A 144179-nucleotide genomic window follows, 5' to 3' on the forward strand; every position below is an offset into this window, starting at 1 on the left:
AGCAGCAGTGCTAACCACTGTGCTACCGTGCCACCCTATAGGAATCAAATATAGGTCAGAAAGCGCCTGGAGGTATGGATGAATAGGACTTGGTGTGAGTTCAGACACAGGCAGCAAAGTTCTGGATGGTCTCAAGTTTACTGAATATAGAATGTGGAAGGTCATCCTGACATTACTTAACATCTAATTCTTCCTGTCCTAACGTCTCTCTTTCATCATCAAAGGAACACTGGCTTTGGTTGTCCTACCTTCCCCTCTTGTGGCAACAGGGACCTCAACTGTACCCAAACCATCGCCTTGATAAATGCAGTCCATTGTTCTGTTATAGTTTTGCCTACTAATTGTTCATCCAGTTTACCCAGGACAAGTCTGCTCTCAATCCACTAGAATGGCCGTCCTTCAACTAAATATTTCTACTCTCGATTCCTCCTTGTCTTTTTCCCATAGCTAACAGAATCCTCATGACACAATGGCCGGAACTTTACCACCTCGCCTGCCACGGAATCAGAGTGGCCGAGGGTCCGACAATGGAAATCTCCATTGACCTCAGGCGGGAATTTCCAGTCTCGCTCGGAAACCATAAAATCCCGCCCAATGATCACTGTTCCCTAAATGCTCCCCTACTGACACTTGATCCTCATTGCCCGCAACCAGACAGAACAACCTCTTTCCTCCTTGGGGCAAAAACAAGAACATTCTCCTGAACACACTTCAGAAACTCATCTCCCACTCCGCCCTTTGCACTGTTACTATCTCAGTTTATGTTAGGATTATTAAAGCCTTCCTTTATCACTAATCTATAATCTGTTACATCTCTGTCATTTTCCCGCAAGTTTGCTCTTCTACCTTTCCCATTAGTTGGTAGCCAATCGAATAAGCCAGTGGGACAACAGTACCACTACTGTTTCCTAACTCAAACCAAATAGATTCTGTCCTTGACCTCTCCAGGATATCCTCTCTCTCCAGTACATTGTAATATTTCACCATCCCTCCTCCTCTCTTTCATTCCCTATCCTTCCTGAACACCTCGTATCCAGGGATATTTAATATCTGGTCCTGACCATTTTTTTTGAGCCTAGTCTCTGCTATCGTCACAGCATCATATTGCCATGTGACTATTTACACCTGCAGCTCTCCCACACCCTGTGCATCTGCAGACATGCACTGTAACTCTGAATTAGATTTTTAAAATATATTCATTCATGGGACATGAGCATTGCTGGCAGGCCAGCATTTAGAAAAAAGAACAAGGAACAGGCCCTTCGGTCCTCCAAGCCTGCGCCGATCATGATACCTGCCTAAACTAAAACCATATGGTCTTATGGAGTCCATATCCTTCCATTCCCATCCTATTTATGTATTTGTCTAGCTGCCCCTTAAATGCCGCTATTGTACCTGCTCCAACACTTCCCCAGGCAGCGCATTCCAGACATTCACCACTCTCTGTGTAAAAAACGTGCCTCGCACATCTCCTGTAAATTTTTCCCCACACACCTTAAACCTATATCCCTTAGTACTTGACTTTTCAACCCTTGGAAAATGCATCTGACTATCCACTCTGTCCATGCCACTCATAATCTTGTAAACTTCTATCAGGTCACCCCTCAACCTCTGTCATTCCAGTGAGAACAAACCAAGTTTATCTAACCTCTCCTCATAGCTAATACTCTCCAGACCAGGCAACATCCTGGTAAACCTCTTCTGTACCCGCTCCAAAGCATCCACATCCTTCTGATAGTGTGATTCTGGCCGTCACACTATCAGTGTGCGGCGTGGTAGCACAGTGGTTAGCACTGCTGCTTCACAGCTCCAGGGATCTGCATTCGATTCCTGGCTCGGGTCACTGTCTGTGTGGAGTTTGCACATTCTCTTCGTGTCTGCGTGGGTTTCCTCCGGGTGCTCTGGTTTCCTCCCACAGTCCAAAGGTGTGCAGGTAAGGTTGATTGGCCATGCTAAAAAAATTGCCTCTTAGTGTCCTGAGATGCATAGGTTAGAGGGATTAGCGGGTAAAATATGTGGGGGTAGGTCCTGGGTGGGATTGTGGTTGGTGCAGACTCGATGGGCCGAATGGCCTCTTTCTGCACTGTAGAGTTCTATGATTCTAGGAATTGTACACAATATTCCAAATAAGGCCTAAGGTTTTGTACAGCTGCAGCATGACCTGCCAAATTTTTATGCTCAGTGCCCCAAATTATGAAGGCAAGCATGCCATTGGCCTTCTTGACTACCTTATCCACTGCCGCTGTCTGTGATCGATGGACATGTACGCCCAGATCTTTCTACATGTCAATACTCCTAAGGGTTCTATTGCCCATCCCTAATTGCCCTTGAACGGAGTGGCTTGCTAGTCAATTCAGGGGGCAGTTCAGAGTCAACCACATTGCTGTGGAGTAACATGTAGGCCAGACCAGATAAAGATGGCAGGTTTCCTTCCCTAAAGGTTATTAGTGAACCAGGTGGGTTTTTCCCCACAATCAACAATGGTCATCAGTAAATTCTTAATTCCAGATCATTTTTTAAATTGAATTCAAATTCCACCATCTGGCGTGGCAGGATTTGAACCCGGGTCCCCAGAACATTAGTTGAGTTTCTGGATTAATAGTCCAGCGATAATCTCACTGGGCCATCACTCAGTATTTCCTCTTAGTTCGACCTCGCCTAATATCCATTTCACCAATTGTTCAAGTTTAAGTTTATTGTCACAAGTAGGCTTACATTAACACTGCAATGAAGTTACTGTGAAAATCTCCTAGTCACTCCGGCACCTGTTTGGGTACACTGAGGTGACAAGATGTGATCAGGTGATGTATATGTAAATGCAAACCTGGCTGCATTTATTAAAATACTGCTGGAGCTGCGTTTTGCTTGTCATAAAAAATCTCTTTATTGCTAATTTCACATTTCAACAACAGGCAATAGATTCGTTGCAACTTGGGCCTGCCATGAAAACACCAGTTACGTACAGGAAACGGAGTGAATTCTGAAAAATTCAGTTTGTGCGATACAGTACTTTAAGTAGACAATTCTTTTTTAAAAAAAACCACCTTGAGTGTAATAACTAGCCTGTTTACCCTCACTATTTGAGGCTTTCTTCAACACCGCTTTTGAGTAACTAAAGGGCAGTATCTTCTGACTCAATGCTCGGACCAAGGATTTTGTCAGCAATCATTTTGCCGTCGTATTTGGGCAAAATACCTCCGAAATCTTCAGGGAGAATATCAGCATCAATCTCCTTGAAAAAGTCTTCCAGCTCCTCGCCATGGATATAAACCTGTGAAGAAACAGTTCGTGTTTATTCCACGTCCTGAGCAATCCAATTGGGCAAAAGATTGCAGCAAATAAAATCACCGCTAAAGGGCTAAATTATCATAGAATCCCTACAGTGCAGCAAGAGGCCATTCAGCCCAATCGACAATACATCTTACCCACGTTTACCTATCCCCATAATCTCATGTATTTACCCCGCTAATCCCCTTAACCTACACATCTAGGGACACTAAGAGGCAATTTAGTATGGTCATTGCACCCTAACCTGCACATCCGGGTGTTCCAGTTCCCTCCTACGGTCAATGTTGGAGGGAACTGGAGCACCCGGAAGAAACCCACGCAGACACAGGGAGAATGTGCAAACTCCACACAGACAGTCTCCCAAGGCTGGAATTGAACCCGGGTCCCTGGCGCTATGAGGCAGCAGTATTAGCCACTGTGCCACCGTGCCATCCCCAATCAAATGAATAATTTAATCGATAATTAAAAGGATAAGCAATTGTATATTAGGTATGTAGGGCACATGTTCAATTGATGACACAATCTGCAATACCTCTTAAGTGGCACAGTGAAAGTGGTAAATTTGCCGCAATCTCTGATGCACAATTGCTGTTATTTTACAGATTAGTTTACTCTGATTATAAAACCCATAAATCATTCAAATGCATTCTGAATAGTTTTTGCATCTGCCATTTTCCCACTCTGTAACTGAAATTGCTAATACCCACTGTGCATGCTTGAATAGAATTTAAAAAAACATTTCCAAATAGCATGATTAAATTTATCGATCTTATTTGTGTCTTTTAATGTTTATATGAAAGTTTTTATTTGAAAGTTATAGTTGCTTTCCGAAACATGGGCATGGATTTGATAAAAAAAGAAAATGTTAGATAAACTCAGCAGGTCTGGCAGCGTCTGTGGAGAGAGAAACAGAGTTAATGTTTCGAATCCAATATGACTCATATAGGTGTAGGAGGGTCATATGGACTCAATGTTAACCTGCTTTATCTCTGCACAGATGCTGCCAGACCTGCCGAATCTATCCAGCATTTTCTGTTTTTATTTCAGATTTCCAGCATCCACAGTTTTTTGTTTTTATTATGGATTTGATATATTTGCCAAGAGTTGTCCAGCTTGGTTCCCATCATCTCTATCAGTCCCTTTTTTCTCCCTGGAACTCTTGAGCCAATTTATATTGCCTACTTCAATAATATTCCTGAGTAATTTATTCTCAAAACCTAGCTTTGATCTCCTGAGACTGGAAAGAATTTCAGAACTTATTTGGAGTTTTTGAACAAAGCATTATGGAGCAATTCTTAATAGGACTTGAAGGCAACAGATTGGAAAGATGCTTAAAGGTACAGTCGATGTCCTTTGATTTCACTAACCCTCTCCAGCAGCTTGTTCTTTAAGAAAGGCTTGACAATGTTGTAGGTTGTGGTGAAATACCAAGGCTGATGAATGAAGTATACAGCTTTAAACCGAGCAGGGAAGGAATCCTGAACATTCAAAAAACAGAACAGACATAAGACAATTATACTTTCCTCACTATATTTGTGTTGATGTCTTCGGATATGGCTGGTAGATAAGTGCAGAACAACACCAAGACAATATCCCAATGCTTAGTGCCCAGTGTTTAGATCCTTTGAAATCATTTGACCCCTGCTGATTTGGATTCTTGAGTCCAGCCCAACTGAAGCCTGTTTGTCAAATGGGGTGTAATTATAGAATTCCTACAATGCAGAGGGAGGACATTCAGCCCATCGGGTTTGTACCGATTCTCCAACAGAGCATCATAACCAGGCCCACCCCCCTGCTCCATTACCTTAACCCCACGCATTTATCCCACTAACCTACACATTTTGGGACACTAAGGGGGCAATTTAGCATGGTCAATCCACCTAACCTGCACATCTTGGGACTGTGGGAGGAAACCGGAGCACCCAGACGAAACCCTCGCAGACACGGGGAAAATGTGCAAACTCCACACAGGCATCCCAAGGCCGGAATCGAAACTGGGTCCCTGGCACTGTGAGGTAGCAGTGCTAACCACTGTGCCACCATGCCACAAACATTTTGGTTGTCTCCCCACCGAGTCTGCAATTTCGGCTGAGCTGCTCTGGGGAGGTGGTGATTGGAAGTCTGGGACTCCCCGAGGAAGAGGAGGAGGGAAGGAGAATCATCGGCCTTGAGTGCAAGCTCCTCCTAGTGGCAAATTTGGAGCAGCACTGGTAGAAACCCCTCAGCTCGGGGGAAACAATGGAGAGCCAGTGAAATGGGGAGAAATTAAGTTGGCCCACAGAACAATGAGGATAGAGAGGGAGAATAACAGGAAACGTAGTTGCAAATTCTACCCAAATAGACTCAAATGACGCAGCGGACTCGATGGGTCAAATGGCCTAATTCTGCTCCAGTGTCTCATGGTCTAAGGAAGACAGAAACAGGTATAGGCCATTTAGCCCCTCGCATCTGTTCTGCTTTGACACACATGTCTCAAGATCATTCCCATTGGTTAATGGCAAGCTACACTCACCTGAAGCATGTCTACCATTTTCTTGAGCTCTGAGGGTTTGATGCCAGAAGCTTGATTCATTGTAAATCCCTTAAAGTTTTCAATGATGCAAAATCCATTAATCTGTGTCTCATCATTCTCTAGAAGTTTCTCCAGAATCACACAATAAGCACGAAGGATCTAATAATGAAGAGAGCTGTTACAATCATCATCTGAGTCATGTCTCCAAAAGAAACACTTTATCTAGTGGCCCTACCGCTACGGCCATAAGTGGGGAGGGGGCAAGCCCGTTTCCACAGGCAGTGGGACCCACAGCGGCATTTACTTGGGGGTAACCAATTAACTGGCTGCTACCAAGGCTGCCTTTTCTGTTAAAGAGGACCAGCAACTCAGCAGCACCACTGGTGGCCACTGTTAGGATTGCACCTAAAGAATGGCGGCCTCAAAGTCAGGAAAGTAGGGTCTGGTGGTGCCGGCTCAGTCAGGTGGGTTGCAGCTAGTATTGTGAAGGGAGGAGTGGGTTGCTAAGGGCAGCCACGCTGATGCTGAGAGTGGGGCAGATGGCAGCAGCTATTGCCAGCAGGGACCCCTCCGTGAGCCAGAGAGTGCCTGAAAAGGAGCCCACCTCCCCCCACTCTATAGTCAAGCTGTAGTAAAATACCAGCAGAGGTGGAAGGAAGCCCATTTGTTCTATTGGGCTCCTGGTGGGAAGGCTGTCTGCCATCTTTCCTGCTGCTGGCAAAATGACATGGCAATGAGGCACACACATTAATGAGGTCTTAGATACAATGGCAGTGACATTTTTGTTTTGTAGATCCCCTTCCACTGCAAACCAGCTTAGCTCCTAAGTTATAACATTGGGGAACAGGTCCACACCAAGCAATGGCTTAAAATATGGAGGCCATTTACTCCTAGCACCAAAAGAAAAAATGCTGGAAAATCTCAGCAGATCTGGAAACATCTGTAAGGAGAGAAAAAAGAGACTTCTAACATTTGGGTTCAAAGCTAGGAAGGTCCAAGGATCGATATCAAGTCTGTTAGTCGACTTCAGCCAGGTGGAAAAGAGGGGAGTCACATTTGGCCTCTCTGCCAGAGGAATTGGCCACGTTTTGGCGATTTGAATGTCCTAGGTGGATTAGGCTGAAGCTTGGGATGTGAGAATCCATCCACAGCATTCAGTCACTTTGGGATTAAGCCTGACAATCCCACTCAGAGATTCCAGAGTTTGGAATGGGGAAGGGTCCTACAACTGTCATATAAAAGCAACTTTCTGCAATTGGGGTTGAACAGAAGCGCATTGTTAAAGATGCTATGCCTATGGTGGAGTGGGTGCTTGATTCTGATATTGGCTCCCAAAATAGGCCTTTTGGCTAAGATCAAGTGTAATATGGATAGGATGCTGCGCTTGGTTGAAGTCATTAGGTTACATTTAAGCTTCATTTGAAGCGATTTTTAAAAGCGGCATCTCGGCCTTTTGGCTAAGATGCAAATGAGATCAAGCCTTGGAGGAGGAGGACCTGCACTTACTCCAATCAGCTTGGCTCATGTAGATCAGGCCGAAGACAGGAGTGGAGGCCCTGTCTTGTCAGCTTGGATCGGGAATGTCTCAACTTGTTGAGACTCTGAGTTGGACTTGATTTGATTGAATTGGAATTTTAAAAAATTGGCTCCCAAAATAGCTCTGCTCTCCCACATAGATTCAGCCCCAGCAAAATCCCACAAAAGCAAACATTATTTCGGAGATCCCCTCCCATTCTATAATCCAAAACCCACTCCAGAGAATTCCAGACTAGTGTCACGGGAAAATTATCATTTATTTCTGCAGAGTCTGACCTGCCTTGTCTCTGGGTATAACTCCTGATTGGGTATAACTCCTGACTGGCTGTAATCAAATGTATGGTGAGGAAAAATAGACAGAAAATTAGTTCACCATTCTAAAAACGTTCAGCATTAAAGAGAACAGTGATAGAACTTTGGTTTCATCGCAAAAGACAATGGTACCAACCTGCAAGACCTTTTCATAGAATTACTACAGTGCAGAAAGAGGCCATTTGGCCCATCGAGTCCGCACCGACCACAATCCCACCCAGGCCCTATCCTTGTAACCCCACATATTTATCCTAATAATCCCCTGACACTAGTGGCAATTTAGCATGGCCAATCAACCTAACCCGCACATCTTTGGGGTGTGGGAGGAAACCGGAGCACCCGGAGGAAACCCACGTAGACACGGGGAGAACGTGCAAACTCCACACAAACAGAGACCCGAGGCCGGAATTGAACCCGGGTTGCTGGCGCTGTGAGGTAGCAGTGCTAACCACCGTGCCGCCCCTACTGTTGAAAGAAAGAGGAACTTTGTTACTAACAGTAAGAACAGTAACTCGAAACCAGCAGAATTCATTTGAACACATATACAAAATGATTTACTGAATGTGTTAAAAGACCTCCCAAAAGCTTTTGTGTCGCCAGATCTCCCAAGCACGATGATTCCAGAGTTCCAACATCCAACCCTTCAAAATACCCATTCTATAAACCATTCATGTTTGACTGCAGACACACTAAGAGTTTTAACAACACCAGGTTAAAGTCCAACAGGTTTATTTGGTTGCAAATGCCATTAGCTTTCGGAGCTAATGGCAAATGCCAGATGACGAAGGAGCAGCGCTCCGAAAGCTAATGGCATTTGCTACCAAATAAACCTGTTGGACTTTAACCTGGTGTTGTTAAAACTCTTAGTGTTTTTACCCCAGTCCAACACCGGCATCTCCACATCATGACTGCAGACACTCAGTTGGTTGTTTGAGCAGAAGTTATTGGTGTCAGGCTCTCTTCCCAGCATGGAACAGATAAGAAGGAGTTATGTCGCGACATTTTACCCGTGTCTCTTTCAGTCACTATGGGAACTGTCCCAATTGATTGCACCTGCAAATCTTCTCCATGCAAATCGGGGAACTGAGATGATCAGTGCACAGAGGAAGGGCACAATGCTGCAGTCATGGTCACCGTCGAGATTACTGCAAGCTCTCATGAGAAGAATCACAGAGTGTGATATCCAAATCAATGGGAACATTCCCAGAATCCCATGTAATAGCAGCCACGTTTGTTGAAATCACTATAAACCCAGGGGATAGGGCACGGTGGCACAGTGGTTAGCACTGCTGCCTCACAGCTCCAGGGACCCAGGTTCAATTCTGGCCTGTCTGTGTGGAGTCTGCAGGTTCTTCCCATGTCTGTGTGGGTTTCCTCCAGGTGCTCCGGTTTCCTCCCACACTCCAAAGATGTGCGGGTTAGGTTGATTGGCCAAGATAAATTGCCCCTTAGTGTCATAGTTGATTAGCAGCATAAGTACATGGGGTTACGGGGATAGGGCCTTTATGGGATTGTGGTTAGTGCAGTCTTGATGGGCCAAATGGCCTCCTTCTGCACTGTAGTGATGCTATGATTCTATGATTGTCAGGGTTAAAGCGACTTCAATAGAAGATGCCGGGACGGCGCTCCAATGCTCTGGCAGCACTACAATCCTGGGGCTGACCCTGGAAGACTTTCAAGTGTCAGGTGTCAGTTCACTGATTTGCCAACATTCAGGGCACCCACTATCAGGCCATAAAGCAATGGGGACCAGTTCCACCTACATAAAACTGCTGAAGGTCAAGCTCCCACTTTTTAAAATTCATTCGTGGGACATGGGCACGCTGGCTGGTCCAGCATTTATTGCCCTTCCCTAGTTGCCCTTGGAGGACAGTTGAGAGTCAACCACATTGCTGTGGCGCTGGAGTCACATGTAGGCCAGACCAAGTAAGGACAGCAGATTCCGTTCCATAAAGGACATTAGTGAACCAGATGGGTTTTTCCAACAATGGTTTCATGGTCATCGGTAGATTCTTAGTTGCAGATATTTTTTATTGAATTCAAATTCCACCATCTGCTGTGGTGGGATTCAAACTCGGGTCCCCAGAACAGTAGCTGAGTTTCTGGATTAATAGTCTAGCAATAATACCACTGGGCCATCGCCTCCCATTGTAGACAATGTCTGATTTTCATCAGCCATTGATGTCAAAGAAAAGGGAAGTCAGGTGGTTTTGATAATGATCGTTGGATTTGCAAGTTGTAAATTCTCCCTCTGGGTGTCCATGGATTTTCCAAGCCAATTCAACTGAGGAGAAGAAATAATTAGAAGAACAAATACACAGTTTTGTTTTTTGGAAAATGCTGAACGTTATTGAAGACAGGCTCTGTTACCTCATCAAAAGTAATTTCTTCGTAATCCCAGTTCTCAATGTTAAAGAGCAATACAACACGACCATACTTGTCTCGGCTTTGGAGAATGCCTGGGTAGCCTGCCTCAATAGTGCTGCGTACGGCCTCAGGTGTCAGGTTTTCAAAGAGCTCAGGGTATTGCTCCCGAAAACGGACATAACCTAGAGGAGAGAACAAATTGGAATTAATCAACATCTTTGCCTGAGGTCAGGACTTCGACACAGCAATGTTCAGCATTTGGAAACAAAATTGCTGATAGTTCTCTCGATCCCAGTTAAGCTTTTGGGGCCGGACAGAGATGACATGTCCCCTTTTCTCCGTGCTCTGCCACTTTTCTTTCGGCTCACGTCCAACCCTTGTCCCAGTTAAGTTTTTGGGGTCGGACAGAGAGAGGACATGTCCCCTTTTCTTCCAGTTAGGGTTCGGGTTACTGTTAGGTGAGAAGGCTTTTATTGTGATGTCTGTACACTTCTCAGATTGGGATCATTGTTTTTTTTTGCATTTTCTCATAAGGCAGTCACTAATAAATCCAAGAAGGAACTCAGGAGGAACGTCTTTACTCAGAGAGTGGTGAGAATGTTAAAATGAGACAAATAGCAGGGACGCAGTTAAGGAAAAGCTACGTCACGGAAAAATGCAAGGTTAAAGGTGAGATGAAGTAGTGTGAGTGGAGGTTTCATGTGGGGCATGAATATGGCATAGAATCCCTGCAGTGCAGAAGGAGGCCTTTCGCCCCTTCAGGCCTGCACCAACAACAATCCCACCCAGGCCCTAATCCCACATATTTAGCCTACTATATCCTCCTGACACTAGGGGGCAATTTAGCATGGCCAATCAACCTAAACCACACAGCTTTGAAATGTGGGAGGAAACTGGAGCTTGTGGAGGAAACCCATGCAGACATGGGGACAATGTGCAGACTCCACACAGACAGTCACCCAAGGCTGGATTTGAACCTAGTTTCTTGGTGCTGTGAGGGAGCAATAGTAACCGTTGTGCCACCGTGCCGGTATAGACTAGTTGGGCAAAATGGTTCATTTCTAGGATGCACATTGTATGTAACTCTTTGACTGATCAAACAATAAGCTACTGGAAAGTGGTAGTGTGTATGGAAGTTCAGGCTCACTGTCAGAACCACTCTCCAGTGCACAGATTATTGGCTAGCAATGCCATGGGAGATCATCTGGTTTTAATTATTTGGTCTCCCACTTATTGAAAAGATGTGTTTGCGTGTTGTTTTTTTGTTTGTGTGTCTGCATTTTCCCCTCTTCCTAGTCTCGTATAGTTGTTTCTTGCTTTGTTTGATCATTGGACAATGTCTGCCTGTGTCTAATGAACAGTGAGATGAACCTTCAGATTGAGGGGCCACTAATTAATCCAGAAAAGCTCCACTCTCCCATGCCGAAACTCTGAGTCTCATCAGGAGTAATTACTCCACAGCAGACATAAGAGACCGGTCTGCTCTTTAATGAGCAACTTCTGAGCCACTAGTGGCTCATCTGCTGTTTAGGTTTCAATGAAGGGTCAAGACTTAAGCTCGGACCTTCCACAGAAAGCAAAGCTATTCCTGGCTGCAATCCAACCTACAGTGTGTCTGCTGAGCTAGCCAGGATGAGGAAGAGGGACGGACAATTGCTCTTGTGTCCTTGAACGAGAGAGATGCAAAAGCCAAGTTCCTCCTCCGGATTGGTGGCTCTCCTGGGTGGTCTTTATACGATGTAGAGTTCAGATTCTGCCATTCACGATCAAACAGCCTCACAATCAAAGTACCATTTCAGCAAACCATGCCGAGCGGAAAAAGCTGGAAGGAAATCTGAGGGAACAATTGGCACAGTGTCAAAAGTTTGCCATCTTGCCCTTGGATGCATTGCTCTCTTAGTGCCAGGGATATTCGGAGCTAACTGGGGGAAAATAGCTTGAGATGGTCAATCAGGGACATGTACACAATAAAGCTCGGCACAACATCGTGGGCCGAAGGGCCTGTTCTGTGCTGTACTGTTCTATGTTCTAATATCATCTCAGTGACTCATTTAATACTAAACCTGCGTTTCATTGGTTGTGCAGTTTAAATGATGGCTGAATTGGGGCTGGGCACTGCACCAATCAAGAATAGCTTGAATGATGTTCAACCACAACAGGAACAAGTTGACCATCCATTTATAGTGGAGTGGAAATGAAGCAGTGAAGATAGAGCAATTCACATCAGTGATAGCGTGGCCCCTTTGAAGGGCAATTGTTTGTGGGTCCGAGGGCCCATAGGAAAGAAGCGTGTGAATCTCAGCGTACTGGGTATCAGGGCACAGGTCATGGTAGGTAGAGCTTGCAATGAGAGCCTAGGAATCGCTGGGACTAGACCTGTATCTGTATTGAGTTTGTTTGTATATGGTTTTAACTATCGTTCAATAAATCACTGTTATGATTCAAGGCTTCCTTGTCGTGAAACCCCGCACTACAATAACATCAGATACCACTGGTCAGAGAATTGGTCAATGTAAATCAACTTTGGGAAGTATGTCTAAAATGTGTTAATGAGCCGGATCCCGACACCTCCAACTCCTCTTCATCAACCCAGTTTCATTCCTCACCTTTGAGAAGATCGTAAGCCCTTTTCACATCATACTTTCTTGCTCTAACAAATCGCAGGAAGAAGGAATCATCCTTGTCCTTTGTCTTTTCAAGCACAATCTTGCAGAACTCCTCTCCAGCGTCAGCCGATTCAAGAACAAGTTTTTGAAGCTCTTTTACACATATTACTCGTTTCTCCTCTGTCTCATTCAATTCATCCTTAGCCTTTGGAAAGAAAAGAAAATCGATAGTCATTATTCGGAAGTTGGCAGCATCTAAAGCCAGTACAGGACTGTATAGAAACAGAAAATAGAAGCAGGAATAGGCCATTCGGCCCTTCGAGCCTGCTCTGCCATTCATTTTGATCATGGCTGATTATTAAATTCAATATCCTGATCCGCCCTTCCCCCATATCCCTTGATCCCTTTAGCCCCAAGAGCTATATCCAATTTCTTCTTGAAATCACACATTTTGGCCTCAACTACTTTCTGTGGAAATGAATTCCACAGATTCACCACTCTCTGGGTGAAGAAATTTCTCCTCACCTCAATCCTAAAAGGTTTACCCCTTCACCTCAAACTATGACCGCTAGTTCAGGACTCCCCCACCATCAGGAACATTCTCTCTGAATCCACCCTGTTGGAATTTTATAAGTTTCGATGAGACCCCCTCTCACCCTTCTAAACTCCAATGGATACAATCCTATCTTTTAAACTCCAATGAATACAGTCCTTCCTTCTAAGCTCCAATGAATATAATTGCAGAGTGGAAACAAATGGGCTTTCTCGTGCCTACACCAAGCGGGAATTCCTGATCGCAAACGATCTAGAATGGAACTTAAAGAGGAAAAGGCTAAATGGGTGATGAGTCAGTCTGTGCCTCTCTTGTGCACTACCTAACGAACAATTTTGCCTCTTAACAGACCACTGACCTATTGTTCGGAACAGTTTAAGACTCTTAAAAGAGGGAGAATGTTATGACAAAATGGAAAAGGTAAACTGACATTTTAAAGTTCAGTTAAGCAGTTTAGCAATCTTAAAAAAATAATGGCCGGAATTCTCCCAGCATGCTGCATTGCTCGAGCAGCACAGCGGCTGGAAGACATAGACCTTTAGTGGGACTCGCAACCAGTTAAGTTTATTTATTAGTGTCACAAGTAGGCTTAAATTAACGCTGCAGTGAAGTTACTGTGAAAATGCCCTGGTCGCCACACTCTGGTGCCTATTCAGGTACACTGAGGGAGAATTTAGCACGGCCAATGCACCTAACGAGCATGTCTTTGGACTGTGGGAGGAAACCGGAGCACCCGGAGGAAACCCATACAGACACAGGGAGAATGTGCAAACTCCACACAGACAGTGACCCAAGCTGGGAATCGAACCCGGGTCCCTGGTGCTGTGAGGCAGCAGTGCTAACCACTGTGCTACCGTGCTGCCCCCAGCCGATCACGAGTCTCCCAGGCCCTTTTGTTTCATGTAATCAGCCCCATGCTGGAAATTGGTGTGGGACTGATTAGCCGGGAGAGGGTTCGCACTAATGGCATTTACAACTGCTCCCCACTAACGGGGAACAAGCAAGCTCACCCTGTTGGTGGGGACAGAAGGCACTGAGGCCTCCTGAAGGAGGTTGGGACAGTGGGAAGGGTGTCCCTTGGGCAATGCAAACCTGTGCCAATCTGGCACCCTAGCACTGTCCACCAGGCACTAGGGAGATTGGGGCTAGTCCGGTTGAGGGGGGCAGGGGTCCAGTGGGCCAGCGATCAGGAGGGGGAGGTCAGTGATTAAGAGGTTGGCGATGGAGGGGCTAGTGCACACACCCCCACACTTTCCGGCGTGAATCTCCCTGAGGCACTCTGTGAAGCACAGAATGTCGGAGATTTGTTCAGGTAAGAACGCCCCAAAAATCAGGTGTGAAAATTTTCCGTTTTCCAGCCCGTTGGGCACTTGGTTTTTTTTTGGGGAGAATCCCGGCCAATATCTTTCCACTTATTGACAAAGAACTAGCACAGAACAGGACCAGTCCCAGGAATCTGTATTCAAAGCAGTACTAAATGGATTCAAAGTGGTTGTTATGTCGGGTCAGTACTCAATCAGAACTGTGCTGATGGTGTGGGTGTGTGAGTGGAGGGGATGGTGGGGTTTGTGGGGGTGGGTGGGGGGAGGCAGTGTGGGTGTGTGGGGGAGGCAACAGTGGGCGGGTGGGGGAGAATGCCACAGTGCGTGTGTTTGGGATGTTGAATGTGAAATACTTGCCCTAAGACGGTCCTGCCTACACTATTTGTAGCTTATCCACCACCTTCAGAACAAAATGGATTCTATGGCTGCACGATCTGCTCTGGTGGCTTGAAACATCACTGAACGGGAGATCATTATTATACATGGTTCCGTCCATTAAAGTTACTTGGTTGACCTTTGAACCTTTCATCATGTCAAACAGCACTCAGATAGACTGCTCCATGACACTTAAACAAAGCAGATGGCAAATGAAGCTCTAATCCTAGCTATTCCTGTCCTGTCTCTCTCTTGTTCTGACATAATGTGTGACCCCATTTCAAAGGATAATAAAGATAGTCCTGTTAAAGGGCAATTATCTGTGTAGATTTGACAGCAAACTGCTTGCTCATTGTATTACTGCCTAGTAGGTGCGAGATAAATCTTTCAGATTTCTACTTTGAAGGTCTTGGTGTCTTTTGAACTAGAGTTCGGGACTATAGGGTAGCTCGCAATCGCAAGCAACTAGATAAATGGTTGCAGCACTCTTCCCAAGATTGCTAAAACAAATTAAATCCAAAGAACTCTGCAGCCAACCTGGGATCTGGCGAAAGCCTTGCTTAGAGCAACTGGAGATTACGGGTTGGATTCTCCAACCTCGCCCGCAGCTGGGATTCTCCAGTCCCGCTGCAGTGAACGGAGATTTGGCTGAACGCCAAATTTTCAACTTGTGCAGGCGGCGGCGGCGGGGGGGGGGGAATGAATGGCCGGAGAGTTCCGGCCTATATACTGGTGTGTTGAATGACAACAATTCCAAATGAGTCAAGCCTCGAGAGAATTACGTTGAAACCAAAAGAGAAAATGCTGGAAAATCTCAGTAGGTCTGGCAACAACTGTAAGGAGAGAAAAGAGCTGACGTTTCGAGTCCAGATGACCCTAAAAGGCATAGAAAGTGGGAGATATTTATACTGCAGGGTGAGGGAATGAAAGATGAGTCATAGCCACAGAAACCAGGGGAAGAAAGCTGCTAATGGCAGTCCATGGAGAGAATAAAGGGTGTGTATGGCCAAACAGCAAAGAAGCTGAAATCAATGGGTAAGCTGTGACAGGTGAAGATGTAGAGTGAGGGGGGAGGGGGGGGGAACGGGTGGGAGAGAGGTAAAATTTAGAAAAAGGGGTGAATTGGGAGAAAAGGTAAGGAAAGGGGGATAAAGGAGGGGGAAAGAGTGGGGAGGAAGAAAAATGACGAAAAACAATAAAGAAATAAAAGGTAGAGAACAGTAAAAAATTAAATAAAATGAAAACAAAGGGATCAAAGTGGGGTAGAGCTAATCATCTGAAACTGTTGAATTTGATGTTGAGACTGGAAGGCTGTAAAGTTCCCAGCCGGAAGATGAGATGCTGTTCTTCCAGTAGAATTATGTTGAACTGGGGCCGGAATTTTCCAGCCATTCATGCCGGCGGGATTTTCCCATCCCGCTGCAGTGAACGGAGATTTGGCTGGGCACAAATTCCCCGATTTCGCTGCAACGGGAGCGTGCCATGAATAGAACATAGAACATTACAGCGCAGTACAGGCCCTTCGGCCCTCGATGTTGCGCCGACCAGTGGAACCAATCTAAAGCCCCTCTAATCTACACTATTCCAATATCATCCATAATAGAATGGCCAGTAAGATCGCACCCTAAGAGTTAATTCCGTTGCAATGGAGCCACAATGTTAAATCTCCAAACCATCGGTCACTTCCAGGTGATGGACAGCAAAACCGAGCCTGCCCATCTAAAGGGATTATACAAAATCCATTCCACTCTCACACCGGAAGGAACTTGAACACATTTTAAAGATACTTTAGAAGAAGCAAAGAAAATCAGGAACGTCCAATAAGTGAAACAAGCTGGATAGTCAGAGGTCTGTCTATCCATGGGGATTCCTTTCCCACTGATAAAACAGAACAAACCAGCAACTTAAAGCTCAACTAAATTTCACCACGATATCACTTAGAAAATTAACAGTGCAGAAGGAGGTCATTCAGCCCATCGAATCTGCACCGACCACAATCCCACACAGGCCCTCTTCCCATAACCCACACACTTACCCTAGCTAGTCCCCCTGACACTAAGGGGCAATTTAGCATGGCCAATGCACCTAACCCGCACATCTTTGGACTATGGAAGGAAATCCACGCAGACACGGGGAGAATGTGCAAAGTCCACACAGACAGTGACCCAAGCCGGGAATCGAACCCAAGTCCCTGGCACTGTGAGACAGTAGTGCCGCCCCTAATATTATCTTGCAAATGTTTAAAAATGGATCCAGTGGAGGATTTGTTGGGCAAAGATGCCTGGAGGAATTCAACGCCTCTTTGTGTGCACACGTGAACCAATATTTCTACATCTGTGCAGTGCATATAATCATATCGGCTGTGTTTGTGTATATGTACATATTTATAGGTCTGGGTGTACATGCTGTGTCTGTGTGTAAGTTAATATAGAATAGGATCAGAGAATCCCTACAGTGCAGAAGGATGCCATTCGACCAGCACCGACAACAATCCCACCCAGGCCCTATCCCCGTAACCCCATGTATTTACCCAGTTAATTCCCCTGACACTAGGGGCAATTTGTAATGGCTAATCAACCTAACCCGCACATCTTTGGACTGTGGGATGAAACCGGAGCACCTGTAGGAAACCCACACAGACACGGGGAGAAAATGCAAACCCACGCAGAGGGTCACCAGAGGATAGAATTGAATCTGAGTCTCTGGTGCTGTGAGGTACTGTGCCACCATATTGCCCTTATCTATGTCTGTACTGTACCAAACAATAGCCTAGTACTAGTTGCCCATTTTGAAGTTCAGAACATGTTCATTTTCTGATCAAGCATTTGAAATTCAGTTGCTGTTTTTAAATACCTAAGTCTTTAAAACATCGGTATCCTTTTCAATAGAGTCCAACTTGGCTGAATACGGGCTGTACAAATTTTTTGTTTCATTCATTTTGGCTTCTTGGACTTTGTGATGAAATACTTTAACTTGGGAAACCTTGTCTTTTTTTTGTATAGTGAGTTTATTACTGCATGTTTCTAATTATTAAATCCAACAAAGGTGCCTCAGAAGACACAGCTTCATGCCAGAACAGAGGCACTTTATTTTGTTTTCAAAAGCAAGGTCTCAAGGTGGTGAAAATGGAGGAGCAGGTCAGACATGGGCTGTGAATTCTTCATAAAAGCTGCAAAACATCCCAAAATGCAGCATGATATCAGCTGATTTAGCCAAGATCTCTGACTGATGTAACAAACTACAGGAGTGCACCTGGGGCGTCGCTTAAATCCAATTCAGGGCCCCCTGATTCCGACTGACTCCAATTTCCCCAAGGCTTCTTAATGCCACAAAAACAGAAAATGCTGGAAAATCTCAGCAGGTCTGACAGCATCTGTGGAGAGAGAAGAGAACCAACGTTTCAAATCTGGATGACCCTTCGACAAAGGGTCTTTTCTCTCTCCACAGATGCTGCCAAAATTGCTGAGATTTTCCAGCATTTTCTCTTTTGACTCCTGCCATTGGAAATGAGATGCGTGGACTCCCTCCAGGATTATGCAGCTTACCAGCCACCTAGCCTCTCCTACTGGTTCCATTAAATGCCATACCACATCTCATTCCACTATCACCCCAATGCCTTACTTTTAAAATTCTAATCCCCGTGTTCAAATCCTTCCAGTGAGATATTTCCTTATCTCTGTAACCTCCTACAACACTAAAACCCTCTGAGACCTCTGCACCTTTCCAATTCTTATGTACATACCATTTGTGTGTGTGTAAAGAGTTGTCTTCACTGATGACCCAGAGAGCTTTGTGTACTGCCCTCGCCCACCCCCCACCCCTTCTTGGGGTGGTTGCTTGTTGTTGTGATCCGCTGCAAAGTTAACTCATTTTCAAGGAAGACATTGTCACTGACCTTCTGCTGTGTGTGGGGGGGCAGTGTCTCACATTTGCCAAACACCGGTCCATGATCCTTTGTGGTAAGATGCTCAAGTTTGTTGCGGAGAGCCTGCTCCTCCTCAGAAACCATCCGGAACGTTCCTGTCTGCTGAAGAACGAAAAGCGATGTTTACAACACCCTGCGCAGTTTAATAGTAAAATTATAAGCCACTAAATCAAAGTCACCAAACTCTGACGCATACGTTATCATTTTATGAAACATATTTTTCCTCAACAATTTCCTCTTCTTCTCTCTTTCCACCGCCCCACCTGGACATATGGGGCGGGATTTTACTGTCCCGCCTTCCATGGGAGTTGGAGCGGGAGGGACACGGACCATGCAAATGTCTGTTGACCTCGGGCGGGATTTTCCGGCGTTGGGGCCAGCGTAGCCGGAAAATCCCACCCATTGACTCTTTGCGGGATTATTACATATTACAGAGAATATATGGCACAGAAATTCATTCCATAATCCATGTATGTATTTATTCTCCACTCAAGCCTCCGCCAATCTTTTCCCATCAAAATCTATTATCGTAACCCTCTATTCTCTAGCTTCCTCATATGCCGGTCTTAACTCCCCCTTAAATGCACCTATACTATTCACTTCAACTGTTCCCTGTGGTAGCGAGTTCCACAAAGAACGTAAGAAGTAAGTGCAGGAGTAAGTTAGTAGATCCCTCAAGCCTGTGCCATCAGTCAATAGGATCATCAATAAATTAATCTGATGTCTCTTAACTCCACTTTCCTGCCTGTTCCCTTGACTCCCAATCAAAGATCTGTTCAACTCAGCTTTGAATATATTCAATGACCCAGCCTCTGAGAATTCCTCCTCATCTCTATCTTGAATGGGAGATGTTTCTTTGGGTAAAGAAGTTTGTTTCTGAATTTCTTGATGACTGTTTTATATTGATGACCTATATTAATGCTCTTCCTCACAAGGGAAGACATTTCCCCGGTGTCCACTCTGTCAAAACCTTTTCTAATTTCCAACCAACAGCCACTCCTCTGCACTGTCACTGTCAGTCCCACCTTGTAACCCAGAAGCACTGGCGCCTCTACTCCAAAGTGGCGATCAACATTTGGACCTTCTTAGTCTCTCTGATTCAGCCTCTCACTCACTTAACCAGCTGAGTCACTGAGAAAGCCAATCGTGGTACTTACATGAATTACAAATTTGGATCCTCATCTGACCTGATTCATGCTGTTAATAGATTTGTAACGGTGTGGAAATCTCTGATCGAGATCTGAGGGGGATAGCTAGGGAGTTGGATTAATTTGCTATAGACTGGTATGTCTACATCAGATTGCAACTCAACAAGCCTCCTTCAATTGCGTCTTCCAAACCCACGACCTCTACCTTAATGGAAGGACAAAGGCAGCAGATGCATGGAAGGAAATACCATCACCTGCATGTTCCCCTCAATGTCACTCATTATCCTGACCTGGAAATATCTCACCATCCTCTGTCACTGGGTCAAAATCCTGGAACTCTCTCGCTAGCGTTGTGGTGAGTGTACCTATACTACATGGAGTGGTTCATGAAAGCAGCTCACCACTAAGGGCAATTAAGAATAAGCAACAATGCCAGTAAAGCTCACATCCCATGCAAGAATTTTTTAAAGTCAGGATACATTCTCTATACCCTGGCTGTTACAGACATTTTGTAATTGAGGACTGCAGATAACTCTAGTTCGCTCCAGTACTGCCTTAAACATCCCCAGTGAGACCCAAATTGTTTGTACAGCTCATATCTGAGTCAATGATGTCTGGGAGTCATAGAATCCCTACAGTGCAGAAGGAGGCCATTCAGCCCATCGAGAATATGCCGACTCTCCAAAACAGCAACCCAATGTAGGCTCTTTCCCATAACTCCATGTCGTTATCCAGCTAATCCCCCTAACCTATCCTTTTTGGACGCTAAGGGGTAATTTACCATGGCCAATCCACTTAACCTACACATCTTTGGGCTGAGGGAGGAAACGGGAGCACCCGGAGGAAACCCACACAGACACGGGGAGAATATGCAAACTCCACACAGACAGTGATCCGAGGCCGGAATCGAACCCGGGTCCCTGGAGGTGTGAGACAGCAGCGCTAACCACTGTGCCACCGTGCCGTACCTGTCTTTTAGGTGGGTAGCATTCTCACTTTCACAGAGATTTCCAACGCCACTCACAATCCCTGCTGAGAGGTGTGTGGAAGCTCGGGAGGGTTTGAAATTGCTGCTTGACTCAGAAGCATACAGCACAAAACAAGAGCACTCAGCCCATTGTACCTGTGCTGTAGGCACTCTGAAAGTACAAACTAAAAGACACTCTTCCTTCGCTATTTTGCTGATTGACCACTGTGTTGACTGATGGGAGGTGCAGATGCAAATTCCCCACTGCACATGACAACAGGTTGTCTATTGATGTTATGAGATATGCAAAAAATAAATTTATGTACTTACAATCTCTGCCATTGTATCTCTACAGTTCCAGTCTTTGTTATAAACTCTGAAACAGAAAACAAGACAGGATCAGACAGTCATAGGAGCATATGGACATAAGTAGGCCATTCGGCCCTTCAATTGCTGACCCGTATCCTAACTCTATCTACCAGCCTTGGCTCCATAATTCCTACAATATCTAGCAACAATCATCAATTTCAATGGATATTGAAGAAAATGCAACACTGATTTGCATATATATGGCACAGTTAACATGGAAAAATGTATCATGGAGTGTGAGGAGGCAAGGAAGATGAGAATTAGCATGGTTTTATTTGCAGTGATGGGGCAAAAGGACTAGGTGACGTACAAGAGACCGGAATTGGCAGAATAATGGATTGTGGCAGTGAAGAAAGTTGCAAATTCAGGAAAGTGTGAGGCAATGAGAAATTTATTGGACTGGGAATTAACAGGGATTGGAGTGGTGGATGCATGCGACATTGTTCGGGATAGGAGAGTTGTTGAGGATGGAGGTTGGGAGCCAAAAGAGCATTGGAGCATTTGGATTGACAAAGGCTGACCCATTACTTCAACAACAAATGAACTGAGTGAGAGATAGAGACAGAAAAATCTGGAGGTGGAATGGTTGGTCTTTGCGAAGGAGAGGGTACGTGGCTCTAATTATGGGTGGGATCTTCCTGTTTGGCCCAAACTCTTTTGAGGACTGGACGTCATCTGCTCAGCTTAGTTATGAAGGTGGAACAAACAATCAGAGGAAATTTACAAGTGGGATTGAGGAGTGGGAATTTCGTTGGCTCTGATGCATTGCCGCACAAAGGTGTTACTTTTGGGGATGGGAAGCCATTATGGAGGAATTATGCAGGCTAACAGTAGGCGTATTAAGTTTAATTTTTAAGTTTATTTATTAGTGTCACAAGTAGGCTTACATTAACACTGCAATAAAGTTAATGTGAAAATCCCCTAGTCACCACACTCGGGTAGCTGTTCGGATACACTGAGGGAGAATTTAGCATGGCCAATACACCTAGCCAACACATCTTTCAGACTGTGGGAGGAAACCGGAGCACCCGGAAAAAACCCACGCAGGCATAGGGAGAACGTACAAACTTCACACAGACAATGACCCAATCCGGGAATTGAACCCGGGTCCCTGTGAGACAGCAGGGCTAACTAACCACTGTGCCACCGTGTCGGCCTATTCTTCAATAACTAAGTATTTAACATCAGGAGATGGAGAAGTCTTTTTTTTAAAAAACATAAGAAATAAGAGCAGACTGTTGTAGGAAATCAGAGCACCCGCAGAGAAGATGCAAACTCCAAACAGACAGTTGCCCAAGGGCAGAATCGAACCCAGAGCCCTGACCCTGTGAGGCAGCAGTGCTAACCACTGTGCCATCGTACTACCCATTCACATTCCCGCTGCCTCAAACAATTCATTAAAACCCCAGAAACATACCTGTTTTTGGAACGGTTCCTTTAGGGTTAACCAGCTTAGCTACTCAATGCCTGGTATCTGTACAATCCACCCATTGGCGCCTCACAGTTGTGTTCAGGTCCTATGAATATCCTAGGACCCCAATTAGCTTTTGTTTCGGGCAGAAGAGAGAGAATATGAATGGTTCCAAACTTTTCTAGCCCTCGACTAACCAAAGACAGTATTAAAAAGTGTTTTAACCCCTGAGTACTGTAACTGGCAGTAAATCTTTAAAGAAAGATCAATGTTTATGATTCAACACCTGAAGATATATATGTTTAACCACACCAACATGCAGTCTCACACACACACATACTTTAGAAGCGATTGTGATTACACAAGCATTCTTTGCCACACTTGGTTTTCCCTGTGATGTCTTGAAATGGCAGCATGTAATCCTTTCTTGTTCCACCGAAGAACAGTCTGGTGGTTTTAGGAAGGTGGATTAGCTGTTATTTATTATCCACAGTAGCAGATTTCTCTTGTTTCCTCCAATCCAGATGCAATATCAAAACCCTGGTCTGCTCCTTGAGGTGGAGAGGTCTCGGCCAAGCAGAATCTCTGCCGACTGATGCTTCTTAGATGGGATCTTGTTCCTTCCTGTTCTGGAAGTTTCTCCCTCCCTGCTCCAAATATAGGCCCTATTAAATTTCCTTATTGGAAATCCAGTTTCTGTCACGTCAGCTGAGCATCTTTGCCCATTGTCCTCACAAATGGTCTCTGATGGCTAGGCCATTGCCAAACAATGGGGTTCAGCAATTACCCATTCACATATCATTGTGATAAAATAGAGTTTCTTCACACCCATTCTCTTCATTCCTGCTCTGGAGTCAAAAGGTTGTAGGGTTGTGAGATCAGAACAAAGAACAAAGAACAATACAGCACAGGAACAGGCCCTTCGGCCCTCCAAGCCCGCGCCGCTCCCTAGTCCAAACTAGACCATTCTTTTGTATCCCTCCATTCCCACTCCATTCATGTGGCTATCTAGATAAGTCTTAAACGTTCCCAGTGTGTCCGCCTCCACCACCTTGCCCGGCAGCGCATTCCAGGCCCCCACCACCCTCTGCGTAAAATACGTCCTTCTGATATCCGTGTTAAACCTCCCCCCCCTCACCTTGAACCTATGACCCCTCGTGAACGTCACCACCGACCTGGGAAAAAGCTTCCCAGGGTTCACCCTATCTATGCCTTTCATAATTTTATACACCTCTATTAGGTCACCCCTCATCCTCTGTCTTTAATTATTTGGTTAAGAGCAACCATTAACTACAAGAAGACTCTTATGCGTTTTAATGACATCTCAATAATATGTCCAGAAAGATCGTTTCCATTTTAATCACTTTATTATTTAATTACTAGGGGGCACAGGTTTAAGGTGTGAGGGGCAAGGTTTAAAGGAGATGTACAAGGCAGGTTTTTTACACAGAGGGTGGTGGATGCCTGGAACCCGCTGCTGGGGGAGGTAATGGAAGCAGATACGATAGTGACTTTTAAGGGGCATCTTGACAAATACATGAGTAGGATAAGAATAAAGGGATACGGTCCTCGGAAGGGTAGGGGGTTTTAGTTAAGTCGAGTAGCATGGTCGGTGCAGGGTTGGAGGGCCGAAGGGCCTGTTCCTGTGCTGTAATTTTCTTTGTTCTTTGTTCTTTATCAAGAGTTGGGCGGCATGGTGGCACAGTGGTTAGCACTGCTGCCTCATAGCTCCAGGGACCCGGGTTCGATTCCGGCCTCGGATCACTGTCTGTGTGGATATTTGCACGTTCTCCCCGTGTCTGTGTGGGTTTCCTCCAGGTGCTCCGGTTTCCTCCCACAGTCCAAAGATATGCGGGTTAGATGGATTGGCCATGCTAAATTGCCCCTTAGTGTCAAGGGGACTAGCTAGGGTAAATGTATGGGGTTATGGGGAATAGGGCCTGGGTGGGATTGTGGTCGGTGCAGACTCGATGGGCTGAATGGCCTCCTTCTGCACTGTAGGATTCTATGATTCTTGTCCAGACATGATGATTAGCTCAGGGGGTCTTGTAGTTCCATGTTTATTGGCAGGAACTTCACTGCAGTGTTAATGTAAACCTACTTGTAACGTTAATAAATGAACTTTAAACTTTAAAAAAAGGAAAGAAAAGGTCACCTGACCTCTCAACTCCATTTTATTTTAAAGTAAAGTGTCCATTTCGAGTTTATACTTCATAAGTCCATACTGAGTGAGCATGACACATATTGGGCATCCACTCTGAACAGGTGGCTGTTCAAACTTGCCATGAGGAGGCCCCAACAAAAATGTCAGCAGGAGGAAGGGAGTGGGAATGGTAAATATTTCCTCACGATTTTCTTTAGCACTATTTCCCTTCCTGACAAATTAAGGCTTTCAAAACTGGGGCAATGGGGTCAGAAGCTCAGCTCAGATCAAACTGGACACCAAGATTGTGAACGATTTGGCTTAGGTAGGAAAGGTGACCAAGGAGGGGAAGGAAGCCAGTGGCAATGGTACAGATTTTGTGTGGTACGGGGCTAAAGGCTGACTTTGGTTTTCCAACTGGATGCCGCACAAGCAATCAGGCATCAGATGGCAATGTCAGGATTGAGGAAGGTAGGGCTGGATCATCAAAGTGCATGAGGAAATTCACCAGAGCTAAAGATGATGGGTGAGATTCGCCAGCCATTCATGGCAGCGGAATTCTCCTGTCCCACTGCAGTAAATGGAGATTTGACTCTCTGGCTCTCCCGTCCTCTCTGGCAGCGGCGGCGGGGCATGAACGGTTGGTGAAACCCACCCCATCCTTTTTTCGCTTTGGTGAAATACTTAACCTTACGAAGAGTAGCTCCCAAAAAGGCTTCCTTTCTTCAGCAACACACCTGTGAAGCAACTTAAGACCATAAGAAATAGGAAACAGGAGTAGGCCGTTCAACCCCTCGAGCCTGCTTCATTCAATAGGATAATGGTTGATCTCACATTCTTAATGTCCACTTTCCTGCCCTTTCCTCATAACCCTTGGCTCCTTGGGGTATTTTGCTGCAGTAAAGGCACTATATAAATGTGTTATTATTGTAAATACAGTGGCGATGCACAGTCGACAATGGCTATTATTGGAGGGTAGGGAATTAATATAATTAGAATAGTGTTCAATTGTAGGCTTGAGTGTCTGCTTCCACGTGTCTCTGGTCTCCATATTTGTGTAAATCAATAACATTTTGTTCTGTTATGGTTTATTTCTGTCATCAATGAGCCCTTCAACTTCAGAGCTGATTATACAACTCAGCTCAGAACATCCCATCTCTCAGTCCCTGTTTCCTTCAGGAAACCTGCACTCAGCTCCAGGAATAGACAAACAGGATAAGTGCAAATGCCGTGCTTCTTTGAGGTTTAATGACTTCTGTAAACGTTCTATCCTAAAAACAGCTCTTAAGAAATGACTACGACGAAACATCCCATTTGCACGGGAAGTACAATTTAGGGCGGCACGGTGGCACAGTGGTTAGCACTGCTGCCTCACAGCTCCAGGGACCCGGGTTCGATTCCGGCCTCGAGTCACTGTCTGTGTGGAGTTTGCACATTCTCCCCGTGTCTGCGTGGGTTTCCTCTGGGTGCTCCGGTTTCCTCCCACAGTCCAAAGATGTGTGGGTTAGGTTAATTGGCCGTGCTAAATTGCTCCGTAGTGTCAGGGGGGCTAGCAGGGTGGATACATGGGGTTACGGGGATAGGGCATGGGTGGGATTGTCGTGGATGCAGGCTCGATGGCCAGAATGGCCTCCTTCTGCACTGTAGGGATTCTTTGTAACCAACCAAAACAATGTGATCAGTATTGTTGGCCACTTATGAAGCAGAGTTACCAACAATAATTTGGCCCTAAAATTTAGCAAAGTACTAATCGTTCGCTGTTATCACTGAAATTAAATAACTGAATAGAGATAGTTTAGAAAATAAGCTGCTTTGGCAAAGGGTAGAGAACAGAGTTCCATGGAGTGTTGCAGCATTAATGCCCATTGCAGTGAGTGGGAACACATTCTTATTCTGTTCAAGTTACATTGCTGAGCTGAGATACCTTGGCCACAGTCTATACGACATCTCAGGGGAGGTGTTGGCAGAGTGGTATTGTCGCTTGACTAGTAATCCAGAGACCCACGGTAATACTCTGGGACTCCAGTTCAAATCCCACCTTGGCAAATGGTTCAATTTAAAAACTCAATAAATCATCTGGAATTACAAGTCTAACGATGAATCCATGGTCAATTGTTGTGAAAACCCAACTGGTTCACTAACTCTGGGACTAATGTCCCTTTAGGAAGGAAAACTGCCATCCTTACCTGGTCTAGGCCTACATGTGACTCCAGAACCACAGCAATGTGGTTGACTCTTAAATGGCCTAGCAAGCCACTATACAGTGCAGAATCTAATACGGTACAGAAGGAGGCCATTTGGCCCATCGAGCCTGCACCGACAACAATCCCACCCAGGCCTTATCTCTGTAACCCTACGTATTTACCCCCTAGTCCCCCTGAAACTAAGGGGCAATTTAGCACGGCCAATCAACCTAACCTACAATCTTTGGAGTGGGGGAGGAAACCGGAGCACCCGGAGGAAACCCACGGGAAGAATGTGCAAACTCCACACTCTGTTGTATTCAACCAGTACAAATGAAACAAAAAGGAATGAAAGCTGACGGACCACTCAGTATCTACCTAGGCACTGGAAATGACAATGGCAAACCCAGCCCTATCAACCCTGCAAAGTCCACCTTACTAACATCTGGGGATTGTGTGCCAAAGATAGCTGTCTCACAGACTAGTCAAGCAACAGCCTGATGTAGTCATACACATGGAATCATACCTTACAGATAATGTCCCAGACACCACCATCACCATCCCTGGGTGTGTCCTGTGTTACCGGCAGGATTGACCCAGCAAAGGTGGTATACAGTCGGGAGGGAGTTGCCCTGGGAATCCTGAACATTGACTTTGGACTTCATGAAGTCTCATGGTACCAGATCAAACATGGACAAGGAAACCTCCTGCTGATTGCCACATACTGTTCAACCTCAGCTGATGAATCAATACTATTCCATGTTGAACACCACTTGGAGGAAGTACTGAAGGTGGCAAAGCTATAGAAAATACTCTGGGTCGGGGACCTCAATGTCTATCACCAAGAGTGGCTCAGTAGTAGTGTCTCGGTTGTACCACCATAGACTGAGCTGGCCAGATGCTAAAGGACATCGCTTCTAGATTGGGACTGTGGCAGGTGGTGAGGGAATCGACAAGAGGGAAAAACATACTTGACCTCATCCTCACCAACCTGCTTGCTGCAGTTGCATCTGTCCATGGCGGTATTGGTAGCAGTGACCACCGTACAGTCCTTGTGGAGACAATGTCCCATCTTCACATTGAGGATATCCTCCATTGTGTTGTGTGACACTAACATTGTGCTAAATGGGATAGACTTTTAATTGATCTAGCAACTCAAAACTGGGCACTGTTGAGGTGCTATTGGCCATTAGAAGCAGCTCAATTGTCCTCAACCACAATCTGTAATCTCATGGCCAGGCATATCCCCCACTCTACCATTACCATTACCATCAACCCTAGTTTAATGGAGAGTGCAGGAGGGCATGCCAGGAGCAGCACCAGGCATACCTAAAAATGAAGTGTCAACTTGGTGAAGCTACCAAACAGGACTATTTGTGTGCCAAACAGCATAAGCAGCGAATGACAGACAGAGCTAAGTGATCCCACAACCATCAGATCAGATCTAAGCTCTGCAGTCTTGCCACATCCACCTGTGAATGTGGTGGACAACTAACAACTCACTGGAGGAGGAGGTTCCACAAGTATGCCCATCCTCAATGATGGGCAAAACCGGCACATCTGTACAGAAGTTAAGGCATTTGCAACAATCTTCGAAAAGAAATACCGAGTGGATTTTCCACCTTGGCCTCCTCTGGAGGAGGTCCCCAGCATCACAGACGTCAGTCTTCAGCCAATTCAATTCATCCCATATGATATCAAGAAATAGCTAAAGACACTGGATACTGCAAAGGCTATGGGCACTGACACTATTCCAGAAATAGTACTGAAGACTTGTGCTCCTGTACTTGCTGCACCCCTAGCCAAGCTCTTCCAGTACAGCTACAACTCTGACATTTACCCAGCAATATGGAAAATTGTCCAGGGATGTCCTGTGCACAAGAAACAGAACAAATCCAACCCGGCCAATTATCACCCCATCAGTCTACTCTCAATCATCAGTAAAGTGAAGTAAGGGGTCATCAACAGCGCTATCAAGCAGCACTTACACAGCAATAACCTGCTCACGGATGCTCAGTTTGGGTTCCGCCAATGTCACTCAGCTCCTGACGTCACTCCAGCCTTGGTTCAAACATGAATAAAAGAGCTGAATGCCACAGGTTCGGTGAGAGTGACTGTCCTTGACGTCAAGGCAGCATTTGGCCAAGTATGGCATCAAGGAGCCCTGGCAAAACTGGAATCAATGAGAATCAGGGGGAAAGCCTTCCGCTGCTTGGAGTCATACCTGATACAAAGCAAGATGGTTGTGGTGATTGGAGGTCAATCATCTCAGCTCCAGGACATCACTGCAGGAGTTCCTCAGGGTGTTGTCCTAGGTGCGACCATCTTCAGCTGCTTCATCAATGACTTTCCTTACATCATAAGGACAGAAGTGGGATTGTTTGCTGATGACTGCACAATGTTCAGTGTCATTTGGAACTCCACAGATACTGATGCAGGTCATGTCCAAATGCAGCAAGACCTGGACAATATCCAGGCTTGGGCTGATAAGTGGCAAGTAACATTCATGCCATACAAGTGCCAGGTAATGACCATCTCCCGCAACAAAGGATCTAACCATCGCCCCTTGACATTTGATGGCATTACCATTGCTGAATCTCCCATTATCAGCATCCTGGGGGTTACCATTGACCAGAAACTCAATTGGACTAGCCATATAAGTACTGTGGCTACCAGAACAGATCAAAGGCTAGGAACGCTGCAGCAAGTAACTCACCTCCTGACTCCCCGAAGCCTGTCTACCATCTAGGCACAAGTCAGACGTGTGATGGAATACTCTTCACTTGTCTGGATGAGTGCAGCTCTAACAATGCCGAAGAAGCTTGACACCATCCAGGACAAAGCAGTCTGATTGATTGCTACCCCCTTCCACATTCAATCCCTCCACCACTAACGAACAGTGGCAGCCGTATGTACCATCTACAAGATACACTGCAAGAACTCATCAAAGTTCCTTAGGCAGCACCTTCCAAACCCATGACTACCACCATGTAGAAGGGCAAGAGCAGCAGATACCTGCGAATACCACCACCTGGAGGATCCCCTCCAAGTCACTCACCATCCTGAATTGAAAATATATTGCCGTTCCTTCACTGCCGCTGGGTTAAAATCCTGGAACTCCCCCCCTAATGGCACAGTGAGTGGACCTACACCACAGGGACTACAGTGGTTCAAGAAGGCAGCTCACCGCCACCTTCTCGGGAGCAATTAGCGATAGGAAATAAATGCTGGTTTAGCCCCGAGGCCCACATCCCATAAAAATGAATTTTAAAAAGCTGATCTCCTGTCTTGGTATAGCTCAGATAGCTGGGAATTTGCAGAGTCCTGAAGTACAATGTCATCCCTCCTTGTCCACTGCTGAACACTCAAGTCTATAGAAACATAGAAAATAGGAGCAGGAGTACGTCAGCAGGTTCAGTCGATAGTTCAGTCAATTACAGAGAAGGCAGATTGAATATTGGCCTTTATTTCAAAGGGAATGGAATATAAAAATAGGGAAGTCTTGCTAAAACTATACAAGGCATTAGTTAGACTACACCTGCAATACTGTGAAGAGTTTTGGTCTCCTTATCTAAGGAAAGATATATTGACATTGGAGGCAGTCCAGAGAAGGTTCACTAGGTTGATCGCGGGTACAGAGGTATCTTCTTATGAGTAGGTCGGACCTGCACTCATTGGAGTTTAGAAGAATGAAAGGCAATCTTAGTGAGATATATACGCTGGAACTTTCCGGTCGCTCATGCCAGCAGGATCTTTCAGTCCTGCCAATGATGTACCCGTGCCATGGGTTTCACAGTGGTGTATTCAACGGGAAACCCCGTTGACCAGAAGATCCTGTCGCTGGCCCAGGGCAGGCTGCCTCCTATCACCGTGAAATACGCAGTGGGTTGCGTGGTAAATCGCACCCATAGGTTTCTCAGAGGGTTTGAGAGGGTAGATGCCAAGAGGTGAAAGAGCCTAGGACCAGAGGGCATAATCTCAGAGTAAGGGGTCAACCATTTTAGACGGAGATGAGAAGGACTTTCTTCTCTCAGAGGGTAGTGAATCTTTGGAATTTTTTTACCACAGAATGCTGTAAAGACTGGGTCATTAAATATGTTCAAGGCTGAGATAGATAAGATTTCAATCAGTAAGGAAGCATGGGTTATGGGGATAATGATGTGGAGATGCCGGCGTTGGACTGGGGTAAACACAGTAAGAAGTTTAACAACACCAGGTTAAAGTCCAATAGGTTTATTTGGTAGCAAAAGCCACACAAGCTTTCGGAGCCCCAAGCCCCTTCTTCAGGTGAGTGGGAATTATGTTCACCAACAGGGCATATAAAGACACAAACTCAATTTGCATGAATAATGGTTGGAATGCGAATACTTACAGCTAATCAAGTCTTTCAGATACAAACAATGTGAGTGGAGAGAGCATCAAGACAGGCTAAAGAGATGTGTATTGTCTCCAGACAGGACAGCCAGTGAGACTCTGCAGGTCCAGGCTTGTGTGGCTTGCCTGGACCTGCAGAGTCTCACTGGCTGTCCTGTCTGGAGACAATACACATCTCTTTAGCCTGTCTTGATGCTCTCTCCACTCACATTGTTTGTATCTTAAAGACTTGATTAACTGTAAGTATTCGCATTCCAACCATTATTCATGCAAATTGAGTTTGTGTCTTTATATGCCCTGTTTGTGAACAGAATTCCCACTCACCTGAAGAAGGGGCTTGGGACTCCGAAAGCTTGTGTGGCTTTTGCTACCAAATAAACCTGTTGGACTTTAACCTGGCGTTGTTAAACTTCTTATTATGGGGATAAGGCAGGAAAGTGGAGTTAAGGATTCTCATTTCAGATCAGTCATGATCTCATTGAATGGCGGAGGAAGCTCGATGGGCTGAATGGCCTACTTCTGTTCCTACATCTTATGGTCTTATTCAGCCCTTTGAGCCTGCTCTGCAGTTTAATATGATCACGGCTGATCCTTTATCTCAGCACCCATAATCCCGCATCCTCCCCATACCTCTTGACATTTTTACAGTCCAAAAATCTATCCATTTCTTTCTTAAAAATATTCACTGATTTGACCTCCATACCCTTCTGTGGTCGTGGATTCCACAGGTTCACCACCCTCTGAATGAATAATGTTCTCCTCATCTCAGTTCTAAATGGCCCATCCTGTACCCTGAGACTGTGACCCCTTGTTCCACACCCCTCCTGGTCAGAGGAAACATCATTCCTGCACCCAGCCTGTCCACCCCTAGCAGAATTTTATATATTTCATTGAGATCCCCTCTCATTCATTGGGATTAATGACCAAATTAATGATCAAAAATGATATTATGCTGAATTGAATACAGTATTGTTACGTATAATGGAGAACAAGGAATGAAATTAACACAATAGATCATCCGGTTCTCAATTATTATGAGTTGTGCTTCTAAACCTGACCCTCATTTTAAGGTTTTCAATTGTAACACTCTCTAACTTACCACACCGTTACGAGTTACTCAGTATAAGCCTTGCCTCTGTGTTTAGCTGGACTCTACTGTGCTATACAGTGTTTACTCACTACAAGTCTTGTGGGCTGGTTAGCCCAGTCGGCTGGATGACTGGTTCATAATGCAGAATGATGCCAACAGCATGGGTTCAATTCCTGTACAGGCTGAGGTTATTCATGAAGGCTTGCCTTTTCCATCTTCCTGAGGTGCGGTAATCCTCAGGTTAAATCATCACCAGAATCACAGAATACTACAGTGCAGAAGAGGCCCTTCGGCCCATCGAGTCTGCACCGACGCATGAAATGCTCTGACCTGCCCACCTAATCCCACTTGCCAGCACTTGGCCCATAGCCTTGAATGTTATGGTGTGCCAAGTACTCATCCAGGTATTTGTTAAAGGATGTGAGGCATCTCGCCTCTTCCACCTTCCCAGGTAGTGCATTCCAACCAGTCTCCCCCTTTGAGGGGGAGAGCAGCCTATGGTCATCTGGGACTGTGGCGACTGAACGTTTTTACTACAAGTATACTCTTGTTACACTCCGCTAACAGTATGACTTTGGGGAATTGTATAACAGTGATGGAACAGAATTGTCATTTAAAATATATCTTAGAATGACAATTCTATTATCTGCTACTCTGCACATTCCTGTCTCCTTCTGTCTCCAGATTATTCAAATTGAGGCAGGTGAGATTCATACTTAAACTGAAGCAATTTGGTAAATTACATGGATCACAGAAAATCAGGCATATTAACCTGCGATATACAAATTATGATTGAAAATAAAAAAATTCTGCAAAAACTAAATCTTCTCAGCAATGTTACTTCAGGACTGTAACTGATCCTTCTGTCGGGCTCTATACCCCTCACGAGGAAGAGGAAAGATGTCCAGGGTCCCAGTAATTAGCTGTCATCCCAGTGATTCCCAATGGAAAGTGAGCATCTTTGTGGATGAAAAGCAAGGACAGGGGATGGGGATGCCCTGCTGTGATGACCTTCACAGTTGAACAGAAAAGCACTTAGGGAGCAAGGATTCTACAGACATACAGAGCCAAATCTAATCATATATTGGTGCCATCACAGGCGGAATGGTGGCACACTAGTTAGCACTGCTGCCTCACAGCGCCAGGGACCTGGGTTCGATACCCGGCTTGGGGTGACTGTGTGGAGTTAGCACATTCTCCCCCATATCTGCGTAGGTTTCCTCCTGGTGCTCCGGTTTCCTCCCACAGTCCAAAGATGTGCGGGTTAGGTGGATTGACCATACTAAATTGACCCTAATGGCAGGGGGATTAGCAGGATAAATATGTGGGGTTATGGGAAGAGGGACTGGGTGGGATTGCGGTCGGTGCAGACTCGCTGGGCCGAATGGCCTCCTTTTACACTGTCGGGATTCTATGATTCATCAGGCGAGTAGAGACAGGTGGGAAACTGGTAGGGAGAAATAAAATGCAGGTCATAAACCAGCCATGTTGTTGCTGCATTCCCAGCAATAAAAAGTCATTAGTGTTGTAAAGGTTACGGAGTAATCTGGTAAAATGTGATTGGCCGGCACAAACACACTACACAGCTAACCGGAACAGCAAAACAGAGCTAATCAGTGCAGAGTGACACACTGATACCAGCAATTGAATGGAGCAGAGTGTCTGAGCTTTTTTTAAAGGAGGAATTCTTTCTGTTTGAGTGTCATAAACATTTGAAAAGGATTACAAGTGACTGGAATTTAATCCAATTCACAAGCTGGTGGAATTGTATTTTTATAAACATTTTTTTATTATTCATTTCTGGAATGTGGGTGTCACCGCCTTGGCCAGCATTTATTGCCCATTCCCAATTGCCCTTGCTGCCACCTTCTTGAACCGCTGCAGTCCATGTGCCCACAGATACACCCACAGTCTCTGCAGCAATTTAATACAACTGAGTGGCTTGCTAGACCATTTCAGAGGACAGTTAAGAGTCAATAACATTGCTGTGAGTCTGGAGTCACATGTAGACCAGACCAGGTAAGGATGGCAGGTTTCCTTCCCTAAAGTCAATGTGATGGGTTTTTATAACAATCCAGTAGTTTCATGATTGTTATTAATGAGACTTTTTAAAATTCCAGATTTATAGAATCATAGAATCCCTACAGTGCAGAAAGAGGCCATTCAGCTCATCGAGCCTGTACTGACAATAATCCCACCCAGGCCTCACAGCACCAGGGGACCCTGGTTCAATTCCAGTCTCAGGTTACTGTCCATGTGGAGTTTACACGTTTTCCCAATGTCTGCGTGGGTGCTCCGGTTTCCTCCCACACTCTAAAAATGTGTGGGTTAGGTTGATTGGCCGTGCTAAATTGTTCAATAGTGTCAGAGGGATTAGCAGGGTAAATATATGGGGTTACAGGGATAGGGCCTGGGTGGGATCATTGTCGGTGCAGACTCGATGGGCCGAATGGCCTCCTTCTGCACTGTAGAGATTCTGTGATGAGCCTTGGTCAATGCTGCCCAGCTAGGTAAATGCCCTGTCTGCCAGGTTGGGTTTTACTCATTAACTTCCTCCCAGAAGTGGTGGCCCACTGTGCAGCCATAGTTACACACAGTGAGATAAAAGATATAACCAGCCAACTATTGTAACTCAGTGATGAAAGGCATTGGTAAAGCAAACACATACATAGATTATTTCACTAGGAAGATCAAGCATAAGAGATTCTCATGTCAAGATAATCACTGGATACATAAAGGGGAGATAAGAAAAAACCTTTATCATGATAAGTGTTATCAGAATATGGAATGCTTACCACAAGAAAGGAACAATGTGGAATTCAATGCAGCATTGAAGAAGATACTGAATCATTATTTGTAAGGAGTAAAGGATATGGAGAGAAAGAAGCTAAATAAGCCCATAAAAAATCAGCCCCTGTAACATCGAAAATAGAAGCAGGGGTAGGCCATTCGAGCCTGCTCCGCCATTCGTGGCTGATCATCAGATTTAATATCCTGATCCCACCTTCACCCCATATCCCTTGATCCCTTTAGCCTCAAGAGCTATGTGCAATTTCTTCTTGAAAAGATTAGCACAGAAGAGGAACAGTTAAACTCACCCAGCCACTCAATCAATGGAGAGGCCAGGCCTAAGGAATTATAAGAGAGTAGCTTTTTCCCATAATTCCCCAGAAGGAAAAACAATACAAAGCCAAGATCGATTTTAAATTGAGGGGAAGTTCAGGGCAGTAGGGGCATGGGACAGGAGGGAACCTTTGTACGGTGTTCAGCATGAGGTCCTGGCCATTTTAGCACCAGGGCAAGACAATCTCTTACCCAAAACTGGTGGGAATCAGGGACTGCAGCAACAACTGGTTCGGACATCTGAGGACATTGGTCTCCAGCCGGCATAAAGCTGGCACTGGGGAGATGGTTTGCCAACTGATTCTGATGATGGGAGGGAGGGACAAGTCTGTCTGGAGCCTCAAGGTTCTTTGCAAGGTTCTTGGGCAGAACGCCTGCTTCTAGTTCACAAAGATTCCACAGAAAATAGAACTTGCTAAACTGACCTTGGCCTCTTCATGTCACTCCACAATCTCTGTCATAGAATCACAGAATCCCCACAGTGCAGAGGGAGGCCATTTGGTCCATCAGGTCTGCACCGACTCTCCAACACAGCATCCCAGCCAGGCCCTATCCCTATAACCCCACGTATTTACCCCGTTAATTCCCCTAACCTACACATTTTGGGACACTAAGGGGAAAATCAGCAAAGCCAATACAACTAACCCGCACATCTTTGGAGAATGGGAGGAAACCGGAGCACCCAGAGGAAATCCACACAGACACGGGGAGAACGTGCAAACTCCACACAGACAGTGATCTGAGGCCGGAATTGAATCTGGTTCCCTGGCGCTGTGAGGCAGCAGTGCTAACCACGGCGCCACCATGTCACCTCCAAGTGATTTGGTCTCATGTGGATCTCCCAAATAAAGATAGTAAAATGACATTGCAGCATAAATGACATTGTTGGTCTGCGGTATTCCATTGTTGTACAGTGCGAGCCCTAGCCTAAAAGTGACGGGTAACCCTCCTGTGCCTGTTCTTCATTAAAATGGTGGGAGATAAGAATGCTGTTTCTGCTTAATTCCCACTCTCCCAGCCCAGTGATCTTGGTGCAATTCCCTCCAGGAATGTGTGAGTTTAGAACCCAGCTCAAGATCTCATAAGGCAAGGTAATGATTTCATGGGTGAGGAAACACCAACCTCCACATCAAAAACAAGGTCCCTCTTTGAGAGGTAATGCTATTCAGTTCATGAATTCAAATGTTTGTAGAACTTGATTTAGGAATCATTTCAATGTTCTGAGTTTGGAAAGTCTTTCTTTGTTAAACACTTCTGTAAGATTGAGGTTGATGCTACATCACAGTGATGCGTAACTGGCCATATGGGAGACCAGGAGAATTCTCAAATACCTTGCTTTATGTGTCAGTGATTCTAGATTATCACTGCTCATCTTACTCCATGAAAATACCAAAGAATTTCTTACAGTGGATCCAATCCTCCCCGATTACTCTAGATCTGGTCCACCCTTGGTAACTGTGAACCTGTCCACCCCATTTGCTCTAGATCCCATTCACCCCTCTGGACGCAATCAACCTCTGATTGCTTTGGACCCAGTCCACCACTGATCCCTCTAGATCCAGTCCTCCCTGATTTCTCTAGATCCACTGATCACTGTGTTTTGTCCACTCCTGATTGTCTTGGATTCGACACGCTCCTGATTACTGTACATCACTTTCATTTTGGGACGGCACGGTGGCACAGTGGTTAGCACTGCCTCACAGCTCCAGGGACCTGGGTTCAATTCCTGGCTTGGGTCACTGTCTTTGTGGAGTTTGCACATTCTCGCCGTATCTGTGTGGGTTTCCTCCGGGTGCTCCAGTTTCCTCCCACAGTCCAAAGATGTGCAGGTTAGGTGCATTGGCCATGCTAAATTGTCCCTTAGTGTCAGAGGGACTAGCAGGGTAAATACGTGGGGTTACGGGGATAAGGCCTGAGTGGGATTGCAGCTGATGCAGACTCGATGGGCCGAATGGCCTCCTTCTGCACTGTAGGGTTTCTATGTCCACTGCTGCAGTCATGCTGCTTTGTGAAATATTCCAGATTTTCCTTTCAATTAAACTCATTTCATTCAAATATTATCTTCTAAAGTGGAAATTGCTGTCAACTGGAAATGCTCCGAGAATTGGCTTTAATCTCAGGAAGGGGTCAGAAAGAGTCAGGTCCATTTCCGAAATGTCATTTGATACTTCCCTAAACATGATGTGTCAGGAGAGAATCTGGGGAAAGGATATCAGAGACTGTAAACTGTTTCCTAGTCAATTATTTTAGAAATAAGTTTTGTTGTTCCGAAAATGCCACTTGAAACAATGCCAGAATTAACACAGGAGAGGGTGACCACACTCAGCTGCCTTTTTTAGCTTGTGATTCCGACTTTCTCTTATTGCCGATTGTCTTGCAATCTCTCTGAATACTTAGTTGTGTTTTACTGCCACTCACAGCTGAATGGCATTGTGGGAGCATCTTTACAACGCAGACTTGAACACTTCAAGGCGAAGGCCTCCACAATGATTGATGGGCAACAAATGCCAACCAACCTTGCCAACAACATCCATATCCCAAGACTGGTATTCTTTAAAAGGCCAATCTGCTAACTTGCTCTCACATAGCCTACAGTAATCCAATTAATATTTCTGTGTTATTTAATCCTCACGGTGTGTGCATATCTGTGTCAGTTGTCCCTCCATTCGAGAGCGACATCTATGGGTCACGGATTTCTGTAAGGAGTCTATCAACGCCAGGTTAAAGTCCAACAGGTTTATTTGGTAGCAAATGCCACTAGCTTTCAGAGCGCTGCTCCTTCGTCAGATGAAGTGGAAATCTGCTCTCAAAAAAACGACAATCTTGGTTTTATGAGAGCAGATTTCCACTCCATCTGACGAAGGAGCAGCGCTCCGAAAGCTAGTGGCGTTTGCTACCAAATAAACCTGTTGGACTTTAACCTGGTGTTGTTAGACTCCTTACTGTGTTTACCCCAGTCCAACGCCGGCATTTCCACATCATCACGGATTTCTGCCATGAGTCTTCATGACCCCCATCATTCTCGACTCGCAGACCTTTGGATACATATGGGGCAGAACATGCCACATGGTAGTGGGATCCTTGCTTCCTTTTCTTTCCTTCTCTGTCACCGCTCTGCCTCGTCATCAAGGCATTTGGACTTAAAAGCACAGTGCAGCTTGATGGACAAGTTGGCGCCATTTTGAACTGTTGGTAGCTCCTCCCAGTCATTCATGCCAACACTGCTGCACTTTGAGATCTTCCGACTGTGTTTGTGGCAAGCTGGTTGGCATTTGTGGGACTGTGGGTGCTGACAAGGCGCTGACCATTTGACAGTTGAAAAAAACAGGACTTGGTCGGGGAGACACTTCCCAGCCATCTGAACACAGTGTCCAGTCCAGCGTGGTTGATTTTGCAGGAGTTTTACCTGAGTGTTGTAGAGCTGGCTTCAAGAAGGACACTAATGTTTGTTCAACTGTCCTCCCTTTGAATCTGGGGCATGCAGCGGAGAGTTTGATGGTGGAGTTTCTCCAGCACTCTTACATGTTGCTGTAACACAGTATATACCGGAGAGTGGTGATGACAATTGCTCTGTACAATAGGACTTCTGTTGACTTGCAGAGGTCTTTACTGTCAATCACCCACAGTTGATTCCGTGTTGGATCTCCTCATCAATGGTGGCCTTTCGAGAGAAGTGGCTGCCAAGGTATGGGAATATACTCAAGGAATAAGAATTATAAAATAATCTCATTAAGACTGAAAGTGGAAATTAGAGAAAGTTGTTTATATAGAGGGTGGCTGGAATTGTGGAGTTGACTGCCACAAACTGTTTTAGAAGTTACAAGCAGGGAGTCTATAAAATTGTTGTTATGTCGTATTGTTATTCCAAAATGATTTGTTATCACGTGTAGGTATACATGTATAGTCAGCGTGCCAAGCTAATAATATCATTCCACAGCACATGATGAGAATTGCGAAATATAGTCGCTATCAGCTCCATTATTTCAGTATTGGCGGCATGGTGGCACAGTGGTTAGCACAGCTGCCTCACACCGCCAGGGACCCGGGTTCATTTCCGGCCTTGGGTGACTGTCTGTATGGGGTTTGCACATTCTCTTCGTGTCTGCATGGCATTCCTCCTACTCTGGTTTCCTCTCACAGTCCAAAGATGTGCAGGTTAAGGTGGATTAGCCATGCTAAATTGTTCCTTACTGCCCAAAGATGTGTAGGTTCGGGGGATTAGAGGGGTGAATGAACGGGGTTACAGGGATAGCGGGGGATGGCGGGCCTGAGAAAGATGCTCTGTCCGAGAGTCAGTGTGACTTGATGGGCCTCTGCACAGGCTACTCCTACATTCTCATGACAATAGATTCAGATCAAACCAGGAGAGAGTACCCAGTATGGTAGCAACACCTATCAGTCTCCATATAGAGAATTATATTCCACCAGAGTCCTGTTACCTTGAGAGTACGGGAAAAGAGGATACATTTCTGCTCATCCAGTGATCCAGATGTTGTTTCAGAGTCAATCACCAATGGACCATCCTCATCCTGACCCAAGTCCCCCCACCAAATCCCTCCCCCTCCATTCATTGCTGAAGTTGCAAAACTTTGGTTCCATTTTCACTGATATTGGATCTTTTATCCTGTCTCTGTCTCTTTACTGTATTCTCAGATTTTCAGCTGTTAATTCTTCTTTCACTTTTAGAAGCCCTTATCACACTGTCTTCAACCTGGCTATAGGTCACAACAATTAGAAAAAAAAACATTTTAACCTGTCTGCCTTGAGGGAAAACCAAAACCTGCAAATTAATCTTGTTTCTTCACATTTACATGTTGAAATTTGACAATTTTCTGCCAACATTAGAGATAAAAGAAATAATTTGGATTTATAAGTTTAAGTTTAAAGTTTATTTATTAGTGTCGCAAGTAGGCTTACGTTCACACTGCAGTGACGTTACTGTGAAAATTCCCTAGTCGTCACACTCTGGCACCTGTTCGGGTACACTGATGGAAAATTTAGCATGGCCAATGCACCTAACCAGCATGTCATTTGGACTGTGGGACGAAACTGGAGCACTCAGAAGAAACCCACGCAGACATGGGGAGAACATGCTGACTCCGCACAGACAGTTACCCGAGGTAGGAATCGAACCCAGGCCCCTGGCGCTGTGAGGCAGCGGTGCTAACCACTGTGCCACCATGCCAAAATCACCTCACATGACATTTGGGGCATCAAAACCTACTGGGTGTGAAAAGGAGCTAAAATACTCGTTTCTTTTGTCTAACTTTACAACCTGTGAGTTATGTTTTAAGTATGCTATCAATGTTATCGAGGCAAATGCTCAGATAAATCATTCCAACAGCAAATACACTGAATGATCAGCTAATCTGTTTTGGAGGAGAGAGGGGTTGTCACCTAAAACACTGGGTGAACTTCCTGCTGCTTTGTGAACCCACGGAATCTTTAACATCCACCGAAAAACACAGATGAGACTGGTTTTTTTTAGCTCACCGAAGATCACAATTTATTTAATCCAACACTCCCTCAGTGCTGCACTGAAGTCTCGGCCTAGACTATTTGTTCAAATCCAAGAATGCCTCTTGGAGATTTAGTTTAGTTTAGTTTATTTATTAGTGTCACAAGTAGGCTTCCATTAACACTGCAATGAAGTTACTGTGAAAATCCCCTAGTCGCCACACTCCAGGTAAGTAACATCATTAAACCCTGCTCTTTATTAATGCATTTTTTTAAAAAAAGTATCAGTTTCCCAAGCATGCCTCAAAGGGTGTTGACACTCTGGTGATGTAACCATTAATAGTTCTACAATGTATATACAAGATGAACAGTATGCTGTCATTATATCACCTGTGACTATATTAGCGTTTTGTGATTATATATACACAGATACTTTATTAGAATACATTTTAAAATAAATTTAAAAACTTAAATGAAAATCCATGCTAAAATAATCCAGTTCTCCGGCAATTCTGGTTAAACTTACAGGACAAATCCATGCAGTGGAAAAGTAGAGTGACGTCCTTAGCATCAGGATCTGTTAACTCTCCACTAGCCAACCTTCTAAAGCAGCAATGCTGAGAATACCAACTTAACAGAATAGGCGAATCGTACCCGCACCTCGGCACTTGTATCCTAGAACTGCAATGTATTCTCGTGCATGTTACATCCTTCTGTCCCCCTGATCTGTCACAGATCATCGAATCCCTTCAATGTAGAAGGAGGGCATTCGGCCCATCGAGCCTGCACCGACAATAATTCCATCCAGGCCCCATCCCCGTAACCCCACGTATTTACCCTGCTAATCCCCCTGACACTAAGGGGCAATTTAGCATGGCCAATCCACCTAAGCCGCACATCTTTGGCGTGTGGGAGGAAACCGGAGCACCCAGAGGAAACCACGCAGACTACAGGGCGAATGTGCAAACTCCACACAGGCTGTCACCCGAGACTGGAATTGAACCCGGGTCCCTGGTGCTGTGAGGCAGCAGTGCCACCATGCCTCCCTCTTTAGGTTAAATCCCCAAAGGTATCAACAATAATATTCTAATTTTCTACTAACATGGATCTACAGAAGTCACTCATCCAAACATCCAACCAATAGTAAACACTTCTGTAAAATTATACAATTATAGTGATTTTGCAGCAAATAGACAAATGTATTACAGTTTAATATTTTCCTGTTAACTAAGTATATTAGATTGTAATTTCCTATTTGATGAATTCGCATACTTTCTTTTCAAGGGACTGACTGACTCTTTCAGGTAAGATGTCTGACAAGTGCCAGCTGTCAGTACCTGTGCCAAAAGGTCAAGTTAGTGCCTGCGAATTACTAAATCACAGAAAATGTCACCGAGAAGCAAAGGGCAGCATGGTGGCACCGTGTTTAACACTGTTACCTCACAGCTCAAGTGATCTAGGTTCAATTCTGACCTTAGGTTACTGTCTGTGTGGAGTTTGCACATTCTCCCCGTGCCTGTGTGGTTTTCCTCCTGGTGCTCCGGTCTCCTCCCACACTCCAAAGATGTGTGGCTTAGGCTGATTGGCCATGGTAAATTGCCCCTTAGTGTCAGGGCAATGAGTAGGATAAGTACATGGACTTACGTGGATAGGGCCTGGGTGGGATTGTTGGTGCAGGTTCGATGGGTCGAATGGCCGCCTTCTGCATTGTAGGGATTCTATGATTGGCTAATATTCACAATTTGTACGTTCCAGCAGGGCTCACAGACAACGAGCTGGACTCTTGACTTTTTTCCCCCACTCCCTAGCCCACAGGTTTTGAGACCAATTGTAGCGACCATTCTACCACACGAGGCTGGCCACAGTTAACTCAGTACTGGGGAATGATGCTGGAAACCTGCTGGTCCATCATAGCATTGTGCCACAGCCATCCTTCCTGTCATACTATGTACTCAACCTGAGTTTTAGAATGGCTTTTAACATCTCTATTGTATCTAATCACTTCAGCCACTGAGACAAGATTTGAGGAACTTTAATCAGACACAAAACATTACAATCACCATTTACTAATCACATTGAATGCTTCGCCTGACGGTTTTAGTAATATATTTAGCAATATTTTATCTTACATCACATGAATGATATATAGCAGATTTATAATTATAATATTAATTCCCACATTACTAAACATTACCACGTTGCAGATAAATGAGCAACAATCCAATCAAACATTGAATCAAAGGCCCCAGATGAAAGTGATTTTCCTAGAAGTGGAGATGCCGGGGTTGGACTGGGGTAAGCATGGTAAGAAGTCTCACTACACCAGGTTAAAGTCCAACAGGCTTATTTGGTAGCACGAGCTTTCGGAGCACTGCTCCTTCATCAGGTGATGACTCACCTGATAAACCTGATCACTCACCTGATGAAGGAGCAGCGCTCCGAAAGCTCGTGATTCCAAATAAACCTGTTGGACTTTAACCTGGTATTGTGAGGCTTCTTACTTTGCTAGAAAGTAAGTAAACTGCGATTCCTACAAGACTTTTTCTGTTACTCGGTAGTTCAAAGCACTTTTTTTGTAGGTCACAGGATTCAGCCACGCACAGGCGAAGCAGATTCACAAGTAAGGTATTGTTGGAGTCTTAAAAAATGCAGAATAGCACCAGTACATTCCGAGAGCATCTGTTTGAACTGATAGATGGCCCAGAATACGCTTTAGTGAAAAGAGGAAAGATGGAGGGATAAAGTAAACCTATGAATGCTGGAAATCTGAGATGTACAATGCTGAAAATACATGAGCAAATCACTCTGTACCTGAAAGAGAAAGGTTTCAGGTGGGACTCCATCTGTTCCATGAAGAGCTTGAACTTTAACATTGAAAATATTTGTTCCCTAAGAGATCTGCTGTCTATTTCTAACATTTTCTGGCACTATACCAGACTTGCAGTATCCACCGGTTTCCAATGATTTTAAGCATTTTGATTAAGCACTGTATTTATTACACAATTAATGCAAAGCTTATCCATTCACTCCCGACGTGCTTACAACATAATGTATCTATTTTACCTGGAATCATCAACAGGTTCCTTTGCCAAACTGATAAAAGTGCCCCCAAGTTCGATTTGATAAGGTTGAGTAAACCCATTGGATATTTAGAAATCCTTGTCACTCACCGGGTACAGAAGAGAGTGGTTAGCTCACAGTACTCAGGCAAAGGAAGGCACCAGGTTCCGCTAGGAGTTCGACACAACTGGGAAGCAGAGATCTTCAGGAGAAAGCTTTGTAGAGTCAGTTGATGTGGATTAGATTGTCACAAGGCATTACTCACAACAACTTTTAATTAAGTCAGCCTAAGACAGCAAGCCTTCCATTCATGTACTGCAGGTGGAAAGGGTGAGGGGGTGGGGGGTGCTGTGGGGTGGGAAGGGATAGGGGCTGGGCGTTAATTGTGTAAGGAAAATAACTTGTACGGATTCCAAGTCTTATTAGCAAGCAGAAGTGCCAGCTATAGGACATTTTTCTGGTCAATGGTAGCTGATAACTTTAATGAAAAACAGAAAGGCTGGTGGATGCCTACTCGAACTTCAATACTAGTGTCATAAGAATTGCCTTCCCACTGAAATTCAGTCAGAAAGAAATATCAAACTTTTTTGTCACCAGGTTACCAAGGAGATCATTTTATTTAGGCATGTAAACCTTAGGGTTGAGAACAAATCTAAATATTGTTTAATAGACATCCTCATTAAGTTCATTTTTGTATATGAAATTTCTTCCTTTGAGGGTGATTGTTAGTTAAGGAAATGTATCTTCAGGGACCAAAGCAAACTTTACTAACATGGCACCAGGGAAAAGCTTTTCTGTACAATTAAGAACATAAGAACATAAGAAATAGGAGCAGGAGTAGGCCATCTAGCCCCTCGAGCCTGCCCCGCCATTCAATAAGATCATGGCTGATCTGACGTGGATCAGTACCACTTACCCGCCTGATCCCCATAACCCTTAATTTCCTTACCGATCAGGAATCCATCCATCCGCGCTTTAAACATATTCAGCGAGGTAGCCTCCACCACCTCAGTGGGCAGAGAATTCCAGAGATTCACCACCCTCTGGGAGAAGAAGTTCCTCCTCAACTCTGTCTTAAACCGACCCCCCTTTATTTTGAGGCTGTGTCCTCTAGTTTTAACTTCCTTACTAAGTGGAAAGAATCTCTCCGCCTCCACCCTATCCATTGTGGATAGTTCTTTTTTATTCATTCACAGGATGTGCTGGGCAAGCATTTAGTGCCCATCCCTAATTGCCCTTGAGCTGAGTGGCTTCTCTGAGTGACATTGATGAGTCAACCACAGTGCTGCAGTTCTGGAGTCACATGTAGGCCAGACCAGGTAAGGGTGGCAGATTTCCTTCCCTAGAGGATATTAGTGAACCAGATGGGTTTTTACGACAATTGACTATGGTTTCATGGTCATCATTAGACTTTCCAGATTTCATAGATTCATAGATTCATAGAATCCCTACAGTGCAGAAGGAGGCCATTTGACCCATCGAATCTGCACCGACCATAATCCCATCAGGGCCTATCCCCATAACTTCACATATTTACCCTGCTAATTCCCTGACACTAAGGGGCAATTTTGCATGGCCAATCAACCTAACCTGCACATTTTTGGAGTGTGGGAGGAAACCGGAGCACCCAGAGGAAACCCACGCAGATAGGTGGGGAATGTGCAAACTCCACTCAAACAGTGACCCAAGCCAGAATTGAACCCAGGTCCCCGGCGCTGTGAGGCACCAGTGTGAACCACTGTGCCATTGTGCCACCCCAAAGTATGTACAAATGCTTCTGCCTGGTTTCGAACCGGGGACCTTCTGCGTATCAGGCAAATGTGATAACCACAACACTGCTTTCTTAAAAATTGAATTTAAGTTTCACCATCTGCCATGGTGGGATTCAAACCCAGGTCCTCAGAGCATTGCATTGGGTCTCTGGATTACTAGTCCAGTGATAATACCACTACACCACCACATCCCCACTATCTTGGGATAACTCCTTGCTGAAGATGAGCTAATCTGGTGATTTACAGATTGGTTTTAAGATACCTCTGAAACGTTCATCTAGACACAAGATGTTGGCTCTGTTCTCTCTCCACGGAAGCTTCAGATGTGCTGAAATTTTCCAGCAATTTCTGTTTTGCTTTCCATCTGTCTGAACATTTCAATTTAATGTGTAAACACAACTGCTTTTAAAACTGACAAGTTCAGTCACCGCTTTGTTTGAAAGGCTTCAGATTTAGGAGTGTTCTTATACGGTCACAGTGAATAAACCTTTTCACTCCAAGGGCATATAATATTGACCTGTCATGGCTCAGTGTCCTCCTCAAACTGAGTGTCAAACTCATCATCGGTTAAAAATTCAGTCACTGCATTGTTAAGTGTTCTTTGCCTTTCCTGTGAGCCAGACCTTACTTAGTTTTAACATCTCAGTTCTCGGTTTATCAAATCTGGTAGGAAGAAAATATGAGACAATATAGATGGGAATTTACAGCCTCGTTCGTCCCAAAACTGGAAAATCCCAACCCGAGGTCAACAGACCTTTCAACGATTTCCGTGGCAGGCAGGACGGCAAAATTCCAGCCATAGAATCTCTCCAGTGCAGTAGAGGCTATTGGGCCCATTGAGTCTGCACTGACTCTCTGACAAAGTATCTTGCCCAGGCCCTCTCCCCTGCCCTATGCTCATAAGCCCATGCATTTACCATGGCTAATCCACCTAACCTACACATCTTTGGACTGTGGGAGGAAACCCGGAGCACCCGGAGGAAACCCACGCAGACACAGGGAGAATGTACAAACTCCACACAGACAGTGACCCAAGCCAGGAATTGAACCTGGGTCCCTGGAACTGTGAGGCAGCAATGCTAACCACTGTGCCAAACGTGCTGCTGAACTTCCCGCTCCAGAACTCCTCCCGCCAGTCTGAAAATTGAAGCTGGGTGGGAAATAGCCTTTAAGTGGTCAATACCTAAGGACCTCAATTGGGGCAGGATGTGAGGGGGGGAGGGGGATGGTGGGTGAACCAGTCTATAAGCCTCATCCATCTCTCAGTAAAATTGCAGAGAGATCGGGGCAGAAGGGAGCCTGGTGTGACCTGACCCCTACATTCCCCCACCCCCACATTCCTCGTTCACACACCCCCATCACCCCAACATTCCCCCACCCCTCCACACCCAACCCCCGCACCAGATCCCCACGCTACCTCACTCTTCCCCCAACCCCAACACCCGATCCTCACACTACCCCCCACATTACCCCCACACTCACCCCACATTCACCCCACCCCTGCCTGCCCACCCACCAGCGGGGGATGTAAGATTCCGCCCATGATTAAAATTGCCACAATGCATGTTTTTTACATGGTTTAGCCACCCACTTTGCCTGTGAAGGTTGTCCCTCCTTATATTGTCAGAACACTCAGGGAAATCTTCACCCACTCTGAAATCAGACTGACCTGAAGTTCTAAAGATGAAAAGAACAGTGTGATTGCAAATTCAGTCCAAAGATGTGCAGGTTAGGTAGATTGACCATGCGAAATTGCCTCTTAGTATTCAAAGATGTATAGGTTAGGTGAATTGGCCATGCTAAACTGCTTTTTAGTGTCCAAAGATGTGTAGGTTAGAGGGATTAGCTAGGCAAATATGTGGGGCTGTGGGGATAGGGCTTGGGTGGGATGCTCTGTTGGAAAGTTGGTGCAGACCCGATGGGCCAAATGGTCTACTTCTGCACAGTAGGGATTCTATCATCATTCCATTTCACACTCAAACCACCCTAACTTGGTTCCTCCGTGCATTGATGCCACTTTTGTGTTGAATGGGGTAAACACAAAAGCCCAGACAGTGAATGACACAGTTCAAGACCCTTACATTGATCCAACTGCCAGTGTGACTCCTCTCTGATCACATCTTCAACAAGCTGCTTCTTTGGTGTGTGGTGGCATTGTATGTGTCACAGTATTTCATGTTGAGCATCTGCCAATCCTCACCCTGTCTCACACTGTACAATATCATTCCCGCCTTCATTTTCTTTCTTAACTATTCTGTCCTTTGTGCTCGTAGACTCTTTATTTTCTTGTAGGGACACTTTTCTGCTCTGCTTTCACAAACACGATGCGGAAAACGTTTCAAGTTATTAACAATGGTTAGCACTGTTGCCTCACAGCGCCAGGGACCCAGGTTCAATTCCAGCCTCGGGTGACTGTGTGGAGTTTGCACATTCTTCCCGTGTCTGCGTGTGTTTTCTGTGGGTGCTCCGGTTTCGTCCCATACTCCAAAGATGCGCAGGTTAGGTTGATTGCCCATGCTAAATTAATGTCAGAGGGATTAGCAGGGTAAATGCATGGGGTTGTGGGGATAGGGCCTGGGTGGGATTGTTGTCAGTGCTGGCTCGATGGGCCAAATGGCCTGTTTCTGTACTGTAGGGATTCTATAGGCGGGATTTTAAGGTCTGGCTCGAGCAAGACCGGAAATTCCTGCCCGAGGTCAACGGACATTTCCGTTGTCCGCCCCTCGCCTGCTCCGATTCCGTGGAAGGCGAGGTGGTAGAATTTCAGTGTATAATTCCATGAAAGCCTAGTTTTAGTTGGAATTATCTATCTATGGTTTGGGATAGCGACTGAGTCTTTAAATGAAAAAACATTTCAGCTCTTCGTTTTTGACTAACGGAGCATGTTTTAAAATAAACCTGTTTCAAAGTTTAGAAGCCATTTGATGTTTCTTGTGATATTTTCCCTTCCTCTTCCCAATTAAGTGTCAGCAAACTTGCTGCGTACTTTGGGTGTCTTTTCATTTACTCTGTAAACTAAGGATTGCAAATAAACACATTGTCTGGAGCTGAATGGCCCTTTGTTTGTTTTTCCCAAAGAATTCATTGGTCTAATTTCAACTCGCAGCTCTTTCCATAAGCTCCTGAGATAGGGCACAATTCCCATGGCCTTAATTAGGATGTTACAACTGAGGGAAGATGCAAGGATTGCACTGCTCAGCAGTAAATACTTGGCAATACCAGGGCTTCAGAAAGAGGCAGCAACACACCCGACACTTTCATCCACTACAACTGGGCTCACTCGACCGAGAGTTGCAGACTGACACAGTCCAAGGTCCAGGACTACGTGCTGAGAGATGCACTCAAGCTTGGGGCAGCCGCCGCCAAGGTTCAATGGGGAAAGGCCGTTGTGTAAAGGCCTTTCAGTCAATGTTCACCCAGGGGCTGCTAACCGTGTAGAACCCCCGAGGACTGTGTGCTTAATCCTAACTCTATGCAAATGTATTGAAGCACCTCAGAGTGCAATGTGGCCGATGTATATAGTTTGTAAAGAATTGTACTCTCTGTAATAAAAATATTGAAATGGTTGTAATGTTCTCATTACTGAACTGAAGCACCTCAGAGCACATCTAGAGGGGCAGAACAGTGGCACAGTGGTTAGCACAGCTGCCTCACAGTGCTAGGGTCCCAGGTTCAATTCCCGGCTTGGGTCACTGTCTGTGTGGAGTTTGCACATTCTCCCCATGCCTGCGTGGATTTCCTCCGGATGCTCCAGTTTAAAAGAACAAAGAAAATTACAGCACAGGAACAGGCCCTTTGGCCCTCCAAGCCTGCACCGACCATGCTGCCCAACTTAACTACAACCCTCTATCCTCCTATCCCCATCCTATTCATGTATTTGTCAAGACACCCCTTAAAAGTCACTATTATATCCGCTTCCACTACCTCCCCTGGCAACAAGTTCCAGGCACCCACCATCCTCTGTGTAAAAAACTTGCCTCGTATATCTCCTTTAAATCTTGTCCCTCGCACCTTAAACCTATGCCCCCTTGTAATTGACTCTTCCACCCTGGGAAAAAGCTTCTGACTATCCATTCTGTCCATGCCTCTCATAATCCTCCCACAGTCCGAAAGACGTGCTGGTTAGGCACATTGGCCATGCTAAATTCTCCCTCAGTGTACCCGAACAGGCGCTGGAGTGTGGCAACTAGGGGATTTTCACAGTAACTTCATCACACTTTAAAAAATGTGAATATCATTGCACTGTTATAACAATTTGAAATCTTTTGTAATGTTTCTTTCAGATTTTATATAAATAAAGTATGCTTTTGCAAAAAAGAAATTGGGCTCATAAAATTGGAATCTAGTAAGAGATAACGGGCGGATTTATGGCCTTGCTCATTCCGAAACCGTAAAACCACACCCGAGGGCATCGGACCTTTCCATTGTCTGCCCCTCGCCCACTACGATTCCTGCGGCAGGCAGGATGGTAAAATTCTGGCCAGCGTCGATCGAGGTTCAGCACACTGTGCCATCTAGATCAGGCATCAGAGCTCAAGGTCTCTTCCCATTAGTGGTTTATAGGGTAAATTGACGTATTTTGCAATAAAATCTGGAGGGGTTTGGGGGGGCGGGGGGTGGTGTCACCAACACCAAGGAAAGGTCAAGAACAATTCTGGTAATTAATGTGAGATCTGAACCAATCTTGAATTGGGAGAGCTGTTCTATTAGAATGTCCCCCTTTTGGTAGCTAGGCAGAATTCTTTATCCTGAAAATTGTCTGTGTAGATTCGAGTTATACTGATACCTCCACTGTCAAAAAACTTGCCTACGTTGTCAAATTTCACATTCAAAGGCTGAAATGTGTCTGATCTAGAGCAAGACTGGAGTGGAGAAACTGTTTCCACTGGAGACTGGGTCCAATTGTGCACAGATAATGATAATTGGCAAAAGATTATGATGAATTATTTTATGCAGCAAATCATTAGAATCTGGAGCGCACTGAAAGAGCAGATTCACTCATACCTTTCTAAAGGTAATCTGTTTTTGTAATTCTTCCATGGGATGTGGGCATTGCTGGCAAGGTCAGCATTTGATGCCCATCCTATTTGCCCTGAAACTGAGGTATTTGCAAGGCCACAGAGTGCAGTTCAACTGCATTGCTGTGGGTCTGGAGTGACAAGTAGGCCAGACCAGGTAAGGATGGCAGATTTCCTTTCCTGAAGGACATTAAAGAACCAGATGGGTTTTCAATGACAATTAATGATAGTTTCATGGTCACCATTACTGAGATTAGCTTTATAATTCCCGACTTATTATAGAATCAATACAGAAGGAGGCCATTTGGCCCATCAAGCCTGCACCGACAACAATCACACTGAGGCCCTATCCCTTGTATTTATCCCTTGTATTTACCCTGCTAATCCCCCCGATACTAAGGTCAGTTTAGCATGGCCAGTCAACCTAACCAGCACATCTGTGGAGTGTGGAAGGAAACCGGAGCACCGGGAGGAAAGAAACGCAGACATAGGGAGAACGTGCAAACTCCACACAGTCACCTGAGCTGGAATTGAACCCGGGTCCCTGGCGCTGTGAGACAGCAGTGCTATGCATTGTGCCACCGTGCTGCCCAATTAATTGAATTTAAATTCCACCAGCTGCCTTGGTGGGATTTGAACCCAGGCCCCCAGATCATTGCCTGAGCTTCTAGATTACTAGTCAAGTGACATGATCACAACACCACCATCTAATCCAATAGTTAGTACTGCTGCCTCACAGCTCCAGGGACCTGGGTTCGATTCCCAGCTTGGGACACTGTCTGTGTGGAGTTTGCACATTCTCCTCGTGTCTGCGTGAGTTTCCTCCGGGTGCTCCGGTTTCCTCCCACAGTCCAAAGATGTGCGGGTTAGGTTGATTGGGTATGCTAAAAATTGCCCTTAATGTCCTAAGATGCGTAGGTTAGAGGGATTAGTGGGTAGATGTGGGGGTGGGGCCTGGGTGGGATTGTGGTCGGTGCAGACTCGATGGGCCGAATGGCCTCTTTCTGGACTGTGGGGTTTCTGTGATTTCTGTGATTCTGTGATAAACCTACTAATAAATAAACTTAAACTTAAAATTAATCTCTAGCTGAACATGCATATATTAAAAAGCAAAACTGACAGAAGTTTTAGAGAAAAAGAGAGGAGTGGGACGAATGAAATAACTCTTACAAAAAGCTGACACAGCCCAAATAATCTCCTTCTGTACCCTAGGATTCTACGATTCTATGAAGATTGACATTCTACCCTGAGTTGAACCTGAACTGCTCCTGACCAGAAGAGTCCTGTGTTGCCACTGTGAATTAAATCATCGACACTCTCATATACAAGCTGACTTTTACGACCCTTTTGTGTTGTTTTACATCAAGCAAGACAGAGTTTCAGAAATCGATCAAGGAGTGAGGTGTCAAGAAATATTGTTGGTGGAGACAAAGTGTGATGTTACATAAAGCAGAGTTACATAAAGCAGAGAAAGGATTAAAAGATTAACTCTCAGTAATTCCCGACCAAAGCCCTCTTCAAGCTGGCCAACTCTCTTGACACAGCTGTAGTTTAAGAAGCAGAAACTGTGGAATTGTTTCTATAAAGTGTTCTCAAAAGCCCTAATTTTTAAAAAAATTATTTGCAAGAAATTTCTTCAAATGCTGATACCGAACACATCTTGCCAATGTGTAAAGAGCAAATGAATTCAGTGTAATAAAGTATTTTTGACTTCATTAATTGGCAGGACTGATGTATGAGGAGAGATTGGCTAGGTTAGGATTGTTTTCATTGGAGTTTAGACGAATGAGGGGGAATCTCACAGAGACTTATAAAATTGTAACAGGGCGGCACGGTAGCACAGTGGTTAGCACTGCTGCTTCACAGCTCCAGGGACCTGGGTTCGATTCCCGGCTTGGGTCACTGTCTGTGTGGAGTTTGCACATTCACCTCGTGTCTGCGTGGGTTTCCTCTGGGTGCTCTGATTTCCTCCCATAGTCCAAAGATGTGCGGGTTAGGTTGATTGGCCATACTGAAATTGCCCTTAGTGTCCTGAGATGCGTAGGTTAGAGGGATTAGTGGGTAAATATGTAGGGATATGGGGGTAGGGCCTGGGTGGGATTGTGGTCGGTGCAGACCCGATGAGCCGAATGGCCTCTTTCTGTACTGTAGGGTTTCTATGATTTCTATGACTAGACAGGGTAGATGCAGAGAGGATGTTCCCGATGGTGGGTGTGTCCAGAACCAGCGGTCTTCACCCAGAGAATGGTGAGTCTGTGGAATTCATTACCACAGGAAGTAGCTGATGCCAAAACATTGAATGTATTCAAGAGGCAGCTAGATATAGCATTTGGGGCGAATGGGATCAAAGGTTATGGGGAAAAAGCAGGATTAGGCTATTGAGTTGGACGATCAGCCATGATCATAATGAATGGCGGAGCAGGCTCGAAGGGCCAAATGGCCTCCTCCTGCTCCTGTCTTCTACGTTTCTATTATGTTCTGTAGTTGCTTCCTCATGCCTTTTTACTGCATTTATAGAACCATAGAATCCCGACAGTGCAGAAGGAGGCCATTCAGCCCAACGAGTCTGCGCCGACAACAATCACACCCAACCCCTATCCCCGTGAGCCCACATATTTATCCTGCTAGTCCCCCCTGACACTAAGTGGCAATTTAGCACAGCCAATCAACCTAACCTGCACATCTTTGGACTGTGGGAGGAAACCGGAGCATCCAGAGGAAACCCACGCAGACACAAGGAGATTGTGCAAACTCCACACAGACAGTGACCCAAGCCAGGAATCGAACCCAGGTCTCTGGGACTGTGAGGCAGCAGTGCTAACCAGTCTGCCACCGTGCCGCCCCACTTTGCTGTTGTCCCATTTTAGGCAATGGCCTCGTGGTATTATCGCTGGACTATTAATCCAGAAACTCAGCTAATGCTCTGACCACAGCAGATGATGGAATTTGAATTCAATTTTTAAAAATCTGGAATTAAGAATCTACTGATGACCGTGAAACCATTGTTGATTGTCAGAAAAACTCATTGGTTCACTAATGTTCTTTCAGGAAGGAAATCTGCTGTCCTTACCCTGGCCTGACCTACATGTGACTCCAGAGCAACAGCAATGTGATTGACTCTTAACTGCCTTCCAAGGACAACTAGGGATGGGCAATAAATGCTGACCAGCCAGCGACGCCCATGTCCCATGAATAAAAAAAAGCAGACTCTGCTTGGATTCCTGGTCTTGACCATCATATTTGAGTCATGATGAAAAATGCAAGTGCATGGATGTGGTGCACTTACATTTCTTACACAGCAACAATGTTTGCATTTATACAGGGCCTGTATAACATTCCCTGGATGGAAGAGAGGTGGAAAGACATAAGAACATAAGAAATAGGAGCAGGAGTAGGCCAACTAGCCCCTCGAGCCTGCCCCGCCATTCAATAAGATCATGGCTGATCTGAAGTGGATCAGTTCCACTTACCCACCTGATCTCTATAACCCCTAATTCCCTTACCGATCAGGAATCCATCTATCTGTGATTTAAACATATTCAACGAGGTAGCCTCCACCGCTTCAGTGGGCAGAGAATTCCAGAGATTCACCACCCTCTGAGAGAAGAAGTTCCTCCTCAACTCTGTCCTAAACTGACCCCCCTTTATTTTGAGGCTGTGCCCTCTAGTTCTAGTTTCCTTTCTAAGTGGAAAGAATCTCTCCACCTCTACCCTATCCAGCCCCTTCATTATCTTATAGGACTCTATAAGAAGCCGGAAGCATTTAGAGTGGAAATTCTCGAACTCGGAGGTTGGTCAGCTGAAGGCACAGTCAGAAATGGACTTTCCTGTTTGTCTTTTGTGCTTTTGGAAAGGAAGGGCTGTCAGTGCTATTGCCTGTACCAATCCTAAATTCTAGCAATCCAGGAGAGATTTGTTAGTATTCATAGCTTGGGATATATATGAATTCACAGGAGCACAAGATTGTTTTCTCTATATGTGCCACAAGACGCCATGGTATGCTTCCATAGAATTGCAAATAAGATGGAAAGTCTGGACACCTAGGCCCCAGGCTCACACATGTATCAAAGGAGAGTTGAAGTAAGTCGCACATCGTAGCAGCTGATGATTGACTGGAGGTGCACAGTTAAGGATGGGCATACAAAGTACACAAGCGTAAGAACACATAAGGCCCTTCCAGGCCTCCAATATACTTTCAAATGCCTCCTATTTTTGTTATGTTATTATTGCTCACACCTCCCTGCTGTACGGTTGCTCAGACTGCTTAATGGCATACCTCAGTGTGACCGACGACTGAGGGAAAACCAGCTGATCGCTGCTAATGAAAAGCAGCTGGCGAGAAAGAACAGCAGCTCAGAGAAAGGCTTGTTCCTCACACTGCATTCATTGAAAGGCAGCAAACTCTTCCTGTGCTCCAGAAAGGTATCGGATGCCTATATGGAAACAGGAGCCAGCTCAGATCAAGCTGACTGGAGCCTGTGTTGTAAAATCCTCCCTAAAACAGGCACCAGTGGGAGGCTACTCTGGGGAAGAATGGTGGCATTGTGTGAGCTTCCTAGTCCAGTAAAACTGGACGCAAGCCAAAACTTTGCGAGTGAGTGGAAGGCAACTGGCTCAATGTAACTAAACTAGCAATCAGCCACTTTCCGAACCCCAAATATGGCTTTTGGAGCGGCATGGTGACACAGACACTGCTGCCTCACAGGGCCAGGGACCCAGGTTCAATTCCTGGCTTGGGTCACTGTCTGTGCGGAGTCTGCACGTTCTCCCCATGTCTGTGTAGGTTTCCTCCGCGTGCTCCGCTTTCCTCCCACACTCCAAAGATGTGCGGGTTAGGTGGATTGGCCATGCAAAATTGCCCCTTAGTGTCAGGGAGATTAGCTAGGGTAAATGCATGGGGTTATGGTGATAGGGCCTGGGTAGGATTGTGGTCAGTGCAGACTCGATGGGCCGAATGGCCTCCTTCTGCACTGTAGGATTCTATACTATGGTGACACATGTGACTGCAGAGCCGCAGTAATGTGGTTGACTCTCAACTGCCCTCTGAAGTGGCCTAACAAGCCACTCAGTTCAAGGGCAAATAGCGATGGGCAATAAATGTTGTAAGAGTTTTAACAACACCAGGTTAAAGTCCAACAGGTTTATTTGGTAGCAAATGCCATTAGCTTTCGGAGCGCTGCTCCTTCGTCAGATGGAATGGAAATCCATTCAAAAGATTCAGGCAGATTTCCACTCCATCTGACGAAGGAGTAGCACTCCGAAAGCTAATGGTATTTGCTACCAAATAAACCTGTTGGACTTTAACCTGGTGTTGTTAAAACTCTTACTGTGTTTACCCCAGTCCAACGCCAACATCTCCACGCAATAAATGTTGGCCAGGCAATGACGCCCATGTCCCACGAATGAATAAAATAAGTCTCTGTTTTCGGCAATATTGAAATTCTGTCCTACCAAGCAAATATTTATTATTATTGGTAGATTTACTTAACGTGAAACCTGTTGTTGAGCTGAACAACAATGTAGTCAGGACACGAAGGTATCTTCAGCAAATGGATGCGTACATTATGCTCATTGTTCATCTTGGCTCGCAGTTTAATTGATTTTATTACTGAAAATCTAGCCTTGCGCCAATGTGATTCCCCAAATGTGACCAAGACTTTCAGCATTGCAGAGGTGCTGAATTCAGTGGAGTTTTCACATCAGGAGCTCTCTCTCCAATATTTGACTTGATTTGATTTATTATTGTCGCATGTATTAGTATACAGTGAAAAGTATTGTTTCTTGTGCGCTATACGGAAAAAGCATACCGTTCATAGAGAAGGAAATGAGAGAGTGCAGAATGTAGAGTTACAGTCATAGCTAGGGTATAGAGAAAGATCAACTTAATGCAAGGTAAGTCCATTCAAAAGTCTGACAGCAGCAGGGAAAAAGCTGTTCTTGAGTCGGGTTGGTACATGACCTCAAACTTTTGTACCTTTCTCCCGACGGATGAAGGTGGAAGAGAGAACAGCCGGGGTGTGTGGGGTCCTTAATTATGCTGGCTGCTTTGCCAAGGCAGCGGGAAGTGTAGACAGTGTCAATGAATGGGAGGCTGGTTTGCGTGATGGATTGGGCTACGTTCACGACCTTTTGTAGTTTCTTGCAATCTTGGGCAGAGCAGGAGCCATACCAAGCAGTTTCAATGGATGGAAGGCTGGTTTATGTGGAGATCTCCCTCAATCGAACTTCTATCTCTGCGTGTGCCAGTATTTTTTTTAAAAACAGCCAAGTTAATAAATAAATAAAACTTGGAGCAGGAATAGGCCATCTGGCCCCTCGAGCCTGCTCCGCCATTCAATAAGATCATGGCTGATCTTTTTGTGGACTCAGCTCCACTTACCTGCCCGCTCACCATAACCCTTAATTCCTTTACTGTTCAAAAATGTATCTATCCTTGCCTTAAAAACATTTAATGAGGTAGCCTCAACTGCTTCACTGGGTAGGGAATTCCACAGATTCACAACCCTTTGTGTGAAGAAGTTCCTCCTCAACTCAGTCCTAAATCTGTTTCCCCTTATTTTGAGGCTATGCACCCCAGTTCTAAGTTCACCCACCAGTGGAAACAACGTCCCTGCTTCTATCTTATCTATTCCCTTCATAATCTTATATGTTTCTATAAGATCTCCCCTCATTCTTCTGAATTCCAATGAGTATAGCCCCAGTCTACTCAGTCTCTCCTCATAAGCCAACCCTCTCAACTCCGGAATCAACCTAGTGAATCTCCTCTGCACCCCCTCCAGTGCCAGTATATCCTTTCTCAAGTAAGGAGACCAAAACTGTACACAGTACTCCAGGTGTGGCCTCAGCAGCACCTTATACAGCTGCAACATAGTCTCGCTGTTTTTAAATTCCATCCCTCTAGCAATGAAGAACAAAATTCCATTTGCCTTCTTAATTACCTGCTGCACCTGCAAACCAACTCCTTGTGATTCCTGCACAAGGACACCCAGGTCCCTCTGCACAGCAGCATGTTGCAATTTTTTACCATTTAAATAATAGTCCATTTTGCTGTTATTCCTACCAAAATGGATGACCTCACATTGACCAACACTGTACTCCATCTGCCAGACCCTCGCCCACTCGCTTAGATTATCTATATCCCTTTGCAGACTTTCAGTGTCCTCTGCACACTTTGCTCTTCCACCCAACTTAGTGTCATCTGCGAATTTTGACACACTACACTTGGTCCCCAACTCCAAATCATCTATGTAAATCGTAAACAATTGCAGTCCCAACACTGATCCCTGAGGCACACCACTAGCCACAGATCGCCAACCAGAAAAACACCCATTTACCCCCACTCTTTGCTTTCTGTTAGTTAATCAATCCTCTATCCATGCTGATATATTACCCGTAACACTGTGCACCTTTATCTTATGTAGCAGTCTTTGGTGCGGCACCTTGTCAAATGCCTTCTGGGAATCCAGATGCACCACATCCACAGGTTCCCCATTGTCCACTGCACATGTAATGTTCTCAAAGAATTCCACCAAATTAGTCAAACATGCCCTTTATGAACCCATGCTGCGTCTTACCAATGGGACAATTTATATCCAAATATCTTGCTATTTCTTCCTTGATGATAGATTCAAGCATTTTCCCTACTACAGAAGTTAAGCTAACCGACCTATAGTTACCCGCCTTTTGTCTACCTCCTTTTTTAAACAGTGGCATCACATTTGCTGTTTTCCAAGTTGCATCTTTGAGAGCTCAAGGGGGAGAGGAAAACTACAACACTGGGAGAGAATTATTGTGAATTAAACATTATGCAGTCTTATAATAATATTTCATTTTTGGATCTGAACCATGAAAAAGGCTTCAAAAATATTGCCAGCAGTTTAGTTTTAACGTTGCAGTTAGTAAATGAATTGTCTGCTCATGACAGAAAGGTGAGAGGTCAGGCAGGTCACATGACTGATGGCCCTAACTGTAATTGGCAGCCAATCAGGTAAGAGCTGAGCTGGTCCAAGGGTGGGGCTGATGTCGTTGGGTGAAGCTGTGAAGTGACGTCAGTGGACTGTTTGAGGCCTACTTGCTGACCCAGAAGGTGGCCACAGAACCTCATTTTAGAATGCCCATTCTGGGCCGTCAGTACATGGTGTTGGCATCAAGTGGTGGTAAAGTGAGGGAGAAAGGTGGGGGGGGGGGGGGGGGGGGAACATCACACTAAACAGACAATTTGACAACACAAGGGTTAACAAATAAAGACTTTTCCTGTGAAGGTTTTTGGGTCAAGTGCTCACCAAGAGTAATCCTAATATAGATTATCCCTTTCTACATAAAGAGTACATTCTGCGATGCCTGCTTCAGTGGTACTTAGGAAATTTACTTTTCTCTAAATTACATTCTGCCTCCCAGCTTAACTCACAAACAATGGCTTCTCATTCATGGGTTGGATTTGTTTGGACTCAAACAACTTTTACTGCACAGGGCTCCCTATTCTCTGTTTGAGAGCCACATTAGCACTGGCTCAAATGCAGAATCACAGTTTGCAAATGTGTTATCTAAGTGAAATGAACATTAACCTCATTTTCTTAACTAGGCTACCGCTCTTACATTGAACAGATTCTCAGCCTGCAGAGGGGGGGTCAAAGAACCGAATGCATAACTAGCTGACCGATTATTTTTTGGCTCCAGCGGATATAGTTTGTCAGGTTTTAATCCTTCCCCTCTTGGCCTTGCTGCCTTTTTGCTGGGCCACAGTTCTACAGGGTGTACAGGACTATAAGGGGCGTGGACTAGGAGCAGCCATTCCCCTTATTTGAAAGGTCAGTCACGAGGAGACACAAACTCAAGGTGAAGGGCAGGAGGCTCAGCGGGGGATGTGAGGAAAAACCTTTATACCCAGAGGGTGGTGATGGTCTGGAATGCGCTGCCTGGGAGGGTGGTAGAGGCGCGATGCCTCACATCCTTTAAAAAGTATCTGGATGAACACTTGGCACGTCATAACATTCAAGTGGTATTGTCATTGTACTAATAATCCAGAGATCCAGGGCAATGCTCTTGGGACCCGGGTTCGAATCCCACCATGGCAGATGGTGAACTTTGAATTCAACAAAATCAGGAATTAAAAGTCGAATGATGACCATGAAACTTGTTGATTGTTATAAAAACCCATCTGGTTCACTAATGTCTTTTCGGGATGGAAATCTGCCATCTTTACCTGGTCTGGCCTACAATGTGACTCCAGACCCACAGCAGTGTGGTTGACTCTTAAATGCTCTCAGGGATGGGAAATAAAGCTGGCCCAGCCAGCGATGCTGACTTCCCATGAATGAAAAAAACAGTCTATGGGCCAAGTGCTGGTAAATGGAATTAGGTGGGAGATCAGGTGTTTCTTGCATGTCGGTGCAGACTCGATGGGCCGAAGGGCCTCTCCTGCACTGTATGATTCTATGGTTCCATTGCTGGCCTCAGCTAGAGTTGCAAATCTAGTTGCAAGTATTCCTGGAGACTTCATTGCATGACCTCCAACCACACTCCCCCAGCCACCCTCCACCATGACACATCCATCCTTGCACCATCCTGCCTCCCCTCACCAATCAAAAAGCAGAAAGACTCTTCGTTGCCTGGCTGGATGATTCTTGGCTATCACTAATAAAAAGTAGTGTTCAAAGAAAATGGGGAGCCTCCCAACTCCCCCCCCCCCCCCCCCCCATCCCCCACACCCCCCACACACACACGCACACAATTATTTCTCCAGGGTTGCTCATGGCAGTGTCCTGCGGATTAATCTTCAACCCCTGGAGTCTCCAGGCCAATCCTGGAGGGTTGACGACCATACCTCAGCCATACACTACCTTGTCCAATGGACTATTCTTAATATGGCATCCTAGACTGTGAATGTTGGCAGAGGCGGCTCAGTGGTTAGCGCTGCTGCCTCACAGCCTCGGGTAACAGTCTGTGTGGAGTTTGCACATTCTCCTCGTGTCTGCGTGGGTTTCCTCCGGGTGCTCCAATTTCTTTCAAAGATATGCAGGTTAGGTGGATTGGCCATGGTAAATTGCCCCTTAGTGTCCCAAGATGTGTAGGGTGGGTTGATTGGCCATGCTAAATTGCCCCAAGATATATAGGTTAACGGAGTAAATACGTGGAGTTACGGGGTAAGTCTGGTAAGGGTCAGTGCAGACTCAATGGACCGAATGGCCTCCTGCTGCACTGTAGGGATTCTATGATCCTATGAGGTTTGGCCGATCCTCATCCCAGCAGGAATCCACATACTTGTTTCCCGGCTGTAGTCATAAGTCAGACAGGGAAACCTGACTGAGAATAATCCAGTAAGAAGTTTAACAACACCAGGTTAAAGTCCAACAGGTTTATTTGGTAGCAAAAGCCACACAAGCTTTTGGAGCTCCAAGCCCCTTCTTCAGGTGAGTGGGAATTCTGTTCACAAACAGGGCAGATAAAGACACAGACTCAATCATCGACACAGATGCAATCATCTCAGGTGAGAACACCATCCACCAGGTACACGGTACATACTCTTGCAACTCGGCCAACGTTGTCTACCTGATACGCTGCAGGAAAGGATGTCCCAAGGCATGGTACATTGGGGAAACTATGCAGACGCTGCGACAACGGATGAATGAACACCGCTCGACAATCACCAGGCAAGACTGTTCTCTTCCTGTTGGGGAGCACTTCAGCGGTCACGGGCATTCGGTCTCTGATATTCGGGTAAGCGTTCTCCAAGGCGGCCTTCACAACACACGATGGCGCAGAGTCGCTGAGCAGAAACTGATAGCCAAGTTCCGCACACACAAGGACGGCCTCAACCAGGATATTGGGTTCATGTCACACTATTTGTAACCCCCACAGCCTGCCTGGACCTGCAGAGTTTCACTGGCTGTCTTGTCTGGAGACAATACACATCTTTTTAGCCTGTCTTGATGCTCTCTCCACTCACGTTGTTTGTATCTTAAAGACTTGATTAGCTGTAAGTATTCGCATTCCAACCATTATTCATGTAAATTGAGTCTGTGTCTTTATATGCCCTGTTTGTGAACAGAATTCCCACTCACCTGAAGAAGGAGCTTGGAGCTCCGAAAGCTTGTGTGGCTTTTGCTACCAAATAAACCTGTTGGACTTTAACCTGGTGTTGTTAAACTTCTTACTGTATTTACCCTAGTCCAACGCCGGCATCTCCACATCATGAGAATAATCCACACAGGCCAAATCCTCTCTCTCCCTGATCTTGCTACCTGACTGAGGCTGATCCACTGGAGATCATCTCCCTTCAGCGCTGCTCACAATTTGATTGATCAGGAGTGTGGCCTCTGTGTGCTCACAGCCAGAAACTCTGATAAGAAACAAACAGAGAATGCTGGAAAAACTCAGCAGGTTCTGACAAAGAGCCAAACAGACTGGAAATGTGAACTTCCTGCAGATGCTGCCAGAGTTTTTCCAGCATTCTCTGTTTGTTTCAGATTCCAGTATCCACAGTCTTTCACTTAACTCTTGTAAGAACATGGGTTCCCAAAATTCAGCACACCAGAGCTAAAGCTTGCCATTAGCACAGCGACTGAAGCCAGAGAGAGAGGATGGACCCAGCACACTGACTATGTCTCATTTATGAAATCAGGTATGGACAGGAGACAGGAAAACCCTTGAGAAAATGCTGGAGAACAGGTTGGAACAAATCTTTTCCCATTCTAGGAATTTCCGATTTGGTCTTGTGCTAACTGGCCTCTCTAACAAGCGTGGAGTTAGGTGGCGATTGTTCCTTTGAGGGCAACACAGCAGAAGAGGATCATCGAGCTTGAGAGACTGAGAGTCCCTCATTGGGATTGAGAATGGGTGACCACCCCAGGGGGTTGAGTCCTATCTTGGACAAAAGACAGTCTGAAAACATGTAGGGTGGAATCTTCCCATCCCGCCTGCCATGGGAATCATAACGGGTGGGACACGGAGCATGCAACGGTCTGTTGACCTGGGGCGGGATTTCCCGGCCTTGGGGCGAGCGCGGGTGCAGAATCTCACCCGTATGGACTGGGGTAGCTGGTGTCGGCAGTGGGGGCGGGTGGGGGGAGGGCGGGTGCGGTTACGGCCTTTGTACAGTCTTTCCTTATTAACAAATACCCCTTGTGTTCCTGACCGAGTGTGCATCATTACAGATTATTTCCCTGTATCAGGAATGCCTCCAGCTATTTGATCCCCATTGACCTCAATTTTACTGGAGCTCCTTCTTCTCCATATCCCTGTCGATGCTGCCTTATATGTTGCAGGCAGTTCACTCCTCCTCCAACGTTCAGTTCTGATATGCTGGTCTTGATCAAGGATATGATGAAGCCTGCAGTTAAGTGCTCCCTTGTGGAATGCAATCTGAGCTCTGGAGAGCTGGCTAGTGAATATGGCAGAGCTGGAATGCACTTCTTGAGGTTCTGGAGTGGGTCTTGGACCAACCTCTGACTTTGAAACAAGTCTACTACTGGTCGAGTTGTCAGCATCTTAAGGACAGCCATCGATTCAGCTACAGGTATCAAACTAGGCAAGTAAAGGAAAAATAAGACAAAACAAAGCACAACTTGGAGCAAATGCACATGAAACACTGTTCAAAGGAGAAACAGACTGGTATGCTAAGAAAAAAAAATCTGCCCTATCACTCTTAAAGAGATATCATCACACCATTAAAAGCTGTTTAACAAAACTCTTCTCACTCTTATTAACAACTGCCTTTATTAACAGGTGCCCTGTAATTTATTTATATCACATTGTAGAAAATGACTGTAGTTCCTCTGGCTTCTGTCCTTTTCTGAAATAGTGAGGATTCCTCTTTAAACACCAAACCCATGAAAGGTTCAATACGCCAAGCATAAATGTTACACAACTGTGAAAATGCACACGGAACGGTTGTTGGGCCGGGCAGGATTTCACCCGGCATGATTAATAGACTCCTTGATCAAGAAAGATTGGGTGAACTGTGTTTACTTTGGATGAGGGTAATTACGTGAGGCCCAAGCGATGTTTGTGAAAGGCCCAGTGATTATTTGCAAGCTCAGTGACACAAGATGTTAATGACCTGTAACCTACAGAGGTCAGAGTGCAGGTTGTAACCAGTGAGGCGGATGATCTGATCTTAATTGGAGGGCAAAGGTTACAACTAGGTAGATCTGTTCACATGATGAGGAGATGCCACTGATTCCCACAGTTAAGGGGGTGTCATTTTTGCTAGGGCAGAATTATAGTCATTGCCTAGAGATCAGAATGGCCCAAATTATTATTTTTAATAGCTATAACCTACGTGGTTGGGTAAGGCGATGATTCCACGGCAGTTGGTAACCTTCCTATACTTGGTCCAAACGTGCATCTGATTCTCGAGGCCAAGAGCACAGAATATGGATGGTTAACCTCCCAGAATTGTCCTGGAATTAAAGATTAGATAACTCCTCTGGTCACTGCTACTAGCAACCCTGCTGAAAAATCATACGGGCCTTCAAAAAAATGGTGGTACCTTTTTTTTCATTTTCTTTGGGCACTTTTGGCTATTGATCTCAAAAATATTGGTGTTGTGAAGAAAGATTGTTTGATGGAACAGGGCAGTTGGAGGTGGGGAGTTATGTCCCAGACCAGAGCAGAATTGACAACCCGAACAATGAGGCTAAGTCCAGTCTGTCCGGTTGTGACCCTGGCTGAGGTTTTCTGACTCATCACAGGTCAGGGTTCAAACGTAGGAGCCCTCTGTTCTGTTAATCTCCAGCTCACTGAGGATCACAGTTAATGGCACGTTTGGCTCAGGACTTTATCTATTTTCCCTTGGATCGAGGGTGTTGTCTGTCAGGCTTTGTGATTTGTGTGTCACCAAGTGGTTCAGCAGCTCAATCCCCAAGCCAGAGCTCTTTGGGCAGAGGGGACAAGAGTTGCGCCCGAAGAAAGGGAACTCTGAGCTAGGATTCTGCTCTCTCTCCTTCTGCTTTCCTTGCTTCTCCATGGCAGAGTTTACGTAGTCAGTTTCTGACTATGTTGTGAGGCATCGCCACATGGTACAGTTTGTGGTAAGTCTCTCCTACACACCGATATTGAAGGGCTGAATGGCCTACTCCTACTTCTATATCAATTTATCTCCTTTTCAGTAAGGCCTTCCACGTACCAACCAACTCAAGAACAGTGTCTTCCCTGCTGCCATCAGACTTTTGAATGGACTTACCTTATGTTAAATAAAAGCAAATTACTGCGGAAGCTGGAATCTGAAACCAAAAAAGAAAATGCTGGAAAATCTCAGCAGGTCTGGCAGCATCTGTAAGGAGAGAAAAGAGCTGACGTGTCGAGCCCAGATGACTCTTTGTCAAAGCCCAAGACAAAGCTTTGACAAAGGATCGTCTGGACTTGAAACGCCAGCTCTTTTCTCTCCTTACAGATGTTGCCAGACCTGCTGAGATTTTCCAGCATTTTCTTTTTGGTTTACCTTATAGTAAACTGATCTTTCTCTACACTCTAGCTATGACTATAACATTACATTCAGCACCCTCCCCTTTCCTTCTCTATGAACAGTATGTTTTGCCTGTGTAGCGTGCAAGAAACAATATATACTGTATACTAATCCATGTGACAATAATAAATCAAATCAAATCAAAATCAAATCAGTGTCCTTCAAACATTTTCTCTGTCCTCCTTGCGACTGGGTGCCAGCCTTAAGTTGTAAAAAGAGGATCTGCTTTGGATGTCAATAATTTGACACGTGGATAGTGTGTCTAGCTCACGGGAGCTGATTTCACATGGTTGCAGTTATGATGCTGGAGGAGCTAACTTCAGTGAGGATGCTGAAGTTTGTTCAGCTGCCTTCCCACTTGACTTTGAGTGTTCTGCAGAGACTTCGCTGGGTGAAATTCCTCAAGCCTCATTGCCATGTAGAAGGATGGTGACAATAACAGTGTTGTAGACTATCCAGCAGTGTGTTTAACAACTAATCCTCCAACGCAGTATCGGCATCACGTGGGCTCTCTTGAAAGATTTCAGAATGTTAAAGCTGCAGTATGAGGGAAGTTGCTTAAATTCCACGGTGAGGTCCTTAAAACCTTATTCGTGCGTCAGTGTATAAGAATGCCTTTTACATTTGTGTGTTAATCCGTGCTGCGTAAATCTTACCGAAACAAGGTTGCCAGGAACATCCTCATGATCTATCTGCATTCCCTCATCCCCAAAACCATTTTTCAAGCACTTTGTGGCAAAGATCAGATGCCCTTTTAAATGAAGTTCCCTCCGTTACTGTTAGACTTCAAGGGCAACGGGTACCGACAGTATTACAGAGGTCACGGCTCATACCACAGTGCCCCTGGGCAATTATCAATCAGTCTGAGACATAGGCAGCTATTGAAGCAAATAGGGAACATTCCTACAGGCTGCCCTTTGAGTTTTCAGATCACATCTCTCAAGCGGTCTATGAAAATATTTGGACGTTTCACCTCTGCTTACCAGTAGAAGCAAAAATAACAGATTTTAGATTAAAGCACTGTTCCTCCCTCCTCTCTTGAAGCTGTAGCTCTTGATGAGGATCAATGACATAGACAGAAAGTCACCCCTTCCATATTTTGCTACCAAATAGCCTTTCTCAATGTTTCGGGTAAGTGAGGCTAAGCTATTTTTCCATGAGGATTTTCCCCTATCATTTCTTCGTGTCCACTCTGCAAGCTTCCCAATGAAGCCATTGATTGATAACTAGCATTAGGGGGCCATGTGTAGTCCCTTCACAAGCCCACGGTTGCATAAGCCTATTATAGCACCTCTACAATGAATCTAATGTGTGGTATGGTACCACATCAGAGAGGGAGACATTAGGAAAGCTGCCATTCTGCAGCATTGACAGCAGAAATGATACCTTCACATTCCTGTCACCGTGAGTATGCTGGTGCAGAGGTAAAGGCTGATCACTGAGTGAAATGAAGACCATCGAGTCCTTCTCCTCCAACGCCTATTACACGCACTTATGAAGCTTTACACAAATTTTCTTATGCTTAGAAAATATATTTTAAAAAATACGTTCTCTAAAAATTGCATAGTTACAATGGAATCTCCGCAGTGCAGAAGGAGGCCCTTCAGCCCCTCATGTCTGCACCAGCTCTTCAACAGAGCATCTTACCCAGGCCCTATCCCCATAACCCTACATATTTATCCCGCTAATCCCCCCAACCTACACACCTTGGGACACTAAGAGGCAATTTAGCATGGCCGATGCACCTAACCTGCACATCTTTGGAGTGTGGGAGGAAACCAGAGAACCCAGAGGCAGACATGGGGAGAACGTGCAAACTTCACACAGTCATCCGAGGCCGGATTTGAATCTGGGTCTCTGGCACTGTGAGGCAGTAGTGCTAACCACTGTGCCACCTGTACAGTTTGCAATCCAATCAGAAGGAATCGAGATCTGATTTATGCTCAATTAGTGGATGTAGCTTAAATAATTTCAAGGTGCTCTAATCTGTTTGAACTTCAGAGACTAAGGGGTTAAGAAGTGGAGGGGATGAAAAAGAAGTTGCTCTTTCAACTCTTACATTTTATGGTTGAATATCACACATGAAGAGTTTGTAGAGTTACCAGGATGTCCCCAGTGCCTGTCCAGCCTCTACCTCAGTCAGAGTTGGGGCAGAATCTTCTGTTCTTGCTTGGAGATGGGAAGGATATTTACTTCAGTGGGATGAAGTAAATACCTGAACCCTGAACGCACTGCCTCCATCACAATTCAATTCTGGGCAGGAATCTCCATGACTGACCTCCCCACCCAGCCCCAACTAAAATCCTTAAATGGTCAATTAATGACAAATTAAGGGCCTCAATCTGCGGCAACTGGGATTAACTCAGCTGATAATGGCCTTGCACTTAGTGTCTGATGGAGGGACTGGATATCAGCAAGAGGGCAGAGGTACTGAGAGCAGCACCCTTGCCCTTGCTTCCAACTCCACATCACCCCCCACCCCACACACCCCCCCCCCACCACACACACACACACACACACACACCATCCCCTTCTTCCCACAGCACACACCATAGAGTTATAGAGGTTTACAGCATGGAAACAGGCCCTTCGGCCCAACTTACCCATGCCGCCCTTTTATTTTTAAATCACTAAGCTAGTCTCAATTGCCCGCATTTGGCCCATATCCCTCTATACCCGTCTATACCATGTGAAACCCTGCTCCCTGTCCCTAGGTCCTCCGCGATCCTGGGACTCTGGCAGCCACAGCCTCCTCAGTGGTGCTGCAGAAGCGGCCTGCCTCTGAATGGTTGGCAGCTCTCGCTAGGCGGGACTTCCGCCCCTGGGTTCTTGATTCCAAGGGAAGGCCCATTGGGATGGCTTTGTCACTGCCTGATAGGTGTGTGGTTTGATGGGTCTTCCCGAAAAGAGGCACCAGGGGTCTCCGGCCAGCTCTCCAGCCAATGGGTGGGACCTCCTGATGACCGAACAAGATTCAGCCCCAGAGAATGGAGTTGGGAAGCAGATTGTTGGGAAGTAAAACAGCAATTTGCTCATTTTATAGAATTCATTGCGACAGCCATCGGGCCAGAATGATACAGAAGGAGGCCATTCAGCCCATTGAGTCCATATAGTGGCTCCCTGTTGAACAATTTAGTCAGTCCCCTCCCCCTGCTTCATGCCTTGGAGCCCAGTTTATTTCCATTAATTATGCATCCAATTTTCTATTGAAATCATTGAGTGTCTCCGCTTCCTTCACCTTTCTGGCCAGTGAGTTCCAGGTCATTACAACTTGCTGCGTATCTGTGTCCCATAGTCCTTGCATGATGAGCTAATGGGAACAGCTTTTCTTTGTCTATCTTGATATTGTGATATATATGTATATTTATAGTATGTTGGGGTTTGGGGTGCACCCTTTAAGAGTGCAGGTCAGGTGACCTCTGGGCAATTAGCTCCTCCCAGTGTGGGACCCACTTGGATAGTCTTAGATCTGACTGTGGAATAGTGCATATCCCCAATAAAGAGTTCCCAGTGTTCAAGATACCAAGCCTACCTCCTGATTCTTTCTGCACCCTTAGTCCATAGGGGCATACATAACACTTACCTGAGCCTGTCATACTCTTTCACACCTCTATCAAATCTGCCCTCAATGCTCGAAGGAGAACAAACCCGACTTCTCCAATTTAAACGTCTAGCCCAAATCTGGAATTTTCTGGCTCTCTACCCTCTCTCAAAGACTCTCACATTCTTCTGGTGAGCAGAACTGGATGCAATACTCCAGAGATTTACAAAGGTTCAGCGTAACTTTGCTGTTCTTGCTGAACGTTTTTAAAGCTCCGATTTGGCCACAACATCCCACATCTCTATCATGCAGACCTTCACCATAGCTGGGGCATCCAACCCGGGAAGCTATTTCTCCTCAAGAATGGATGAGATCGATCAGGGAACAACCAGTGGCCTCCAAACCCAGGAGAAGACACGGTGGGGTGGCATGGTAGCACAGTGGTTAGCACTGCTGCCTCACAGCGCCAGGGACCCAGGTTCAATTCCTGGCTTGGGTCACTGTCTGTGTGGAGTCTGCACGTTCCCCCTGTGTCTGCGTGAGTTTCCTCCAGGTGCTCTGATTTCCTCCCACAGTCCAAAGACGTGCTGGTTAGGTGCATTGGCCATGCTAAATTCTCCCTCAGTGTACCCAAACAGGTGCCGGAGTGTGGCGACTGGGGGATTTTCACAGTAACTTCATTGCAGTGTTAATGTAAGCCCACTTGTGACTAATAAATAAACTAATAAGGCAACGAAATGGGAATCACTTTCCCCTCCATCACCCCATGTCCATAACACTGAAAGAAGATGTTTGTTACCTGATTGTCAATCACCTAAAGTTTATTTATTTGTCACAAGTAAGGCTTACGTTAACGCTGCAATGAAGTTACTGTGAAATTCCCCTGGTCGCCACAGTCCGGCGCCCGTTCGGGTCAATGCACCTAACCAGCACATCTTTCAGAATGTGGGAGGAAACCGGAGCACCCAGAGGAAACTCACGCAGACACAGGGGGAACATGCAAACTCCACACAGACAGTGACCCAAGCCAGGAATTGAATCCGGGTCCCTGGAGCTGTGAGGCAGCAGAGCTAACACTGTGCCACCATGCCACCCTATTCTCTTACTCTGATTCTATGGGGACGATTTTGAGCCCGCATTCGCCGACAGCGTAAATGGTGACATGGCCCAAAAATCCCACAAGAGTCAGGAAACAAGATTCTCGCCGGTGTGGTCTCATTCCCTGATTTTCTCTGCCCCTTGTCTGTGACATAACGAGTTTCCCAGAAAAGGCAGGAACCTCATTTCAATACATCTTAATATTATTAAAGGGCTTCCCAGCTACATGACTCCCCTTCACTGAATATTCATACAACACCTATGTGGGTGGCACGGTGGCACAGTGGTTAGCACTGCTGCCTCCCAGTGCCAGGGACCCAGGTTCGATTTCCGCTTTGGGTCACTGCTTGGGTGGAGTCTGCCCGTTCTCCCCGTGTCTGTGTGGGTTTCCTCCAGGTGCTCCGGTTTCCTCCCACAGTCTGAAAGATGTGCTGGTTAGGGTGCATTGATCATGCTAAATTCTCCCTCAGTGTACCCGAGCAGGTGCCGGAGTGTGGCAACTATGCAATTTTCACAGTAACTTCATCGCAGTGTTAATGTAAGCTTACTTGTGGCACTAATAAATAAATACAAAAACATGAATCGGTTGAGGGGAACTCGCTGGGTGTGCCAAGATAAGTATAGCCCTGGGGGGGAGAGAGAGAGACATGCCCAGGCATTGCCTCCTGGCACAGGATGCCACTGCCCCCTGCCTCCCCCTCCTCCTACAAGTGATAGCTTCGAAAACCTGAGCAGGCCGTCACCTCCTGCTCTTATTCTCTTCCCTCCGCGTTGTTGAGTCTTAGCCCTTCTCATTAGCAATAAAAATGAATACAGACCATCTAGAGGCGATGAACATTCCACAGCAAAGAGTTTAGATTTAGATTGTAAATCTCCCTGAAGGAATGATTCAGCACTCTCAGGAACAGTGGGGAGGGAAGAGAATCTTTTGAATAAATAAAGTGACTAAAGAATGCCTGCAGTAGAAAGATAACTGACTGTTCCACAAGCCTTCAGCACTCAGCATCCCCTCACAGGAAAAGACTGGGACTTATTTGTGAAGCTTCAATGTCATCCAGGAAATGGACTGGCACACACCTTTATCGACCCTCCGTTCTCAGACCGCTGCGTGCTTCTTTCCTCTGGCTTGGTGTGCTTTGCTGACGCTCTGGTTTCTTCCCCCCCTCCCCCCACTGGACCCTGCCCCCCAGGTCTAACGGCAGCTGTTTCCAGCCATTCTTTACAAGCAGAGTGCAGATACGGGGAAAGGAAGAGCCTCAGCTCCCAGCGATGCTCTGAGGAAACGAAGGCTTGATTGGGGTCAGTACAATTGGTAGCCGCTGTGTAAATGTGTAGACCTCCCACCTCCACCCCCCCCCCCCCTTTCGTTCTTCCCTTGTGTCATCCTGTCTCTCGGCCTCTTGCATTGCCTAATGGAAACACACTCAAGAGTTTTTGATATTCCACATCTAAAGGCCCAAGCATAAACTAACACAATGACCTCCATTTTCAATTTGTTATTGTTTTTCCCTCTCTTCCCGAATATGTCCAATTCACACGGCTCAGGAAGAATCTTTTGGCCTTGGAGGGGCAGATTCAGCAGAACGCTTAGAAGGTAAAATTTTGAAGGACAGGTTGTATAAATTTGATTTGTTCTCCCTTTAAGCAGAGAAGATTATGGGGTGATCTGGTCAAAGAATCTACAATCTTAAATCATTGCAATCGGCTGTAAACAGAGAAATTGTTTCCACTGATGTTGGAATCTTATTTAACCTGGATGAATGCAGCTCCAACAACACTCAAGAAGCTCGATGCCATCCAGGACAAATCAGCCCACTTGATCGACATCCCATCCACTCACTCCCTCCACCATTGACACACTGATGCGCATTATCACACACGAGGCTTGAGATGCTCAAGGAAATAAAGGCTTTTATTTACTATTACAACAAAGCTACCATGTATAGTACACGATCCCAGACTGAGGGGTCCCAGACAGAGCAGTGACCTTTATACCTCTCCCAGGAGGCGGAGCCCGACTGGGATGTACCATAATAACTATAATACAGGTGTAACAGCCCAACCCTAACCCCAACAGCAACAAGTAGAACAACCCATCCCTAACCCCAACAGCAACATATATACATACTCGTAGTACTGGCCAGACCCTGGCTCAGTACTACCTAGTGGGAACCAACGATGGTTCACCACACACACAGTGGCAGCAGTTTGTATCATCCACAAGTTCCTGTCCTTCAGTAACTTGCCAAGTCTACTTTGACAGCACCTTCCAAACCCATGTCCTCTGCTACCTAGAAGGACAAGGGCAGCTGGGAGCATGAACACGTGCAAGTTTCCCTCCAAGTCACACACACTTCAGATTTGGAATTACGTTGTTGTTCCTTCACTGTCGCTGACTGAAAATCCTGGGACTCACTTCCTAACAGCATTGCGGGTGTACCTACACCATGTAGCAGTTAAAAAAGGGAGCTTCTCAAAAGAAATTGGGGATGGGCTACAATTGCTCGCCAGTGATGCCCACATTGCAGGAAAGAATTTATAAAAATTAGAATTCGAGCTGTGTGGTAAGATTCTAGAATGATCTAACCCAATTGGCAGGGAGCGGGTCAACTGGACGTTTCAAGTCTGAGATTAGTAGATTTTTCTGATATGAGCTTATCAATGAACATTGATTTGGTTTGATTTATTATTGTCACGTGTATTAGCATACAGTGAGAAGTATTGTTTCTTGCATGCTACACAGACAAAGCATACCGTTCATAGGGGAGGAAAGGACAGAATGCAGAATGCAGTGTTACAATCATGGCTAGGGTAAAGAGAAAGATCAACTGAATGCGAGGTAGGTCCATTCAAAAGTCTGATGGCAGCAGAGGAGAAGCTGTTTATGAGTCGGTTGACAGAAGAAGATGGAAGACAGAATGTCCGGGGTGTGTGGGGTCCTTGATTATGCTGGCCGCTGTTCCGAGGCAGAGGGAAGTGTAGACAGCATCAATGGATGGGAGGCTAGTTTGAGTAATGGGCTTAGCGGTCTTGGGCAGAGCAGGAGCCATACCAAGCTGTGATATAACCAGAAGGAATGCTTGCTATGGTGCATCTGGAGAAGTTGGTGAGAGTTGTAGCAGACATGCCAAATTTCCTCAGTCTCCTGTCAAAGTAGAGGCATTGGCGGGCTTTCTTAACTATAGTGTCCGCATGGAGGGACCAGAACAGGTTGTTGGTGATCTGGACACCTAAAAACCTGAAGCTCTCAATCATTTCTACTTCATCCCCATTGATGTAGATAGGGGCATGCCCTCCACTATGCTTCCCGAAGTAATGATTATCTACTTCGTTTTGTTGACATTGAGGGAGAGATTATTGTCGTTGCGCCAGTTCACCAGATTCTCTTTCCTGTGCTGTGTCTCGCCATTGTTTGAGACCCGACCCACAATGGTGATGTCATCCACAAACTTGAAAATCGAGTTGGAGGGGAATTTGGCCACACAGTCAAAGGTGTATAAGGAGTATAGCAAGGGGTTCAGTTGGGGATCTGTTTTGAGGTAAGGAGCAGTGCTGGGCTCATTGGGCTGAATGATTAACTCCTATTACGAGTGTTCATGATTTTTAACTGATTCACTGTCCCAAAGGGTGAATCTTTGCTGGGTCATCCTTTCACAGGTAACCAATCAGCTTTTGTTCCCTTTGCTAATAAGCGGCCATTCTTTGCGTGTGAATTTGCAGCAAGCGACAGCATATCCAACCATAGGGTCATTTGTTTTATTCCTTCATTGGATGTGGACATAATTGGCTGGGCCAGCATTTATTGCCCACCCTAATTGCCCTTGGACTGAATGGTTTTCTCGGCCACTTAAGAGTCAACCACTTTGGAGTCATATGTAGGCCAGACCCGGTAAAGGTGGCAGATCTCTTTCCCTAAAGGACATTAAGTTAAGTTTAAGTTTATTTATTAAGTTTATTTATTAGTGTCACAAGTAGGCTTAGATTAACACTGCAATGAAGTTACTGAGAAAATCCCCTAGTCGCCACACTCCGGTGCCTGTTCGGGTACACTGAGGGAGAATTTAGCATTCCCAATGCACCTCACCAGCACATCTTTGGACTGTGGGAGGAAACCAGAGCACCCGGAGGAAACCCACACAGACACGGGGAGAAAGTGCAAACTCCGCACAGACAGTGACCCGAGCCAGGAATTGAACCCGGGTCCCTGGCGCAGGCAGCAGTACTAACCATTCTACCATCATGCCAGTGATTAGTGAACCAGATGGGTTGTTATGACAATCGAAAACAGTTTGACGTGCCGGAACTTTACCACCACGGTAATTTTACTGCGGCTCGCAGAATGGAATTCTCCATTGGCCTTGGGTGGGATTTTACGAGCCTCGCCCAAGCGAGGTTGTACAATACTGGCCACCATCTTCGTTCCAGATTTTTACTGAATTCAAATTTCACCATCTGCCTTGGTGGGATTTGAACCTGGGTCCCCAATGCATCACCCTGTGTCTTTACATTACTAATCCAGTGACAATACTACTACGCCATTGCCATGAAGTGTCCATGTGAAAAGCTTTAAAGGTACTTCTGAGAAACATAAAATGCTGTAAAATATATTTTCCTCAGCTCAGACGCTCCTCGTTCCTGACCTGACACCAAATCTCCGATTCTCATTTGCTTCTCTAATCATTGATCATTGCAGTAGAGAGATTCCATCAAACATTACCAAAGAAATGGCCAAAATGTTCATCTAACCAGCCTTTGTGTGATCCCACTTTCTTAATTCTCTTGGCAGCACAGAGGTATAGAGCCTTCATTACTGCCTGTTTGTGTTACTCACTACCTGAGTGTTACAGACGTCTGAGACAATGAATGCTTTGACTACAGCAGGAGGAAATGACTGGTGTCGGAAATTCAAACTGAACCTGACCATTCTTGGAAGTTTCTCATAGCAGGCAGTCACTGGAGCACAAGAGGCAAGTTATTCTGAGCAGGAAACTTGGGTAGAAACTGAAAGAAAACACAGAGGAATTCAATATAGCTCCCACCCAATACTTGTGATTTATAATATTTCTAAAGGCAAAATAATGAAACAGTTTTAAGGTGTGGAACAGAGTTCCAGAATCCAGGCATTCTGGTGGAATTTTATGCAAAGCCCACTGACTACCAGATAACCCTGTCTTTATTTAACATATCTTGCTGTACAAACAGGTTATTATACAAGGTTAAAGTTGAAGGTGTTAGCAGGAGTGACTGTGTTACACGTTGAATAGCAGTGTGTGTAACCCCCTCCCTCTTCCCCTCCATCTTTTCCCGACAGCTCGCTTTCTGAAGATGTCGACGCAGTTTCATCTATCCCACTTCATTTGTTTTTGTATAAATCAGAACATTAGTAGCATTGGGCCTAGAGTTAAACTTATGGACGTTTCTGAATCCAGGAACTTAAGCTCTCTCAAAATAACATTGCCCTTGGGAATTAACAGTGCCCCAATCGGAGTGGATACTGGCAAATGGGCACTTGGCAGAAGTCAGGTATTTCTCTCCTCTCAGCCAAGTTTCTGATGTTTGTACCTCTTTAACTGAATGGAGACACAGTGTTCCAATGTTTCAAGTTGTTGACATAAATATTAGGTCATTGTTCAAAGGTCATCTACAGTTGCAAAGACTTGAGACAAGTTTTAACTTGTGTCCGACACCAGGCTCAGGATGGTCTTGGCTCTGTATCTAATACATGATGTGGAGTTGCTGGCTGGGTGGGCACAGTAAGTAGTCTCACAACACCAGGTTAAAGTCCAACAAGTTTATTTGGTAGCACGAGCTTTCGGAGTGTTGCCCCTTCATCATCAGCGCTCTGAAAGCTCGTGCTACCAAATAAACCTGTTGGATTTTAACATGGTGTTGTGAGACTACTTACTGTATCTCATACATGGCAGGGTAGTGTTATGAGAAAGGGTAGTACCTTTACTCTGCATTTAAGATCATACTGTATTTGACTTGGGAATATCTAAAGCAATATAAGGGGTGACTTTCTACTTTTAACTCCTGGTGGAAAATGGGCATTATAACATTGATTGTTTTACAGCAATGACTATATGTCTCTTAGTCAATGAAAATTGTGAGGGTTGTAAAACAACAGGCTGATCCACCACTGGGTTTCAGCTTGGTGGCAAAGTGATGATTCAGTCCTTGCAGGTCTTAAAATGAACAGTATTCCATTTCTAGAATCCTCTATATAGATGAACAAATCGATATTAAAACCCCTCAAAAAATACACAAATGCTAAAAGATCCCTCAAAGCTTTCGTAAAAACAAATCCATGCGATACATCAAAATCCTAAATTTCTTCAGTATTAAAGTTTTTGGTTTAAAGTTTATTTATTAGTGTCACAAGTAGGCTTACATTAACACTGCAATGAAGTTACTGTGAAAATCCCCTAGCTGCCACACTCTGGCACCTATTTGGGTACACTGATGGGAGAATTTAGCAAGGCCAATGCCTTAACCAGCACATCTTTCAGACTGTGGGGGGAAACCAGAGCACCCGGAGGAAACCCATGCAGACACGGGGGAAAATGTGCAAGCTCCACACAGTGACCCAAACCAGGAATTGAACCCAGGTCCCAGGCGCTGTGAGGTAGCAGTGCTGACCACTGTGCCGCCCTTCTGGTATTTTTATATTTGGTTTCCAAGTTTTATATATTAAACCACAAGCCTAGAATTGTAGAAAGTAGGAGCAGAAGTAGGCCATTCAGCCCTTTGAACCATGCATTATGATCATGGCTGATCATCCAACTCAGTAACAACCCCTTTGAACTGAAGGAGAAAGCAAGGTGTCACAAGCAGCCTCGGACTGGCAATACATTTTGTACTAGGCCCCCAAAACCCGGAACAAAATGCTGCAGATGCTGGAAATCAGAAATAAAAACAGAAAATACCAATGAACAGTTTTGATGGAGGGTCATCGACCTGAAATGTTCACTCTATGGATGCTGCTTTGCCTTCTCAGTGCTTCCAGCATTTACTGTTTTTACTGACCTCATAAACTGGCTATCACAACAGGCTATCATACAGGAAGGTCACCAGGGTTATTTGGATGAAGATAAGAGTTGGGGCAATGAAGCATAGATACATTACTGACCTGGTGCTAGAAACAAACAGTGACCCACTTGTCCCACAGGGTTCCTTCGTGCTAATCCATCAGACGGAACAGGTAGGCACAAGGCTCAATTCCCAGTCAGTTAGTCAGGCTGGCCAATCTCAACCTGAGTGACAGAAGGTAAATAAAACAATTATAAGGTACAGGAGCAGAATTAGGCCATTTGGCCCATTGTGTTTGCTCCGCCATTCGATCACAGGTGATATGCTCCTCATCCCCATTTTCCTATAAGTTCATAAGATGTAGGAGCAGAATTGATCTCAGTGCCCCTAGACTGGTGGGAATCATCAAATATTATTTTTGTTCCCGATTACAATCTAGTGAATCATGTTGGTTTGAAAGAGAAGGAATGGCGGCACAGTGGTTAGCACTGCTGCCTTATAGCGCCAGGGACCCGAGTTCGATTCCGGCCTCAGGTCTCTGTCTGTGTGGAGTTTGCACGTTCGCCCGTGTCTGCTTGGGTTTCCTCCGGGTGCTCCAGTTTCATCCCATGATCCAAAGATGTGCGAGTTAGGTTGATTGGCCATACTAAATTGCCCCTTAGTGTCAGGGGAGGATTAGCAGGGCAAATATGTGGATTTACCGGAGTAGGGCCTGAGTGGGATTGTTGTCGGTGCAGGCTTGATGGGCCAAATGGCCTTCTTCTGCACTGTGGGGATTCTGTGAAGTGGAGGATTAGACTCTTCATTAATTTCTGTGGGTCACAAAAGAATGATCATTTTGAACAAATTTAATCCAGCTTCATCGATGACTGTTTCTGTCAGGAAATATTTTTATTCCCCATTTACTTTCCCCTCTTTGTTCCTGAAATCATTACCATCGATTTATTCAGGCACCAGTTGGCCTCCAATACTTCATCCTTTGCCTGAGGCCAGACAGAATATTGATTGGATAATCAATCTGGGGGAGAGGGCAGTGAGATTACATGTAACTCCAACCTTGACCTCACCTGAGGGGTTATTAGATATTGATCAGATCTAAATCTTTTACCCGCTGTCCTGGAATAGAATTCCAATTACTGTTCCGAGAGCAGCAGTCAAGGTTTGGGGCCTTGTTGTGTAACTTACACACGAGAGGTTGTCAATACAAGGTCATCAAGAAATTCAATAGGCAATTTGGAGGCAACTTTTTTGCCCTTCAAAGAGACTTTGTACTGAGGTGTGGGGAGGCGATGGAGACATACTGGTAATTACACTGGATTAGTAATGATCTGGGGACATGGGTTCAAATCCTACCATTAAAAATCATAGACTACAGAATCCTAACAGCGCAGAAGGAGGCCATTTGGCCCATCGAGTCTGTACCGATCACAAATCCACCCAGGCCCTATCCCTTAACCCCAAGTATTTTACTCTTTTTGTCCCCCTGATACTAAGGGGCAATTTACTATGGCCAATCCACCTAACCTGCACATTGTTGGATTATGGGAGGAAACCGGAGCACCTGGAAGAAAACCATGCAGACACAGGGAGAATGTGCAAACTCCTCACAGACAGTCACCCAAAGTCGGAATTGAACCCAGATCTCTGGCGCTGTGAGGCACAGTGCTTGCCCCTGGAATGTAAAGCTTGTCGCAATAATGGTGACCATGACATTATCACCGATTGTCAGAAAAACCTTTAACTCTGCAATGAAGTTACTGTGAAAATCCCCTAGTTGCCACATTCCGGCACCTGTTCGGGTACACTTAGGGAGAATTTAGCATGGCCAATGCACCTAACCAGCACATCTTTTGGACTGTAGGAGGAAACCGGAGCACCCAGAGGCAACCCACGCAGACACAGGGAGAACGTGCAGACTCTGCACAGTGACCCAAGCCGGGCTGGACTTACGTGTAGCTTTGTCAATTCTATTTGGACGTATTCTGGAAGGTTCCATCACAGCCCTCCATCTACCAAAAACCCCTAGCCCAGGCACCCATCACTGATCAGCTGACGTACCCACTCTAAGAAGCAAACAGATGTCGGTACTTGACTGGATGATTCTAGAATGAAGTTCTTTTTTCCCATGTGAATTTATTTATCTTGGATTGCACAAGGCAATGTTCAGGAAACTCATCTTTAATTCCTAGTGACTCTAGTCCAATCAGCTTTGGGTTACCCTAACTGGATAAGGTTTACCAGTGACAAACCTTTCCCCTCTCGCATCCATCCTCATTCTGAGGCTTGGCCACACCATGAACAATATTTTTCCATTGATTTCTATTGTTCACTACCCTCAATACCTGTCCCACAGACAGACCAGTCCATGTTCTACTCTTATTCCTCCAATGCCATCTTGGGTCTTCCTTGTCCATGTTTTCCAGGTGTTTAGCCTTGTATTACCTCTTTTTCCAAACATTCCCCCTCCTGTTCACATCACATGTCCAGATAGGAGATCTTCCTTATACCCTTTTACATTTTTCTTTTCATTTTTTTTCAGGGAATGTGGGTGGCACTAGCAAGGCCAGAGTTTGTTGCCCATCCACCATTGCTCTCAGAATGGGTATAGGTTTAAGGTGAGAGGGGAGAGATACAAAAGGGTCCAGAAGGGCAATTTTTTCACACAGAGGGTGGTGTTTGGAACGAACTGCCAGAGATAGAGCAGAAGCGGGTACAATTCTTTTGTCATTTAAAAAGCATTTAGACAGTTACATGGTATAGATGGGTATAGAGGGATATGGGCCAAACACGGGCAATTGGGACTAGCTTAGTGGTTAAAAAAAGGGGCGGCATTAACAAGTTGGGCCAAAGGGCCTGATTCCATGCTGTAAACCTCGATGACTGACCAGCTTGCAAGACCATTTCAGAGGGCAGTTAAGAGTCTACCAAATACTGTGGGTCTGGAGTCACATACAGGTCTGATCAGGTAAGGATGCAGATTTCCTTCCATGAATGGCACTTGTGAACCAGATGGGTTTTTACATTTCCGATGGCTACATGGTCACCTTTATGGAGACTAACTTAGCTTTATGTTCTAGATTTATAAATTGAATTCAAATTCCGCCAACCGCCACATTAGCTCGGTCTCTGGATTACTGTCCTGGCAACATTATCGCTATCTCTCCCCTCTAACCCATTGAAAAAGAAGCTCTGCTGTAAAGAACACCTATGTTGTAATGGGATGTATGGTTAGGTTTTTGGAGTCGGACAGAGAGATGACATGTTCTTTTCCTGCTCTTTTCATTTGGCTCACGTCCAACCACAAGTGGATGAAACATTCCCTTTGTAAATTCCACTATGGGTTTCAGGAACACATATTGCGCACTACCCCGGTGAGGGAGAACAGCTGGAACACCAGCACCATCTTCAAAGATTTAAAGTTTATTTATTAGTCACAAGTAGGCTTACATTAACACTGCAATGAAGTTGTTGTGAAAATCCCCTAGTCATTACACTCCGGCGCCTGTTCGGGTACACTGAAGGAGAATTTAGCATGGCTAATCCATCTAACCAGCACATCTTTAGACTGAGGGAGGAAACCGGAGCACCCAGCGGAAACCCATGCAGACACGGAGAGAACATGCAGACTCCGCACAGACAGTGACCCAAGCCGGGAATCGAACCCGGGTTCCTGGCGCTGTGAGGCAGCAATGCTAACCACTTTGCCACTGTGCCACCCCATTCTAATATCTCAGAATAACACTGCATTTTATGCCTGGTATTTTGTACACAGAAAGGTTTCCAGTACCCCTTCAAACTAACTGCTGCTGTGCAGGTATGACCCCACAGCTCAGAGGTACTCACATTTATTTCCATGGAGTTAGCCAAGTGTTTTTTTGCAATGAATATTCAGCACTTTCTCCAAGAAATAAATCAGCACGATTATGAATTCAAACTTGAGTGAGCTGCACCCAGGTGTAACTAGTTCTGGTGATAGAGTAGAGAGAGGATTTGTTTATATAGATTTCCCCACTGATTTGAGTTAATTTTTTTTTGCCCGTCCTGAAGGGATGTTTTCATGAGCACTGGCTCCTGGCCTCTTTTATCTCAACTCAGCTGCCAACCAATGTACATGAACCCAGTCAATGATCCTTTGTGACCTGGCCAATCATAGGAACGTCATAGTCAAACATGATCCTGTTCTCACCCAGCAGAGACACCTGCGCAGGGCAGTAGCAGCAACTTAGGGGTAGGATTCAAAGCTGACTTGCACCTTGGACCAATGTTTTGCAGCCTCACTCTGTTGGCAAGATGGGCCGTCATTTCGAACAAGGATGATTTTGATTTGATATTGTCACACGTATTAACATAGTGAAAAGTATTGTTTCATGTATGCTATACAAAAACATACCATTCATAGAGAAGAAAATGAGAGTGTGCAAAATGTAGCGTTACAGTCATCGCTAGGGTGTTGAGAAAGATCAACTTAATGCAAGGTTTAAGTCCATTCAAAAGTCTGATGGCAGCAGGGAAGAAGCTGTTCTTGAATCGGTTTGTAGCCTCAGACTTTTGTATCGTTTTCCCAAAGGAAGAAGGTGGAAGAGAGAATGTCCGAGGCATGTGGGGTCCTTAATTATGCTGGCTGCTTTGCCAAGGCAGCAGGAAGTGTAAGTATCAGTGAATGGGAGGCTGGTTTGCATGATGGATTCGGCTACATTCACGACCTCTTGTAGTTCCTTGCGGTTTAGGGCAGTGCAGGAGCCATACCAAGCTGTGACACAACCAGAAAGAATGCTTTCTGTGGTGCATCTGAGAGTCGTAGCTGACATGCCAAATTTCCAGCCTGCTCTGCCGTGGCTACTGTCACATGGAGGCTCCTGTACCCCATATCCCTCTCCAGCAGAAACTAAACAAGACAGGGGTATTTAGAACTATTTGGCTAGAAATAAATTTCTGATGAAAGACACATCTCTGGCACCGTGGCTGTGACGACAAGATGCTGACAAAATTAAACTCTTATCTTATTCCTGAATGCTGGCATTACAGCAACTGTCTATTAAAACAGCACGAGGAAACTGCTGAATGACAAGGTGTTTGATGATACCAAACCATTGCTTCCCCTCCCTCCTCCACCCCTTATGAATGCTCAGCCAATAAACTACTTAATCCCTTCCAGAAAAGAAACATTTTAAAAGGCGGACTTCCTTACCACTTCTCTTTACCCAAAATCTGTTACCTATTTTTTTTCTCCCTCCTCTCCAGTATCTACAGCAGAGACACAGGTCACTTGACCTCTATTTATTAGTCCCCATCTTATGTTTGTGATCCACAATGCTGGTGAAAATATCTACTCTCGGGGCACGGTAGCACAGTGGTTAGCACTGCTGCTTCACAGCTCCAGGGACCTGGGTTCGATTCCCGGCTTGGGTCACTGTCTGTGTGGAGTTTGCACATTCTCCTCGTGTCTGCGTGGGTTTCCTCCAGGTGCTCCGGTTTCCTCCCACGGTCCAAAGATGTGCGTGTTAGGTTGATTGGCTATGCTAAAATTGCCCTTAGTGTCCTGGGATGTGTAGATTAGAGGGATTAGTGGGTAAAATGTGTAGGGATATGGGGGTAGGGTCTGGGTGGGATTGTGGTCGGTGTAGACTCGATGGGCCGAATGGCCTCTTTCTGTACTGTAGGGTTTCTATGATTCTATAAAATTCTTTCACAATCTCAAAAGCTTACAACTTCACTCTGGTAACAATCACCCGAGTATTCTTCACACATGTCTCTACAGTGATTGCTCTTGTGTAACAGAGGTTATTGGATAGTCATCAGGACCTGGCACCCCTGCTCAATATTTTCTCTCTGGAATGCTGGGAGCAATTGAGGGTAGCAAGGGTTCAGCTAACACAAGGCAAAAATCAGGAAGTGACTTTTTTTTTTAAGATTTAGAGATTGAAAATTCTATTTCTTTTAAAGAACATTCCAGCTGGAGCCATAACTCAACCATTGTGTGTGAAATGTGAAATCCAGAGTCTAATTGCCATTAAAACTGAACAAAGTGTGCCCCCTAGAGGACATTCAGAAGATCAACCCAATTAAGTTTAAAAGTTTATTTACTGTCACAAGTAGGCTTACATTAACACCGCAATGAAGTTACTGTGCACGGTGGCACAGTGGTTAGCACTGCTGCCTCAAAGCGCCAAGGACCCAGGTTCAATTCCTCAGGTCACTGTCTGTGTGGAGTTTGCACTTCCCTTCCCCCCCCCCCCCCCCCCCCCGTGTCTACAAGGGTTTCCTCCGGGTGCTCCGGTTTTGTGCCACAGTGCGGACTAGGTTGATTGGCCATGCTAAATTGACCCTAGTGTCAGAGGGATTAGCAGGTTAAAAATGTGGGGATATAGCCTGGGTGGGATTGTGGTTGGTACAGACTCGATGGGCTGAATGGCCTCCTGTACTGTAGGGATTTTATGAAAATCCCCTGGTGGCCACACTCCGGCACCTGTTCGGGTACACTAAGGGAGAATTTAGCATTGCCGATGCACCTAACCAGCACATCTTTTGGACTGTGGGAGGAAACCGGAGCATCCGGAGGAAACCCAAGCAGACACAGGAGAACGTGCAGACTCTGCACAGACAGCAACCCAAGACGGGAATCAAACGCAGTGAGGCAGCACTGTTAACTACTGTACCACCAAATTAAAGCAAAGTGCTGTCTTCCCACATATCTTCTCAATCAGATTGACAATTTATTTTCTTTCAAGCTCAGGCTCCTCATTGCTGCCTGATGTTGCTGGCATCACAAAATGGTGCTATTGTAATAAACTAACAGGACTCGTGACAAAAGCCACCAATGCATCCTTCTCACACCTCTCCACAACAATCAGCAACCTACCAACACTATATGTAGGGTGACATGAAAAATAGCTTCCTGCATGAAATTTTGGCAAGCTACCAACAATTATGGAATCGGATGAATCAGACCCTATCCAAAGGAGGCATGAAGAAAATAAAACAAAACACTGACTGAATTAACTATTGCAATCCGATCGCAGCTATTTGAGTATACATGACAATGAGACGAACCTTCTGATTGTCAGAATAATAAACCCAATAAGTGTTATATACAGAACTTTTAAAGTCACTACTGAAACATGTTGAAGTTTAAACAATTTAAATTAGGTATGAGGGACATCTGCTGGCATAATCAAGCACTACAAGCAGTTGCCCCACACTGCCATACTCATGGTTAAAGCAATTTTTGAACTACTCAGAAAATATATAGTTGTTTACTAAGGCCTAGCTAACCAGTAATGAACTATAGAAACAGAAAAAAGGGCAAATGAACTAAAAGTGCAGGGGGAGAATATGATTAGAATAAAGATACCTCAGGCAGAGACACTTCAGCTGATGAGAAGTCTCAACTGAATAGTTTGTATTTTCTTCCCATCCCATCTATTGTAGATCAGTATTTAATTTTTTTCATGGGTGTCACAGGCTGGCCAGCATTTATTGTTCATCCCTAGTTGCTTTGCTTTATTTTGAACTTACTGTGAAAATCCCCTAGTCGCCACACTCCGGTGCCAGTTCAGGTACACCGAGGGAGAATTTAGCATGGCCAATGCACCTAACCAGCACATCTTTCAGACTATGGGAGGAAACTGGAGCACCGGAGGAAACCCACGCAGACACGGGGAGAACGTGCAGACTCCATACAGATAGTGACCCAAGCTGGGAATTGAACCCGGTCCCTGGCGCTGTGAGACAGCAGTGCTAACAACTGTGCCGCCCTCAACTGACCTTGGAGGGCAGTTGAGTCAACCATATCGCTGTGGCTCTGGAGTTATATGTAGGCCAGACCAGGTAAGGACAGCAGATTTCCTTCCCTAAAGGACATTAGTGAAGCAGATGGATTTTTCCGGCAATCGACAATGGTTTCATGGTCATCAGCAGTTTCTTAATTCCAGATATTTGAATGTACATGTTAAAAAGTCTGACATTTCACTTAAGTTGTGTACCAGTGGCAGTGTTTTCTATAACTGAGTTCACTGCTGTTGCAACTAATTTATTTAGAATGTTCTCCCTTTTTGTGATCTTACCTTATATTGTCAAATAATGAGTACATCAAAGTTAAGTAACATTAGTGCACCATCTTGTGGAGTATCTTCAAAGGGATATTTGCACACCAGGATTCAGTAAAGCAACAATAGGTTCAGTAATTTGCATGAATCCAGGGAAGCTAGAGAACCATAGAATCCCTGCAGTGCAGGAGGCCATTCAGCCCACTGAGTCTGCATCAACTCTCCAACAGAGCATCCCACCCAGGCACCATACCCACAAATCACATGTATTTACCCTATTAATCCCCTCCTAACCTACACATCTTTGGACACCAAGAGACAACTTGGCATGGCCAATCCACCTAACCTGCACATCTTTGGACTGTGGATGGAAACTGGAGCACCCGGAGGAAACCCGCGCTGACATGGGGAGAATGTACAAACTCCACACAGAAGACTGGAATTGAACACGGGTCCCTAGCACTGTGATGCAGCAGTACTAACCACTGTGCCACCTCAGAGGGCAGGGAAGTGCAGCCTGTAAATAAATGTCCTCACGGCAAGCAGTGGGACCCTCAGAAAATTAACTTTTTAATCCTTTGAAGGAGTTATGCTCAGATCTACCTTTGAGTACTCTGAAGACCCAAGAACACGTTACCTAATATTAGGAAAACAAGGTTCAGCAGGTTGTTAACGAAATGTTCTTTTGCTGCATTTAAATCCTTGACCTCAAGCTTGAGCAAGTTTCACGTAAGATGGGTTTGCTTTAACGCTGGGTGGCTAAGATGGCACAATTGTCATGGAAACTACTATTTTGACCTATTGATCCAATGACTATTCAACTTGAGCCAAATGCTCTCATTTATCCTTTCCACATAGTATTGGAAACATGCTTCGTACACCGAGGGTGCAGAATCCTTTCCTTCTAAACGTCCTCTGAGGAGAATGCATCATTAGCTGTCAGCATGACTGCATTCTTGCCTTCAAATCGTGCTTCCTCAATTGACACCATAAATAAAACAAATTAATTGGTAATTTATCTAGTCTTATTTTTGCAGGATTACATTGCATGTAGAACAGCTGAAATATTACCGTCACGTGTCACTGCACTTCAGTCATTCACTTTATGACCTTTTTGGAGACAGAGACAATTCACTGAATAGAATGGCTAACGGATCCGTCAAGTGTTATGAATTGATGAGGGGTTTTGATAAGGTAAATCAGGGTAAACTCTGCAAATGGGACAGATTAGAATCATAGAAACCCTATGGTGCAGAAGGAGGCCATTCGGCCCATCAAGTCTGCATCAACCACAATCCCACCCAGCCCCTATTCCCGTAACCCCACGTATTTACCTTGCTAATCCCCCTGATATTAAGGGGCAATTTAGCATGGCCAATCAAACTAACCTGCACATCTTTGGACTGTGGGAGGAAACCCACACAGACACGGGGAGAATGTGCAAACTCCACACAGACAGTGACCCAAGCCGGGAATCGAACTCGGGTCCCTGGCGCTGAGAGGCAGCAGTGCTAACCACTGTGCCACCGTGCTGCCCTATGATTATTTCCAGTCATCAGCGAGTTGGTAACCAGAGGGCATTGATCGAAGAAAACCACCAAAAGAACAAAGAGAGATGGTGGGAGTTTACTTTTATTAGACAAGAGGGTTGGAAGAACATTGAATGCTCTATATCAATACCTGTGGAGATAGAGAATCCATAACAACTTCTAAAAAGAGAAGCCTAGAAAAATAAACAGCAAGCAAATGGAACTATGTGGATCGATTTTTCAGACAATGGCTGCTCTCTGCTTTAGTTTGGAGATTCTAATATGGAACTATACCAATGGAAAACTTTTTCTAATCCTTGATGTGGGAAAATAAAAATCTCCAAATGCTGCAAATCAGCCAATAAAACACAAGGTCAGCACCTGAAAGTTGGGTTCGTGCGCCTTCAGCAAATCAGCATCTAAAAACAGTTTAATATATGGAACAACATTCACACACTGCATCCTTTTGTAAAATACTTTCTGTACACGGCGATAAACTCAATTTATTTTACCAAATAACTGTACAAAATGTTTATAATAGCTTTAATTAAAACTTTACACAATTTTACACCCAACCCCTAAATTTGTAACACTTTATACATAACTTGCTATTTAATAGAAATCTGAAACATCACCCAGTGATCTATCTGCATTCAACATGTGTCTCGGCCACATTCCCTTCCCAAATGGATCCAAAAGTTATCTTTTCAGGTAAATCTAAAATCCGATAAAAGATGAGCGCCCACTGTAAAATTTATTTAAAATTAAAAATGGCAGTTGTCAAGAGCAGCAATTCTTGAAAAGATCAAATCGTATCTGAGCGAAACAGCACAAAATACAACACAAGGTTTCTTGAGCAAAATTAGCTTCAGAAGCAGATTAGGAATTTCAGTTTTAAAAGTTAAGCAATTGAACTTTCCAGACAGATTATCTGTCCCCTGAGAAACAGAAACAAGTAGATTAAGAGATAGAACACCCACGATAACTCAATAATTTTGATCACAGGTTGGGACTTCAATCCATTTGATCTTATCTTTTCAGAATACCGACTCTCTTGTCAGCAACTGTACTAGCTCCTTCTACCCAAAGGACTGAGTTGAACTGCCCATTTCCAATGCACAATATCAACTCCACAGCATAAATTAATCCCTCTGTTCATGTACTCTGCACTCTTGTGGAAGAGGTCAGTAATTAGCCTGTGGCATTTAGGCATAAACGTTCAAACTCATCGTCCACTAATCCAGGTGGTCTCAGCCAAAGTTTGCACTAATACTTTGGGGAAGGGAGAAAAGTTTCGGCCATAAAGTATATATATTTTTTTAAAAGTCAAGAAAACTTGACCGTGTAAAAGCAACATGAAATTTGAAAATTCAATCAACCTGAACATGTGAACACAGGATTACAACTTGGAATGTAGTGTAGCACCCTCGCGCAGCCATTGCAGTCCACTTTGCATCCGGGGTGAACACCATAAAGTGGTTCCACTATGCAAAACATTTGCCGCATTTCATACTCTACATCCCAAGAGAAAAGCGATGGAAGCAAAACCAGCAGAGGATGAAGCCAAGATGGTGTTCCAGTTAACTGACTAGTTTTTTTCTGGAGTAGGTTTTTGTGATGCAACGACGAACAGGCGCTTTGGTGAAAGGAGAGCAATCCTGGTCAGTGTCACCAACGATCGCCTTCCCCTTGCTGGCAAAGCTGTCTGTCTGCATATCCTCGTGCATAACATCTGTAAAAGATTCAACATCATTAAGAACTAAGTTCTTTGCTCACAAAATTCTTAAGCTTAGTGGCTAAATGCATTGTGTGATGTGGAACCCAAATCCCAGGTTCAATTGGGACTTGTACTGAGTTATACAAATTCAGGTAGGTCTCAATCCTGGGTTGACAGAATAGACAAGACAACCATGTAGACAGGTTCACTCCGAATCGCCACCAAAGCACTTGTGGTTGTCTAATGAGGGCAGGAATGGTCTGGACTGTGTTGCTTTTCAGGGCAGATAGCCTGGCAACATCAAAATTACCCGAGGTTTGCACCAAAAAAACACTTCAGCAAAGGAGCAAAAGACTGAAAGTGCTGTTGGATTTTTAAGAACACATGGTCCCCATTCCCCTGCCACTATTAACCAATTGTTGTCAAAAGCAATTAAACATCAAGCAAGTAGGACATTTAGGACTGGGATGGAAGAGAGCAGAAAAAGTGCCTGGTGAAGTGAAGGCAGCTTATATTGATTAGGAATGTAGTTTCTGCAGATTATTTATTTTCTATATTTATGCTAAGGGCGAGGAGACAGAGTGTGGGGACCTTACTCAACAGCAAACACCCAATTTATCTAAATATATATACCTTTTCGTTTATGAAACGTGGGTGTCATTAGCAAAGCCAGCATTTATTTCCCATTCCTAATTGCTATCGAGGAGGTGGTGGGGAACTGTGTTCTTGAACCACTGCAACCGTGAGGCAAGTGTGATCCTACAGTGCTGTTACGTAAGGAATTTCAGGATTTTCCACTCAATGATATGAGAACGAATGAATGATAATACGGTTCCAAGTCAGGATGGTATAAACCTCTTCGTACCTCATCTGATCCCAGAACCAACTTCATGCAGATGAACATAAAATTACATTACCGCAGTTCCCAATTCACAAAGTGTCAGATTTTTAAGAACACATGGTCCCCATTCCCCCGCCACTATTAACCAATTGTTGTCAATGCTAATCAAACATATATCATTAATCTTTAAAATGGGCCAAGACTAGAGACTACTAAACGCAGATGAGAATGATATTGCATCACCAACTATTATGCTATGGAGATTGTTCCACTGATAGCCAACTGCTTCATGCACTGTGCACCAGTGGATTGCCTGCTTATAGACTGTACAATTGGCAAAGGACATGTTCCATCTAGCTCTGGTGGGAAACGCTTTCTGCTGAAGAAGCAAATTCACATGTTTGCTCAACCCCTACAATTGGATAAAGGGGGAAGTATTGGTGGGGGATATGAGAGAACGATAAAACTCCATTCCAAAGATCAATCGCTTTTCAAACCAGTAAAATGAAAATTTAATTTAAGTATCAGGATAAGCTTTTCCATAGAATCCCTACAGTGCAGAAAGAAGCCATTCGGCCCATTGAGTTTGCACTGACTCTCAAACAGCATTCTACCCAAGGCCCACTCCCCTGCAAATTTACCATGGCTAATCCACCTAACCTGAACATCTTTGGACTGTGGGAGGAAACCAGAGCACCCACAGGAAACCCATGCAGACACAGGGAAAACGTGCAAACTACACATAGTCACCCAAAGTTGGAATCAAACTGGGATCTCTGGCACTGAAAGGCAGCAATGCTAATCATGCTTTCATTGAAAAACAATTAGCTGATACTTAATAACATTCAGTTGAGATAAACACAAGAACAGGGTGATCTGCCAGAACAAATTTAGCTGTTACCATTCAGCTTACATCAAGAGGAACCCAGGTCAAGAATAAAAGGTTTAAATTTATTCCAATAGTTATTCCAATTTATTCTAATTAAACCGAATCATCCAAATTTCCATATCCTGATTTGGTTAACATTTGTCCACACCCAGATCCAAAAAAACCTACCGACCAGACCCAACCAATGAAACGTTGTGACACAGATCTTAAATAAATGGCATAAAACTTTGACAACAGTGTAAGTGGGGAGGAAGAATTCAGGAAGACAAGCCTTTCCCCATCTTTTCATTAGCTTGGGGGTAACTTTTGACCCATAAAACTATTACAGAGGTAATAATCGGTCATAACACTTAGTTGGATACGATGGGAAGTTTGAACGTTACCTTTGGTACCAGGTCTTTTCTTAGCAGATGTTGTCCCAGCATATAACAACGGTGACTGAGTGAGTGCCAGTAGGCTACTTGCAGACAGGGTCGATTTAACTTTACAGCTTGGTGATGCTACTGCTACAGAACACAAATAAAAGCATTACAATCACAGGTAGAAAACAGCCGTTATACCCAGTCTGCCAAAAGTTTCTTTGGCTCGCCTCATGCAAACTGTTCTACCCCAACATCCAAACATCAAAAAGGATTGATGCAATAATGTGTCTTTCGGACTCATCACTGGACTACAGATACATGTTTCTGCCAGTTATTCACAGGACCCTCACTCCACCCACGTGCTTTGACATAGTAATGGGACCATCCATAAGATGCACTGTAGCCACTGGTCAAGGCTCCTTAAATAGCACTTTCCACATCAACGACCTCTACCACCTAGGAGGACAAAGGCAGCAGCTGCATGAAAACACTACCAAGCTGCAATTCCCCCTGTAAGTCATGCACCAGACTGACTCGGAGCTATATTGCCATTTTTTCACTGTTGCTGGGTCAAATTCCTGGAACTCCCTCCCTAACAGCACTGTGGGTTTACCTACACTACATGGACTGCAGCGGTTCAAGAGGCACATCGTCACACCTGCTCAAGGGCAATTAGGATGGCCAATAAATACTGACCTTTCCCTTCTAAATCTCCTACCCCTTACCTTAAATCTATGCCCCCAGGCCATTGACCCCTCTAAGCAGAAAAGTTTCTTCCTATCTACCCTATATATGTCCCTCATAATTTTGTATCCCTTAATCAGGTTCTCCCCACCTCCACTTCCCCTCAGCCTTCTCTGCTCTAAGGAAAACAACCCCAGCAATATCCTGGTGAATCTCCTCTGCATCCTCGCTAATGTCATCGCATCCTTCCTATAAATGTGGCAACAAGAACTGCAAACAGTATTCTAGCTGTGGCCGAATGAGTGTTTTATTCAGTCCCACCATAATCTCCCTGTTTGTTTCACAGTTGAGTATTTTGAGCCATATTTCCATATATCTCTCCTCCCAAAAGGAGCTCATACGCTAACAGCTAAATTAAACTACAACATTTACTGAATTATAGTTTTGGGAGAAGCAAGTGAAGTCAGATAATCACCTGGACTATCGAAAACCACCTCGTCTTCAAGTGAATGCTGCCAGGTAAAGATCTTACAAGGAGAGAAAGAACCGGGTGGAGACTGTTCCTTTTGCACCTCTTCCTCTGCAAACTCGGTTTCTGAAAAAGGAGCAATGAAATTCGATTTCCTGCGCTTTTGAGCTTCTTTTTCGTCTTCTGATGTGGGAGATATAAAACTACGCCCACGTTTCCTAGACCGAAGGCCAAATTTTTCCTCTGGACTAGCTGGAAATCTTCGATCCCATTCAATAGTAGGGGAATGATCTTGTAACCTGCTCACTCCTTCCATACCAATCTCCTCCAAAGACACAGCTTTGTTGCTGTAGTGCTCTGTATAAAAGTTATCCTCCTTTTGCATGGCTGCAGTGTAGCCCTTTTGCCACTTCCCACCAAGTGGAGTTGTGGCTGCTTTCTTCCTCCGTGGCCAGTTCTTGATGGCATCGGGTGTTTGGGAGGGTCTGATCTTGTGTGTGGGAGAAGGGGTCCAGGGGACCAATCCCAAATCTGCTTGCGACGGAGAGGAAGTGTTAGAGGAACACTGGGTTGGAGTGTATGATTGGCAGATGTAAGTCTGGACCCCACCTTTTCTGGGTGTAGCTTTTGCTGGAGTGTTATGGGAAGAATGGAAACAAAATGATGGAGATATATGCCCTCCTTCCGTTTTTCCCGAATGCTTAACACACCACTGTGCGTTTCTCTCACCCAATGGGCTTTCACATCCACTCTTCTTTACACACACTGAGGGACTATCGCTGATTTTGATGACAGAGTGCTCCAGCTGTGGACTAAACACCGAACCAGAATTAGTCCGTTTGAATCGGAGTTTGGGAAGCCCAGAGTCTTGCATTTCTAGCTCAACCTCATAGGTTGGCATCGGTGGCCAATTCCGACCCTTTGGAGTTGAGATTTTTCTGGGAAATTCAGGTATCTGTTGCTGTGCAGCTGCTAGCCTCTGCCTCCTGTCTGGAGTCCAGCGGAATTCATAAGTTGTGGATTTATCTGGAATCGAGGGGAATTTAGCAGCATCGACAGAGTTAGAAACACTGGAATCAGACTCTCTTCTCAGCACAGCAAATTTCATTTTCAAGCCAGAGCTTTCACTTTGTATGAGTCTGACCTGAGATATGTCACTACTCTCTTCTGCTTGAGAGTTAGCTGCACCAGAATCTGCTGCACTAGTCAAAGATGAATCCAGTCTCTCAGCTATCAAACCGACATTGGAAACTGTGCTCTGAGAAGAGTGAGAAAGAGAATCTGAAGCATTTAATCCGACAACTGCATTAAAACAGTCCTCTCCAAGATTCCCCAAGTTATCACAGGTCGCTGCTGACCAACTGAGAGATATATTTTGCTTGGTCACAAACCTTGCACGAGTGTCAGGGACCTCAATTTTTATTTGCGGTATACTCATCCGCAAATTGGGTTCTTGCAGGGCATGTTCTTCCTCAAGGTTGGATGTCCTGAATGCCCTGTGGCTCTTTGGAGACTTCCTTTGTAGATTACAAATTGTGCTTTTACTTTTCTCTGGTGTTTTTAACATTCGGTCTAATCGCATCTTTGAGGTGGCACAATTTCCTGGCATTTTCATCGACACTACATCTGCTTCACTTCTAGTCACAGACCTGAGTGCTGCCCTCAGCACTGGTCTAGATTTAGACACCGTACTCTCTTCATGTTTAGATGTTATGTTAAGCTCAGACATTGTTCTTGGAGGAGTTTTAAGATGCGGAGGTGCTGAACTTGATGTAGATTGTGACTGAGTCATTACTGGGCTTTTAAGTGGTGTTGAGTTATACTTAGACAGCAGCTTCTGATCAACTTTTGAGTGTGCAACATTAAGCCAACTCCCTGTTCTTGCTGATGTATCTGTCACCTCTACCTTTGATGGTGTTACAATAAACATTGATCGTGTCCTCACTGGGCTTTTGGGTGATGTTGCAGTAAACTTTGATGGTGTCTTCAATTCTGATTTTAAGGGCGTTGTACTAAGCACTGATCGTGTTCTTACTGGGCTTTCGGGTGGTGGAAACCTATATTTTGATGGAGTCTTCAACCCTGATTGCATGGATGTTACATTAAACATTGATTGTGTCCTTACGGGGTTTTTGGGTGGTGTTGCATTATGTTTTGATGGTGTCTGCACCTCAAATTTTGACAGTGTAACATGTAGCCCATCTCTTGTTCTTGCTGGGCTTTTATGTTGCATTGCACAAAGTCTATCTGGTGCAGAGACACTATACATAGATCTGGTCATCATTGAAGTTTGCAGGGGCGTTTGAAAACTGGCTTTCCAGATACTCGTTGATGTACAAGGAGTGCTTGCACTGGATTTCTGAGATTTGCTCTGATCCGATGAGCATGAAGTATCAGCAGTCCTCTTCAAAGATCTGAGTGTGCAAATTTTTGGAGTGAGAGAGATGAATGACTCATCAGATTTAGATCTCCTCAACTTTATGTTTCGTGGTGCACAAGGTGTTGATGATTTATCTTTTGACAAGTTATTGATTGAATAGGATGGCAATAGCTTTTTGGAAATTCTAACTGGACTGTTCAGTACTGATAAACTTTTCCTTGGTGATTTGACTTGGGAGGCAGATTCCACAGTGTTCGAAGACACAGCAGGAACATTTACTGTTGAGCTGTTTCTGCAAGGAGATGATAGGCGCTCACTCCGTCTGGGAGATGGTTTGACTGACAGATGGTCCCTGTAAGGCAATGGCAGCAACAGATGTCCACTTACCACGAGGGGGGAATTAAACGAGGATTGAACTTCCATTTTCGGAGCTAAAATACTTTTGCTAGCTGTTCCTTTGTTCAGACGTTCACTTCGTCTAGGTGACTGAAATTGTGAATTGGTTTCCATTTTCCATGGTGAAGACTCCTTACTTAAGTAATCATTGATGCTATTTTTTGTTGTTGGGCTCTTGGAGCTCCTGGCTTTCTTCCCTGGTGTCAAATAGCTGGGTGTTCGGGGAGATTTCTGGGTGGCTCTGTTCTTGTTCGGGGAGCTCAGGGGATTATCGGGAATAGGCTTTGGACTCTGATAGTATTAAAGAGACAACGTTATTAAACTTCATTTCTAAAACATAAACAGTTCATCATAAACTTTTACAAAATGTTGGCACGGCTAACAATGACATCTAACTAGCCGAAGGTTGATTAACTAAAAGCTTCTTGGTCAACATTATTCCCAATAATGTGCAAACTAAGCTGCAACCCAGAAGCTTATTCTCCAGTCAGTCTTTGTACTTGGGCATACTATTGGAATGAAACACTTACTACATTTTCAAAAGTTACTTTTAAATAACATCTTGTGCTCAGGTCAAAGGGTGTTGATATAGACGAATGAGACATCTCATATTCCAAGGAACCAGTTATAAGCATTTTTACATTACAGATATTAAGTTTCAAATTTTTCACAATTCACAGAAAGGGGATAATGACCCGAATCAAATATTTAGCATAACTTTAAAATTAAAAATTGATCCATACTGGAAGACAAAAGTACGCGAGGGGGGAGAGCAGGGGGTGGGAGGAGTAGTGCAGGGGCAGGGGGGAGAGGAAAGGAGAACAAAGGAAGAGGAGAACTCAATTTCATTTCTTTGCTTTTTTTCCCCCCTTCAATCATTCAAGTCATCGGATTTCATTTTCTCCATCTGAATTAAAATTGTGAAGTTCCATCATACCTGTACGACAGATAAGCTCTCAGAGTCCAAACAGTAAGCCTTTGATGACCGCTTCTCTTTAGGACTGACAAGTCCACGTACGGCACCAAAAAGAAGCTGATTTGGAGACCGGATGATTTGATTGTCTAAAGAGAAAGTGCAGTAAAAATAATCTCTTTTAGTACATACAAGGTTTGAACATCAATTTGACAATACTAAAGATTTATATTTATGCCTTGTCTCAATGCGTACATTGATCTACTTTGAAGCACATGCTTATTTTATAAGTAAAAGCTGTGCCAACTTCACAGTTATGTGACTATGTACCATCTTGTGATCTGGTAGTCCTGGCTCATAGGCTACTTCTGGTCACAACACTGGAAATTTGAGGCTTTTTGAATATTTACATGTTATTTTTGTCATCCACCTTAACGAGTGGATGGGGCTGTCACTGCGACAAATTGAAGGGTGACACTAATTATAATGCAAAACCTTTTTCAGAATTGCATTAGTCCGTCAGCCTATATTGTGCCTAGAAACACACAGCCCTCTGAGTCATTCTAAAACATTAATCAACTATACCTGTACACTGAGCTTCTTTTCCATGTTCCAGTGCATATTTTAAATAAAGCAGATGACTATATAGTCATAGAGTCAGAGGTTTACAGCATGGAAACAGGCCCTTCAGCCCAACTTGTCCATGCCACCCTTTTTTTCTAAAACCCCTAAGCTATTCCCAATTGCCCACATTTGGCCCATATCCCTCTATACCCATCGTACCCACGTAACTATCTAAATGCTTTTTAAAAGACAAAATTGTACCCGCCTCTACTACTTCCTCTGGCAGCTTGTTCCAGACACTCACCACCCTCTGAAAAAATTGCCCCTCTGGACACTTTTGTATCTCTCCCCTCTCACCTTAAACCTATGCCCTCTAGTTTTAGACTCCCCTACCTTTGAGAAAAGATATTGACTATCTACCTTGTCTATGCCCCTCAATATTTTATAGACCTCTATAAGGTCACCCCTCAGCCTCCTACGCTCCAGAGAAAAAAGTCCCAGTCTATTCAGCCTCTCCTTATAACTCAATCCATCAAGTCCCAGTAGCATCCTAGTAAATCTTTTCTGCACTCTTTCTAGTTTAATAATATCCTTTCTATAATAGGGTGACCAGAATTGCACACAATATTCCAAGTGTGGCCTTACCAACGTCCTGTACAACTTCAACAAGACATCCCAACTCCTGTATTCAATGTTCTGACCGATGAAACCAAGCATGCCGAATGCCTTCTTCACCACTCTGTCCACCTGTGACTCCACTTTCAAGGAGCTATGAGCATGTACCTCTAGATCTCTTTATTCTGTAACTCTCCCCAACGCCCGACCATTAACTGAGTAAGTCCTACCCTGGTTCAATCTACCAAAATGCATCACCTCGCATTTGTCTAAATTAAACTCCATCTGCCATTCGTCAGCCCACTGGCCCAATTGATCAAGATCCCGCTGCAATTGGAGATAACTTTCTTCACTGTCCACTATGCCACCAATCTTGGTGTCATCTGCAAACTTACTAACCATGCCCCCTATATTATCATCCAAATCATTAATATAAATGACAAATAACAGTGGGCCCAGCACTGATCCCTGAGGCACACTGCTGGTCACAGGCCTCCAGTTTGAAAAACAACTCTCTACAACCACCCTCTGGCTTCTGTCAAGGAGCCAATTTTGTATCCAATTAGATACCTCACCTGGATCCCGTGAGATTTAACTTTATGCAACAACCTACCATGCGGTACTTTGTCAAAGGCCTTGCTAAAGTCCATGTAGACAACATCAGCTGCACTGCCCTCATCTACCTTCTCGGTTACCCCTTCAAAAAACTCAATCAAATTTGTGAGACATGATTTTCCACTCACAAAATGTTGAATCATAATGATTTTTTATGTGCCACTAAAAAAGTATTCAAAAATTGTTCTTGAAAATTTGTTAAACATAACGAGTGATCTCTGGTGGCTTGGCAGGTAAAGGCCAAAGGTCAGAAAGTCTTGGGTTCAATGTCAGCACATCCAATCTAGGCACATCCTGAGTTAGCTGGACAGGCATTTTGATTAGTAGGATAAAGTTAGCCTTAGGACACCTGAACTATGCAGTGCAATGATCAACCTGGGTTCCCACTTAATACAATGACCCCTGCTTGTAATGTTCACATTGAGGTCAGGTCAGAAACGGGTTCAGATCCCAATTATTAAATAGCCACCAACATGAACAGTCAGGATGTCAGATGAAGAATGAAGCTGCCACCTATGTACAATTGTATCAAAGGAAGGTGGAGAAAATTGTAAAATGCACAAACAACTGTTGCTTTTTAAAAAAAGTTTTAAATTGAAGTTTGAGGGAGACATCATGTTATGGCCTCTTAAAAGAAATTCACCAAACCCAATGTTTTCTGACCCGGGGCAAACAAAAAATCACCTACTTTTCAAAAGCCACATGAATATACATAGAAGCAATTGCATCTTGGAAGTAATACGTTTACCTGCTCTTTTTGCTTTCCCTGCCTGTATATGTGACAATGACTGGACTCGCTCCAAACTCCGAGACATTGAGCATGAACCAGAGTAAAACGAACTAGAATTACTCCTGGCAAGAGAGACTTTCCTGATGCGTGGACTCCTCCTAAGATTAGAATCTGCACACAAGAAAAACTATATAAAGGAAGAGAACACATGCAAGGTTGAACCAAGTAATTTCATTTTTAACATTTTCGGAATAAGTTCACCAAAAAAATGGCTTTTAATTATGGTCACTCAAACATTCAAACTATATGGGCAGGCGCTTAAATCATGCAGGATTGTTGCTGCTAAACATAAATAAAGGCTGCATTGTGAAGTCCTATACTGCTAATTATGCCCTCTTGGTCAAAGAACAAAGAACAATACAGCACAGGAAACAGGCCCTTCGGCCCTCCAAGCCTGTGCCACTCCTTGGTCCAACGAGACCAATCGTTTGTATCCCTCCATTCCCAGGCTGCTCATGTCACTATCCAGCTAAGTCTTAAACGATGTCAGCGTGCCTGCCTCCACCACCCTACTTGGCAGCGCATTCCAGACCCCCACCACCCTCTGTGTAAAAAACATCCCTCTGATATTTGAGTTATACTTCGCCCCTCTCACCTTGAGCCCGTGACCCCTTGTGATCGTCACCTCCGACCTGGGAAAAAGCTTCCCACTGTTCACCCTATCTATACCCTTCACTTGGCTGATTGACCTTGAATTAATATGCTGGGTTCACATGACCAATAACATGGTTTATCTGAACTGGATTGCCCACTTGAGAACCCCTTTCAATCTAAATTCAGTTGATAGCTACAAGCCTTTTAATTCAGTAGCAAATCATTTGTCCTTAATTTATATTTCATAATATCATAGATACATCACAGGAAGCCATTTGGACCACCATGCAGCTGCTGAATTCTTTGAGAGAATTCAATTGACATCCCTGTTCTTTCCCCAGATCTGCAAAACCTTCCCCTTCAAATATTTATCAAACATCATTAATTAGTGAATCTGTTTCCACCACTCTTACTCTTGCACGCCAGATTATAGCTTTCTTTGTAAAAATACTTTACTTTGCCCCACCTCCAAACTCAGTGGCCTGGGCCTCAGCTCCTCCCTCTGCAACTGGATCCTGAACTTCCTAACCCACAGACCACAATCAGTACAGGCAACAGCACCTCCTCCACGATCATCCTCAGCACCGGTGCCCACAAGGCTGTGTTCTCAGCCCCCTAGTATACTCCTTATACACCTATGACTGTGTGACCAAATTCCCCTCCAACTCGATTTTCAAGTTTGCTGACGACACCACTGTAGTGAGTCAGACCTCAAACAATGACGAGACAGAGCACAGGAATGAGATAGAGAATCTGGTGAACTGCTGCGGCAACAATAATTTCTCCCTTAATGTCAACAAAATGAAGGAGATTGTCATCGACTTCAGGAAGCATAAAGGAGAACATGCCCCTGTCTACATCAACAGGGACGAAGTAGAAAGGGTCGAGAGCTTCAAATTGTTAGGTGTCTAGATTACCAACAACCTATCCTGGTCCTCCATGCCAACACTATAGTTAATAAATGTCTCTACTTTCTCCGAAGACTAAGGGAATTTGGCATGTCAGCTATGACTCTCACCAACTTTTACAGATGCACCACAGAAAGCATCCTTTCTGGTTGTATCACAGCTTGGTATGGCTCCTGCTCTGCCCAAGACCACAAGAAACTACCAAAGGTTGCGAATGTAGCCCAATCTATCACGCAAACCAGCCTCCCATCCATTGACTCTGTCTACACTTCCCGCTGCCTCTGCAAAGCAGCCAGTATAATTAAGAACCCCACCACCCCGGATATACTCTCTTCCATCTTCTTCTGTCGGGAAAAAGATACAAAAGTCTGAGGTCACGTACCAACCGACTCAAGAATAGCTTCTTCCCTGCTGCCGTCAGACTTTTGAATGGACCTACCTCGCATTAAGTTGACCTTTCTCTACACCCTAGCTATGACTGTAACACTACATTCTGCACTCGTTTCCTTCTCTATAAACGGTCAGCTTGTCTGTATAGCGCGCAAGAAACTATAATTTTCACTGTATACTAATACATGTGACAATAGTAAATCAAATCAAAACCTGTTCACTTTAATGAAATGATTTAACATTGGCAATTTGTGAAGTTTGCATTAATAGTGCATGAAATACTTAATCAATCACCCAACACCTTACCAGTAAATCGAGCTCTCTCTGGAGATTCTTTTACAATACTAACATCAGAATCAGTCACTGAGCACCTGCCGGAAAACAATCATGAAGTTTAATTCTCATACAAGGTTGTTGACATATCTAAAGTGATTCTATTTCTCATATTTTTTAAATTACTAAAGATTCCAGTGATGCATTCTGACAGGGAATAGAAAGAGAATTAAATGTCATTTTGTATATGGTCACATACCTCCCTCTAATCTGCTTGTCCAGGAGTCGGTGTGATACCTGTTTGTGAAGCGGTGTTTCAGTCACCTTCCTGGTCAGTAACCTTCGATGACCTAAAAAGGCAAATATATTCTACTTGTATTACTTTCCTAATTTAGATACGAGACCGTTTGTAAAACTAACCAAAACGAGGGGGGGCGATGGCCTAGTGGTATTATCATGAGACTATTAATCCAGAAACTCAGTTAATGTCCTGGGAACTTGGGTTCGAATCCCGCCACAGCAGCTGGTGGAATTTGAATTCAATAAAAAATATCTGAAATTAAGAATCTACTGATGACCATGAAACCATTGTTGATTGTTGGAAAAACCCATCTGGTTCACTAACGTCCTTTAAGGAAGGAAATCTGCTGTCCTTACCCGATCTGGCCTACATGTGACTCCAGAACCACAGCAATGTTGTTGACTCTCAACTGCTCTCAGTCAACTAAGGATGGGCAATAAATGCTGGCCAGCCAGCGATGCCCATGTCCCACGAATGAATTAATAATAAAAAAAACAAGCTTAAATAAGTTTCATCTAATGTCGATTATAGCAATCTATAAATAAATTTATGCAATTAACTTAATCTCATGCCCATGATAAGATTTATCATTCACCTAGGGCATTATCTAGGCTTTGAGGAGGTGGAGCTATGTAGTGACTTCTGCTGGAACACGTGTACACAGATATCAAACATAGAAGCACTAAGTGCATTGTCAAACAGCTTACTGTTCATTGCAACAGTTGTATGGCAGAAACCAGAAAGTTAAATGACCCTGCAATTGTATCCCCAAAAAAAAGCACCAAAAAAGGAGGGAAAAAACTGATCTAGCCTAAAATTTCTAGTTTAATACCAGTGGGTTAACATCTAGAGTGCTACATGGTCAAACAGTAGGCCACTACAATGCTGTTCTGCATAGGAGTGTCTTTTGAGAAGTGGGATGGAGCTTATAAAATAAACATCTCCAGCTGAAGGAGTGAGTATCAATCATAGCAACAGACGCTAAAATGAGGCAGTGGACCATGCCCCAAATCCTCCAGGTCACTGGAGAAAGGATGCACGATGTAAGATGCCCATCAGGACCCTGTGGAAGTCTGGATATGTGGATCTATGTAGGAATTGCCCAGGAAGTTTAAACTTCTGACGGGTAATTCCCTGTTCTTTGGGTGCCTCCGTGAAAGCCTCAGACTCTGAGCTAGAGACGGAGACTTGGGATAGTTACCCAGGCAATGTTAGATAGATTAAAACTTTGTCTAACACCTGATTAACTTCACAGTCAAACCACCTGAACTGCTGAGGGGTTGCAGCGCTTCAAGGCGGCTGCTCCCCACCACCTTCTGAATGGCAACTAGGGATGGGCAATAAATGCTGGCCTTGCCAGTGACACACACATCCCGTAATGAGTAAAAAAAAATACCCAAATCAACTCCCTGACCCAACCGACTGCCACTCTCAATCCGACCACTCAACTCATCCATTCACGAACCCACGTTCAAAGGCTGAGAGAATAAGGCAGCTGGTGTTATAAAAAAAGGCGGAGTCCTCTCTTTCCCCAACTCTAGTCCGCTCTAACAGAGTTCCCTGAGGGACACTGCACTGCGCATTTCTTTGATACCTGGAGTCGGAAGAAATGTGTAATAGTATCGGGTCAGGGGAATCTTCACATGCAACAGCAATGTGCTACTCGCAAGAATCAGGCCAGAATATTTATATGTGGTCACTTCAACACCATAACTGCATGAATTCACATATAAAAACGTAAAAACCTTTATTAGCTTTTTGTTCACCGTGCAGGTGTCTCACTCCTTCAACAACTGATTCAGAGTAGCTTTTTGGCATCTTCGACTTTTTCCTCGGAGACGGGTTTTCTCGATTAAACAGATTCCTTCTCACTTTAGTAACCTCTAAAAGGATGAAACACACAGGAACAAAGTCATTTGAGCGGTAACCAACCCAAGAGTTTTGACAGAATAACTTAAGCAATTTATTTTATCCACTGGGAACTGACACTAACAAGTATGCATTATTGGCAGTTTTATCTCTCCCATTACTCCTTTTGGGATATATTTCCATTGGCAGTTAGTCCTCAAAACCACCAGTCAAAAATACTCAACTCTAGAGGCCTGACACACCAGCTAGATTCTATACTTACTCAACAAGAACATGTAGGCATGTTGCAACAAGGGTTACTGGATAGTAATCAGAAGCATAAACTACAATTGTTATTTTTTTAAAACCGTCCTAGTCCCCTGATCAGTCAATTCAGCAGACCAGGAATTGAGCCCAGGAATCTCAGTGCTGGGTCAAACAAATTTCCATTTGGCACCCAGTTATCTTCCTCTATAAGAGGATGACAATATTATATCTTCCCCTCAACAACTTGCTTTTACATAGCATCTCTAAATGTAGAAAAATGTCTCAAAGTGCTCCATACGGGTGTAATTGCTTTTTTTTCCTATAAAAGTAAAGGTATTGAGCAAAAGATACAAAAGGAACTAACCAAAACCTTGTTTGAAGATTGGGTTTTAAGGAGGATTTTAAAGGTGGCAATGGAGGTACAAATGTTGATCAGGATACTGAGAGAGCTCCCCTTGACCTTCAACAATTGTTTATTCATGCCCACCTGAGCAGACAGATGACGCTTTAATTTAACATCCTAACTGAATAAGGCAACCTTGAATAGTGGTGTTACAGGCTAATAGGCTGGAGGAAATAGTTGTTCGGAGGGAGGATGTACTGGCAGTTTTGAATAAACTGAAGGTCGATAAGTCCCCTGGGCCTGATGAAATGTATCCTAGGATTCTTTGGGAGGCAAGGGATGAGATTGCAGAGCCTTTGGCTTTGATCTTTGGGTCCTCACTGTCCACGGGGATGGTGCCAGAGGACTGGAGAGTGGCGAATGTTGTTCCTCTGTTTAAGAAAGGGAATAGAAATGATCCTGGTAATTATAGACCGGTTAGTCTTACTTCGGTGGTTGGTAAATTGATGGAAAAGGTCCTTAGGGATGGGATTTACGACCATTTAGAAAGATGCAGATTAATCCGGGATAGTCAGCACAGATTCCTGAAGGGCAGGTCGTGCCTCACAAATTTGATTGAATTTTTTGAGGAGGTAACTAAGTGTGTTGATGAAGGTAGGGCAGTTGATGTCATATACATGGATTTTAGTAAGGCATTTGATAAGGTCCCCCATGGTCGGCTTATGATGAAAGTAAGGAGGTGTGGGATAGAGGGAAAGTTGGCCGATTGGATAGGTAACTGGCTATCTGATCGAAGAGAGGGTGGTGGTGGATGGAAAATTTTCGGACTGGAGGCAGGTTGCTAGCGGAGTGCCGCAGGGATCAGTGTTTGGTCCTCTGCTCTTTGTGATTTTTATTAATGACTTAGAGGAGGGGGCTGAAGGGTGGATCAGTAAATTTGCTGATGACACCAAGATTGGTGGAGTAGTGGATGAGGTGGAGGGCTGTTGTAGGCTGCAAAGAGACATAGATAGGATGCAAAGCTGGGCTGAAAAATGGCAAATGGAGTTTAACCCTGATAAATGTGAGGTGATTCATTTTGGTAGGACTAATTTAAATGTGGATTACAGGGTCAAAGGTAGGGTTCTGAAGACAGTGGAGGAACAGAGATCTTGGGGTCCATATCCACAGATCTTTAAAGGTTGCCACTCAAGTGGATAGAGCTGTGAAGAAGGCCTATAGTGTGTTAGCTTTTATTAACAGGGGGTTGGAGTTTAAGAGCCGTGGGGTTATGCTGCAACTGTACAGGACCTTGGTGAGACCACATTTGGAATATTGTGTGCAGTTCTGGTCACCTCACTATAAGAAGGATGTGGAAGCGCTGGAAAGAGTGGAGAGGAGATTTACCAGGGTGCTGCCTGGTTTGGAGGGTAGGTCTTATGAGGAAAGGTTGAGGGAGCTAGGGCTGTTCTCTCTGGAGCAGAGGAGGCTGAGGGGAGACTTAATAGAGGTTTATAAAATGATGAAGGGGATAGATAGAGTGAACGTTCAAAGACTATTTCCTCGGGTGGATGGAGCTATTACAAGGGGGCATAACTATAGGGTTCATGGTGGGAGATATAGGAAGGATATCAGAGGTAGGTTCTTTACGCAGAGAGTGGTTGGGGTGTGGAATGGACTGCCTGCAGTGATAGTGGAGTCAGACACTTTAGGAACATTTAAGCGGTTATTGGATAGGCACATGGAGCACACCAGGATGATAGGGAGTGGGATAGCTTGATCTTGGTTTCAGATAAAGCTCGGCACAACATCGTGGGCCGAAGGGCCTGTTCTGTGCTGTACTGTTCTATGTTGTATATGTTCTAATAGTGTAGTATGCCATTATCATTGTATCGAAGAGATTAATCAGTGACTTTGGGCTCAAAATCCACCCCTTCTATAATGTGGCGACCATACATTTGATCTGCAACAACTTACCAAGTTTACTTAAAACAGTTCCTTCTTCTCCTATGAGCTCTCCAAGGTACATGCCAGCCTGATTTGGATGTACATTGCTACTGTGTCAGAATCCTGAAATTCACATCTAATACTATTCCAGGAGCATAGAGTAAGGGGCAGATGCAAAAAAAACACCTGGTCAGACATACAGAGTGAAGTGAGGCTGTGATGGCTTTCATACAAGGATATTAAACAAAGGGATCAGCATGCTACAACTAGGTGGCAAAATTCCAATTTTGCAGCACTGGAATTGCATAACAGAAAAGGGGAAATAAACAGCAGGAATTTAACAACAACAATTTTTGAATTCACTTGCAATAAATGCCATTATATTTGCCCCACAGATATGAGAGTAGTGAGCCTTACAACAGCTCACAAGAGAGGGCATCGCCCAATGACCAGACTATGACCTAATCAAGACATGAGCTGTTCAATAATCAACCACATGGGTCCCAGCACTCAGCAACACAATATTAAATATATATTTATCATAAATGCTGCACAATATAAATATGATCAAATTGTACCTTGAGCTTCCTTTTGTGAAGGTGGTGGTGGCAGGACTGCCTGCTCAATAGCAATGGGAGGGTGAGACTGAATGTTTTCCCGCTGCAAGAAACAATTTTGATTAGCACAATTTCCAGCTATGCTCAGATTTTCATGTTGGAAATTTTCAAACTTCTACACAGGTTACAAGTGTTTGCAGATTTTGTGTGTGTAAAGTTATTTTAAGGGCGTTTCAATCATTGCTTTAAGTCAAAAACTTATCTGGACAGGTGCTGCAAATACAACTAGAAGTTTGACAATTGCATTAAACACAAGTGAAAAATGGACCATATGAAATACTTCTCCCAGACAAATGCAGCACATGGCAAGTGCAACATTTGGCCCTACAATATACCCTAGCACACCAATCACTGGAAGCAAGCATGAAGGTACAGCAAGCAGTTGGGAAGATGTGTTGGCCTTCATTGCAAGAGGGCTTGAGTACAGGAGCAAGGACGTCTTATTGCAGCAGTACAGGGCCTTGGTGAGACCACACCTGGAGTACCGTGTGCAGTTTTGGTCTCCTTACCCAAGAAAAGGATATATTTGCCAAAGAGGGGGTGCAGCAAAGGTTCACCAAACTTATTCTAGGATGACAGAACTGTTATACGAGAGGAGATTAGGTCGACTGGGCCTGTATTCACTGGAGTTTAGAAGAATGAAAAGGGATTTCATTAAAACGATTACATTTCTGACAGGGCTGGACAGACTAGATGCAGGGTTGTTGTTCCTCTTGTTCTGGGTTTTAGAACAAGGGGTCATAGTCTCAGGATGCGGGTAGGCCACTTAAGACTGAGATGAGGAGATGCCTCTTCACTCACTGGATGGTGAATCAAAATTATTTGCAAAGTAAATAGTCTCTTAAAACAATATTTATTGTAGTTATCATGCACCAAGTTCTACAATTTCAGCTTCACTATTCTTCGCTCTTCACTCACTGGATAGTGAATCTGTGGCATTCTCTACCACAGAAGGCTGTGGAGGCCAAGTCAAAGAATATACTTAAGGAAATAGATAGATTCCTAGACTCTAAAGGTCTTAAGATAGAGGATCAGCCATGATCATATTGAATGGCACAGCAGCTCCGAGGGCCAAATGACCTACTCCTGCTCCTATTTTCTATGTACATAAATAACAAGGATAATAAACTTCAGGAAAACAAGCAGACTAGTGAAATTGGTAAATGAAATTCAACAAGAACACGAGAGCTGATCTATTTAGTAGGAAAAATTAGAAGTGCCAACATAACCTAAAGCACAATTTTAAAGGGGTGGAGGAAGAGAGTAATCTCAGTGCGTACGTAAATATATCATTGGAATTGGCAGGACAAGTTTATAGAGCTGTTTAAAAATAGAGCACAAAAGGGAGGAAATTATGCTAAAATAAAATGTTGGAAAGGCATCTGTAGGAATAGTGCATTCAAAGCTGGGCACCCCAACAGGAAGAATGCCAAGTCCTTGGAGAGGGTACAGAAGAGTTGTACTAGAATGGTGCCAAGGACAAGAGCATTTGGTTTTCTGGATAATGAAGAAGAGCAGAGAAGGTCGAGCAGATTGAGTAGAAGTGCTCAAAATCAAAGCGTTTTGATGGTAAATAAGTACCAACTGCTCCTGGTGACTGTCAAGGTTACTTGAAAAGTAAATAGTCTCTTAAAACAATATTTATTATAGTTATCATGCACCAATTTCTACATTTCAGCTTCACTATTCTTGTACCCACCACCCTATCCTCAATTCGGATCAGAAATTCCAGTAGGCTTTAGCAATTACAGATTCACAAAGATGTTTCCTCCTAAGCAACTTACCAGTTTCATAGATTTCTTGGGGATTTGAATTTGTCGCAAATTATGGGACACCTCAGACATGCTCCGATGCCTCATCAGTGGAAGGCTCCTAAAAATAAAAGAAGTGTATTTGAATAGGGCTTTTTTTGAATTTACAATGGCTAGGTTTACTGGAAAGAGCACTAATTTTACACCATTAACCCACGTATTTCAGTCCTCAGAGGTACGTTGATGATCTAATTTGTAATAAGTAGCTCTGGTTTCCTCCAGAGAACTACATCGTTACCCTGCAAACTTTCATGTCTGCCCCAGGACATCCAAGCTGACAGCACCACTGTTCAGGAAAAGAAAATGTGCATACAGGCCTCGATTCTGGTTGAACCAGCTGATCTGTCAATTCTATAGAAAACAGAGCACCTGCCCTCGTAATCAATCAAAATGTCACCCTTTCAACATCATACAAAGTGTGACTGAGGGCAACAAGGGACTTAAATTCTAGGTGGAACAAAGTAGATGTGTATCCCTGTCAAATACTTTAAGTGCTTTTCTGATCTACAGATCACAATAAAAAATATGCATTTCTATAGACCACAATTCGGTTACGTTCACCTTAGTGATGGAAAGGGATAGGCATGAACCTCGGGCCAGTGGTTTTAGCTGGGGGAAGGGTAATTATGAGGCTATTAGGAGAGAATTAGGAAACATAGGTTGGACTAGGAGATTACAGGGACTGGGAACGTCCGACATGTGGAGTTTTTTCAAGGAGCAGCTACTGCGAGTCTGTGATAGGTATGTCCCTGTCAGGCAAGGAGGAATTGGTAGGGCTAGGGAACCGTGGTGCACCAAAAAAGTTTCTTTGTTGGTTAAAAAGAAAAAGGAGGCTTATGTTCGGATGAGACGTGAGCACTCGGGTAGTGCACTAGAAAGCTTTAGATTGGCTAAGAGGGAGTTGAAGAGCGAGCTTAGAAGGGCTAAAAGGGGACATGAGAAGACTTTGGCGGATAGGGTTAAAGAGAATCCTAAGGCGTTCTATAGGTATGTCAAGAACAGAAGGTTGGTTAGGGCAAGTTTAGGGCCAGTTATAGATGGCAGAGGGAAGTTATGTGTGGAACCGGAGGAGATTGGTGAAGCATTGAACCAATATTTCTCTTCGGTGTTCACGCAAGGGGACATGAATATAGCTGAGGAGGACACTGGGTTGCAAGGGAGTAGAATAGACAGTATTACAGTTGATAAGGAGGATGTGCAGGATATTCTGGAGGGTCTGAAAATAGATAAATCCCCTGGTCCGGATGGGATTTATCCAAGGATTCTCTGGGAGGCAAGAGAAGTGATTGCAGAGCCTCTGGCTCTGATCTTCAGGTCGTCGTTGGCCTCTGGTATAGTACCAGAAGATTGGAGGTTAGCGAATGTTGTCCCATTGTTTAAGAAGGGGAACAGAGACTTCCCCGGGAATTATAGACCGGTGAGTCTCACTTCTGTTGTCGGCAAGATGTTGGAAAAAATTATAAGGGATAGGATTTATAGTTATTTGGAGAGTAATGAATTGATAGGTGATAGTCAGCATGGTTTTGTGGCAGGTAGGTCGTGCCTTACTAACCTTATTGAGTTTTTTGAGAAAGTGACCAAGGAGGTGGATGGGGGCAAGGCAGTGGACGTGGTATATATGGATTTTAGTAAGGCGTTTGATAAGGTTCACCATGGTAGGCTTCTGCAGAAAATGCAGATGTATGGGATTGGGGGTGATCTAGGAAATTGGATCAGGAATTGGCTAGCGGATAGGAAACAGAGGGTGGTGGTTGATAGTAAATATTCATCATGGAGTGCGGTTACAAGTGGTGTACCTCAGGGATCTGTTTTGGGGCCACTGCTGTTTGTAATATTTATTAATGATCTGGATGAGGGTATAGTTGGGTGGATTAGCAAATTTGCTGATGACACCAAAGTCGGTGGTGTGGTAGACAGTGAGGAAGGGTGTCGTAGTTTGCAGGAAGACTTAGACAGGTTGCAAAGTTGGGCCGAGAGGTGGCGGATGGAGTTTAATGCGGAGAAGTGTGAGGTAATTCACTTTGGTAGGAATAACAGATGTGTTGAGTATAGGGCTAACGGGAGGACTTTGAATAGTGTGGAGGAGCAGAGGGATCTAGGTGTATGTGTGCATAGATCCCTGAAAGTTGGGAATCAAGTAGATAAGGTTGTTAAGAAGGCATATGGTGTCTTGGCGTTTATTGGTAGGGGGATTGAATTTAGGAGTCGTAGCGTTATGTTGCAACTGTACACAACTCTGGTGCGGCCGCACTTGGAGTACTGTGTGCAGTTCTGGTCCCCACATTACAGGAAGGATGTGGAGGCTTTGGAGAGGGTGCAGAGGAGGTTTACCAGGATGTTGCCTGGTATGGAGGGGAGATCCTATGAGGAGAGGCTGAGGGATTTGGGATTGTTTTCGCTGGAAAGGCGGCGGCTAAGAGGGGATCTTATTGAAACATATAAGATGATTAGAGGTTTAGATAGGGTGGATAGTGATAGCCTTTTTCCTCTGATGGAGAAATCCAGCACGAGGGGGCATGGCTTTAAATTGAGGGGGGGTAGTTATAGAACCGATGTCAGGGGTAGGTTCTTTACCCAGAGGGTGGTGAGGGATTGGAATGCCCTGCCAGCATCAGTAGTAAATGCGCCTAGTTTGGGGGCGTTTAAGAGATCCGTAGATAGGTTCATGGACGAAAAGAAATTGGTTTAGGTTGGAGGGTCACAGTTTTTTTTTTTAACTGGTCGGTGCAACATCGTGGGCCGAAGGGCCTGTTCTGCGCTGTAATGTTCTATGTTCTATGTTCATGTCCTCAAGGCATCACAGAAATGCTTCACCACCCATTATTTACTTGTGAAATTTGGTACCTACTAGTACTAAATTGAAATGTCAACCAATATTATCATCAAATCTATTGTGTTATGGCATTCATGTCTCATTCACACTATGTGTCTATTGTTTATTTATACTCATCCAATGCTATGCTGGAGAAAACACAGCTTTGGGCCTATACACATCTCACCTCAATTCTATCCACTAGGACTTTAGTAGTGTCCAATGGGTCTGAAAGGTTTTCATGATGTTTACTTACAACCATGGAGGTGGTTTTAAAAAAGGCACTCAAGTACTACAGCGATTAATTCTGTCTTTCTAAACCTGTATTCTATATGGCGTAGGCTATAGAATACTAGAGCAAAGCAGTTCTCACAAAAACAAAATACTGTGGCTGCTGGAAACTTGAAATTAAAATGGAAAATTTTGGAAACTCAGGCAAGAAGTCAGTGAACTGTGTTAGCTCTTCTCTCTCTACAGATGCTGCCTACCTGCTGAGCATTTCCAGCATGTCCAATTGCTGTTGTTACAGGCCTGTAACTGGTTGTAGTCATGGCTGAAGCAATTTGAGATCACAAATTAAGAGGATCACAAAGACAAAAGGTAGGCTCAAGTGTCCCTCTTTGGGGAACTAGAGTACAGAATTTAATGTGCTTGATAAGCCAAGTAACAGCAGTGCATCCCATTGTGCAGGAAACTAAAACCTTTACTGCAAAATAGGCAGGGCTCCAGTACCTTCTCTTTCGAGATGATCTGGTACGTAGTTCTTCCAGCTGTTCTCCTTCGCAGCCTGCAAAGCTTGTACTGGTGGCCAGCGAAGTCAGCTGTGAGGCATCGGGTGATTCAGTTTTCTGGCTCATGGATTCATCGCTTAAGAAGTCAGCGGGAAGCACAGAGGCCAGACGTGCTGGGACATTCTGACCTAATCCAAAGTATAGCTCACCCAATATCTTTGGTACGCTGAGCAAATACCTGAAAAAAGAAAATGGTTAAACACCATCTGAATCAATTTCATATAATACTTGGGAGTAACTGGAGCGAGAGAGAGGAAAACCTGATGTACCCACCACATTGAACAAAGAACAAAAAAGCAAAGAGAACAAAGAAAGGTACAGCACAGGAACAGGCCCTTCAGCCCTCCAAGCCCATGCCGATCATGGTGCTCTAACTAAACTTTTTTTTAAAAACCTTTTGCCTTTACTTGGTCTGTATCCCTCTATTCCACCCCCCCCATCCAGATGTCTCTTAACTGTTGCTAATGTTCCTGCTTCCACCACCTCCTCTGGCAGTACGTTCCAGGAACCCACCACTCGTGTGGAAAACTTCCCCCGCACATCTTCCTTAAACTTACCTTGAACCTGCGCCCCCTTGTAACTGATACTTCCACCCTTGTAATTTTGTAGACCTCTCTCAAGTCTCCCCTCAGCCTCCAGTGAAAACAATGCTCGAGACCAGGCAACATCCCGGTGAACCTTCTTTGCACCCTCTCCAATGCTTCCACAATTGCAATTGTATGCAATTGTCTACAAAGTTAAACCCTAGTACAGTTATGCCAGGCGAAAGCTAAATATTCAGCAATATATAGTTAAAATTACTCTATTAACTTGTCCACCAAATTGCAAATGCATACATATCTGCTCAGCATTATGTTGAGCATTCCTCAGAGAAGGCCTATGTTCTGACAATGAGCTGAAGTACTTTATGAAAGCATTGGCATTCAGAGTTTGAATCCCAGCAGTGCCTTTTCCACACCCACAAAGTTATATCCATTTACTGAATAGAAAAGTTACTGTTAAAGTGTCTAATAAAGTGCAGATAGTCTGCTCTTATACAATGCAATCTTATCCTATAACAGATCCACTAGTAACTCAGTGGAGGAGATGAATAACCAATAATCTTATACAAACTTAGCAAGTTTTAGAAATTATAGTACATAACACAGATTATTTACTGCAAGTTGCAATACTTGGTACAACACCAAGACCAGGTTATTCTAACACATTACTTCCAAACATAGGTAAAGAGAGATACATGAAATGAAGCAGCCACAGTTTATTATTTGTATCTCTCTCATTTCACAAACTGATTATACAATATATGGGGCAAGATTTTCTTTTTGATTTAACAATTCAAATTTGCCATTGGCCCAATAGGTACAGCATGACAGAAAAAATCAGAGATTTCAAATCTTCAGGTTAGTTTTTTTTTCAACCAGTGGTAGCTGGCTGACCTTAGCTGGAGGAAATGAGTGGGACACAGCATCTTATGGCTAAGGGTTAGAGGAGGTTGCCGGGGGGGGGGGGGGGGGGGGGGGGGGGCAGTTTGCCTAAATTCACTGAAGAATGGGGAAGATACCAGAGGAATGTCAATACCCTGGAAGTAAACTGCAGCAGAAATCTTTTCACCAGAGGAGAATATGAACACAAGGGTGGAATCCTATCAACTGCAGTATGCAGGACAGTTAAAGTATATGTGCACATTTGAACTAACGCTTTCAAGTTTAAAGAATGTTCTGAACTTACATGTTTAAGATCTCTTCTTCCAGAAACTTTGCAAGGAATGTAGTGTCCTTTGTTAGAGATATGATGCGCAATAAATTTGTCATCTGCAGTCAAACAATAAGTGATTAGTTTTGGAAAACATACTTGACTTTCTAACGTAGGTATCAATAGTACAATTAAAATCAGATTACAAACCAATCCTTAATGGCAGAACAGGCGAAGAAAGTCTGCGTTTCTCAGGCTGCGATGGCAGAAGGCAGCTGCAGCGACGAAGTGGACTCAGTCATCATGGCTCGACACATCAAAATCTGACCACTAACCCAGCAGGATTGTGTGGACAATTACAGTGCCCTATAGTCCCCAAGTTAAACAAAGTCACACTCTAGTTTCTACCAAGATTCATTTGACAAGTCCTGTGGCAATGAAGAACTGGTGACAAGGATAGGGCTGTAAACCTGGTAACCCATTGTCAAGAACCTGCACCCAAGTGGTAGATGCATGAAGGTTGGTGGTCACCTGTTTGGAACAGAGGTGTCTTTGGGCAGCAACATGTGTGACTGAGAAGTACTTTGCAGGATACATCTGCTCACTCCAAATCAGGAACGGGCTATAAAATAGGCTGTCCCACATTCTCCTCGATGGGGAACCATACCCTGTGAAGTCACCATTTTCATGGTCAAATCTCTAAATTTTGCAACTTGGAATGTTAGAACACTCAAGTGATAACCTCAAGAATGGCTGCCTGGAAAGAAAAATTGCAATTGTAACTCTCAAACTATCAAGACATCAAATTGACATTGTCTCCCTCAGCGAGCCCCCCCCCCACCTTTCTGGGGAGTGGCAGCTGAAGGAACAGACAGGGGAATACACCTTCTACTGGAAAGGAAAAGCTGCCATCAACCCTCATGTCCATGAAATTAATTTTGCCACCTAGAATAGGATCTTGGATGCACTGTCACAACTCCTTCATTGTATAAGTGACAGACTCATAACCATTTACCAACACCTCAGCCATAAGCAATATGCCATTGTCAGCAGCACTTATGCCCCAATCCTGGATTCTGATGATAATATCAAAATAAAATTCTACTTTGCCTCAAGTCTTAACTGCCATCCCAAAAAAAATAAGGATCATCCTCCTGGAGGACATTAATGTCAGGAATGGATGTCTGGAGAAGAAACATTAGGCACGGCAAAAGTCAAGTCCTCCTGCTGAAAACATGTGCCCCATTATAACAAACACCATCTTCCATCAGGATAAGTACAAAGTCTCATGGAGGCATCCTAGATCAAAGCATTGAAACCTCCTGCATTATGTAATTGTTGGGTCCATTGTTGTTTATGGTGTAAAATAATGATCTGAACATGAATGTTGGAGGCATAAGTAAGCTCACAGATGACACAAAAATTAGCAGTGCTGTAAAACTCAATGAGTCTAAAATTGAAAAATGTTCATATTCAAGGCAGATATTTGGGGCAATCCTGCAAAATGCATTCTCAGTATTTATAATAGTTTGGGGAAAGTTTCAAAAGTGCTCGGGATGTTTAATATATCCCAGACAGTTTTGCTTTCAAACTATTCGGAACTCTGCAGTGGAGTTACACCATACATGTCTGTCACTGTCTGTGTGGAGTTTGCACATACTCCTAGTGTCTGCGTGGGTTTCTCCGGGTGCTCCGGTTTCCTCCCACAGTCCAAAGATGTGGGGGTTAGGCTAATTGGTCATGCCAAAATTGCCCTTTAGTGTCCCGAAATGCGTAGGTTAAGAGGGATTAGCGGGTAAATGTGTAGGGATATGGCAGTAGGGCCTGGGTGGGATTGTGGTCAGTGCAGACTCGATGGGCCAGATGGCCTCTTTCTGCACTGTAGGGTTTCTATGATTCTATACATGGCATCAAACATAAGCAGTAGATGAAACCAAAAGAGGAAATGCTGTAAAATCTCAGCAGGTCTGGCAGCATCTGTATGGAGAGAAAAGAGCTGACATTTCGAGTCCAGAAGACCCTTTGTCAAAGCTGTCAAAAAAAAACTTTGACAAAGGGTCATCCGGACTCGAAATGTCATATCTTTTCTCTCCATACAGATGCTGCCAGATCTGCTGAGATTTTCCAGCATTCTCTCTTTTGGTTTCAGATTCCAGCATCTGTAGTAATTTGCTTTAATAAGCAGTAGATGACTGCCTCTTCCAAAAGCAATCATTGCTACTGTCTGGAATCAGGATGTGTGCCTCAAGTGTAGGTGTAACTTTACCATTGCTGCAAAGTGGCCCCTTTTGCTCCTTGTGTAAGTACATTCTATCTTGTTGCATTTCTTATAAAAGGTTGTAAAAAAAAACACATGCTGCTAGAATAAAAAGTTACTCTTGAAGGTCTTGTTTTGTTATTAAAAACAAATTTGCATGCACCGTGCCTTTAACAACTTTAGGACATCTCAAAGTGCTTCAAAGTCAATTAAATAATTTTGAAGAATAGTCTTTGTACTCGTTACAACCCAATTTCTTAACATGCTCCAATGAGATAACGTCACTAAGGTTATCTTGACATTTATCTGAGTGCTAAAGTTACGGAAATTCTACTTAAAAAAAGTACGTGAATTGCATTATTATTCAAATCAAAATTACATACAACACAAACTTTTTCCCTGCACTCAATGATAGGATAAAACTCATGCAGTAACTATAGCGAAGGAAGGGTTGACCATGCAACTTAACCTTGGCGCCAGAGGAGTAATTAATCTTACATAAAGGGTTTTATCCAACAAGTTTAAAAATGCAATTTTCTTTTAAATATCCTGAATATTACATTGGTAACAGAGGAATTATTTTACAATACTCGAACACTGCCATTCAATTCTGCATTGCATATTTTTCCATTAATTGAATATATGTATTTTTACTTAAAATGACACTTGTAAATTTTATGCTGAAGGTGAATAATGTTAGTACTAGATAATAGAACATGGTCTTGGGGAGGCACTAGAGTTATATGTAGATCGAAGTGCCTCATATTTTGTTCCTAATGCTTAAGATCACATCATATTGCAACAAAGAGGTACTTATCCATTACCCACTGTAGTCTTCAAGTAGGATTACCAATTCAGTTTTGGGAGCAGTGATACACTTTGATTCAAGCCAAGAAGTAATTGGATTAAATCTAAAACTCGTTTCCAGCCCACCATTCTTCTGCCAAATTTGAAGAGGTCCCAGACCAAGTACACAGCTTCATGTCTAACACTATACTCACTTCTTCCACAAGCTGTTCCAACTGTTCAGGGTCACTCTGCAATGTTGGAAACTGCTGGAACATCTCCAAACGTAACAAAACCTGGAGCTGGCAGCTGCAGCAAGACCAACCATAGAAATTAACATAAGAATGATCCTCCAACATAAAATAAAAGCATAAATTCAGATACAAATCTTTATTTTCATAATCCCTAACCTAATCTCTCAGAAATAATTTTGCTTAATGTTCAAAGAACAATTATTTGTACTTTGGCCATCTGGTGTTAGCATATAGTCAAATAAAGTAAGGCAAGTCAGAAGGTTAAAATTTGCTCGACTTTCTCTCTCTCTCTCTTTCCCCCCTCAAGTAATTTCTTAAATTAGCTCAATCAGCATACAGGTATCCTTCATTTAAAGCACATTCTAGTAGGTTTGTAAATCAGAGATGTTTTCAGCATAGTGGAGCCTCCACCTTTGTTTTAGCAATTACTGCAGATGCCCTAAGAGCCACGTTGTAGCTTCGCATGCTCAATCTATCTTAAACACAGTGGCGCCTCTCCTGACACCCTTTACTCCCTCCCATTTGTCACTTTCCTCTTCCGACATTCCCATTCTCCACCTCCCTCCCCCAAATGCCCTGTTTGCCACTTCCTTCTTAGTTTCATCCCAGTTACAGTGAGTAGCAGGGAGAAAGAGAGGCGGGTGGCACAAAGTAAAGAGAGGGAAGCGATGAGCAGGAGGGGCATTGAGCAACAGGTAAGTAGAAAGAGTCCGCAACTTTTTCAGAGTAAGTTAATGAAAGGATTTTTGGGGAAATGGTTATTATTAGAATGTAACCAATGATAACATTGGATCAGTTGTAGTGTGACCAATGGTAACAAGTTGTAAGAGTTAGCTGACCCAGTAAACTATGTAACCAATGACAAAATGATGTGATGATCAGTTGATTCAGTATAATTAAGAACCTGTTGGGAATTGTTGGAGCTTGGAATGGCCCAGTGTGTGAGGCCTCAAGTGTTGAAGTAATGAAGTTTCTTTATTAAACCTTTTTCTTTGACTCATCGGTTTGTTTCATTTTATTGCTTATAACTGAAGAGTACCTTCTGCTGGATGAACAGCTATGTCACTGAGTTAGTAATCCAGAGGCCCAGGCTTTTGACGTCATGGGTTCAAATCCCACCACTGCAGCTGGTGGAACTTGAACTCAATCAACACATTTGAAATTAAAAACTAGTCTCAGTAAAAATGACCATAAAACTATCGATTGTTTTAAAACCCATCCGGTTCATTGTCACTTAGGGAAGAAAATCTGCTGTCTTTATCTGGTCTGGCCTTCATATGACAGTAGACCCACAACAATGTGACTGAATCTTAAAAAGCTCTGAAATGGCCTAGCAAGCCACCTATTTCAAGGGTAATTAGAGATGTGCAAAAAATGCTGGCCTTGTTAGCAATGCTCACATCCCATGAAAAAATTAAGTTAAATTCAAGGCAGCCAAATAGATTTTTAATGTAAAAATATAGGTCAAGAGCCTCGCCTTAATACATGTTTTCTTATGGAAAGGTGGTTTTCATTTAGGACTTTTTTGTTTAACATGCCATTTTTTTAGCAACGTACTAGTAGAGCATAACAGGGGATAGCTATATTTTAATACAGCAGTGACATTTTCAATTCCCACATTACACACCATGGAGCAGCTTGAATTAAAAGACAATATATCAGTGCATGACATTTTTTTCATTATGAACAGTTCCGTACAATTTCATTAGTTTGCCAAATTTGAAGATTCTATGAAAATTTTCTTGCTTTAGAAATTACAGGCACAAAATCCGGAGTGTCAATAAGATGGTAGATACAGCCCGGAGTATCCAATTTAAATATCTTACTCACTCTCTGACTTTGAGTTCCTTATTCTCCTGGTTCCCGTACTGCTGCCGAATGGATTTACTGCTCTTCAGTAATTGCATTTGAATCAGATTTATACATGTGGCCTTTAAATAAAGGAGGTAAAATTGTTACATTCAAAGGGTTTACAGAATAATCAATGTTGAAAATGTACTGCACTCACAATTGTTAAAGACATCCAAAAATATGACGACAAATTTGTCCTTTCACATTTGAGATGCACCTCAAGGCAAGATTGCTAAGTGGTGGAAGGTGGCAGCGGGGGGTTGGGGGGTGAAATCTCTGATGGAGTTAGTTATGGAAACATTTCAAAGTGAAACTTATATCATTTTATATATAATAGTTTAATGATATTGCATTGAATCTACAGCAGAGGAACTGGTAATTTGGTCCAACAGGTAATGGTAATGTTTATGCTCTATATCTATCTGTTTCCATCCTTCTTCATCTCACCTCATCAAGATATCCCTCTATTTCCTTTTTTCTTTGCGTATTTATCTAGCTTCCCCAGAGATCTATGCTAATCACCCGAATTCCTTGTGGTAGTGTTGCACATTCCTACCATTCATTAGAGAAATTTCTCTGAAATCCCTATTGCATTATTAGTGACTATGTTTTATGCCCCTTAGTACTGGCCTCTCCTACTTTCTCAATGTCGATCGTATCAAATCTCTTCATAAGCTTAAAGGCCTTCATCTAATCACCTTTCAGTCTCATCTTCTGAAGGAAGAAAGAGTCCCAGCTTGTTCATTCTTCTCTGATAGGTATACCTCTCAATTCTGGTATAATTCCAATAATTACCCCCCAACCCCCAATCTTCTCTGGTCTGCCACAGTAGACCATTTTTACAATTTAGAAGCTAGAACTCCAGTGTAGTCTGACCAAGGTTCTATACAAGTTTAATACAACTTTTCCATTTTACAATTCTATTCAAAGCGTTTGATAAGGTTCCCCCTGGTAAGCTTTTGCAGAAAATACGGACACATGGGATGGAGGGTGATTTAGATCAGGAATTGGCTAGCTGTAAGAAAACAGAGGGTGGTGGTTGATGGGAAATATTCATCCTGGAGTTCAGTTACTAGTGGTGTACCGCAAGGATCTGTTTTGGGGCCACTGCTGTTTGTCATTTTTATTAATGACCGGGATGAGGGCGTGGAAGGATGGATTAGTAAATTTGCGGTTGACACTAAAGTCGGTGGAGTTGTAGACAGTGCGGAGGGAAGTGGCAGGTTACAGAGGGACATAGATAAGCTGCAGAGCTGGGCTGAGAGGTGGCAAATGGAGTTTAATGCGGAAAAGTGTGAGGTGATTCACTTTGGAAGGAGTAACAGGAATACAGAGTACTGGGCTAATGGTAAGATACTTGGTAGTGTGGATGAACAGAGGGATCTGGGTGTCCGTGTGCATAGATCCCTGAAAGTTGGCACCCAGGTTGATAGGGTTGTTAAGAAGGCGTACGGTGTGTTAGCTTTTATTGGTGGAGTTTCGGAGCCAGGAGGTCATGCTGCAACTGTACAAAACTCTGGTGCAGCCGCATTTGGAATATTGCGTACAGTTCTGGTCGCCGTATTATAGGAAAGATGTGGAAGTGTTGGAAAGGGTGCAGAGGAGATGTACCAGGCTGTTGCCTGGTATGGTGGGAAAATCGTATGAGGAAAGGCTGAGGGGCGTGAGGTTGTTTTTGTTAGAGAGAAGGTTAAGAGGTGACTTAATAGAGGCATACAAGATGATCAGAGGATTAGATAGGGTGGATAGTGAGAGCCTTTTTCCTCGGATGGTGATGGCTAGCACGAGGGGACATAGCTTTAAATTGAGGGGTGAGAGATATAGGACAGATGTTAGAGGTAGGTTCTTTACTCAGAGAGTAGTAAGGGCGTGGAATGCCCTGCCTGCAGCAGTAGTGGACTCGTCAACATTAAGAGCATTCAAATGGTTATTGGGTTAACATATGGATGATATTGGAATCGTGTAGATTTGAGGGGCTTTAGATTGGTTCCACTGGTCGGCGCAACATTGAGGGCCGAAGGGCCTGTACTGCGCTGTAATGTTCTATGTTCTATTCCTCTAGAAATTAACCCAGTGATTTGTGGCTTAACAACCTTATAAACCTGCAACACTACTACTCGTGATTTGTGTATCTGTACTCCCAAATCATTCTTGCCCTTCTCCATTTAGAACCCAAGAAGTATGTGGCTTCCTTGTTAGAATAAAAAATGTACTCTCTCACACTTATCTATATTGTAGCTCATTTGCGAATTATATGTATTGTACTTTGTTACAGCCCTTCTCAGTATGCACACACCAATGTTTGATGTTGCCCAATTTTGGTATTGTACTTGATGCCAGAGTACAATCTGGTTATGGTGATGGCAAACAATACTGGTCTCAATACTGATCCTGTGAACTCTACACCTCTTACCAGACTGATAAAATATTAAAACTTAAAAAATTTCACGGGGAATTTGCAGTGCATCCCTATTTGTCCTGGAGAAGATGGTGGTGAGCCATATTGAGCTGCTCATGGCCATCTGATGTTGGTACACTCACAGCGCAGTTATGGAGGAAGCTCAAAGTTTTTGATCCAGTGACACTGAAGGAATAGTAATATAGTTCAAAGCCAGGTTGGTGTACGACTTGGGGGAGAACTTGCATGTGGTGATATTTCCATAAGTCTGCTGCTCTTGTCCTTCCAGGTGGTAGAGATTGTGAGTTTGGATCATACTGTCAAAGGAAACTTAGTGAGTTGCTGCAGTGCATCTTGTCTGTGGTACACACTGCTGCCGCTATGCGCCAGTGGTGGAGGGAGTGAACATCCAAGGCGGTTGTTGGGATGTCAGTCAAGCAGGCTGCTTTGTCCTGGATGGTGTTGAGGTTAGTGCTGTTGGAGCTATATTTATCCAGACAAGTAGAGTCTTCCCATCACACTCCTGCCATGTGCCAGGGTTGGTGATTTACTCACCATAGAATTCCCAGCTTCTCACCTGCTCTTGCGGCAGAAAATCTATATATCCAGTTAAGTTTCTGCTCAATGGCAACTCCAGAATCTTAATAGTGGTGGAGTCAGCTATTGTAATGCCATTAAATGTAAAGTGGAGATAGTTAGATTCTCTTATTGGTAAAAAGCCTGATAATTCCTATAAACGCAATGTCAATATACTAAACAAGCGGAGGTGACAATATTGCACTGAGTACTAATAGCTATAGATTAAATCAATGCAGTTTGTTTTCTTCTTAATAACCCATGAAAGATCAAATAAAAGACAAAGTTCAATGAAATCATTAAATTACTTGATAATTATCAAATCAGATTAGAAACTGATAATACCTCAAAAGCTTCTGTGTTGCTAGATTTTAGGTGCATCTTAATGACTTCGACTGCATTCTGTATGAAACTGAATTGGGACAATTCATCATCTGCTACATGTTTCTGGTAATTCTCCTTCAAACTGGACACCATCTCCTCATCACTTTTAAAATCTATAATACAGAAACAGAATGAAATGTCAAATTTAAAAGCTGCCAATCGACAATGTGTGAATAATGGTGGAGTCATGGAAGATATCACACCCTAATTTAACTTTTTTCTATTCAGAATAAGATATCCATCACAGAAATGTGCATGAAATGTTGTGTAGCACCGAAGACAATTTTTTGAAGATATTATCTTGCATTATAAAACAATAAAACTAAGTAATCTGCCTGAGGTATCAGTACCTTGCCCGGATACAGTTCCGCAAGCACTGATAACTGAACTATCTAATACTGTAATCTTAACACAGTCCCTGGTGAACACCAGCCCACAGGACAGTCACTCCTCGTCCTTTAATATAGAACAACAAAACAACACACTGCTTTCAAACAGCAAACTCCTCTTTATTGTATTAAGTTTGCATGGTCATATGCTCAATAATAAATAGCAAGTGACTGACCAATCAGGGTTTTGGCACCCTCCAGCTGGTCCATTAAAACTTAAACCACAATGACCATCAGGTTTGTTAATCTCAAAGGGATCCAAAATCTGAAAGGAAGTTTCCCCTAAAATAATCAAAACAGAGTGACATAAATCTGATCCATCATTTCAGCAAAAGACATACCTACTGTACTCTTCCTCACTCTTCTAGTTTTCTGTTTGCCCCCCAAACGTTTCTTGGGCTGATGGGTGGACTCATCTCCGATGGGAAGCTGCACCCCATCTGGCTGACTTTTTTGTGCTTTCAGGTTTAGTCTGGCAACATTCAACATCTGAAGAGAGCGACTCATGGACCTCATCTTCTGCCGGATGGGGGTCCGAGGACCACCTGAAATTAATTGATAAAGCAACAAATGATCAGGACAGCGGGGAAAAAAGACAGAAGATGGTCAATCAAGCTGTCCGGAGTGGCTCAGTTGTTAAAAGTGGCACCAATCTGGGCCACAAGGGTTGAGCAAAATTAGCACTCGAGGGTGCTCCGACCTATCCTAGCCCAGAATCGCTCTTGTCCTGCAGAGTCCCAAGTTCACAAGACTGCTTAATTAAAAGCACCCATTGCTATGGAACCATAAGAGTTATCCCATTCAGAACAAGAACTATATGTGGGAAGAGAGAACCAAAATAAAAAAGGAAATTCCCTATGCTTTAAGTTCCAAGCAAGTTACAGGACACTTACATTGTCTCCTTTTTACCCCATGCTCTACAACTGCTCCAGCTTCGTCTGCAGATTTCCTCTGGTAGAACTCTGCTAAGTGACCACTTAGGACAAGTTCAGAATCCATGTTAACTTTCTCATCTTCTCCTGGCATTGACCTAATGCACAAACAGCAAATTTGAATTTCTTGGAATACAGATACTTGACCATTTCAGGGATTAGAAATATCTTTTAACAAACCACAATTTACCCAATTGATTCCATTAGAGTAGAGCTTGCTCCTGACAATTCAGACAACGGAAACCAGCCTTCACCAAAGGAAACTCTTTGTTGAGAGGTCTCAGCCAATTCTGCTTGTGCCCAATCTGGAACAGTCACCTCTTGAGGAAAAAAGACAAATTTAATTCTACATAATTGGACAGGTTTGAGCCCGAAACATCTTGGTGAAAGAGAAGGCTCATATTATTTAAGTCTTCATGATTAAGTAGACAACATTGACATGTTTGAAACATCTATAAATTCTAGAGGCAGAGGATATGGATTCGTGTGCACGCAGAAATCTGGGAACAGATTGGAAGATAAAAAGTTTATTTATTAGTCACAAGTAGGCTTACATTAACACTGCAATGAAGTTACTGTGAAAATCCCGCAGTCGACACATTCCAGCACCTGTTTGGGTACACTGAGGGAGAATTTAGCATGGCCAATGCACATCTTTGAACTGTGGGAGAAAACCAGAGCACCTGGCGAAAACCCACACATAGACACGGGGAGAACGTGCAGACGCCGCACAAATAATGACCCAAACTGGGAATTGAACCCAAGTCCATGGCGCTGTGAGACAGCAGTGCTAACCACTGTGCCACCGTGCACACTATAGGCAGATAACATGGAAAAATTCAAGACAGCGTTAAGTATATTTCAGGAACTGGGTAATTAAAAATTTTTGGACCAACCAAATGGACTGTAAGTTTATTCATTCCTAGATTCCAAGACTAGTTATTCAAAGATCATCACACATTCATGTTTTAGTACTTGTGCACATTACAATAGCATATCGGTATATGAGCAGATAGGACTAGATTTTCCATGTGTTAATAATTTATAAGCTGTGTTTTTTTAAATTCAACTTCATTTTTAAAAATCCTTCTTTGTTGGCATACTGTGCATTTTCCCCTTTCTCTACTGCAGTTTGATTCCACTATCAAATGGTACTGCTTTAAATAGTCACCATGGTCTCAGGCAAGACTGGCTGTATCCCACTGCTAGAGAAATCATAGTTGTTCGATATTAAAGTTTTTAGGTTGTTTAAATACCAATTAACATTCATACAGCAGCGTAAAACTCTTACTGTGCTTAAAACTTCTATGCAATTGGAAATACACTCGGACGTTGCTAATCTATTGGTCATTACTACCAACCTCTTCCCGTCAACTCTGCACAATTCAGAATTGCTTCTGAACTGAAACTACAATTATCTAATAAATTGGAATAAGACAATGCCAATAACAGAACAAAATGAGAATTTACTTTCAATTTCAATACACTGACCCAAACATTTCAACACTGATAAAAAAAACAATGATTCTAATTCAATATGACTTTCATGGTTCATGTTTGTTGAATTTCAGGTTGGATCTTAAAAGGAAATAATTAACTATGTTTTCTTCAAGTATAGCTTGCTTTTGGCAATACTGATTATTTAAATCCATTTAAATAGTAAGAGAAGAGATCAAAGTTTGAGGGGTAAATTTCAGGAATTATTCTATTAAGTTCAAGATGCAGAGCTAAGATTCCAAAACTCAGCAAGATTCATATAAATCGTCCAATACGTATAGGGGCCAATCATGTTAGTATCAACACACCCACTATAAAACTGGGGAGCTGCAATCATAATTTTAATTTGGTTACAGGAACCAGACAATAGACTGGATTTTGAGGATTGCTGACAATCCATGAAATAATACCGCAGCATAAGGCAGCTTAAGGAGCAAAGTGACCAACATTTTAAAAATTTAATCATTAACTTTATTACATTCGGTATATACAGATAATGTGCTGCAAATGTGAATATGGAGCATTTCAGGAAACTTGCAGCATAAACTCCATTTAACAGAACATTATATGAACCAGCTAATAAAACAATCTTGCCATACCGTACAGCAGACACCTTTTACTTATCTATATCTTATACTTGGTCAATCATGTCACCATAAAATGCTGCCATATGGAATTTATAATAAACAATGAATAAGACCATAAGACATAGGAGCGGAAGTAAGGCCATTCGGCCCATCGAGTCCACTCCACCATTCAATCATGGTTGATTTCAACTCCATTTACCCGCTCTCTCCCCATAGCCCTTAATTCCTCGAGAAATCAAGAATTTATCAATTTCTGTCTTGAAGACGCTCAACGTCTCGGCCTCCACAGCCCTCTGTGGCAATGAATTCCACAGACCCACCACTCTCTGGCTGAAGAAATTTCTCCTCATCTCTGTTCTAAAGTGACTCCCTTTTATTCTAAGGCTGTGCCCCCGCGTCCTAGTCTCCCCTGTTAATGGAAACAACTTCCCTACGTCCATCCTATCTAAGCCGTTCATTATCTTGTAAGTTTCTATCAGATCTCCCCTCAACCTCCTAAACTCCAATGAATATAATCCCACGATCCTCAGACGTTCATCGTATGTCAGGCCTACCATTCCTGGGATCATCCGTGTGAATCTCCGCTGGACCCGCTCCAGTGCCAGTATGTCCTTCCTGAGGTGTGGGGCCCAAAATTGCTCACAGTACTCCAAATGGGGCCTAACCAGTGCTTTATAAAGCCTCAGAAGTACATCAGAAGAATATATTTGATCAAACTACAAATGCACAGCAGGTTAGTCTTTTCCTGCTTTTTTTTGGTTTACGTTTAAATTTTCTTTTTCCTTCTCCCTAATATTCATATCACAAAATGCTAAGTCCTTCAAAACCTTGTGGTTGCTCCATCCAAATGTACATAAATTGCAGGTGACCAACTAATATACAACACATCCCTACGTAGGTCACATTTCCACTTTACCAACATAACCAGATTCAACAGTAAGATTTCTTCCTCCAGAAAAAAAAACGGACGCAAAATTAAACCTGTTATTTCTGAATGTTAGTCCGATAATGGCCCATAACTTCCTCAGAGTGGCGATCAGCAGTGTATTGCCACTCCATAGTGACTTATCCACACTTGAATGCCAAAGCACCTGACTCGCCCGAACCTTCCCGACTCAGACCAGTTGAGACTGAAGAAGCGAGGCAATTCAGGGGCTCCGGCAGCGAAGTGCAAAGGAGGCCATGCTCCCCTTTTTACAGCACTGGCTGCCATAAAGCAGGTGAGTTTAAAGGGACCATAGAAAGGGAGATGGGAAGTTTCTACAGTAAATGAATGGGATGCCTGGACATCAGGGTTAGGGGAGGGGGTGGGGGAGGATGTACCGCACAGGGCTCTGTATGGGTATTTGGAATAGGACTTCGCAACTGCGAGTGAGATGTGAAATTTAATTTATGTATTAAACTTATTGTGTGGCAAGATATTGGAACAATCAAGTATTATGACAAGTAACTGTGAATCACATTAAATAAAGAATGATCTGGCCATTGAGAAAGTAGTGGACGTTTTTAGAATGGAAGTTGCAAGTTTAGCAACCTGTGCTGAACTGCTGAATAGTTACTCTGTAGTGCTTTTTTCCCCTCTAACTCTTTCAGAGTAATTATGAGTGTAAAACAGGCAAAACCATCCAAAGTTAACGATTTCATCACCAAAAACAAGCTCTGGTATGCTCAGTTCTGAAAACGTGAGCAGTAATCTCAGACCTAGTAATAAAAATTCAGCAGCTCAGCACAAGTTGCCAAACTTACAACTTCCATTCTAAAAACGTACACTATCTTATCAATGGCCAGATCACTCTTTATTTAATCTGATTCAGTTAATTGTTACAATACTTGATTGTTCCAATATCTTGCCACACAATAAGTTTAGTACACAAATTAAATTTCACATCTCACTCACAGTTGAGAAGTCCAATTTTTTATCTAAAAAAATACTCAGACCAAAAGAAGAAGAAACTACTGAAAAGTATTCCCAACACATACCAAAGGAGGAATTAAATAAATTTCCAAATTAATGCGTATTTTTCTCACCTGAGCAGGTTTGACACTCATCAGTGATATCAGAGAAGAGATTCAATGCTTTGCTTACAATATCTGGGACCTCTGAGGCCATCACCTGGCTACTCTCAGTTAATTCTGTCTGCAAAAGAAGCTCTTCAAGCTCTGGTTCTTGTTCCCAGGAGATCAGGGTAAGCACTGCTGTGCCACTAAGCAACGGAGACAGTATTCCTGTACATGGAGGCAGGTAATTATTCGCCTCCACTTCAACAATCTGGAAAAATATAACAAACATGAATAGCATATTGATTTCTTCCAAGATTCTTAAATATATCTTTTCCTACTAATTTTCCAAATAAGCAAGATCCAATGTGACTAACTGCTAACTAAAGCAATGTGAATAAGAGCAAAAACTATTATGTTGGAAGAGGTGTCACCAAGTATCATAAATCTTTTGTTTAACAAGTGACAGTTAAAATCCCAGGAGAATAGATGGGGACACAACATTCAATTGATACACATCTTCAAAACTAATTTAAATGCAAAGAATACCCACCACGTATATGTTATTGTAGACTATTTCCTTGAGAAGTTGGTGGAGAAAGTAAGTCTCTTTAGTTTCCTTCTGTTTAGCTCGTTGCAAGATCCAAGCATGCGTTGACAACTGTCCAGTCCTTTGCAGATCCCAATCTTTTACAGCACCTTTCACTATAATGCGCACAGGTGCAGTCAGGTATTTCTGACTACAGGAAATGGGCTCCAAAGCTACAGGACAGCACACCTCCTGCTCTCCTGCTCATAAGCAGGAACAACAAAATAATTTTAGAAATTTTCAATACAGTCAATAAAATAATAGAGGAACCTCAACTGGAAAAGCTTGCATTTAAAAAGCACCTTTCTAAAGAGCTCTTCACATTCAGTAAATTGTTTTGAAGGCAGCCATTTATGTACTTGAGCACAGCAGCCATTTTATGCACAGCAAGAGGCCAAAAGCAGCAAATCAGAGACAGTCGACCTGCAATGGTGGTTTTGGTTGAGAGAGAAATGTTGCCCAGAACAGTGGGAAAACTAACCACACTTCTCCAAATAGTAAAACAGGCTCTTAAACCTCCTTAAAAGTTTGAGAACCAGATTTGCCATGACAGTGGATTTACATCCCATGTGGGGTCACACTGAAACGATGCTGAGAATGTCTTCTGTGCGGAAATTTGACTCAGATGGATCCCAGACTCCAGATTTACATTGCAAATTAGCTTTGATAAAAGTGGAAATTGCTTGCAGCCCTAGTTAAAATGCCTCAACTACTGATTTGTCAGGTTAATCATAAAAGCAGAACTTAAGATAAATGCAAAAACTGGAACTAAAAGAGCATATTATTCCAAAGGTCCATTAATGTACAGAAAGCACTTTCACATCTGACGACGCTAGAAAAAGGGGCGATAATCACCTTGTGTGATAGTCAGTAATCCTTGTTGAAGAGGAAACATCTTTCGATAGAATGTTTCAGCATTCATCATGTAATTCATACTGCAATCAAATGGAAAGAGAGCGCCCACTGTTTTCCTCAGTTTCAAATACTCCTTTGCATCTGTGCCATTCTTCTCAAACACAATCTTCCTCAGGCCAACTTGAGAAGTTTTGTCCAATAATACAGCAGCGCCATTAAGTGAAAGTTGCATTAAACCAGCGAATGGAATTAAACTTCCACCGACCAAGCGCATCACTTCAGAGACCATCTTATAGCCAAAATGATCAGGAGCCCCAACGAACTAGAGGAAAAGAATTCACAATAAGTTTCATGTATTACCAAGCATACAAACTATAAAAGCATAATTCGCACAATAAATAATTGTGTGGTACAATGGGATAATGATCAGATAATTTGTTTTAGTGATGAAGGTTGAGCAATAGATATTGGCCAGGTCACAAGGGAAATTCTCTACGCCCCTCCCCCACAAGTTGGCCGTGATTTTCCTATCCCGCTGGACTAATGTTTTAGCACAGCGAGCCGGGAGAATCCCACGGCGGCCGATTCATGGGGTTCCCACGAGCATTCGCGCCGCGCTCGCTTCTCCCAGTGCCGGATTTTCAGCGTGGTCTGCTCCGCACTGGAAATCGGCAGGGTCAGCATTTAAATAGCATTTAGCATACTATTTAAATGCTATTAGTGGTCCCAGGACTGAATCCCACCCTGCCAGTGTTTCATTCCAGCGGGGATTACACTAGCTCCCCACTAACAGGGAGCTAGTGGCCCAACCCCGCTGGAGTGAAGGGGGCGGGGGGTAGGAAAAGAGAGGAATCAGGGCCCCTCCAGGGGGTCAGGCGGTGGTGCCCCCTGGACATGGACCTCCAGCACTACCCAAGGGGTACCTTGGCACTGCTCATCGGGCATAGGGCAGTGTCAAGAGGGTGGGGCATGGGACGATTGGTGGGGGGTTCCCGTTGCCACTCTGCCATTGGTATCAATGGGGGCAGGAGAGAGGCCAGCGATCGGGACAGTTTTGGTGGGTCTGGCTACAGGAGTGCCTACACTGTGGGGGGGGCTGGAAATTGGGGCGGTCCACAACGGGGGTCAAGACTGGCCCCGGGAATGGTTGGGAGAGGGGGGCCACAATAGGGCCATGGGGGGTTGGGGGGCAGCACTGCGGCGTTCACGAGGCTGGCCAGTGATCGAGCTGGCCAGCAAAGAGGAGGCTGACAGCTCAGGGCCACTGTGCGTGTGCAGAGACCCACTGCTTCCAGACGGGAATAGGCCCCACCCACTGATTTAAAATAATATTCGCACTGCTGGCCTCTGCAGTGCACAGTCTGGGAGATTCTAGTCTGGGAGATTCTAGTCTGGGAGATTCTAGTCTGAACTCCCACTGAAAAAAAAAAGTGCGAATTATTCCAGTTTTCCTGCAAATTCAACACTTAGACCCTTGCGTTTAAAATATGAACCTGCAATCTTTTACATTCACCTGAAGGCAACAAACAGGGCATTGGTTTAATGACAAAGAGTCATCTAGACTCAAAACATTGGTTTTATTCTTTCCCCAGAGGTGCTGTCAGACAGGCTGAGATTTTTCAGCATTTTCTGTTTTTGTTTCACATTCCAGCATCGGGAAGATTTTGCTTTTATTACATTGGTTTAATGTTTTCTAAACTGCCAAATTTAAATAAGACCAAACAGCAATTGAAAGACGGGACGGAATTGCCAGGGTTTGGAGCGACATTGGGTCGGGCTGAGGGCCCCAGGATCCAAATCCTGGACATCTCCTTTAAGGCTACAATGCTGTGCATTCCGGAGGTGAATCAGAGGCCAATTCCGCTTAGGCAGATCCTCGTCAATTAGAAATCAAGGAAATCAACAGGAAATAATTGATGCCATGACAGCGATTTGCATGCGTGACAAAATGCAAAATTCCAATGTAACAAAAATATTGGCCAATCTCAGACAGTGCTAAGTGAGAATGCACCACTTTACAGCAACATGAGTGCGTTGGGAAATACGATTAGGTTAACCTATTATAAATGACGAAAGTTTATCACCTTCAGAACATCCTTAGGCATTTCATTCCAATGAATTACTTTTTGAAATGTGGTAATTGTTACTTAGATAAATACAACAAATTATATCTACATGGCAAAATCTCAAACAGCAATGATGACCAATTGGCTTTACGATGTGTTGGTCAAGGAAAAATGTTGGCAAGTGATACTCTGCTCTATTTTCAATTGGCAAGCACCCTTCAACATTCATTTGAACGAAGAACAGTTATCCTCCTTTTAATGTTTCACCTGGAAAGGTGCACCTCATATTTATAGCACATTCATTACATTTTGATACAACAGAATCTGACCAATTCGGTTACCACAAATTAGCAGGCCCAAAAGTGTGTTAAAGAACAAATTATATTTTATATGCAGTTATTTGTTATGTGGATGAACAGGGCAACCGTTTTGTGCACAGCGAAATCCCAAAAACTGGTCATAAAACAGGCATGCAAATAGAACTTTGACAGTATCAGAGTCGAGAGAAGAACTTTGGCTGGGACAACAGAATTTAGTACCCTTCCACAAAAGTGCCACAGGAATATTCCTTTAAATGTTAACCTAAATTGGCAGACACAGCTGTGCTTTAACCTCTTATCTGAAAGGGGGCATCTCTAACAGTACAACATTCCCACAATACAGCACTGGAATGTCAACCTAAATTATGTCAAGTCTTGGCGTAAGACTTGGACCATGCCTGGGGTAGCTTTGGAAAGGGTGCACACAATATCTGCCTGTACATTTGAGACCTTCTATGACCAGCAGGCACTACAGTGTGTCTTATAGACTTTGAAAATATGATCACTTCCTTGGTTAGAATACTTTTGGTTTTGCTAGAACTTCATTTCATATTTTGACATCTTTTAAGTTTAATTCAACTATGTTTGTTGTTCATGCATCAGTGGTCACACTTGCACTGATGCTTGCTTGGTGACACTGGAGCAACTCAGGGTCCGGTGAAAATAGGCCCACAAATTTCACTAGAAGAGCGCTGCCAACTATCAATTATTGTTGCTCTAAAGTTAGTACATTCTGCAACTCAGGCCACCATAGGATGGGCGGCACGGTGGCACAGCGGTTAACACTGCTGCCTCACAGCACCAGGGGCCTGGATTCAATTTCAGCCTTGGGTGATCATCGTTCTCCCCGTGACTGCGTGGGTTTCCTCCGGGTGCTCCAGTTTCCCCCCCACAGTCCAAAGATGTGCGAGTTAGGTTGATTGGCCACGCTAAATTGCCCCTTAGTGTCAGGGGGACTAGCTAGGGTAAATACATGTGGTTATGAGGATAGGGTCTGGGTGGGATAGTGGTCAGTGCAGACTTGATGGGCCAAATGGTCTCCTTCTGCAATGTAGGTTTCGATGGTTCTAATAACTTGTATTTATGTTACACCTTGAACAATGGAATATCCAACAGAACTTAAATAAAGCAAAATAATGTGGGTGCTGTAAAAATTCAGCAGGTCTGGCAGCATCTGTGGAGCAAGAATCCAAGCTAATGAGTCAGATATGACTCTTCAGAATCAAATAAGTTATACTGGACTCAAACCATTAACTCTTGTTTTTCTCTTTCCACAGATGTTGCTAGATGTGCTGACTTTTTCCAGCAGTTTTTGTTCTTATGTCGCAGTGCATTTCACTAGGGGCACACAAGATGTTAGAAAAGGTGATCAACAGCTTGGCCACAAGGGTTGAGCAAAATTAGCACTCGAGGGTGCTCCGACCTATCCTAGCCCAGAATCGCTCTTGTCCTGCAGAGTCCCAAGTTCTCAAGACTGCTTAATTAAAAGCACCCATTGCTATGGAACCATAAGAGTTATCCCATTCAGAACAAGAACTATATGTTCTCAACAGAGGTGGGTATTAAGGAGGTGAGAGGGTTTAGGGAGGCAATTCTAGAGCTTGTGGTTTGGGCAGTTGACAGCACAGGGAAGTGATTAAAATCACCACAGGAGGATTGTTTAGGTCTGAGACATTGGCCTGAACTCTCCAGCCGTTCATGCTCGCGGGATTCTCCAGGCCCTGGAACATCAATGGGCAATCCCATTGACAGTGGCGGGACCTGAGAATCGCACTGCTAGTGAACAGCATGCTGCCTTCCACTGCTGGGGGAAACACGGTTGGGAGCTGGAAAATCTCAGCATGCGGCCAGACCTGCTGAGTTCACAGAATCCCTACAACGCAGGAGACCATTCGGCCCATCATGTCTACACCGACTATCCAACAGAGAATCGTACCCAGACCTTTTGGAGCGCTCCAAAAGCTAGTGGCTTGTGCTACCAAATAAACCTGTTGGACTTTAACCTGGTGTTGTCAGACTTCTTACTGTGTTTACTCCATTACCCACATATTTACTCCGTTAATCCCCCTGACCTACACCTCTTGGGACCCGAAGGGGCAATTTAGCATGGCCAATCCATCTCACCTGCACATTTTTGGAGGAAACAGGAGCATCTGGCGGAAACCCCACACAGACACGGGATTTTCCGGTTGCGTTTGCCCCAAAGCCGGAATATCCCACCCAAGGTCACCGATACGGTCCGTGCCCCACCCGCTACAATTCCCGTAGCGAGCGGAACAGGGAGATCCCCCCAGAGAGTCACCCAAGGCTGGAATTGAACTCGGGTCCCTAGCGTTGACAGACAGCACTGTGCCACCCCAGGATTTTCTGTTTGTTTTCATTTCAGATCTTTAGCATCCACAGTATTTTGCTTTGATTTAAAACCAGGGGAGATGAGAATTGGCAGAGGGTGGTGAGTTTTTTTTTGGGGGGGTGGGGGTGTGCATGGAGGGATTTGAAAACAAGAATTAAAACTTTAGAAAGGGACCCCAGTAAGGAGAGTTAAAATTGGGCGCCCTGCGCGCTCTTTACCTGCTGCAGCGGCTGGATGTCCACCCAGTGCAGGGCGATGCAGTGGCTGGAGAGCAGGGCCCGGACTGGAGCCGGGATGATTCTCTCCGCCAGCTGCTGGCCGCTGTGGCTGGCGGGGAGCTGCAGGAAGCCGAGGAGGTGAGCCCGGGAGTGCGGGCAGGGGGCGAAGAGGAAGAGGGAACTCCGAGGCCGGGGCTGCGGGGCCTCGGCTGCCGACCCGCGGCGGCATTTGGCCGGCGACGTGATGTCCGGCCGGTCCCATTCATAGTCCGACAAAGCCTCGATCAGCGCCGTCTGAGTGGCAGCGGCGGCAGTGGGGGCTGCGCTCCCCGGCTCCCGCCGGGCCGCCTCCAGCTCCCGGCTCAGGGCCTCCTCCAGTTCCTCCAGCTGCTGGAGTCGCAGCTCTTGGAAGCCGTGGCCCCGGCTCCCGCCTCGGGCCCTGGGCCGGGCCGCCGCCGCCGCCGAGTCAAAGAGTTTAAAGGCCCAGCGGACGTTGTGGAAGCCGGAGCCGCGGGCCGAGTGCAGCAGCACCCGCAGCGCGGCCTGCCGGAGCAGCCCGGCCTCCGAGGCCGCCGTGTCCACCAGGAAGGCGATGTTGTGAGAGCCCATGGCCACTGCCGGAGTCCCCCGGGCGGCTCCTGCCCCTCACAGCCGCTCTCCCTCCCGGCTCCGAGCCGCCGCCATTCTCCGCAGCTTCAACCGACAATTCTTGGCGCCCTTTTCCTCCCTCAACGTTGATTGGCTGCAGTCCCTTCGCCCCGCTCGCCTATTGGACAATCAGGCCCACTTATTGGTCCAATCACCGTCCTCCCCCTCGCTGATTCGCTGAAAGACGCGTGCGGACCTCGCCGTTGATTGGTTACTTGGGGCGCAACCGCGCATCCGGCTAACCGATTGGGTAATGTTAACCAATCATCATTGCACTTGCCCTTCTTGCTTTTTGATTGATCGACCTGGCTGTAAACAACAAGGTCCAGCCAATGAGATTGCCACCTTTAAACTGCCCTGTAAGTTGTCCTTTTAAAAAACATTTAAACTCTACATGCAGCGTCACACTGGAGGACACAGAAGCTAAGTTGTGCAGAGCAAGTTCCCACAAACACTATGTGACAATAAACTTCATAAAAACTAGGAGCAGGAGTAGGCAATTCATAGTGGCACAGTAGGGCAGACACAGTAAGAGTTTTAACAACACCAGGTTAAAGTCCAACAGGTTTATTTGGTAGCAAATGCCATTAGCTTTCGGAGCGCTGCTCCTTCGTCAGATGGAGTGGATATCTGCTCACAAACAAGGCAGTAAGAAGTTTAACAACACCAGGTTAAAGTCCAACAGGTTTATTTGGTAGCAAAAGCCACACAAGCTTTCGGAGCTCCAAGCCCCTTCTTCAGGTGACTCACCTGGTGTTGTTAAACCTCTTACTGTGTTTACCCCAGTCCAACGCCGGCATCTCCACATCATGACAAATAAGGCACACAGAGACACAAAATCAAGTTACAGAATACTGATTAGAATGCAAATCTTTACAGCTAATCAAGTCTTAAAGATACAGACAATGTGAGTGGAGAGAGCATTAGGCACAGGTTATTGAAATGTGTATTGTCTCCAGACAGGACAGCCAGTGAGATTCTGCAGGTCCAGGCAAGCTGTGGAGGGTTCCAATAGTGTGACATGAACCCAAGATCCCGGTTGAGGCCGTCCTCATGTGTGCGGAACTTGGCTATCAGTTTCTGCTCAGCGACTCTGTGTTGTCATGTGTCGTGAAGGCCGCCTTGGAGAACGCTTACAGTATACAGTAGGGCAGCACAATGGTTAGCCTCACAGCGCCAGGGACCCGGGGTTCGATTCCCGGTTTGGGTCACCTGTGTGGAATTTGGACGTTCTCCCCATGTCTGCGTGGGTTTCCTCTGGGTGCTCCGGTTAAGGTGCATTGGCCATGCTAAATTCTCCCTCAGTTTACCCGAACAGGAACCAGAGTGTGGCGACTAGGGGATTTTCAAAGTAACTTCATTGCTGTAAGCTTACTTGTGACACGAATGAATGAACTTAAAACTTCAGCTCATCTATCACGCAAACAAGCCTTCCATCCACTGACTCCGTCTACACCCCCTGCTTCCCCAGAAAAGGAGTCAGCATAATCAAGGACCCCATATACCCCAGATGTTCTCTTCCACTTTCCTCCGTTGGGAAAAAGATATAAGTTTGAGGTCACATACCAACTAACTCAAGAATAGTTTCTTCTCATCAGACTTATGAATGGACCTACCTTATATTAAGTTGATCTTTCTCTGCACACTAGCTATGACTGTAGCACCACATTCTTCACCCTCTCCTTTCCTTACATATAAGAACAAAAGAACTAGGAGGAGGAGTAGGCCATCTGACCCCCTCCGGCCTACTCCGCCATTCAATAAGATCATGGCTGATCTTTTCAAGGATTCGGCTCCATTTACCCGCCCACTCACCATAACCCTTAATTCCTTTACTGTTCAAAAATTTATCTATCCTTGCCTTAAAAACATTCGATGAGGTAGCCTCAACTGCTTCATTGGGCAGGGAATTCCACAGATTCACAACCTTCTCTGTGAACGGTATGCTTTATCTGTATAGTGCGCAAGAAACAATACCTTTTACTGTATACTTATACATGTGACAATAATAAATCAAATCAAGACCATTGGCCATGATAAATGCTCCCTCAGTGTACCCAAAAAGGCATCAGAGTGGCAACGAAGCGATTTTAACAGTAATTTAATTGCAACATTAATGTAAGCCTACTTGTGACACTAATAAATAAACTTAAAACTCCTCGAGCCTGCTCTGCCGCTCAATACAACCATGTTTTATCTCAATTCAGCTTCAACCTGATAGGGGTGAAACCATGATCAAGCAAGTGGTTCACCCAAGATGAGGCGAGAATATTAAACTTCAGGTGTGCTGGAGCCTGTGATCGTGCTTTGCCCAGGCTAGGGTAGAGTAAAGGGTCAGGGTAGCCAATGACGTTAAACCAAGGCTTTCTTTACCTGATGCAATTTTTAGAAGCCATCTTGGCCTTTTGGCTAAGATGAAGCATCAGATCAAACCTGGGATGGGATGCAGTACCTCATCCTGTCAGCTTGGATCTTCTCTGATCAAGCCCAAGATGGTATGCAATGTCTTATCTTATCAGCTTGGATCTTGTTTGTCCCCTACAGTAGAACTAGGAGCAGGAATATGCAATTCAGCCCCTCAAGCCTGCTCCACCATTTAATGTGATCATGGCTGATCTCATCGCAGCCTCAACCCCACTTACCAGCTCATTCACCATAGCCCTTCAAACCTCTGATCGTAAAAAATCTATCCACCTCTTCCTTAAATTTATTCAAAGTCCCGGCATCCACCACGCTTTAGGGTAGTGAATTCCACACACTTATGACCCTTTGAGAGAATGTTGTTTGAGGAATGACCAGGAATAGCCCCCTGTTTTTCCTTCAACCAATACCACAGGATAAGAGGGCAGACAGGCTTCAGCTTAACATTATCCAAAAGATGGCACCTCCAACATTCTCTCAGCAAGTGGCATTCAAACCCGCAACCCTCTAACACAGCAGCAGGAGCACAATCAACTGAGCCACTGCTGACAGCTTCCTATTTGATCAACCGCAAAAGCAGAAAGTACAACAGACTTCTGAGCCTGAGTTGGGGATGAAAACATAAAAACTTGACCCATGATCTTACCCCATCATCTTTGTGAGCTATGGGAGCTTTTCATCATTTTAATCACATTTTCCTGTACCCTCTCTTTACGTTTTTTAATTAGTGTCACAAGTAGGCTTACAATAACACTGCAATGAAGTTATTGTGAAAATCCCCTAGTTGCCACACTCCGATGCCTGTTCGGGTACACAGAAGGAGAACATAGCAAAGCCAATGCACCTAAGCTGCGCGTCTTTCGGACTGCGGGAGGAAACTGGAGCACCTGGAGGAAACCCACGCAGACACGAGGAAAATGTGCAAACTCCACACAGGCAGTGACCCAAGCCGGGAATCAAACCCAGGTCCCTGGCGCTATGAGGCAGCAGTGCTAACCACTGTGCCACCGTGCCACCTAGCTTGATACTATAGCTTGATTCCTAATCTCTCATATAAATGTCCAGCAACCTTTCATCAATGTCAGTTTTGGCAATCTGGAGCATTTTATTTTTCATTCTAGCAACTTTTTGGGAAGATATTTCTTCTGGATTAACGTTGAACAGGCTTAATCCAATGAATAGTGGTTAACCCCATTGCCTTCTCAAGGGCAACTGGAGATGAGCAACAAATGTCAACCTTCCCAGCGATGTCCTCGTCCTGAAAATAAATTAATAAAACTTCCAAAACCTCGACCTGATTTCAGGAATTCTTTTATTAACGACTTTCACGGAAATATTTAAATAGGAACTAGGAGCAGGAGTAGGCAATTCAGCATCTCGAGCCTGCTCCGCCATTCAATACGATCATGGCTGTTCTCATCTTGGCCTTACCTTCACCTTCCTGCCCACTCCCCATGACTCTATATTCCACTACTCATTAAAAACCTATCTATCTCCTTAAATTTGTTTTGTGTTCTGGTGGCTACTGCACTCTGGGGTAGAGAGTTCCACAAATTCACGACCCTTTTAATGTAGTAATTCCTTTTCATTTCTGTTTTAAATCTGCCACCCATTAGCCTAAAACTATGGCCTCTTGTTCTAGAATGTCCAACAAGGGGAAATGTCCACTCTATGTCTACCCTGTCAATCCCCTTTAGCATTTTATATACCTCAATTAACAAATGCAATGTTTAAATGTTCAGTAAATATATATCTTTATACATTTGAACTTTTATATGTAAATTAATCTAAACTTTTTATATCACTATCGGAAAACCTTATATAAAACCACACCATTCCATTGTTTCTGAATCAATAATCACTCCACAAACGTTTCCCAAGAGTACTCGGATATTAATTCCAGCTCAGGCTGTCACTGTTATTTAGTGAAGAGGTCTACTCTATTCATCCTCGGGCTGAATGATCGTTCAGCCTGCTAAAAAGATGGAGCCAGACAAGGGAAGTGTTTGTAAGTAACTTGTGCTCACTGGCTGGCTCCCTGGCTACTCCCACTCTCAGTCCCACTCACTCTTCATTCTTTTCCCGTGAATAAATGTCGTAGTACATGCTGGCATTGCACCTCTTCCGTGTTCCAAAGACAACCGAGTGATCTTCTGTAACATTTTACAGAGCTGCCATCTCTCCTTCAATTCTTTTTTGGCATCTGTTCATAGATGGTGAAGCAGGGCAGTATCGGAAACTATGATGATTGAAACATTGCCCCAAATGGGGTCATGTGGCATCTTCCCAGTGAGTTCAACAGTTCAGCCTCCAGTTGCAAAGCAATACAAAAGCACATTCTTCCTTCTGGAGGGTCACAGTTCCATTAACTCTTTCTTTCCCATACCTGACACGTAGGTGTTTAAAGGCTCTGATAATTTAATCTGAATGAAACAGTGGCAAATTGGTCTTGTGCTACAGGGCATTTGTCTTATTAATGACTAATTGGATTAAAACCCCTACTTGACATGCACAGAGTGACAGCTCGGATGAGAATGAGGCAACCCCATATGTCAGTGCCCCCAAGGAGAGATCTTACCTGGACAGGATGGGAAATGCTCACTGGAATTATAAACCCTTTGATAATAAGACACTTTGGTCCAAGTCCATCTGAGCTATTCGCACAAATAGGATTTGACAAGTACACTATCTATTTGGTCAACCTATATGAGTCAGGCTTTCTACTGTACGTCAAACAAATTTCTGTACGGAATCATGTGCATTTTCCTCTCTTAATTAAAGAGACAGTGTGCTTTTTTTTCCGAGTTAGTGAACAAACTGAAATGCTTGAGGATTAAGGAGAAGCAGGCAGCATACATTGTCAGTCTCTGTGAAGTGCCTTTAACTGGAACTTATGCAAGCAATCTCATTTCATTTACCCCGTTCTTAATCATTCCAAACAACACTATTAAATCCTTGCAACTTGTGCAAATATCCGAGTACCAGGTAGCCCAACTAATTCTCCACCCTAACCCCTTCCCACTCTTTCGCTTCCATGCACGTTCAGTGTTGAAATTGTCGTTCACTCTAACTCATTCTTTCCCCTAGGCCTCAGGATTCTGGAATCCCTCAGCTCTTTTAGCCATAGTTCCTGTTGCAGTCTGAAGGGCAAGCTTGGCATCATTTAATTGCCGCTGAATGAACTTCCTTCATCTCTCCTGGATGGTCTCATTTTGGTTCCTGCTGGGCATGGGCCTGCAGTGTCACTCCGAGAGATCACAAGATGTGCTCGATGTGGAAAGTGGGCAGTTGTCACCGTAGCGCAAAGGAATCTTTGCTCTGTATCTGACTTGGGCGTGCTTGATGGGACTGTGTAGCGGGAGCTTTACTCAGGATCCAACTTTACCTGTGCGTGTTTGGTGGGCAGTGCAGAGGGAGCTTTAATGTGAATCCCATTCATGCTGCACCTAACCTCTGTACACTTTATGAGGCAGCGTAGAATGAGCTTTACTATAATGTGCAACACATGATCTGGAAATATTTGATTTTCTAAGTGCCTGAGAAGAAGTGTCCCATTCTTCTGCAGAACATTTTTCACCCTGCTGCGTAACAAAGGTACAAGAAAATAAAAGTCACAAAACAAATAAACCCAATTGTAGTTTTAGGATGGCCATCTCTTTAATATTGATGTACTTGTTTGAGGAAATGGCCTGCTGCTGATATGGTGGAAGTAATTAGTGATGAGGGGGCCGCCTCTCAAAGATAATGCATTTGCTTGAGTAGCAGATAACCATCAGGCGCAATTAGCATTGGGCACGGATGATGTAAATAAGGGCACCTTGTTATTTTAATTGCTGCATTCAAAAAGACTGTATTACACAAACCTACTGTAATTATTTTGATTTCATTAATTTTTGACATGAACACTTCAGAACTGTAAACTTTGCGGCTGCGTTAATTGAAAGGCATGAAAAATTTAAGCTGTTCACTAATGGCAATGCTTTTATATTGGTGAAAAAACAAAAGTTTCTATTAATATTTTAGTCCGATTTACATTCTGTGGCCGGGAGAGTCTGTATAAAAAGCTCTGTTGGCCGCAGGGTACCATCTGTTCCCGGGCCTTCGGTTGATGTCTGGGTTGCTGTCCCACATTGGAAGATGCAGGACAGAAACGAAATGGAGGAGCAGCTGGCATCTGATAAGCCACATTTCTGAGTGTTGAACTAAAACAATAGAGAGTGGGGCTTAACGGTCGCTGGATACACACTGTGTGGGTGAGGTGGATTTAAGCTATGCGAAAATTGGATTGAGAAACTACATATACTTAAAACTCGTTCCATTAATTCCTGTGCCCGTCAGAGCGACAGATGCCAAGTTAGTGCCGGACCAGGGACAACCTTGCTGCCTGGTCAAATTCACTCGAGACTCATTTGAGCTTCTGATCTTGTACTGGACTATTGTGGACAGCAGACAAAGAAAATCTCCATCCCATCAGACTAGACATGATCTGAACCCAGGCCCCTGAGGTGAAAGGGCAGTGCCTCATGCTCTGCATCGACTTTTTCCAAAATATTTATCCTTCTAATTGCGAAATCGAAAATAAATTGAAATTTAAACAATTTTTTTTTGTCCTGCCGTTTTATTTCCTTTTTGCCTTTCTAATCACTGCTGCCTCAGGGACCCGGGTTCGATTCCTGGCTTGGGTCACTGTCTGTGTGGGTTTCCTCCGAGTGCTCCGGTTTCCATCCACAGTCCCAAAGATGTGCAGGTTAGGTGGATTGGCCATGCTAAATTGCCCCTTAGTGTCAGGAGGACTAGCTAGGGTGAATGCATGGGGTTATGGAGATAGGGTCTGGGTGAGAATGTGGTTGGTGCAGGCTCGATGGGCCAAATGGCCTCCTTCTACACTGTAGGATTCTATGATTCTATGAATCCACTCCCCTTACCTCCCCAAACTCTTCATAAGGTTCAATGCTATGTTTCACAGCAGTTTTACATTACCCCGCTCAAATGACTATTCTTCAATGTAAGCCCAAACAGTAATTTCCAGCAGAACAGCCAATCATAAGCAGGCATCACACCAGGATCTTTTCCTCAGCTCATGCCAATACTAAGGCACCTTCCAGAAGATGGTCACTGGCGAAGGAGCAGGAACCCTGGCGGATCTTTCTCCCCTTTCACTCACCCGTCAGTGGCACTGGGGCCAACTGCAACATCAGTAATGCTGCCCTGCCTGAGATGAGATAACAGCGCAAGAGAGGGTAATTGAACCTGGGACAAGGAATTGTTTCAGGTAACAAAATGGGACAAAGCATTGAGAACATCTGATTTGTGTATGTATGTCTTCTCTGAGCAAAGGTGGGGGATCAGATAAGGTGTATCATGCATATTCATTCTGCAGACACAAGCGGTGTGCAGAGAGAAAAAAAAATCCTTACGAACTGATTTAATTTCCTTACTTCCCAATCTCTTTATGAATGGAAATATGTATAGAATCAGTAATATAGAGTAACCACCAGATGGAACCAGACAGTCACTGCTCCTGTGTTAGCTTCATAACAAGGCCCAGGGTAAGAAGTCGATGCTGCTCTGGGTGACAATCAAAGACACATCCGCATTAGTAAATTATATAGATCTCTTTATTAACAAAACAAATCTTAAAACTGTCAAGTCCACCTGCCACTGACTGAACGCAATATTTTCCCGGTAAGTAACACACAGGTTGCCAACTTCAATTGGATATCTTCCTGGAGATTTCATCATGGTTTTCCCCCCTCCACTTGATGAAAAAGTGTCTTTTGTTTAATATTTCCAATACATTTACAGTAATAACTAAAAGCGTTCCAAGAAAATGACACTAAAACGCACAGCGGCCTCCTGGGCATCACCTGCAATGTGGGGCCTGTCTGCCACTGGTAAGGGTCTGGCAGCATCCCCAGTCTAGTCCCAAGTGAGCAGTTAATTGACACTAATTGGGTACCAGCCATTGCCGAGTGGGCAGCCACTTCCATTGTTTGCCTGCCTCAGGCAAGATTGGTCAGAGTGGGTAACATGTCAGGTGATTGGCCCAATGTGCCATTTTCAAAATGTCCTCTTCCGCCTGCCACTGAAGGTTCCTCCATAGAGCTGGTAAGATTCCAGTCTCCACTATCTTCATCGCGAGAGCAAATGGTTAAAGGTAATGGTGAGTAAAACCCACACCATACTAACCACAGAATCTGAGAGGGGAGAGAATGACACAGGTCACAGTCCAGCAAGGATGGCATGGAAGCATAGATTCAATAGGAGATTAAGTAAAAAGGGAATGGAGGGCTACAGGATCAGATCCGAAGTACCAGATACATTCTTCAGTAATCCTTATTTATTATTTCCTATTGTTCATTTTTTGTAAAATTGAGAGCTGGGGTTTTCATAGGAATTGTTCTAATCTCCCAGTGTAGAATTAGAGGAAGATTGGAAGAGCTCCCACAGAAACAGGAGCAATGTCTAATAATAATAATAGATGGCTGTTTACACCATTTCTCCATCCAACCCTAACCAGTGGGAGATTGTAACACCCACATGGAAACTTAGGAGCTTATTTTGTAATGAAGTCTTGTGTTTAAGGTGAGGAACCGATATGCGGGTGCACACACACACACACAGACATATTTCAACATCCACTGTCAGCATCAAATAGTTCTCAAACATGCACAACGTGGGTAAAATGGAGGTTACATTTCGTTTGATTGTAACCCAATCACAAGCTAAGAGGAGGTCTTTATTTTCACTTTGTGCACCAGCCACTCTTGGGCCTCTCCGTGAGAGCTCCAATTTATGGTGAATTATGGGGTGGCACGGTGGCACAGTGGTTAGCACTGCTGCCTCACAGCGCCAGAGACCTGGGTTCGATTCCCGGCTTGGGTCTGTGGAGGAGTTTACACGTTCTCCCCGTGTCTGCGTGGGTTTTCCCCAGGTGCTCCCACAGTCTGAAAGACGTGCTGGTTAGGTGCATTGACCCGAACAGGCGCACGAGTGTGGCGACTAGCGGAATTTCACTGTAACTTCGTTGTAGTGTTAATGTAAGCCTTACTTGTGACTAATAAATAAACTTTTTTTTAAAAACTTTGAATCAGGCTCCTGGACCTAGGGGACATAGAGCTAGGATTAGAGAATTAGGACAGAGGGCAAGAAAGCATAGCAATTTGGCTATGTGAGGCTGCAGAATGTACTGCCAGTTAGTTCTTTCTGTTATTGAAACAGCATACATGTCATTTTTAAGCATAGATTCAAAAGGTGGTTAAGTAAAAAAGAAATGGAGGGCTACAGGATCAGAACATAAGAACTAGGGGCAGATGGAGGCCATTCAGCCCTTTGAGCCTGGTCCACCATTCAGCAAGATCATGGCTAATCTTAAGAATAAAGAACAAAGAACAGTGCAGCATAGGAACAGGCCCTTCGGCCCACCAAGCCCATGCCAATCATGATGCCCTAATTAAACTTTAAAAAAAACCTTCTGCCCTTACTCGGTCCATATCCCTCTATTCCCTGCCAATTCATGTATCCATCCAGATGCCTCTTAAATCTTGCTAATGTGCCTGCTTCCACCACCTCCTCTGGCAGCATGTTCCAGGCACCCACCACTCTCTGCGTCAAAAACTTCCCTCGCACATCTCCCTTAAACTTACCTTGAATCTGTGCCCCCTTGTAATTGACACTTCCACCCTGGGAAAAAGCCTCTGGCTATCCACCCTGTCCCTGCCTCTCATAATTTTGTAGACCTCCATCATTCTATCATTTTGCAGACCTCCATCATTCTATCATTTTGCAGACCCCTATCATTCTTCTACATCAACACAATTTTCCTGCACTATCTGAATGGACAGACTGTCAAGGTTTCAACTGTCACTGTGGAGACTGAAACAGAGAATTCTCTCAGGCCCCAACTGGTTGGTTCAATGGTGGATGGTGGAATTCGGCGGGCAGCCCATAAATTGGTTTTATGTTGGGACTCACCTGAACAGTGCCTGGGATAACTCCAGAGTTCAGGATGGAGGCCCCCCCTCCACACCTGGACCCTGGAACACCACAGCAATGGATGTGGAAGGCATCTACAGATAAACCTTCCAGATTCAGTGTCCTGGAGGAGATCCATCTTCCGGACTCAGAATATTCCTGGAGATCCAACTTCTTTCTCCAGAGATCCGTCTTCTGGTCTCAGTGTGATCCCAGAGATGCATTTTTGGTTTCAGAAAATGCACCTTCTTTCTTCTATAGTGGGTCAGTAATGTTTGCGCCTTTTCAATGTGGTGCCCAGATATAATTTCAGACTACACGCCCTCAGGTCTGCCCCAGCATGAATTATGGTGCAAATTTTCATAATTCGTGAGGTTGAGGCTGGAAGATTTGGCGTGTTT

At 44.3% G+C, this 144179-nt stretch overlaps 2 protein-coding genes across 5 annotated transcripts; both read right to left on the bottom strand.

Annotated features, from left to right (window-relative positions):
• Positions 1–2936: 2936 nt before the first annotated feature.
• Positions 2937–82323, bottom strand: LOC144511210 (retinaldehyde-binding protein 1-like). Of its 4 annotated transcripts, XM_078241305.1 has the most exons (9): positions 82232–82323; positions 74936–75015; positions 21242–21287; positions 18767–18895; positions 12622–12826; positions 10019–10197; positions 5801–5959; positions 4656–4766; positions 2937–3271 (listed from the first exon to the last, which is right to left on the bottom strand). In XM_078241305.1, exons 3-9 carry the CDS (start codon positions 21251–21253, stop codon positions 3113–3115), a joined length of 954 nt encoding a protein of 317 aa, XP_078097431.1. In that variant the 5' UTR covers positions 21254–21287; positions 74936–75015; positions 82232–82323; the 3' UTR covers positions 2937–3112. The 4 variants fall into 4 exon arrangements, with proteins under 4 accessions (XP_078097431.1, XP_078097430.1, XP_078097429.1 ...); XM_078241304.1 differs by lacking the exon at positions 74936–75015 and having other exon boundaries at positions 18767–18898; positions 82232–82282; XM_078241303.1 differs by lacking the exons at positions 74936–75015; positions 82232–82323 and adding an exon at positions 32491–32537 and having other exon boundaries at positions 18767–18898.
• Positions 82324–86702: 4379 nt separating this feature from the next.
• ticrr (TopBP1-interacting, checkpoint, and replication regulator) lies at positions 86703–133359 on the bottom strand. The gene is made up of 22 exons (XM_078241307.1): positions 132736–133359; positions 127779–128100; positions 126888–127123; positions 126365–126605; positions 122443–122572; positions 122214–122350; positions 121662–121865; positions 120893–121044; positions 117553–117653; positions 115684–115777; positions 112462–112544; positions 110675–110911; positions 107104–107191; positions 105281–105362; positions 102064–102201; positions 100277–100367; positions 100051–100115; positions 97811–97963; positions 95293–95417; positions 91586–94646; positions 90448–90570; positions 86703–88349 (listed from the first exon to the last, which is right to left on the bottom strand). Exons 1-22 carry the CDS (start codon positions 133342–133344, stop codon positions 88198–88200), a joined length of 6624 nt encoding a protein of 2207 aa, XP_078097433.1. The 5' UTR covers positions 133345–133359; the 3' UTR covers positions 86703–88197.
• Positions 133360–144179: the final 10820 nt, after the last annotated feature.

The sequence above is a fragment of the Mustelus asterias genome, chromosome 24 (genome assembly GCF_964213995.1).
Source record: "Mustelus asterias chromosome 24, sMusAst1.hap1.1, whole genome shotgun sequence".
In the NCBI taxonomy this organism is placed as follows: domain Eukaryota; kingdom Metazoa; phylum Chordata; class Chondrichthyes; order Carcharhiniformes; family Triakidae; genus Mustelus; species Mustelus asterias.

Bases quoted from the DNA above. Each gene is read 5' to 3' on its own strand.
- ticrr (XM_078241307.1), bottom strand. From the start codon at position 133,344: ATGGGCTCTCACAACATCGCCTTCCTGGTGGACACGGCGGCCTCGGAG. The intron at 102,202-105,280 runs GTACAATTTGAT...TCATCCTTTTAG, and splicing joins TTCACAAAAGGAAGCTCAAG to AGGTTACTAAAGTGAGAAGG. The intron at 100,368-102,063 runs GTTTTTACGTTT...TTGCCTTTTTAG, and splicing joins TGAACAAAAAGCTAATAAAG to GTCATCGAAGGTTACTGACC.
- LOC144511210 (XM_078241304.1), bottom strand. The intron at 12,827-18,766 runs GTCAGTGACAAT...TTCTTTCCAAAG, and splicing joins CCCCCCACACACAGCAGAAG to GCTAAGGATGAATTGAATGA. The intron at 10,198-12,621 runs GTGAGGAATGAA...TCTCTCCTCTAG, and splicing joins GGCTTACGATCTTCTCAAAG to GTTATGTCCGTTTTCGGGAG.